Source organism: Pelophylax lessonae (genome assembly GCF_965119305.1).
Source record: "Pelophylax lessonae genome assembly, chromosome: 8".
NCBI lineage: Eukaryota > Metazoa > Chordata > Amphibia > Anura > Ranidae > Pelophylax > Pelophylax lessonae.
The window spans coordinates 206,044,986-206,189,164 of NC_138775.1; the positions used below are offsets into that span (position 1 = coordinate 206,044,986).

Below are 144,179 nucleotides of genomic sequence, written 5' to 3' on the forward strand. Positions count from 1 at the left end.
ATTTTTCAGTAACCTGATCAGGAGATACTACCCACTTTTCTGATTTGTAACAGTAGTGCATATGCATGTATTGTGTTAGGCAACAGCACGTGAGCATTGAAACTGCTTTGCTTTATTGTGTTGGGGTTTTATTTGAAATGAATGGCATTGCAACATGCTATTGCACATTATGTACATTGCAGTAGTCTAAAATGTGTTTCAGCCCTCAAAGTACAGTACAGTATAAGTCTATTTTTTTCCTTACTGCTAATAGTACTTGCTACTGATTGAATATTTTAATTACTGAGAGACAAAGACTTAAGCCCCGTTCACACTAAGGCGACCTGGTCGTCTCACAGGTCGCCGCAGGTTGCCTTCCATAGGGAAGCTGCGGACCCGTTCTAATAGGAGCGACACAAGTCGCTCTGACTTAGAAAAAGGGTCCGGAGCTTCTTTGGGGCGACCAGGAGGCGACCGCCATAGACTTTAATGTTATGAAGTCCGTGGCGGCCGCTCCGAGGTCCCGGCGCGCTGCTCGCACCGCGACCTCGGAGGTCGCCCCTGGAAGTAGCGTCGCCTACATGTGAACGGGGACTTAACTGTAAGGATGCAACTCTAAAGAGAAAGTTTTTTAATGGACTTCATTCCGAGTCTTCATTTTTTTCCTCTAGCTTAGGAAAGGAAATAAATGAAGACTGCATGTGACTGCCTGTGATGGAGAGCAGATAGTTTTTTTTCACTTTGAATAATGTGGCCTAAAGCATTTCCTGTTCATGCATAGAATAAATCAAGTGGTGTAAGATCACCAGGTTCATATTTGTACAATCAGCCCAATTACAGAATTGTTCTCAATTTGTTTCAGATTCTCCTTTCTTGCTGTCTGTTCTTCCTCTTCCTATGACAGCTCACACAACATATGGTTATACTTATAATAATGCAGATGACAATAACTGAAGAACATATTATTATTGTCAGAACTATTACTTCATTCAGGTGACCTGAATTGTCATTTGGAGGAGGTTCAGGTGTTGTAGGAGGTTCAGGTGTTGTAGGAGGTTCAGGTGTTGTAGGTTCGGGTGTTGGAGGAATGAAGAGAGCTGCTTGGGCTGTATTGGACACATCCGATTTCTGACCAACTTTATCAAAAGCAATTATGGCAAAGTAAAGGATAGTGCCATTCTTGATTGCTACATTTTCTGGTACAAATGTGAAGGTTTCTGAGGACCCAGCTGGAAGAGGTGTAACACTAGAGATGTTCACTTGGACTGCGCTGGTAAAATTATCTCTGAGATCCTTGGGGTTAAAACTCATTCTTAAATCATATGAGGTAGCTGAAAAACAAATTATTGGTGTTTACAATACACATAACAAATTTAACTAAATTATCTGATATATCTGTTCTGAAGTACAGTATTAACTTGTATCAGCAGTTATCATGGATAACTAATTAGTCACCAATGAAGACCTAATTATAAACTGTTTCTAACATTTAAAGCCAGAGTTTGCATACATTTACAAAGATCTGAGGTCACAGTGCAATGAAAAGGCAACCCTGCAAAGTGTGGTCCTAACACAAAACGATATGGGTCATGAATAGCAATGAATAAATTGAGAAAAGGCTTACCTTGGAGGTGGCCCGGTCCTGCTCCAAGGCACAACAACACATCAGAAGTGAAGTTATAAATTTATTAGAACAGATGCCATTATTTACTTTTTTTGCACTTGGCACAGACTCCTACTGGGGGATTTTAGCTGTGGAATAAGTCTGAGCATCTAGTATGTTCCTCAAGTTAAACCTGCCCTCAATTTATTAAATGCTATCTATATATCCAAGAGGAACTTTAGATAATTATAAAGTACATCTCCAGAGAGAACAAAAATTCTCCCTTGCAGAGGACCCTGTAGGAGTAAAGGATTGGGTAAGAAAAACTGCCTTTTGCGGTCCCCTAGACCTAGATGAGCATTTAACCCTTGCAGTACAGGGGAAGACCCACTGCAAGGGAATAATTTTGTTTGCCCCGGAGTTCAACTTTAAGGGCCACAGGGGGAGATTTACTAAAACTGGTGCACACAGAATCTGGTGCAGCTGTGCATAGTGACCAATCAGCTTGTTCAAGCTTTGACTTGGAAGCTGATTGGTTACTATGCACAGCTGCACCAGATTCTGTGTGCACCAGTTTTAGTAAATCTTCCCCACATTTTGCAGCAGTGCACTATTTTTTTTTTATCAATGAGGCCTCCAATATATCCACAATTGTTCAGTGGGGAGCTTTTGGTTACTTTTGAATTTTCTCACTACAAACTTTTGGGTTATAATTTGTTGTTGGTCCCCAAACTTTACTTTATAGAAGTAGTTATTTGTATGCACTGCAGTGAAGTTGACCAACAAACCTGAAACAACTGTACTTTGTTTGGAAAGAATGGCCCTAAATTATTAGGCTGTATCTGTGTTTTACACCATGGGTTCTTGATGTACAGTTAGTCATTGTACAGTACATAAAGGAATATTTTGTATGGCTCCATGCACAATCCTGAAATGAAGAGTAAGGCATTGCATTGGAATAAGATATGTTAATACCTTCTGTTATAAAAAAGAGTCTAATGTGCTATGCACTGCTTCAGTGGAGGGTTTTTGATCCCTAAATCCCACCTTACTAAACTTTGTAAATTATACTTTCCCAAAAGTATGCAGCAAAAACTGGTCTGTAAAGTGGAAATGTACTCAAAATGTAAATATTTGCTATGTTTCAAGGAATATCTACAGTAGAAGTGTTAATTGGGCTTAAGAAGAACCCTAAAAACTTAATCTTTTTTCTGGAATTCCTCTTGAATAAAACCAGTGCACTTCCTAGAGTGCCTAGGTACTCCTGTACATACCTTCTTTTAGCTGTATTACTGCTATGCGAATTTAAGGCATTGCTAATCTAATGGGAATTTTGGAGCGAGAATTTGTGATGATGCTACTGTGCTGCCCATTGTTCATTCTTCTTGATGGAGGCTCTGACTTGAAGAAGCAAAGTCATGCCTCTACCAAAATGTCCGCTTCCCAATAGAGACACAGTGCAAAATAAAGCATAGTAAGTAACTAATGGAGAAAAGATTAGCTGAAGGGAAATCACAGGTAAAACTTATGACTAGCCCTTTGGCCCCTGCCTGCATTGTTTGGGGCACAGCTTCCAGTAAAACAGTCCAAACTCCCATTCCAGCAATAAAAGATGGTATCAGACATTCTGTACAACAGCTCACTTCACTTTATATTTCATGATATATCCTTGAGTCAGCAAGGGAATTAAACTTTAGGAGTAAAAAACAATCTCGCAGATCCTCCATTAGATCAGAGGGTGATCCAGCCAATGACATGCAAAGGGGAAAGAGTAGCAGGGTGCAGGGAATAAAAACTTGTAACACTTTATTTCTAAACAATAGTATACCTTACAGGGAAGTAGACTGCGGCAGGTGCACCATCCACTTGACAGAGGGGGCGGAGCCCTCAAAACCTGTTGCCGCCTACCCCCTCTCACACCTCGGGCTGAGTTGTATTGTGTGGATGTGCATAGAGAGGGGCCACAGACACCATCCATATCACCATCCTGTTGCAGGCCTTGTGGTTAGTCCTGGGCATACTGATCACAACGATCCTTTTGTTCCATCTTGACACAATGACACATCTTTTTTATGCATGGTGAACCTACTACAGTCTACCTCCCTGTAATGGCTGGAATACACGATAAGAAAATCATCCAAAAATTTCCGTTCAGCGAGCGATCGGTGGTAAATGTACCTCCTACTTTGAAACACTTAAACTAATAAGATGGTCAAATAAAGCAAGGGTAATACATTCCTTCAGCCAAACAGGGAACACCAGGAAGATGGATAGCCACTAACCTCCTTTCATATAACCTCCATCTAACATGCAGAAAAAAAAAAAAAGGAAGACAGCTAAGCAGCTAAGAATGCATGAACACCCTCCAGTGCCTAATGTCCAGCACTGGATAATATTTGTTTAAACTCATGTGGGGCTTGTGCATCACTTCATAGCCCTGTGCGTGTACCCTCAGCATGTGTGTTGTTGTCACAAGGGTGGAGGTGGAACCCTTTGATGTCAACATCTTATTAATTTAAGTGGTCAAATGTAGGAGCTGAGTTTACCACCAGCCAGATGCTCATGGGAATATAACAGTGGTGTTTGGAGGAGGGAGCTTGGACTGTTTTGCACTTATATTACTGCACTGATCATGTATATTAAGGAATTTTGGACTTAGAGTGATACTAAAGTCTAAGTTTTTTTTTTTTTTTTTAGTTTAAAAAAACAAACATGTTGTACTTACCTGCTCTGTATGTGGTTTTGCACAGAGCAGCCCAGATCCTCCTCTTCTCGGGTCCCTCTTTTTCTCCTCATTGCCTGACTGACTTTGATTGACAGCAGCAGGAGCCAATGGCGCCGCGCTGCTGTCCTAGCCAATGAGGAGGGGAGTCCCAGGCAGCAGATACACTCCTGCAACATCTCTGGATTTAAATGGAGCTCAGGTAAGTATTAGGGGGGCTGAGGGGAGCTACTGCACATAGAAGGCTTTTTATCTTCATGCATACTATGCATGAAGATAAAAAAAAAAAACTTCTGACTTTACAACCACTTTAATGATTATTAGTTTCCACTTTATGAATTATGGACCTTATGGCTATAATTATGCATTTTAGTGATTATTAGCATAATTTGATATAAGATATTCGTTTTCTGTGTACTAGTTTTATTTTTATGGTTGTCCGTTTATTTTTATAATTTCCTATAAATCTACTGAGGGATTAGCACTATGTTTCATATTTTTATAAAATTTGCACACTGATGATACACAGTAGAGGTGTTTTTTTTTTTTTTTTAAGACAGATGGTATCATGTCTCACACTAATGGTTAGTGTTCTGGAATCTATGAAAATCAAGAATTTTCCTGAAGAAGCTGACAACCCATGCTCTGCACTTTACCTTATTAAAGTGGAACTTCAGTCAGAAAATTAGGTCCTGCTAGATCACTTCATGCTGACCCCTTTTGTCATAGGTATTGCTATGTAAAACATTAAAAATAAGAGCCAATACTGTTTAGAATTTAGTAATACACTACTCTGCACATGCTCAGTTGCTCTCTATTTTTTGGCACTGTGCTGAAAATCAGAGGCACTAGAGGCCAATCTGCTGGCAGCCTAAAGATTTACTACTGCTCAGGGGCTCTGGGCTTCTGCAAAATGGCAGCCTCCATCAAGTAGAAGCAGGAGCAATGCTGCAGACATTTTATAGGACACACTAATTTTGGTAGCATAATTATTACTGTGGAATGTATGTTCCTTAATAAAGAACATTCTTTTTTTATCAAGTTGTTATGGGTAAAGTTCTGCTTCAGTACGGAACAGCAGTGGCACTGTACAAAGACTACTTACCATTGCCCTGGTCAAGGTCATCACCCGTTGCTGTCCAGAATAACACAATTGTTTGTTCTTCTATCTTTGCTACTAAGTCAGTTATTTTCTCAGGTTTGTAGATGTCTGATTGGGGACCTGTAGGCACCTTAGATACCACAAACGAACTACCTGATGCAGCTCTAGAGAATAATCCCACACTGAGATCCTCTTCACTCATTTCAGGCCTTGGAGGATTCATAATAACTTGATCTTAAAAAGAAAAAAAAAAGTCTTTGTGCCTTACCAGATAAGGTAAATTTTAGTGTGGCATGATAATGAAATATACACAGATGCATGAACATTTACACAAACACACTCGTTTCAAGGGTTACCTATATGATACAAAAAGTAATTGAAGTGTATGTTACCCTAAAAAAAAAAACAAATGGATCCTGTTTTTTTTAAAGCATGTTATACAGCACAGTGCTCGTGCTGTGTAATTTGGCCCCTTCTATCACCTGAAATACCTGCCTGATCCAGCCTGGTTCTGACCTCCCCCCTGTAAACTGCCCATGGTTTATTATGGCTGCTGAGCCCTTACACAGTGGTCAGTTTAGGTGCATCTGTCATCAGCAGCTCTCCTCTGTCCTCCTCTTCCCCTCCCCTCCCTGCCTGTCAGCTAGTGACAGTACCTGCTCCTCCCCTCCTGCTGCTGAAATTACTTTTAATATTTCATATCATCCTCTGTGGTTAATAATGCTGTGTGCTCAGTGTCTGGGTTTTATAAAAAAAAATGTAATTCTATACCTGATTTCAGATCACCGATCGGTGCTCACGTGACCGGCCGCTTCTCTCCTCCTTCCTCTCTGCCTCCCCACCCAACTAACGTCAGTGGGGGATTCTCATCCCCTCCCACGTAAGATCAGGAGAAGGGAGAGGCAGACGGTCACGTGAGCTCTGAGCGGGGCTCGGAAATCAGGTATAGAAAGCATTTTTTTTATAAAATACAGATACTGGGGCACACAGCATTATTAACCGCAGGGGATTATAGGACGATATAACAGTGACTTAACAACCACTTTAGGTGGACACCAAAGAGAAACAAGAGTAAAGGAAACAGGATCTCTTGGAAATAGCAATTACAGGATAAGTTCACCTTAATTAGGGTGTAATTAGGGTGTAACATGTAATGGGTTACTAATGCAGCAGTCCCGCTCACCCCTGATCCTCCATTGTGACAGCAGGCGGGGCTGTGTGGCTGTGCGGGGCTTCGCTCACACAACCGTGTCATTCAATAACATTCATATATTCTGTAAATATATGAACTACAAGTCCCGTCAGTCACTGCCACAGATGGCTTGTTGCTCTCAATGAACTTTTTGAGCGCTCTCATAGTTCATTGACACATCTTTCACTTTAGTACTGTCTACTCATACGGGAGGTACAGGCAGACAGCTATAATGAGTGTCTGCAAGAGCCTGGCAGGGTGCAATGCCCTATAGGCTCCAAAGAAGCAAAATAAATAAATTCACATTTTTTAGCTGAAAAAATGTTTATTTATTCTTTTTTTTTTTTTTAAGCCATAAGTTTTTAGTGAGTTTCAAGATATAAACAAACAGTAGGATCAAACAATTGAACATTTAACAAACAAAAAGTTCCAATGTCCAGTACAAATAAGCGAGAAAATACAGGATACGAGATGAAGGCTGTAATCGGATATACTACCATAGATGTAGGTAAATAAATTTATGCAAGATATGCAATCGGCAAGTATGAAAATACATTTGGGGGTGTCTTGACGTTCCTCCCAAGCTCCGGTACCTCTTAGCGCAATGACTCCGGATCTCGGGGGGGTGATGCCAGACATCCCATTTCGGTTGAGTATCATTGGGTTAGTGTAGAGGAATTATATCAGGATCATTTATCACGGGGTAGGAGGTATGGCCAAATAGTCCAGGATTTCTGGAAGCTATGATATGTTAACGCATTGATGGCTAGGGAATTTTCTGATTGGTAGTTAACATTGACCATGGCTACTACTTCCGATAAATTAGGAGTGAGTGTTGATTTCCACTTTCTAAGAATGAGAGTTCTGGCTGCTAATAGGATCTGTGTGATTACCTGTCTGTCAGAGGGAGGGTAGTTATCAATGTGTACATTGAAAAGTGCTAGTTCAGCATTTGGGGGAGATAGAATTCCTGTACAGGATGCAATGCATTGAAAAATAGAGTTCCAGAAGCCGGTAAGTGAGGGGCATTCCCATAGGACATGTTGTAGAGTACCCACCTTACCACATTCACGCCAGCATAAAGACAAAATAGAGGGTGTCATTTTAGCCAATCTATAGGGGGTGTAATACCATCTATTGTTGATTTTATGTTGATCGTCATTTCCCAATGGTTGTTACAGTGGGGGGATTTGTATATGGAGCGCATAGCCATCTGCCACTGGTGAATGATTAGTTGGGTGTTCAAAGCCTCTTCCCATTTCAACATATGTGTAGTTTTTTGGGAGGGAGTTCTGAGGTCAGAATATTGTAAAAGAGAGAAATTCCTTTCTTCATGGGGAATTCAAACATGAGGGAGTTCCACCACTGTGTGTTAGTGTGTCGATCAGTAATAGGATGATTGGCCAGGAAAATAAGGTTCTTAGAAACAATAATGGAGGAATCCGGCGTTAAGTTAAATTAATTAAATAGGTCTTCCCTATTCTTAAGCCTACCCCGGTTATAGAATTGAGATAGGTTAGAGAACCTGAGGAAGAAAGATGACTGGTATCTAATTTATGGATTTTAGTTTTGAGGAAAGTTAGTGGAGGTGGGTGGGTTGGAAGTAGGTTAGTTAAAGGTTGTATCTTGGAGATTGTTCTCCAGGCTTGTAGAGAGGATTTAACAGTAGGGGGCAATTTCAGATAGCTCCAGGGGATTCATAGGTCTCTAATTAGCATTAGGTGGAGGTCCTTGGTAGGTACTAATTGTGTTTCTATAGAGGACCAAAGAGGTGAGTCATCATGTGTGAACCAGTGTTTGAGCTGATCCAGGCGAGTAACCCAATAGTAGGCTGAGAGGTCTGGTAGACCTGCATCTCCTAGGTGTTTATGTTTAATGAGGATGTCGTAAGCTATATGGGCTCTTTTACCTAGCCAGAAGAATTTTTTGAGTATACCGGAAAGGGCATTCAATTGTGTTTTGGTAAAGCGAATGGGGAGAGCTCGGAATAGATAGAGGATCTGAGGCAGAATGGTCATTTTGATGGCGGCTATTCTAGCACCCCAAGACAAGTCGAGTTTGGCTATTCGGGTTAGGTCTGTAGTGATCTTTTGTTTTAGAGGGGTGAGATTAGAGGAGAGGAGAGTGGATGTGTGAGAGGTAAGGAAAATGCCTAAGTAAGGAATTTTATCTTTTGTCCATGGGAACGGACATATAGTGTTTAAAAGCTGTATCGTGTCCTCATGTACTCCCAAATCAAGGACTATCGATTTGGAGGCATTGATTTTGTAGTGTGAGATGTCACTAAAGTTTCAAAGGATGTGGTATGCGGCAGGTAAGGAGACACCTGGGTCTGTGCACATTAGGATGATGTCACCCGCGAACAGGTTGATTTTATGTTCTGCATCTCCTAGGGAAAAACATTTAACATCAGATGCTGAGCGAAGTGCTTCAGCTAGGGGTTCAATAGATAGATTGAATATGGTGGGGGAGAGGGGGCACCCTTGGCGTGTGCCATTTGAGATTTTGAAAGTTTTAGAAAGTGCACCTGAAGTGTAAACTCTGGCTGCAGGGTATGAATAAAGAGCTAGAATGGCAGATAGTATATTACCTCTTAGGCCGAATTTAGACAGTGTAGCTGAGATATAGTCCCTGTTCACCCTGTCGAACGCCTTCTCTGCATCCAAGGCAAAGAGCAGAGAAGGTATTCAACATTTTTCAGCTATATGAAGGATGTTCACGAGTCGCCTAGTGGCGTCAGAAGTTTGGCATCCGGGTATGAAGCCCATTTATTCTTTTTGAATTAGGGAAGGCAATACGGATTGAAGACGTCTAGCTAGCAATTTCACATAGATTTTTAGATCTGTTTTCAGGAGCGAAATGGGGCAGTATCTGGGCGGCTGAGAGGAATCTTTCCCTGGTTTGGGGATGGTAACAACATATTCTCCCAGCATCTCTTCTGGAAAAGCCAAAGCTTTGGTTGCTTTAGTGAAGATGGCTGCTAGGTGAGGTATTAAGGTTTGGTGATGCAGTTTGTAATATTCACTAGGGAAGCCATCTGGGCCTCGGGATTTGCCATTTGGGAGTAAGAGAATGTTTTTATTATTTCTTCTAGTGTAATGGGGGCGTTTAACTTGAGGAGTTGGTCTTCTGAGAGTTGTGGTAAATTAAGTTTATCTGGAAACGTGGACATTTCTAAGGCGGATGGTTTGCGTATAGATGGGTCACTAACAAGATTGTAGAGAGAGTGGTAATAGTTAGCAAACTCATCTGCTATCTCTTGGGGGTGGGTTAGTTTATGGGCTGAATGTGGATGGGATAAATGGGACATCCAACGTTTGTCCTGACGGGATTTTATTCTGTTGGCTAGGAATTTACTAGCTTTATTAGCTTGAGCATAGTAGGTTAATTTAAGTTTGCAGAATTGTTTGTCTTGTTCCAATAATAAAGTACGCATTTCCAACCTGAGATTACTGAGGGCATTAGAGGTCAAAGGGTCAGGGAGTTGCTTGTTCTTAGTTTCTAGGTTATGGATTTGGGATAATATTTCTGTGAGTTTAGAGTTATATAGTTTCTTGAGTTTGGAGTTTTGTTGTATGCATATCCCTCTTATGTAAGCCTTGTGGGCTCCCCACAAGATCCAGGGGTCTGAAGCAGAGTGGGAATTTAGCTGGAAAATTTCAGAGATGCCGGGAGATATATTTGCCACTGTCCAAAGATTGCAAGGTCTTAACATTACATTGCCAAATAGGTGTTGTCCCTCAAGGGATCCCCCTCCTCCATGGTCAGCTCAATCACAGCGTGGTCAGACCACGTGATATCCTTGATGACCGTGGAGGAGGTCCTTCCCAAGGGTTGCAAGTCTACAACAAATAAGTCAATTCTAGAATAAGATTGATGTCTGGAGGAGTAGAATGTGTAATTTTTTTCAGATGCATGCTGACATCTCCAGGCATCATAAAGCTGTTTTTTGTGAAATAAGTGTTGCAATGAGACCCTTCGGCCACCAGGTGAGGAGGACGAATCCATCACCGGGTCGACCGTCAGGTTAAAGTTCCCACATAAGATGAGGTTACCATATCTAACTCTGGAAATAATTTTGAACAATCGTCTGAGAAAATGCAGCTGGTGCGTATTGGGTGCATACAGGGATACTAATGTAAGAGGTAAACCGTTAAAGTCTCCTGTTAAGATGATATAGCGCCCCTTCTGGTCAGACACTGTCCTTGATTTGTAGAGTGATAGTATTCTTCACTGCTAGCAAGATACCTTTCTTTTTTTCCGAGGACTTTGCCAGAAAGATGTGTGGAAAGTCCCTGTGGGTACATTTTGCATGATTGGAGGCTTGGAAGTGTGACTCTTGAACTGAGACTATGTCAGCGTGGGAAGTTCTCACTTCCTTCCACAGGGCAAACCGCTTGATCGGGTGGTTCAGTCCATTCGCATTGATAGAAATACATTTAAATGGCATATTGATATATGTAGTATACTGTAGTTTGAATTGTTGTCGTGATTGCAGCATAATAAAAGAATAATAGGTAGTTATATCCTTAGTAAAAGTTGGCTTGAACAAGTGTTGCTTAAGTTCATTGGAAATTGGATGTAAACTAGGGTGGAACAGGGGAGAAAAATGCGGGATGTAAAAAAAGGACCTGTAGTTAGGTCCGCGATTGACTAGAACAGTCAATAGATTGTGGGGATGAAGGGCCATAAGGATGAATTCAATCCTGTGGCCTGGGACCATGTTAATGTGGACATGGAGTAGGGATACCCCCAGTGTGCAATTTTTTCTGCGAGGACCGCTTCCTGGAGACCACTTGCCATTCATTGGAGAGTGGGATGGGGGCTGGGGGCTGGGGCGAGGTGTGGGGATTCTGCAGGGGGGGGAGAATACCCCAACCCTACAACAGATCAAAGCCCTCCTCCAGAGTAGAGATGGTCGTGGTGGATCCATTATGAGTTATGGATAAGGATGCAGGATATTTCCATTTATGGAGGATCCTGTGATTCCTTAACGCTTTAGTTATTGTAGCAAGATTCTTCCTCTTCTGTAAGGTGTGTCTGGAGAGAGATCCGGCAGGATCTGCAGGCCCGAAAATTCAGCTGGGAGCTTATTTGTTTGTCTGAAAGCTGCAATAATTTTTTCCTTAGCTTGGGAGAAGTGGATTCATAGCAGGGCATCCCTGGGAATATCTGCCGCAAGGAAGGCTGGTTTAGGAAGCCTATGAATCCTGTCACTTGAGAGATCAGATTCGGATAGGGAAGGAGCCAGGGTGGAGAATAGCCGGGTTACATATTGAGCTAGCTGGGTCACTTGTACTGTCTCTGGGATCCCCCTTATTTTCAGGTTGTTCCGTCTGGATCTGTCTTCCAAGTCGGCGACTTTGTCTTTCAACCACTGAATATCATCTGTGTTTTTATTATGTGCATCCACCATGGTATTGAAAGATAATGCATAGTTCCCTAGGGAAGATTCTACAGTGTTAATTCTATCTCCCATGGAATGCATTTCATGCTTGAAGAGCTGCATACAGTTCATAATATCTGAAAGTAAGGATGATCTTAGGGAGTGCAGCAGACCTCTAAGTGTGGTATCAGCAGAGATGTATAGTAACTAAGTAGAACTACTTCACTACTGTACTTGAATACCGAAAGGCGGTATCTGTACTTTCCTAGAGTAGAATTTTTTTCTCCTACTACCACTTTTACTTCACTACATTTTTTCGATGATTTCAATACTTCTACTCCGATATTTTTTTTTTGTGCTGCATAGTTACTCGTTACTATTATAAAAATTACCACTGCCAGAACAGTAGATGGCAGGTTTCATGAAGCTCAAAACATGTGTATTAACAGCGCATACGAAAATAAATGCTACTATACGTATAAATAAAAGCTGCATTTGAAATAATAAAAAACAATATGATGTTCAAACTTTTGACTTCTTTCTTTAATAACTGCATAACACAGTACTTGTAATTTTACTTTCAGTACTTGAGTAGCATTTTCTTTTTCTAAACTACTGGTACTTTTACTTTCAGTACTTGAGTAGCAAAATGTTTAAAAAAACTACTTGCAATACTTAAGTACAAAAAATGTTGAATACTTTAGTACTTCTACTCAAGTCACTTTTTGATAGAGCACTTCCACTTCTACTCAAGTCACTTTTTGATCGAGCACTTGTACTTTTACTCAAGTATGGGTTTCGAGTACTTTATACAACTCTGGGTATCAGTGATCAGTTGTCCCCCTGTGGGAAATGCATCAAAGGGGTCATGGATTTGTGGTGCAGGGCTTGGTGGTAATGCAGATAAAGTTCCCATCTCCCTGCCTGTCTCCTGCCACGATTTAAGAGGCGAGGTAGTGCGAAGTTTGGTTTTTGCGGGGCTTCTGGCCGAGGGGGACACTGGGGATGAGGATCCTGAGGAACCCTCGCTGTCAGGGTTGCCTACCTGGTGAGATGGCAGTGGATTGCTCTGGATGTTATTGCCTCATGCTGTATTGATATGTGGACCACTGCCATTTTGGTGTAGTCCAGCTCCAGGAGGCCTGATGAAAATTTCCAGTTTCGCCAGCTGTGAGGAGTCCTTTTTGCGGCGTGTCATGTCGGCTGGCATGAGGGGAGTCAGAGGAGCTCCGATTCGGGTCAGTGGTGCAGCGGAGGTATGAGGGATGAGTCACGGTCCCGGGGCGGCAGAGCGGAGCTAAGAGACTATGCTGCCATCTGTAGCGCCGGTCGCCACGCCCCTATTCATTTATTTTTTAAAGTGAACTTAGCCAATAAAGTGGAACTAAACCCACCAAATCGTTTGCTAAAATAAAGCTCAAGTTATAAATGTTTAAAGAGGCTGTAAACCCACTTTTTTTACATTTACCTATAGGTAAGCCTATATTAAGGCTTACCTATAGGTGCTATAAATATCTCCTAAACTTGCACCGTTTAGGAGATATTTACAGAGCATGCAGCCGATGACATCATCGGCGCATGCGCTCTGAAGGAACGGCCACCCGTGCCATTCCTTTAGAACCCTATGCCGTGAACGGTGGCTCCCGCGCGCATGCGCTGGAGTGATGTAATCGCGCCTCCGGCCTATCTGATAGGCCGGAGGGCGCGAACAAGGAAGCAGGGTGGCCGGACATGTCTGCCGCCCTGTTGCTGAGTGGGCTACACTGCGGGGGCTTCGTTTTTAGGTAAGTATTTTATAATGAGCTAGTATGCGATGCATACTAGCTCATTATGCCTTTGTCTTTATAGGTTTTTTTTTTTCTCTTTTTTTTTATGTGCGTTTACTTCCTCTTTAATAAATGTTATCAAATTTGTAATCTAATACACTGCTGTTTTCTGCAGTGTTATAATTTAAATTCTTCCTGCTAATGCATGTACATTGTATGCTACATTTCAGGCATGCCTTTGGTGATAACTGTCACAGTTGCCAGTGTGCTTATGTCAGCTCTGTCAAGCCCGGTATCATAGTTGGTCACATGTGCAGCTTCATGGCAACTACAGATTTAAAAAGAGGTTTAGATGTCACTGTCCTTAGCAGAAAAGAGGGTTTGGTTTCGCTTTACTAAGTTGTGCAACAGGTGTGTAAATGTCAGCACAGGATTGATTGCTATGGGAACACTTTCATGCTTCAATTAGAGTCAACCTAATATTTGCATACAAATATTCTTACCGTTATCTACGTAGCCAGGGACATACAGAGCACGATTTCGAGGCAGTGCCAATCTGGCTGTACCAGTACCTTCAACACGGACTTTTAAACCATATCTTCCATTAACTGTGAAAGTTGTTAAATATCTGGAGTAGACACCATCATTCTTAACAATGTCAGGACCTGCAATAAATCAGGACACCTTTAGTGCACAAAATCCTAAAACTTACTAAAACCTTTGAAAGAATCTGAAGAAGTTAAACATTTATTTCATAATTAGCCGAACTGCCCTTGGCTTTGTTTGAGCAGGGTTCATCCCTATTCATAAGGATCTTCCTGTGTTTTACCCCTTTAAAGGCACCGCTACTACAAAAAAATGACTAAAATTTTGCAGAAATACACTTACGGTAGCTTCTAATTTCCTGTTGTCAGCTGGCAACACAGTGCCTTTGCTGGACTGAAATCGGGAGGAATGGTGTAAGCCCTGCACAGTTTTCTTGTGCTGAACTACAGAACACTCCCCCTTTCCTCATCTTCACAAAATAGGGGATAGTGTTTTGTACTTCAAGGGAAGAACTGGGAGGAGCAATTATTCTCCTTGAAATAACACAGGTAAAGTGCACAAGACCCAGTACAGCTATGGAATTTTAGCAAAATAAAAAAATAATTTTTCTGCACAACTTTAGATATAGCAAAACACTTCCAATTGAATAGTTAAAGTGGAACTAAACCCATTGATTTAAAATGGAACTATAGGCAAAACTTTTTTATTTTTTTTCATTTTGGATAGAGAAAGGGAGGGTTAAAGCTTGTGTCAGATTTTTTTTTCGCCATCTGTGTCCCATTGCGGGGAATTACTTTCACTTCCTGTCCCATAGTCAAACAGGAAGTGAGAGGAAATCCCTAAATATTTAAGGAATTCCTTGGGAACCCCCAGGTCGCCCCTCTATTACTTTTCTGGGGACAACCCAAAATTTGGGATTTTCTTTTACTTTCACTTTCAGTGATAATGATAAACAGGTCAAATAGAGAGGGTGAATCTCCTGAACAGGGGCAGAGACAGCAATAAAAACTGACAGGGGTTTTAGTCCTTCTCCACCCTATCCAGAACTAAAAAAAAAAAAAGTGTTCCCTTTAGATATACTTTTTCCATTTTAAAAAACAGTTTGTTTAAAACATGCAGGGACTGATAACTGTCACATTTGCTTGTGCTCTTAACCAAATTGTCAAACCGTCAAATGAATGGTGTCAAAACTGATCACATGTGCAGTAACAGGGCAGTTTCAGATCTAACAGAAGTTAAGATGGCAGCTTTCTTGGCTAAAAAAGGATAGGAGGGTTAATTCCTGCTTAGTAGACAAAGAGGGCAAAAAAGAGAAGTTCATTGTTAGGGGTTACATACTGTCTGAATTGGATGTCGAAAGTCGTGTACACACTATACAAAAGTCAAATGATTGCTCCTCATACTTTATTTTTTCCCAGCTTAAGAACATTTTAACTAAGTACAGAAATATCTGTTCATATTGCCAGGAATGCACTGGTAATGTCACTTGTTATCTGTCCAAAAATGTTACTAAACCCAGGACCCTGCATTCACTATATCTGGTCTCCCACAGTACACAGAACATGGAAATGCAATCATTTTAGTAAATATAAACTGCTAAATACCTTTTCTCATCAGCAGTATATAGCAGTCTTGTGACTTCAATCAGTTCCTGGTAAAGCTTGTAGGAGGAGTTGTCATACTGCACTGAGATGTCCTATCAGGATCTAGAACCCCTGACCCTCTGTCTGGACAGTGCTGATTGGCCCTGTGCTGATCACTAGGGATGATCGAACGGTTCGGGTCCACCATCGGTTTGGCCCGAACATTGGGTGTTCGAGGTTTGGCCAAATTTAGAACTTTTTGCCCAAAAAGTTCGGAATTCAGCAACCAGAACCGACCAAAATGCAATGGGACAGGAAATGGGCTTTAAAAGCCCGTGATTGGACCAGAACCATTAGCAAAAGCCAATTGAGGGGGCAGAAGAATTCTAGGAATGTGATTGGAGTGACTAGGGGGTCCCTAGACCAATCATTAGTGAATACGCCCCCCAGTATATAAGATAGCCCCCGCCAAATTCCTAGCATTGTTATACTGGACATGGAAGAGAGTGGAAGCAGTTCTGTTAATTTTACTTTAAAAGTGTCATTTAGCATTTATTAGTGTGAGGAAAGGGATATCTAGTGTAGTTAGAGTGCTCCTTTACACTTAAGTTAGCTTCAAAAATTTAGTTTCTGTAGGGAAAGTATGAAGTGTCAGGGTGACCGTAATGTAGTGTAGGGTTAACTGACTGCTATGGCAGGGTGACCGAACCCTTCCATACCAGGGTGACCGTAATGTAGTGTAGGGTGAACTGACACTGACTGCTATGGCAGGGTGACCGAACCCTTCCATAGCAGGGTGACCGCAATAGAGAAAAGCTAGTTTCTCTGAAGTCAGTTTTGCTGCAGGGATATGGCTTCGCCGCCGCCAGCATTTTTGGCTGCAGGCGTTGCTAGTGCTTTTTTGAGCACATGTTTGGAGTCAGACATGACATCTGAACATGTGTATAGGGGGTATATATACACACCCATGTCTGTATATATACACCTGCACATATATAGGTGTGAAAGGAGCAGAAAAAACTACTTGCGCTAATGAAATAATTAACACCAATATATTTCTGCTCCTATCACACCTATATATGTCTAGGTGTGTATATACATATAAGTATGTGTGTATATACACCAATATACACAAGTTCAGATGTTTTGCCTGCCTCCAAAGAACCCAAAAAAATGCCCAAAAAACGCTAGCGTCAAAAAAAAAAAACGCCCAGGTGTGTTGTTGCAGGCATTTTTTGGGGGTTTTTGGAGGCAGGCAAAACATCTGAACTTGTGTATAGTGTACCAGTGAAGTTTGTAGCATGTCCAGAACTAGAAAAAAAGATAATTTTTCATTAGAGCAGGGAACTTGGGACCCCGATTTTACACTTATATGATTTTTTCTGGGGGTTCTGGACATGCTACAGAGCTGAAACTTCACAGGTACACCTTTTAGACCCCCCCCCCCCCCAGACACTAAATCACACAAAAAAAATCTTAAAAATTGTCATTTTTGATAGATTTTTGATAGAGAGCCAATTATTGAAAAAATAAAAAAAAATAAAAAATAAAAAAAAAATAAAAAACTTTGGATTTAGTATCTGGGGGGTCTAAAAAGTGTACCTGTGAAGTTTCAGCTCTGTAGCTTGTCCAGAACCATAAAAAAAGATTGTTTGTATTAGAACACTTTCAGCACAGGAGGTTGGCTTCTCGCTTTTCACACCTTGCCGGTTTAATAGCAGGCGTTTTTTTTTGGGCATTTTTTTGGGTTCTTTTGAGGCAGGAAAAACATCTGAACTTGTGTATAGTGCTATATATACCACTATACACAAGTTCAGATGTTTTGCCTGCCTCCAAAGAACCCAAAAAACTGCCCAAAAAAAACGCTAGCGCCAAAAAAAAAATGCCCAGGTGTGTTGTTGAAGGTATTTTTTGGGGGTTTTTGGAGGCAGGCAAAACATCTGAACTTGTGTATACAGTACCACTATACACAAGTTCAGATGTTTTTCCTGACTCCAAAGAACCCAAAAAATGCCCAAAAAAAACGCCTGCTATTAAACAGGCAAGGTGTGAAAAGCGAGAAGCCATATTCCAGATCTATAATTGAACAAATACAAACAATCTTCTTTTTTATGGTTCTGGACATGCTACAGAGCTGAAACTTCACAGGTACACTTTTTAGACTCACCAGATACTAAATCCAAAGAAATTTTTCTATTTTTTTTATTTTTTTATTTTTTTTTTATTTTTTCAATAATTGGCTCTCTATCAAAAATCTATCAAAAATTGCAATTTTTACGAACTTTTTTTGTGTGATCTTGTGTCTAGGGGGTCTAAAAGGTGTACCTGGGAAGTTTCAGCTCTGTAGCATGTCCAGAACCCACAAAAAAAATCATATAAATGTAAAAGCGGGGTCCCAAGTTCCCTGCTCTAATGAAAAATTATCTTTTTTTCTGTTTCTGGACATGCTACAGAGCTGAAACTTCACAGGTACACTTTTTAGACCCCCCCCCCCCCCCAGATACTAAATACTAAATCCAAAGAAATTTATTTTTTTAATTTTTTTTTTAAATTTTTTAAATAATTGGCTCTCTATCAAAAATGACAATTTTTAAGAACTTTTTTTGTGTGATTTTGTGTCTGGGGGGTCTAAAATGTGTACCTGTGAAGTTTCAGCTCTGTAGCATGTCCAGAACCCCCAAAAAAAGATCATATAGGTGTAAAAGTGGGGTCCCAAGTTCCCTGCTCTAATGAAAAATTATCTTTTTTTTCTGGTTCTGGACATGCTACAGAGCTGAAACTTTACAGGTGCACTTTTTTAGACCCCCCAGATACTAAATCCAAAGTCAAAATAAAAAAATCTCTCTTTTTTTTTTCTTTTTTTTTTTCTTATCAAAAATGACAATTTTTAAGAACTTTTTTTTGTGTGATTAATAGTCCCTGGGGCATGACCCAGAACCCTAGGCACTGTTTAGGGGCATTTATTGGGTTTTAGGGCTTTAAAATGGTGTTTTTTGATTACCGAAGTTCGGGTCCATTGATTTCAATGGGGTTCTGAAATCCGGGCTGAACTTTCGGGTAGTTCGGATGTTCTGGCCGAACCGAACTTTTCAAAAGTTCGATCATCCCTACTGATCACATGCACCCTCCCAAGAAAAAAATAAATAAAAACTCTCTAGCAATACACACCAAACTGAGCATGTGCAGCCTGACTCCAAAGGCTCTGTACTATCCAGATATGTTCTGGAGTCAGTGGAAGAAGGGGAGGATTAGGTTTGCACCAATACTGTTTTTTTAATCAGCGAGTATGAGTACAGATACTTTTGGTCAAGTACTCACCGATACCGAGCACCGATACATTGCAGTGCAGATCTAGGGGGCAGTTTAGAACTCACAAAATTCAGCAGAGGGAGCGCAGTTCCAGTAAGTAGGTAGAGACAAGTTTAAAACAGCAATCATTTATTGGAAAACTGAACAGACTGATAACATTAGGTAAATAGATCAAAAGCCCATGCAGGGAGATGGTAGTGTGCCAGTGAGGCACTGTGACCGGAAATGACAGCTGCGGTCAGGGCTCGTCACCACCAGGCCGGAGGAAACGCCAGGAGTGGGCGGAAGTTATCCACTATGGAGACGTTACTGTGTGGGCAACCAACGAGGGAGAGGCAAAGTATCGGTTTTGGTATCGGGAGAATCTGGGTAAGTATCGATACTCACTCAAATGCCTGGTAATGGTCACGTGACTCCTGATGATGTCTGACAGCACAGTGCGAGATAAAAGAGCTTAGGAGTCCATTCGGGATCACCGACAAGAGACCTGAGTGCTGATCCACCGTGATACATTGGGGGAGATCCGGAAGGGGGAGATACTGGCTTCTAAACTACAATCATTTGGTAAGAGGCTATTTGGTTTCCTTTCCACCAAGTGTGAAGAGGCGCACTATTCCTCCCATTGTATAGGGAATCATCACTCGGGAGATTGGCTGTGGTTTTTTCTGCCCTTATTAAATATTTGCTGGTAAGAAGCAAGTTGTTAAGGTGGTGGGACTCACGTACACATATCCAACACGTTCGGTTGTGAATATCATCACGAGAGCTCACTTCATCACTTGAAGATCACATCATTATTTTGGTTGCCGAGAACTTTAGAATCTTGGCTACTGTGTTGTGTTATTACAAAACATAACATCTTACACAAGATACGGTTAACAAAATATAGAGTCATTATCTATTTCAACTTTTTCTGAGGTCTGTTTTGATTCTCTCTCAACTCATATACAGTCCTTTAACTGATATTTAACCGGTGCAAGGTATTGTCAAGATAGCAAGTCTCCTTCTCTAATTCTACTCGTACAAACCTTACCTCTTCTTCCTTTCACTGGATTTTAAATCAAAATGACCCTCAGTTATTGGATTTATCTTTATTCCCCCTCATCTTCCTAGTCATATGTTCCCTTCCTTCTCCTCTCTATCTCCTCGACCGTCCCTCTCAACATTCATACCTCCTACTCATTCACTTCCATACACACACCCCCACATCTCACATCTCATAACAACAGACAAAACAGAAAAAAGAAGCAAAAGAAATAATAAAAAAAAAAAAAAAAGGAACCCCAAAGATCCCCCCTCCTCCTCTCCCCCCTCCCCTCCCCTTCCCTCTCCACTCCTCTCAAGCTAATTAGAGATTCAATACTCATAGAACTTCAATAATCTGAGATGATGGACTTAACAGTTGCCTCCCTTCCTCCGAAGCTGCAAATATATTCCAATTTCTCCATATCAATTTATATTGTTCCTGTTTGTGTTGTGAAGAGAGCACTAAATCTTCCATTTTATTAATATGTTCTAGTTTCCTTGCCCAGTCCCGTGCCGAAGGGGCTTGTCTCTTTCTCCAGTATTGGGGTATGCAAGCTCTCGCAGCATTCAACATGTGAGGCAGTACTGATTTTTCATATTTCCTTACTGATAGTTCTGATATCTGTAATAAACAGAAAGCCGCGTCTCCCTCAATTTTATAGTCTGTTACTTTTTTAACTATATTTCCGATCTCTGACCAGTATTTTTTTATTTTTGGGCAGGTCCACAAAATGTGGAATAGTGTGCCTTCTCCTTCTTCGCATCTCCAGCATCTATCTGATTCTTGCGCATACCACCTATGCAGTTTATCTGGTGTATTGTACCACCTAGTTAAGATCTTGTATTTTATTTCTTGAATTTTGGTACATTTTGTTGGTCTAAATATTGCCCTAAATATCCTTTGTTTCTGTATTTCCGTTATGTTTATATTTAGTTCTTGTTTCCATCTTTCCAGCCATTTAAATCTTGGCTGGCTTAATGGTGTGATCAATATTTTGTATAAGCTAGAGAGTGGCCGTTCTACGCCCCCTGTTTTCTCACATAACTTTTCAAAGTGTGTCAGTGGCTTCTTAAATTTTCCAGGATCGGGTAACGACTCCAGAAAATGCCGTAGTTGCAGCGCCTCCCACAGACAAAGACCGTACGGTCCCTCCTCTTCTGTTAACCTAGCGATTGTAGGCCACATCTGTTGATTCACAAAAGATCTAATGCTTTCTTGCCCTGTTTCCCTTAATTTTTTGAAGTGTTGTCTATCTAGGCCAGGTACAAACTCGGGATTCCCTAGGATCGGGTATAACGGAGAATCTGCTGTAGTTAGGTTTTGTCTTAGGGACTGCTGGTAACCTATCCTTAATGTATTTCCCAGTAGAGGGTGCATCTTCAAAGTTTTAGGGAGTGTCCTATAACACCAGATCGCTCTCTTTAATGAAACTGCAGTCTGCGCTTGCTCTATTTGGACCCATCTTTTCACTTCCCCCTGGTGCCACCAATCTAGTATTCGATTCAGGTGGATGGCATGATAATACCTGCGAAGATCAGGTATTGCTAGTCCACCCATGTCTTTCGGTAGAGACAGACTGTTACGAGCTATCCGTGGCTTTTTACCTGCCCATATATATCTACCAAATATTCCGTTTACAATTTTAAAGAAGCTATTCGGTATTTGGATTGGGAGTGCTCTCATTATATATAAATATTTTGGTAAAACATTCATTTTTATTAAATTTCCTCTGCCGAACCATGACTGAAGACCTCCTCTCCATTGTTCCAGTGTTTTCTTTGTCTCTTCAATCAAGGGAATTAAATTTAACTCACATATTTGGGCCAGGTTTGCAGTTATATAAGTCCCTAGATACTTCACGGCTTTCTCTACCCATGCAAATCTGAAATTACTCTTTAGTCTGTCCTTATTTACCTTTGCTACTCCACCTCCCAGTGCTTCAGATTTCCCGTAATTAATTTTAAAATGAGATAATTCTCCATACTGTTTGAATTCCTCCAACAGTACCGGGATCGAGATTTCTGGTTCTGTCAGTGTAAACAATAGATCGTCTGCATACGCTGCGGTTTTGTATTGTTCTTTCCCCACCGTAACGCCTTTTATATCCGGGTTAAGTCGGATTTTGCTCAGAAAGGGTTCTAGTGTAAGTGCAAATAGCAGGGGGGACAATGGGCACCCCTGCCTTGTACCATTTTTTATGTTTAGGGGTTCCGATAGTACCCCATTCACCTTTACCCTTGCTGTTGGATTAGAATATACCCTGGATATTCTTCCCCGCATTATTTCTCCTACTCCTATATACTTGAGCACCGACAGCATAAAGGCCCATTCGACCCTGTCGAAGGCCTTTTCTGCGTCGGTGCTCAGCATGACGCTCGGTGTTTCTGCTTTGGTGACTATATGAATCAAATTTAGAACCCTCGTAGTACTATCTTTGGCTTCCCTCGCCGGCATAAAGCCCACCTGATCAAGATGAATTATTTTTGAGAGTACCATTCTTGCCGCTAAGATTTTTGTATAGATTTTTAAATCTGTATTCAGGAGCGATATGGGCCTATAACTTCCGCAACTCGCTGGGTCTTTACCCTCTTTTAGTATTAATGTTATATAAGCCGTTAGTGTGTCTCTAGGCAGTGTACCTTCTGGTCCCTTTTCGTTAAACAGTTTTTCCATGTATGGTCCCAAAATGGGGGCCAATACATGGAAGTATTGTGGTGTCAATCCGTCTGGGCCTGGTGCCTTACCTTTTTTCATATTTTTTATTGCCTGCTCTATTTCCTCCCGTGAGATATGCCTTTCCAAGTCCTCTCTCTCTTCCTCAGAGAGTTTTGGTATTCTGGATTTAGCTAGATACTCTTCCCTTTCCTTCTGTGATTTTCCTACTTCCGGTAAATTATAAAGCGATGAATAGAAGTTCCTAAACTCTTCTGTTATTTTTTCTGGTATTACTTTCTTTATACCTTCTGGCGATATAATCTGTGGAATATATGATCTTGTTTTTTGGCTCTGGATAGATCTTGCTAGGGTCTTTCCGCATTTATTCCCTGACTCGTAAGTGACTTTTCTTGATATTTGGATGGCAGCTTTAGCTCTATACTGCATTAGATCTACTATCTGCTTTCTTATTATACTCAGTTCTCCTAATGCTGTATTTACCTTTTTCTTTTTATGCTCGGTTTCTAATATTTTCAATTTATCTAATAATGTTAGCAATTGCCTGTTCCTTTCCCTTTTTATCCTTGCGCCATGCTTGATTAATATCCCTCTAATCACTGATTTGTGTGCCTCCCACAGTGTGCCAATGGCACACCCAGGTTGATCATTGCGGTCGAAATACTCCTTAAGTTCCTTCTGTACCTCTATTCTTACTTCCTCTATCTGTAGCAAGCTTTCATTAAGTTTCCAGAATCTTTGTTTCATGGACTCCACTGTGGAAGCTCTGTACTCCATAGAGATCATTGCATGGTCTGACCATGAAATGTTATCTATGCTCGTACTTCTAACCGCCTGAAGATGGGCATGGGGCACCAGGAAGAAATCAATTCTCGAGTAACTCCCATGTGGGTGTGAGTAAAATGAATACTCTTTTTCAGTTGGATGCTGGAGGCGCCACACGTCTATTAGCTGTTCCTTATGCAACGTCTTTATCATCCGTCTTCCTATCACTCCCGAGGACACAGGTTTAGCTCTGGAGGCATCCACCATAGGAGACAGTGGTGTATTAAAATCCCCCCCTAAAATCAATTGTCCCTGAGAAAAATCTCTGAGTGTATTTAGTGTTTTGGCAACAAACCTATCCTGCTGTTTATTAGGGGCATATAAGGTTGCAAATGTCATCCGGGTTTCCCCCATTTTCCCTTTTAAAAAGAGAAATCTGCCGCTGTCGTCCCCTAATTTCTCCTCCAGCTGCCATGGTATTTTACTATCTATTAATATCGACACCCCTCTTGATTTTGACTGTGTATAAGTTGCATGATAGATATATGGAAATGCGTTATTTTTCAAGTATGGTAGTTTATCTGTTTTAAAATGCGTTTCTTGTATAAACGCTATGTTTGCCTTCACACGTTTAAGTTCTGATAATAATATCCGTCTTTTTTCGGGTGTATTTAACCCCTTTACATTAATAGAGACAATCTTTATATTGTCCATTTGGAACTATCAGCTATGGAGAGATCGATAAGTAAAGGAAATTAGAGAGGGAAGTTTACCCACCAAGGGGCAGAGAAGAGAGAGAGAAGAGAGAAGGGAAAAAAAAAAAAAAAGGAACCACACACCCCTCTTCACAACACTTATCACCAATCCACTAGTCACTCACTCAACCGTTAATACCCGCACTCGTCTCTGTCTCTTTCACTCTTTCCCTATCACCTATGGATCCCCCCCCAGGGAGAGTTCTAGGCTCGCCCTGGTCGGGGACCACAGGTCGCATTTTAAATCCTTCCAACACACTGCATTTTACTGCCACCAGTGTGTTCTTAACTTTCTTGGGGGAAAAAACTCTGAGCGGCCCCTCATGTCCTCGCTCCTCCCTCCCTGTTCTATTTATTCCCTTGTATTTCTTTATCTTCAATACACGTCTTCTTTCCTCCTCCCTCTCTCTCCCCTCACTGTCTTACCTCTTCTTGGGCCTTCTCCTTTGCTTTCTTTAGCCCCAATACCTTCTCTATCTTCTTCTCCTATTGAGTTTCTTCCTTCTTCCTCCTCGTATCTTGGAGCCTTAATATCTGACCATACCTTCCCCAAGGGGAAAAAAAAAACAAAAAAAAAAAACAAGGAAAAGCCCCCGAAAAACATCCCCCTTAAATAACACCCAGTGTTTGGATATGTGCCAGCCCTAGTGGGGGTAATAACCCCAATTATATCATGAGAACAGAAACAAAAAAAAAAAATAAATAAATAAATAGGGGAAACCCTTCCCAGTGTTTTAAATGTGTGACATCCCTGATGGGGGTAATAACCCCGATTATATCATGTGAAAAAATTAGGGAAAGAAAAAAAAAAAGGGACCCTCCCAGTGTTTAAATATGTGACAATCCTAATAGGGATAACAACCCTGATTTTTTTCATGTGAGGGAAAAAAAAAAAAAAAATAGGGGAAAAGGGGGGAAATGAAAATCCCCCTGCATTAACATCATTAGCTTAGTTAACATTTATGGTAGGGGAGGCATGTATATCATGAAAAATATGAAATTATAAAGAACAATCTAGTTAGGCTATATTGCCTTCCAGTTGCAATACTATCTAGGCTCCAGATAGCTATTAATAAGGGGGGAAGACTAATATCTTACAAAGACCGGGGTTCTCCCCCAGCCTTATCCCAGCCCCCTGTCTTCAATTCAGCCATCTACACCCTTAACCAAGCAGAACCTATAATAGATCATCGAACATCTCACAATACCTTCAAAGCTTAAATGTCTAAATTTCAACCGGGGGTTCCCCTTGAAATTCTACCGTGTCCATAAAAGGTGTGAGAAAAAAAAAAAAAAAAGAAAAAAAAAAGAGAAGAGAAGAGGGGGGTGAAAAATGTCCCCCTACCAAAATTTGTGTCTTAAACCGAAAAAGAGGGATAACGGACCCCTACATTTTATAGTGATAAAAAGAAAAAAAAAAAGAAAAAAAAAAAAAAAAGAAAAAAACTGAAAAGAGGAAGAGGGGGTGAAAAGACCCCCATCGAACTCAAGTCCTTATCACCATTGTGTCTTGACCCATAACGGGATAATATACCCCTGTACTTCACTGTGCCAAAAAAAAAGGGGGAAAAAACCCCGAAAAAGGGGATTCTTTGCTTTTTATAAATTCCCTATGTGGGTTACTAACCTATTCCCATGATCTACTATCCTAGGCTCTAATCTCTCTCTCCCTTCCTCCCCCCTATCTATCGAGGATATGTGTATTCCCTCGGCCTGTTTCCACCAATCTTTCCCAGCCAGTTTGGAACCTCCACGGGTGGAGTTCCCAGAAAGTCAAATAGGGCCGCTCTATCCTGGAAGCCCCGCAAAGTAAAAAATCGCCCATCATTATTAAATGTTACTGTAAACGGGAGCCCCATCTATAGGAGCATCCTTTTCTTCTGGCTAGTTCCAGGATTGGTTTCAGCATGGCTCTTCTCTGTAAAGTCCCTTTAGAGATATCCGAGAAAACCTGGATAGACATCCCCTCCAATTTCCACTCTCTGCTATCTCGCGCCATTTTCAATATCAGATCCTTTTGAGCATAATAGTGTACTTTGCAGATTACATCCCTTGGTTTTTCCTGATCTTTTTTGATTGGGCCTGGTACTCTGTGTATTCTGTCCAATTCTACTTTGCCCGGGAAACTTGACCCTAGGATATCTTTAAATAGCCTATTAACTGTTCCTTCCAACTCCGTGTTCTTAATTGACTCCGTTAGTCCTCTGATTCTTAAATTGTTGCGACGGCTACGGTTTTCCATATCTTCGATCTGTAACTGTAACTTAGCATCTCTTTCCTCCTGTTGTTCTATCTTTTTCTCCATCAATGTTAGCCATTCCTTTATTGCCACAATCTCTGCGCTCTGCTCCCTTTGTCTGGTGGATAGTGCCTGTATCTCATTTTTAATAAGCTTAATTTCTTTTTTATGGGTCTCTTCTACTCGACCTACTAATTGTTCCATGTCGGTTTTGGTTGGGAGTGAGCTGATCATAGCTCTAAACTCTGCTATTTGCGCTGCCTATTGGGGATTTGGGACGGGTGAACTCTTCTCTGTCTGATTTTTAACATTGGATCCCGAATCCCTATCCCCTATGGGAGAAGTGGCCCCAGAGTCTATGATGTCACTAGAATCCCAGTCTGTTTGTGTGTCTCCCATCTCCGCCATTTTATTTGCTGTTGTAGATCTCTGGCTTGCGCATAAGAACTTTCTTATCTCTCCTTCTGGTTTCCCTGGGTTCTTTACAGTGTTTTTTTTTTAGCTTTCCGTTTTTTTGTGAGGGTCATTTTAGTACTTTACCTTACCGCGTGTAGGCCAGTAATATCTGACCGAGAGGCCCACCGCTCTCTTTCCACTTTCTGTTATAGTGTCTCTGTCTCCTTATGTGCAGGCTTGCCCTATCGGTTCCCTCTCGATCCTTGGGTAGTGACACAGATTAGCTTTTTTATTGCCAGTTTTATCACTCACAGCCTCTTCTTGTGATCATCTGCATATATTGTATCACGGTATTCTCTATCCACTTAATTTAATGGCGTGTGGTAGTTTAAGAAACAACATAGAACACCACTCACAGTTTTGTTGTTTATCTCCTCCTCAAGAGTCTCTCTTCCAGGGATGCATCGTGTTTCAGCTACTTTGCCATAGTCTGAGTATGTAATGAAGTAGGCTGGGTGAAGGTCACAGGGTATCCCAGCAGCTTTGCTCCAGTTCGCTCCACCTGGGTCTTTGCTGGGTGCTCCCTCTGTGCTTACTGCCAGTCTGTAGCGATGGATATCAATCCAGGCTCCGCTCTCGCCCTCCCAGCCAGCCAAGGGCAAAGTCCACAGGGCGAGCGTGATCCCAGCTCCTTCCAAACCCCGGCCGCCTAGACAGCAGGTCGGGGAGGGTGCAATAGAAGCCGCTGTTGTCGCTCTCTCATCCCTCGTTGCCTCGTTCTGTCAGCGAGTGGCGTCCTCCGCTCCCCGCCTCCACAGCGTGCGTCTGACCCGCGGGAGTACTTCCGAGCTACGAGGTATGCCGTGATCTCCGAGTATCGCCGGCCCCCAATGGAGAGAATGGGGAGAAGGTCCGACAGCTCACACCATCTCTATCCCGCCATAATGCGGGCTTTTCGGCTTCCTTCGGGTAAGCTCCTGATCAGGGAGGGAGTCTTCGCACGAGGCTCACGGAGCGCGTCCTCTCATGACCGCTTCCGGGCACGCCCCCAATAACCTGTTGTAAGACACTTTTATGGACTTCACTAGACCCTATGTGAGGGTTTCTATGCACTAATACTTTGGTTTGGGTGTATTATTTTTGTGTTTTGATTATATTGATTAAGAATTCAATACCTATGTTCACTGTTTGCAATTGAAAATCATCACTACACCCCCCCCCCCCCCCGTAGGGGGACTTTCAGATATTATTTGTTCAAGGCCACATCTGCACTCCCCACTTTGATTTGCCACTTTCATTGGTGTTATACCTGTGGTCCACATCACTTCACCAGTGGTAACAATTAAATTTAGCGCACCAAACTATTTATTCTTCATGTTTGTTATGTGTTCCCATTCACACAGCAATATTACCTTTTAGATGTCTCTCAAAAGAAGGTGTCATGGCTGACTGAAAGGTATTTTTTGAAAGATGATAGAATGAGTGTGTCCTAAGTCTGTCCTCCTCAACATGCAGTAACCCCAACATCTACACATTTAACCCTTTGTTAGGACAGACAATGTTCAAACCTAGTTACAATTGATATTGAAGATCTGCCTGCACAGTGCAGACAAGGTTAACTATGGCAAACACGTGCTCTGCCCCCTCACAAACAAAGCAAACTACCTAGAATGTTTCCTTGTTATATGGCTCAGAATAGAGCATCTAAAAAGTGAATAGGTACAGTATCTCACAAAAGTGAGTAGACCCCTAACATTTTTGTAAATATTTTATTATATCTTTTCATGTGAAAACACTGAATAAATTACACTTTGCTAGAATGTAAAGTAGTGAGTGTACAGCTTGTATAACTGTGTAAATTTGCTATCCCCTCAAAATAACTCAACACACAGCCATTAATGTCTAAACTGCTGGCAACAAAAGTGAGTACACCCCAAAGTGACAACGTCCAATATGGTTCCAATTAGCCATTTTCCTTCCCTGGTGTTATGTGACTTGTTAGTGTTACAAGGTCTCAGATGTGAATAGGGAGCAGGTGTGTTAAACTTGGTGTTATCGCTCTCACTCTCTCATACTGGTCACTGAAAGTTCAACATGGCACCTTCTAGCAAAGAACTCTCTGAGGATCTGAAAAAAAGAATTGTTGCTCTACATAAAGATGGCCTAGGCTATAAGAAGATTGACAAGACCCTGAAACTGAGCTGCAGCACAGTGGCCAAGACCACACAGTGGTTTAACAGGACAGGTTCCACTCAGAACAGTCCTCGCCATGGTCGACCAAAGAAGTGCACGTGCTCAGCATCATATCCAGAGATTGTCTTTGGGAAATAGACCTATGAGTGCTGCCAGCATTGCTGCAGGGGTTGAAGGGGTGGTCTGCATGACTGTTGTCCCAGAAGGAAGCCTCTTCTTAAGATGATGCACAAGAAAGCACGCAAACAGTTTGCTGAAGACAAGCAGACTAAGGACATGGATTACTGGAGCCATGTTCTGTGGTCTGATAAGATCAAGAAAACGTATTTGGTTCAGATGGTGTCAAGCGTGTGTTGCAGCAACCAGGTGAGGAGTACAAAGACGAGCGTGTCTTGCCTACCATCAAGCATGGTGGTGGGAGTGTCTGAGTGGGGCTGCATGAGTGCTGCCAGCACTAGGGAGCTGCAGTTCATTGAGGGAACTATGAATGCCAACATGTACTGTGACATACTGAAGCAGAGCATGATACACTTCCTTTGGAGACTGGGCCACATGGCAGTATACCAACATGATAACGACCCCAAACACACCTCCCTCCAAAAGGACCACTGCCTTGCTAAAGAAGCTGAGGGTAAAGGTGATAGACTGGCCAAGCATGTCTCCAGACCTAAACCCTATTGAGCTTCTGTGGGGCATGCTCAAACAGAAAGTGGAGGAGCGCAAGGTCTCTAACATCCACCAGCTCTGTGATGTCTTCATGGAGGAGTGGAAGAGGACTCCAGTGGCAACCTGTGAGCTCCATGCCCAAGAGGGTTAAGGCAGTGCTGCAAAATAATGGTGGCCACACAAAATATTGACACTTTGGGCCCAATTTGGACATTGTTACTTAGGGGTATACTCACTTTTGTTTCCAGCGGTTTAGACATTAATGGCTGTGTGTTGAGTCATTTTGAGGGGACAGCAAATTTACACTGTGCATGTAACAAATATAAAGTAGTTGGTATTCCAGTTTGATTGCAAAAGTCAAAATACTATTTAAACTGTAGAAACAGAAAGGGCTATAGCCCTGGATGCCAGTCTGGAAAGGCCCACCATTGTTAAAAATTCATGGCCACCCAATGTCCACTCTGACACATCCTACATATAAGCCTATTTTTTACACTATTGTGTAGTGACATATGGTAAACATATATACTTTATAACAATAGCTCTAGTCTGATAAAGCGTCCTTATTTCAGGTATAAAAGCTTTCAAACTCACCTGATCCATTATCTAGAAGTTCTAAAGTAAAAGGAGCTCCGGTTGTTGGTTCAATGATTGCTGTGACCTTTGCATTTATTACAGGCACAAACCCTTGATTAACAGAAGCATAGACAACCATTGGTTTGGGGAAGTCATTAGCATCTTTATCCATATGTGCATTTACAGTAACTGGGGGCACATTTTTGTCTACTGCTTTGGAAGTCACAGTGATACCTATAGCTTGAATCGTTGTAAGAGTATTGCAGAGAGTATAGTGCCAGGGTCCTATCTGCAAGTAGAAAAATGGTAATACTTTAACTAGGATGTATAAAGGTAAAGAAACAGCTTTTACTTTTTGCATTATTACTTCTGAGACCACACCAGAAAGCTTCAAACATGCAGATTTGTCTTTGAAATTTTGAAAAGGCTTACTTTTTGTGCTGTTTTTTGTTAAACAGTGTTGAATAAAAAGTCTAAAGATTACAAAGTAGAAGTTAAACCTCTAATTATGTAAAATCTATTATTATTATTATTATTGTGAACAGCAGGGTCATTTGTAAGCTAAGCACCCTCTAAAAGAAAAACATCTCTGCTTACCTTTCCAGTGGTCCATGTCTTCCAAACACTGTTTTCCTTTCACCAACTGATGTAGCACTATATGACTTATGAGGCAGTGGGAGGAACAACAGCATTCGGTGAATATAGCAGGTATTCAACCTACCTGGAAATGTTGATTACCTGCAGTCGCCGAGGACCATTAAAGCACTGGAGCTTTAAGGCTTTTTTCACACGACTGTTCTGATCCATCTGTCTGTTTTTCAGGCGGACCCGATCGGGCCACCCATTGACCTCTATGGGGAGGCGGACACCCACGTGGCATCCGATCTGACAAGCTCAACTGAAAACAGATGTATGGCGATACGTTCTCCATCCATCCAGCCATCTGTCCAGCAGGCTCTCCATTTTCATCCGATCTCCCCATAGAGGAGAGTGGGACTCTAACATGTCTGTCTCTACACAGTGAGTGGAGACAGACCTGTCATCAAAACGGATCCACCCCGTGTGAAAGGGGCCTAAGACTCTGGCTGCAGGAAAGGTAAGTATAAATGCTCTTCTTAACAGGCTTAGTTTATACTTCAAAAGGAATATGCACACTTAAGAGGGAACATACATTGCATTTTTAGTGAGCACATATTTTGAGATATTATTAGCGTAAAGCGGAGCTCCGCCCAAAAGGGGAAGCTCCACTTGCTTGCTTCCTCTCCCCCTCCAATGCCACATTTGGCACCATTTGAGGGGGAGCAGGTACCTGTTTTTGACAGGTACCTGCTCCCACCTTCTGATGACTTCACCACGGTGAGTTCACCCAGAAGTTAGCCCCCCCCCTCCTTCCTCCACCGCCAGGCCATTTACAAAGTGCAACACGCTTCGCACATGCACAGGAGGGAACTGATTGTAAAGCCGCAAGGCTTCACTGCCAGTTTCCATTACAAGAAATGGCGGCAGCGGCACCCAAGAGACGATTGAAAAATTGTATGGGTTGCGGACATCACAAGATCCCTAGACAGGTAAGTGCCCTAATATTAAATGTCAGCAGCTACAGTATTTGTAGCTGCTGACTTTTAATATTTTTGTTGATCACTTTAAGATTGTTATTTTTAACAAACCTAAACAAACAACAAACTCCTATATTATTTTGTTATTGTAGATTAGGCACTAATGGGAGTTCAGTGTGATTTAATGCAATTGTTTTGTGTCTGTCCTACCTTAACAATTGACATAAATATCAGACACATCAGGATTGATTTACTAAAGGCAAATAGGCTGAAAAGGAATTTTCCCTTAGCTTAATGAATAAGGTTAAGCTCTGTTGACTTCTTTCATTCAATCATGTGCAAGAAAAAAAATATATATTTTTTTTATCTTCCTTACACACGATTGGTTATTCTTTGCAACTCTTTGAATTTACACCACATTCACTAAGATGAGTAAAGCCTATTGCCTTTAGTAAATCAACTCCATAGGGAGTCAGCTAGCTTGTAAACTTGAGAAAATATGGCTGGTGGTCACTCCTGGATCGAGCAGTGATTATAGTGGTCATCACTATCTTGCTGTAGTGATATTCATTTTAGGGTCATTTCCTGGCTATAAGAGATAACGTGGTGATCATACTCTTGCTATAGTGCAAGTATTGTATTGGGTATTTTCTGTTTGCAGCAGTGTTAGTGATTGCTCCTTGCCTGTAATAGTTGACATTCCCCAGGTCAAGCTGGTGTTAAACCCTTATTGTTTCAGTGGGTATTCTCTGGGTCTACAGTTTTTCAATCCATAGTAGCAGTGGTCAGTCTCTGTGTCCTATGCTGGTGACTTGTGAGTCTTGGGTTTAACAGTAATACATTCTTGAAACTAGTAGTGATCACACTTGTGTTGAATGGTGGTAAATTCTGCACCGTCCCACAATATTGCTTGAATTGATACAGTGATCTGTCAGGTTTTTTTGTATATTCAATCCCCTGGTTTGTACTCAGCTTTACTTTACTCTACTCTGGGTCCACTGTTGTCCACCAAAAGCTAAGCTCTGTGCAGGATATACAGTATTTCATTTAAACACAGTCCTTAATAGCCAAGGCAGCAAAGACAAAGGATATGAATCCACTTTGTGTGCACCAGATGCCTTTGCAGACTCAGTTTTACCTTGTGAAAACAACACTGGCACCATCCATGGGCTGCATAATAGTCTGTGCAGGGAACAGGGCGGTGGGAGGGCCCAGCAGGCCAACCCACTACCGGGTGAATGTAGGAAACTACAGGAGGGGGCGGGTACAAAACCAGTTACCCTGCATAAGGAGAGAGAAGCAGTGACTGGTCTTTATTACAGGAAGTTCCTGCATAGAAACAATGTTTTAAGCTGAATTTTGGCATAAACTAGGATGAAATACACACAGAACAACAAGATTCAAGTAATAATACACATGCCTCTTATATTTAAATATTTGCTTATACCAGAGTTCATCTTTAATTTTATGACAAAAACAGAATTTCAGGCAAGTAGAAAGTGAAATGACTCCAGCTAATTATAGTAGGTGGGTGATGTGTCATGTGCTGCCATCCCGGAGCACTAGAATTGGACGAGGCATGTGAGATTAGTATGAGTGGACAGAAAGAGGACCAATGCTGCACTGGGGTGAATAGCCAGATAAATAAAATGAGGTTATATTTCTTTGCCCTTGACAACAGTGGCTGCCATGATATAGTTGTAGTTTTAACTTAGGCAAGGTAAAATTTAGCAGTTTTAAGAACTGGGCTATTTTTTAAATGTTTTTCTAAATTATACTGTATATGACCCTATTTTACACTAGCATTTCATTATTTTTTTTTTTTTTTTAGCAATTTCAAAATGAATAAACAGATGATTTACCTCAGCAGATCCTGGAATTTGAAGCCTGGAAGATTTAGTGGTGGCGTCATTTACGAAGTTCGCTCCAGTGTATATTACTCCTATTGGATTCTGCAAGGTAATAGTGGGTACAGCACTCTGCCAAGTTACCAAGAAAAAGGTTTCATTTCCCACTGTTTTATCAATAAAAACAGTGCCCTTTAGACAGTCTGATTGTGGGAGTGATGCCCCAGTGCTCTCCAGCTGTGCAAAAGAGAAAGTTAGAATATATAATTAGTAGCAAATTTTCTAATCCAATTTTTAGATCCTGCCTCCAGCTTATTAAAGCGGGGGTAAACTCTGTTTTTTACCTTGTACCTACTGGTAAGCCCTACCTCTAGGTTCAGTGAATATCTCCTGAACCTGGTAGGATATATTCCAATATGTAGCAGCCAGTGACATCACTGGCACATTCCCACTGGGCTCTCATCGGATGGCATACTCGAGTATGCCATACATTGAGAGTGTTGTGCAGTGATCATGGCTCCTGCGCACATGAATGGGAGTGACATTCAGCCATTCAGAGCTTGCAAACCTGGAAGAAAGACCGGGTGAAGATAGAATCCCTGTCAACGGTGACAGTCTGCCGCTGGAGGGATCCATTTTTTAGGTAAGTCTGATATAATGTGCTAGTATATGGTGCATACTAGCACATTATGGCTTAAACCTACAGGAGGACCAGTTTTTTTTAAGTTTTCTACCGCTTAAAATTGCTTACCTAGATATGTGGCCATTCACAGAATGCCTTGCATATTTCTCTGATTGAACTGGGTAGAGTTTGTGACATCACCGTTCTGCCTCTCCACCTTGTCCAATCAAAGAACATCTTGCATTAATTGAGAAAAATGCAAGGCATTCTGTGAATGGCACTCATGCTGAACAGGCGACCCACTATGGTTATAATGCAGCAAGACAGCTGCTCGGCACGGGACCCAAAAGACAGCAGCGATCACTCGAAAAAAGTCAGGTGTGCTATACTGAAGTTTGATTCAAGGTTGGAGCAGAAAAACACTGTACTAGGAATGTGTGAATCTTTCTGGGTTCGATTTGTGGGCAGTTTCACATATCTCGCTTGAGGTTCAAAGGTTGTGAACTGTGGGGTGGCAAATCTTATTTTTCAATTCTTCTCATTTGTAGGGCTAATAAGTAAATTATTGTCAAACAAAAGACATAGGAAAACTGACACTGTCATGGAGGACATGTAGAAAAATGAAAATAAAGACATAAACAAAATATTAAAGCAGTATTTCTCCCTACACAGAATTGTGATCTCTCCCTAATAATTCCAACACACACTTACAATGTAGGGTTGATTTACTAAAACTGGAGAGTGGACAATTTGGTGCAGCTGTGCATGGTATTCAGTCAGCTTGTTCGGTTAAGCTTTGACAAAAAAAAAAAATGGAAGCTAGAGTTAGAGGTAGGTGGGCCACTGTTCCCCAGCCAGGTTAGAGGCCCTCCACTGTCAGTACTGGCGTGCAGGCAGCCAAGCCAGAGCCAGGTGGCATGCAGCTTCTCTAGAAGATCCAGCTACGGTAAGGAGTCGCTCAGCTATTGCTACCAGAGTGCTCCAGTTCCAATGTGGTGGCCCTTTGTCCTTGGTCTTGGATCCCTCCAACTGTTCACTTGTGTTACAAGAGCTACTTTGGACTTCACTGTGAGGGACGCTGTTTATGAAAATAAGTGAAAGTAGCTGTTATCTGAACTGTTTTACTGGAGCAGCAATTCTGAGGTTGACTCTTTGCTTCATAACGTCATTTAAAGACTAAACTGTGCAGCTACATGTTACCCTGACTGACTACTACAGAGAATGCAGTGAAGAATCCATGTTTGTGCAGCTTTCATAATCAGATTCGGTAGTGTAGGCATTTTTTGCCATCCTGAATTTTGTATTATCGCTTCTAACTTTGCACCTAATTAGTAAACTGCATGTTACAGTTACTCCCTGTCTGATCATTTTGTTGATTACATATTCTGTTACAAATTCATGACTAAAAACAATTTCCATTCATCACTTTTATCTGGTGTTGTATCCTTCAGCACAGCTTCGAGAAAGTATTCATACATTTTCATTCAATAACCTGCCTTATACACAGAGCTTGTCACGTCTGTCCTTTTGACTTTCATAGTGTGACAATGTAGCCAGCATCAGTTGCATGCTGCAATTTTTTTTATTTTCCAGATGCTAAAAAAATGTCATGTGGATTAGAAAGAATTCATCACCTGAATAGTTTGATCAACTTCATATCCACTTCCAGATGTCATGGAACTGAATGCATCAATCAGACTATTAGCATCAACATTATCTGAGGCATAAAAGTTTAATCCACCTAAAAAATGGATACATGAGCACATCAAACCAAAAAACAAACATATTAATCTTAAAACAGCAATAAATAACAGCAATAAAAAAACAGCAATAAATAGCTCTAATAAACCAGGCTGAACAGCCAAAATGTTTTTTTCACTATATTTGTGCAAAAGATTATATAATTTGTCCCAAATTTTGATACTATCATTTTTGCTGGACAGCTTGATCTGCCTGTAAATTTGGAGAATAATATAAAAGAAATCTGTACAGAGAATTTTACTTTTATTAAAGGTCCTGTCTAAGAGTAGAAAAAGCAAGATTTCTGCTATTACCGCTTCTGTGACTTTTTTATTTCGTTTAAAAAACATAGGGGCCTCTCTAAGCAGTCTGTTCAATGTATCTTCAATCAAACAGGTCCCTGTACCATCTATACCTGGCTAACAACTGGCTTCTGTGGAAAGTTCATGCTGGAGAACCAGCATTCATTTAGTCCCTGCATCAGCATCATGTTTATTTTTTCGTTCCATCATCTGGTTGAACAAAAAAACTGTGTGGACCCAGCTTCACTGTATGGAAGCTGCTTTGCTAGAGCTATTGAGGTTGTTTGAAGTTTTCCTTCATCTGACTGGAATTGGAAATCTAAAATCTTTTTTAGAACCTGATTTATAGATTAAATATGCTAAAGATTTAATTACATTAAAGCGTTTGTTACCCCAACATTTCATATTTCTGATATGGGCCTGCCGTACCATGTACTTGTATGAGAAAGTATCCCGCTCTCTTTGTATTGTTTCCTTTGTGTGAATATCCTGGTGACCCTGCCAGTCCCTCTGCTTTCCTATAGGAAAAAAACTGACCACACTAAGCAGGAGAGCACACGTGGTCAGTTCTCTAGCTATGCTGGGAACTCCTCCAATGATCAGACTTGTCCTGACATGCCCCCCCCCCCGCCCCTGCACAGCCATTCACTAGGAAGCTCAGTGTACTGTTATTGGGTATTCCTTTGCTTATGTTAGTGGTTTCCGGTGGCTGGAACGAATGTGGTGAGCGTCCGCTTCCGGGTATCGTCTGACTGATCCACCTCCCTCGGCTATTTATTGGTGTGGTGTCTCCGTCTAGCCACACCCCTGACAACGTCACTGTATGACTAAACGCGTCAGGATTGGCTGACGGCTGACGCATGCGCAGGCGAGGGACGCGGCGGCCATTTTGTTGGTGGGGAAACCAACGATCGCTTGTATCTGATACTACTGAACGCTGACATTTGGACACCAAGATGTAAGCTGCTTTCTTTTTACTATAATAAACTTGTTGAGAATCGCTACACTATGAGGAGCATTCGTGTTTATATTTTTTGAGAGCGGCGAGGTCTTCAAGGTTGATTCCAGACCACAGCATTAGGAAGTTGAGAGAGGAGAGTGGATTTCACCAGCCTTCCATACACTTTTACTTTGGGCGCTGCATGACCCTTGTGGGTCTAATTTCATAATTGAGATTAGCGCGACACCTTTTCACCAGTGTACTGTTGCTTATCCTCCCTCCAGCTTCTATGCAACTGAGAACAGAGGGAATATGATCACTTATAAAAAAAAAAGGGGAAAATAGGTTTTTTTTACTTCTATTTATTTTTTTAAAGTGAATGGCTTGTTTTAAAGGTAATCATTTACAATCACTTTAACGCTCTGTGTGCCCTAATTAGCTAAAAAAAAAAAAGGTTCAGCACTTAGCTCTCCCGAAGATATTAGGCCCATGTCAGGCTACCAATCCTATTGCAGCTGGCAACTCACCAGCAACAGGATAACCAAATAGAACATTCACCGTCTTCTGCAGTGTTGCTTTCTCCGGGGCCTATAATTTTAGGTTGAGGGTGCATTATGAAAGCCTTCATAAATGGAAAGCATATCTTCATAATTGCTCCTTTGTCAGCTATTATTGCGTTATCTATATGCATGTTTTTGTGCTTTGGTTAGCATTGACAGTTACAATACTGTGCAATTAAAATGAATCAATGTATTAATGAAGTAAAGAAGAAAAAAAACTTGCCAGTTTGTTGTGTAATTTGTTCAAGTGCTTTTGCAGCATCTGGTCCAAGAGCTATTACATGTATTATTGCCCCGCTGTTTATTAAGGCAGAATGACAGGCAGTAGGGAAGGTTGAATCTTCTCCATCTGATAGCAAAACAAGTTCTGTACCATAAGAAGACTTATCACTGGTTCCTTTATTTACCTGGAAGGTATAAAAACAAAATATGAGACAAATTCAAAATAACTCAAAATTACAATAAGTGTATTCCTTACAAATATCTAGGCAGGCTTGGGAGCGGTAGCATAGGGGGGTGGAAGGGCATCCTTTGCTCTTTTCATCCCTAAGACTAATACTTAGATCAGAGTAGGCAAGTGACTCTGTTCTCTAACCATACTAGAGGTATAATACTACAAATATAGTTTTAGCAAAGTGATAGTACTTTAAATTGTTATATATTGTTTGGGCAGAGGGACAGGGAACTCTGTAAGTTTATCTATCATGGCAGTGGTGAAAGTGGCCATGCTCTGAAAAAATACAAGTGTCTGTTAAAGGGAATGGGTGATCTCTGTTAGCATGCAGACAACCCTGAACTCACAGTACTGTGCAAACATGTTAAGCCCCGTACACACGTACTGAATGTCAGCCGAACGATCGGCCGTCTTTTGTCCGGTGCTGTCCTGTTGGTTGAAAAGTGCTAAAGACTGCACGCGAATTTTGTCGGCCATCAACAGCCGACTGCAGAAGTGATGCCATGTGATGGTTAACTTTCCGTGTGTTTTTTCTTCTCTGAGCATGCCCAGTCTTGCTCATCTGCTGTTAGTAGGCCGAATTCTGTACTGACTGGCGAACAATCGGCCATTTAGGTGACGGCCAACAAAAATTTTATAGCCTGCACACCCGATTCTGTCCGGCCGAAAAGTCGCAGTCGGTTGTCGGAAGCATCATACTAACAATCCGACAATTGGCCGATCGTTCGGTGGCCGAATATTTACGGCCGACAATCGCTACGTGTGTACGGGCCTTCAGACAGGTGTGAAGAAATGCTATAAAGAATATGCTATAAAAAGAGCAATGATTTTAATGATGCTTATAGTGAAACAATAAAAATGAAAAATTCCTTTAGATATGGTGCCTGGGGGGTCCCCTTAGTCTGCCTGTACAGTTGTGCATCTTTACCATGTATAGAACCTCCTGCAGCAAAACTGACATTTATAAAGAAATAAAAATAACATTTAAATTGATTTTCCCTGAAATCTTACTTTATTTTGCAAACAAAGGCTTGGGACCAATCTGTATGATGAGGCCACAATTTAGTGCACTCAGAGCAAAATTAGAGATTTTTTTAATACATTTTGGTGTCACTTTGGCAGACTTTGGATGGAAATAACAATATTTTGCACCACAGTGAGCAATCCTTATGTGAAGAAGCCAAATTATAGTACACTCAGGCCAAGATTAACAATTTCTTTTTAGCTGAAGTCTGGTGTCTCTTTAATAGACTTTAGATAGAAGTAACAGGTGCAGAACAATTGAGCTTTGGGTGTTAATGGTGCCTTCACCGCGTAACCTTCTAGGGGTACTCTTGATAAAAGCATGATTCGGCCTTGCTCTAAAAAAATAAAATTTGATGCCCTGGTCAAACAGTTGCAGTAATATTGGGCTTTGGGTGTTTATGGTGCCTTCACCCCTAAAACCTTCTAGAGGTACTCTTGATGAAAGCAAGAATTGGCCTTGCTGTAAAAAAAATTTAATTTGATACCCCTGTCAAACAGTTGTGGAAAAATTGAGCTTTGGGTGTTGGTGGTGCCTTCACACCATAACCCTACAGAGTTACTCTTGATGAAAGCCAGAATTATCCTTGCTGTAAAAAATTTAAATTTGATGCGCCTGTCAAACAGGTAGAGAAAAATTGGTCATTGAGTGTTAATTGTATCCATGAAACCTATACTAAAAAAATTACTTCAAGATAAGATCAACCCCCACAAAGCTAGGCAGCCTAGACAGGCCTTAAGAGTTTTGGCATCCCAATAACACTTAATCAGCGAAATTGGCATCAGGGGCTTCATAGCTGCTGCCAATTCAGGACTGATTCATATTGACAAATGTCAGCCAGTCAACGGAGTGTGTGGACAGAAGCACTCTTTTATCAGAAAAGCTCCGGCAGCACTGAATGCTAGTTCAGAAAGCATGCTGGATGCCGGGAAGCCTAGCAGCTCAATTGCATACTGGTCAAGTTTCGGGCAGTGTTCTATTCTCATGGCCCAGAAACCCCAGTGGATCGTATACTGGAAAGCTCTCCATGTCTGTTTTTGCCCCTAGATAATCTGTCTCCATGTGATGCAAATGCTGCCGATGGGATGTTGAAGCTGACAGCCCTGGGTGCTGAGGACTAAAAAAAAAATGCATCACTGTGGTGGCCCCCTTCTTCACTGCTCCTCCTTTGACCAAGAGAAGCCTCAAAACTAGTTTTTCCATGAGACTTTAACCTACCAGAGTCTGGAAAGGTGCTTAATAAACTAAGGTGTCCTCAAAATATTTTATCCTGTGCTCCCTCTGCGAGGGCAGGATGAGTTTCAAGACTTTCCCCTTGTAACGGTGGTCAAGGAGAGTTGCCAACCAATGATCCTTATCCATGATGCTACAAATTCTTGTGCCCTTTCTCAGGCTTTGAAGAATAAGGAAGCTCATGCACCGCAAGTTTGTGGAGGCATGAGAAGCAGGGTCCTCGGGTCACTGAGTCCTACAATATCTGGAACTGCCTCCTCCCAGCCATGTACTATTCCCAAGGTTTCTGGAGACTGAAAACCATTTCTTAAGGTTTGGCGTGTGTCTTCCTCTGCTTCTGTGCCTCCAAAACTGCCAGAATCCTTCTCCTCCCTTTCCTCTTGTGTGTTCGATGACATCGCAAGAATGGTGTCTGCATAAAGCAGGCCTTGAGAGGAAAGGAAGTCCTCCCAACTGCTCTGCCTCAAGTGCCCTGTCCATTATGCCACACAGAGTATGCTCCAGCAGTAACACAAGAGGGATTGTGTCACTGATGCATGCATTGTCATGGCTCACCTTCTTTGTCGCCTCCTCATATGGTAACAGTACAGTGCATGCATCCTTTATCAGCAGGCATTGGCATGGGGGAAAAAACAAAAAACAAAAAAGAAAACACACAGCAACCCCAAAAAAAAGGGGGATACAGTACTGTATACAGCGCGAAATGTTATGTAATGCTGTATTAAACACTGCACTTCACTAACACTATACTAACACACTATACTAACTCTACACTAACACTCTACACTCAGAGTCACAATAGGTGAACACACAAACCCGCTAGTAGCAAACTGAGCCCTGCTCTATCTCCACTCCAACACACTGCAAAAGCTTTCTATGGGAAGGAACCTTTCATAGTGTGGTATGGGACTATGAGCAATGCTGTATTTTGGCCTAGGCCAACAAGGCCCAGGCCTAGGGCGGCACTTTGTGGGGGGGCGGCAAAAAAGCCGCCCCCCGCATGAAAAAAAAAACCCCGATCCGTCCTCTGAGTCTGCTCCCGTGTCTGCCTAATGCCGCCCGCAGCCACCTCCCACACACACAGTCCCGAGCGGCTCATGGCACTTATCGGCATCTTTTCAGCAGCAGTGGACCGGCCATGATAAACAACAATGTGATTCATTGCAGTCGCAGAGTGTGCAGTGGCACCGCCCCGCCTAAGTGCAGCTGTGAGTCCGTGCAGCCAATCATATTATTCATGGAAGGGGGTGGGATCAGGAGATTAATGGCAGGTTATGATCCTTCTCCCCTTCCCTCCTTGCTGCTCGGGGTATTCGCTCCTCCTTAGGGGTTACCCTGGCGCTTCCGCCCCTCCTTCCCTGGCTCCAAGAATGGAGCTCGCTCCCAGGTATTCCTGGCTCCTCCCCTGGCACCTCAGCTCCACCCCTTCCTCACTGGCCCGACTCCCGAGTATGGAACTTACCCTCAGCTAATTCTGGCTCCTCCCCCGGCTCACCATGGCGCCTTGCTCCACCCTTTTCTCCTTGGTGCGGTGCGATATGAAGCTCACCCCCAGGTTTTTGTGGGTCCTCCCCTGGCACCTCGGCTCCGCCCCTCCCTCCTCGACCTGCCTCCCGAGTATGGCACTTGCACCCGGGTACGTCTGGCTCCTCCCCCAGGCTTGCCCTGCCCCTTCTGGCTCCCGAGTATGGTGTTCCTGAGAGCACATCTGACCCTGTATCCCCATCCATCACCTAGCCCTCCTCCTCTCCAGGGAAGGATGCTGGGGATGTGAGGACTGAGGACCAATCAAGTTCTGCTAGGATCTTCCCTTCCTCTCCAGTACCCAGGATCGTACTCCCCTGGGGTGCAGCACTGAGGATGAAGAAGAACCAGGAGCTGCTTCAGGCTGTCAAGGCTGAGGACCTGGGCATCATAGTGGAGAAGCTGCTGCAGTGACCCAAGGCAGGTAAAGCCAGTGAGCAGTGGCGGCCAGTGTGTTGGGGGCACAGGGGTGCCGCCCCCCTATCCATGCGTCCGGCCCCCTAATCTACATGAGGGGCGCCGGACGCATGGAGTTCAATGGGGCTTTTTTTTTTTTTTTTAAATCACCTGATTAGAGCCAGAGGCTCTAATAGGCTTCAGCAAAGGGTGGACCCAAGGTGCAGAGCAGTGCGCCCCGAGCCCACCCATTGTGTGACAATAGAAAATGAAAATTCGCTATTGTCACACGGATCCTCCTCCTGGCCAATCAGGAAGCGGGTCCGAGACCCGCTTCCTGATTGGCCAAAAGGCAAACCCCATGCCATTTGCCGAGGAGAAGGCGGGAGGACTAAGGACTCGAGGAGACTGAATAGAGGCCACTGCTACAGGTAAGTGCACTGGTCTGGGGGGGGGGGGGCTTGGCACGCTGGTCTCTGCATTGAAAGGGGGGTATGCTGGTCTCTGCATTGAAAGGGGGCACAATGATCCCTGCATTGAAGGGGGCACGCAGGTCTCTGCATTGAAAGGGAACACACTGGTCTCTGCATTGAAAGAGGGGCACGCTGGTCTCTGCATTGAAAGGGGGTACGCTGGTCACTGCATTGAAGGGGGCCCGGTGGTCACTGTTTTGAAGGGGGCATGCTGGTCACTGTGCATTGAAAGTGGGCATGCTGGCACACTATACCTTGATTACTGAAGGCCCCTTTCACACTTTTGTGACCTCAAAGTCACGCAATTTTTTACAGCTTTTTTGCCGCAAAGCAATGCCTATTACATTTTTCTGTTTGCGCCCCCCCCCCCAAAAAATTTTGAGCACCAGCCGCCACTGCCAGTGAGCACACCCACCCAACTACATCTCTACCTACAGACATACCTACCTACTCTGATGATGATGATGGTTTTAAATGGGATCAGTCATTAGATCAGATTATACTGGGCAGGGAGGGGGGGTGATCAGGACAGGCTCGGGCAGGGGTGCCCCGGGGTCCCCATTCCCACTGGAGTCCCAGAGCCCAGTTTCTGGCACTTGGCTCCACTAATTCACCTTTCACTGCAGGGGAGAATTTTTATTTTTTTACTAGTAATGGCGACGATCTGCGATTTTTAACGGGACTGCGACATTGCGGCGCACAGATCAAACCCCTAGCTGACATTTTTTACACTTTTGGGGGGACCAGTGACATTACTACAGTAATCAATGCTAATAATATGCTCTGTCACTGTACTAATGACACTGGCAGGGAAGGGGGTTAACATTATGGGTGATCAAAGGGTTACGTGTGAGCCTAGGGGAGTGATTTCTAACTGTATGGGGGAGAGACTTGTGAAATGAACATAGAGACCTGTGATCCTAAATAGGAGTATCACAGGCGCTCTGTGATCATTTCAGAGAGAACAATGGTCAGCAGTGTTTACAACAGCGGACCGTCGCTCTCTCTCACCGGGGAAAGATCGCGGGTGCCCGACGGAAATTACGGTCGCCGGCCCTGTGGATTGGCATCCCCGCTGCCTAATGGGGGGCCCCCAGGAGCACTCTCGCAAACTGATGAACCCATACAAAACAACAAAATATACAAGTAGGTAGGCACTTTGTACCCACTTTTAATGTACAGAGAGGAGGAGGTGGAGGTCTAAGAGGAAAAGGTGGAGCCCAAAGAGGATGGGGTGTGGTTTACAGATGGCAGGGCGGGTTTGAAACAGGAAGGGCTGTGGCCTTGACAGGAAGGGGTGGGCCATAGTTAAATTAGGGGGTGCACGAGTTTAGTCAGGCCTAGGGCAGCACAAAACCTAAATACACCACTGACTATGAGCACTGAGCTGTGATTGGAGAAAGTCATCATCACTTTGTCCAATCAGAGCTCTGACAGTGCTCTGTGCCCTAATTGGCTGCCCCTAATTAGGGCCCTAGAATGCACTGTGAAGCGTGCAGTGCACTGTGGGGCACTTGACAGAATGTTTGCCTGCCAAGCGCCATGCAGACTTGGGTGTTAGCTGAACAGGCGTTGTTTGGGCCAAACTTTTGCTCGGCTCAAACCATTCGCCCAATACTAATCAGAATATGTCCAGCAGTGCCATCAGCACAGAACTGGCAGAAACCAGTGGCACCCAGGTACAACCCCCTACTGTCCGAAGAAGTCTAGCCAGAAGTGGCCGCTGATGAAGAAAATGGACAATGCTGACGGTATTAGTTATAAAAACTTAGTTATAAAAACTCAAGCAAAAACACATTTTTAACAGAAACAAGTATCCCCCAGATCCGCGGGTTACATGCCACAAATAAGTGCCCATGGCGGAAGAAAGGGTAGCTCTTTTGCTGATCTGACCAGCGGCGAGAATACCTGTGCCGCAACCCCTTTATATGTTGAGCCCCACACCTTCTAGAAAGTTCCAGTACACCTGATTGGACACCTTTACCTGTGCAGCAAAGTGTGAGTAAAATCTAAAGTGACAGCGCACCTGAAATTCAGCAACTTGTCACAATAGCTTAAACGTGCACCTACTAATTAGATATGGGGGGGGCAGGCCCATGTTCATGCAAGTGTGCCCGAATAAACAGAGCCCACCTTGAGCATTTTAAATGAGAAATAAACCCCTTTTGTTTGCATTTGTCATATAGTATAAATTATGCCATTTAGCTGCATGATGTGTGCTGGTACTCTGGATTCTCATGATAGCATTTACCACCAAAGACAAACCAAGGCTGGAGCTCAGTCTTATAGCAAAAATTTAGTTAAAAAAACAAACAAAAAAAAAAAACAAAAAAAAAAACTGCGAGAAGGAGGGTTTTTTTTTTAATGCAGAAGAGATATGGTGTGTCTCTTCTGAAAAAAAAAAGGATATGTAACTTCCTCCTCACAAACTTCTTAAACTTTTCCACATCTGCTGGGTGTCAGGATGAATAAACTCCGGTGCGCATGCATGGAAGTTATGTTATTTCACTTAGGCAATTCAAGATGGCCAAAGATCTTTGTAAGATTGCTGGAGGGGAGGTGAGTATAGTTCTGCCCTAATTAACCTCTTGCCGACAGCCGCACGACTATGTACGGCGGCGGTCAGCCCCTCACAGGCAAAGTGACGTATGGTTACGTCACTAGCCTGTGAGCCAATAGGGGGCGAGCTTGCGCCACCGGAGGCGCGCTCCCGCCCCCGCTCGTTCCCTATGAAGTCCACGCGTGTGACCGGCGGACCCGATGTCCGCCGGTCACTCGCTATCATAGGTTACAGCGGGAGAAAGGAAGGCGGCTAACATAAACAAAGCCGCCTGTCATTCTCCCCTGTGTATGCAGGATCGTATTTCTCTGTTGTTACACAAACAGCCACATCCAATCAAAGTTAGAAGCATGCCCCTTGGGACACACTTAATCCCTCCTTCTCCAATAAAGTTAACCCCTTCCCTGCCAGTGTCATTATTACAGTAACAGTGCATATTTTTAGCACCTGGTACTCCCAAAAGTGTGAAAAATATCAGTCAAGGGCCCAATCTGTCCACCGCAATGTCGCAGTCCTGCAAAAAAAAATTAAAATGACAAAAATCTTTCCCTTAGTTAGCAAATGCAATAACTTTTGCGCAAACCAATCAAAATACGCTTATTGCGTTTTTTTTTTTTTTTACCAAACATGTAGCAGAAAACAAATTGGCCTAAAATGTTAAAAAATTTTGATTTTTACATTTTTTTTTTTGGGGGGGGGGGGGGGGGTTTCATATAAAAAAAATGTGAAAAATATTGTTATTTTTGCAAAATTGTCGCTCTTTTTTTGTTTATAGCGCATGATCAAAAAATCGCACAGGTGATCAAATACCACCAAAAGAAAGCCCTGTTTGTGGGAAAAAAAGGACATCAATTTAATTTGGATAAAGCATTGCACGACCGCGTAGTTGTTCGTTAAAGTCACGCAGTGCCGAAACGCAAAATAGGGTCTGGTCAGGAAAGGGGTAAAATCTTCCGGGGCTTAAAGCGGAGTTCCGGGCACAAAATTCAATTTCTAATAATTACTGCATTGTATTCCTTACTCTCCGCTGAGTCAGAATTGGATATTCCCATAGTTTTTTTTTTTTCACTTACCTGTTTACAGAGGTTTGTATACTCACCTTTCAAAGGACTTCCTCCCTCCTGTGCCTCGGCTCTCCTCGTCACTTCCTGCCGCAATGCGTCCTGGGAGCTCTTCCTCTGCCCTCCCATGATGCACTTTGCAGTCACATGGGCGGCCGACCACTGTTCTCATTTCTTGACTCACAGGCCTACGCCCACTGGAATCAGGAAGAAGGGAAGACATTTCCCCACAACGGACTCGGCAATCCACAACAAAGATGGCGCCGCACATCAGAAATTATATAAAGTAAGATTTTATTCTTGCAAACTCATTATTTCACCATTCTAACCAGGATTAGCGGATGTATCGATGTGTAAGGGTGATTGTTAGGGGGAGATTGAAAAAAAAAAACGATTCTGTGCCCGGAACTCCGCTTTAAGTGGCAGATTTGGAATAGCAGGGGGTTGTTAACAGGCAGGCTAAAATTTCTCAAACAACAGCTTATTAATGTGTTGGGATCACACTCATGCTGGTCGCATATAGCTCATGAGTATGTGTGTATGTATTTTACATATAATTTATGGCACCTATATACTGTATATGGCATCAGCATATAACAGAGTGATTTACAGAGTGCATAAAACCATTTACATCAGTACATGCCCCCGAAGGAGCTCACACAGTCTAGTAACCATACTTTGTAGAGTCAGCTTGGTCAAATGTTAACTATCTACAAATGTGTTTTTGGTAGAAAACCAGATTACACAAGTAAAAACACAAAGAGAGATTATGCAAACTCCATGCACCTGGTGACTATGCTGTGGTTTGGGAATGCTATCCCCCCAGCCATCAATAACAGCACTCAGGTCTATAGGACTTTTATTAAGGATTGAATGTTATACTTATGTTCCTAACTCTCGAAACTTTGCTAGAGATCAGCAAATTTTTTAATAATAACTTACCTCAATTCCCCTTGTTAGTCCAGCACAAATATTTGTTCCTCCACCTGCAGTTCTGGGCAGAAGTGCTTTAAGTTGTTGCCGATGCTGATCACTGAAAACTTGAACTAATGAAGAAAGTAGTGTGGCGGAGCTTGAAAATGAAACAATTCCAACATATGATCCTGGTTCCACGATCTGAATGAGAAATACTTCTGCAGCCTGGTACAGCCTCTGAATGCGATTATACTGTAATCGATAAAATAGTGTTAATCCAATATCCATGTTTTTTCCTACCACTGTCATAAAAGCACACATGCATACACTAGGGTCAGTTTGTCACAAGTTAGCTATCTCTCCACCATGTTTTTTATTTATTAGTATGAAACCTGACAACCTGGAGGGATTCCATGCACCCATAAAGAAGACATACAAACCCTGAACAGATTATTTCCTGAGGTAAAACACTCCAGTAATGTAAAGCAGTGTTTCAAACTGATATTAACTTTCTACATTTTACATTGATTTTATGTCAACACTTGTCCAGAATCATACAACACAAATCTGATTGTACATAGATTAGATAATAAAAGCTGCTTACACCGCCCATGCTTCCTGAGACATCAAGTACTAGAGTGACCACTCTGTCTGAAGCCTGCAGCAATGAGAAGGTGGGTTCAGGAACTGGTGCTGTTGTTTGTGTGGTGGAACGTATATCAGTGGAGTCCTTGATAACATCCCATGTACTGCGATAGTTGCACATCCTGTTCTGTAAATTTGGAGCCTCCACATTATGATTTGTAGCATCACAAAATGCAGTTACCTAAAAAAAAATATTGATAATAATGAGGTTATACTGATATTAAAACTGGAACCATATTATAACATTATCATGACTGAAGAAAATATTTGATGTGGTTTTTAACAATAATGAGTCCATCAGCAATCCCGTTTATCATTATGGATGAGCTCCCAGGTCAGTCTGAACCCAATGTTTAGACTGAATTTTGGGAGATTCTGCAAATGGTCACACTAAACTGGGGCCTGGGGATGCCCCAAGACATCATTGACCAAATATGGTCAAGTCCATATTTGGTCAATGACATCACCTGGGAAACACCCCCCACCCCCTCCTTTGTTTACATTCTGCTCCAGAGACCAGGAACTACTGAGTCATGATGGGACATGGTGGTGGGATTATTCTTTCAGCAAGTCAGCTGGCGTTGTTCATCTTCATTGATGAGGATCTGCATCATTGCATGATATAATTGATGATGGATCAATACACATTGAGGGAAATTTTAGTTTTTTGCCTATTTTTTAATAAATTACTTTTTAAAAAGTGTGTCTTTATTTACTAAAATCCATAGAGTTTGGTATAGACCTCACACTATTTTTTTTGTTGTTCTTTGAGTGAACATCTATACCAGACCCTCATTACAGATAAGGCTATGATATGTATAAGGGGGAACTTCACACGTTTTTTTGTGTGGTCCCCCCAATAACATCTATAGCAAAGCCTGAACTAGAATATTTAGTATAGAGGGAAATCCCAAGTCATATGTTTATAAACAGAATAAAGCAGTCAGGTGCTTTTAATTTACCAACAATTTAAACAGTTTTTTGTCAGTGTTGCTGTAGTAGATTGTACACATTGTACAGATGTGCCACTTGACAGGCAAGTTAAGAGCATCCTCCAGGCATGTTATTTAAAGGAATTGTGTATTTTTACATTTTACTTAATGCTTAATTAAAATCACTGCTCCCCACCAAACTTAATTTGAAAAAAATGTTTTTAGTTTGGTTCATGTCACCCAGAGCACTGCCCATTTCCCTTTGCCAGGTGTTTCATTATCCCTTCCCTAATAGAGAAAATAATGTTCATTACTGATTTCTAAGAATTGGCTCCCACTGACTTTAATAGGGTTCAAATTTGGCATCCTAACGTTAGTAAAGTTTGGCATAGCCATCCTGAGCTGAATCCATGTTGGGCACACAACTGTTGTAGTATTATAGCACAATCATGGATCCAAACTCTTCAACCTACAGGAGCAGTCGGGCCATAAGAGGTTTGGCTATGCTTCACCTTTAACATAACAAAACAAAAAGCATACAGAAGAAAGGTTTGAGCTAACTGACAAAAGGGTAGCACCCCCAAAAATGCATTGTCTAGCAACCATTATACACAGGAGGTTGTTGGTCTTCAGTGGCTCTGTTGGTTAGCTCAGTCTTTAGCTAAGCTGCAAAGTACAGTACATGGGACAAGTTCAGTACATGAGACCATATTACCATCCACCTGGGACTGTGACAAAAGGAGTCCAGGATTGTAGCACAGCGCAAAACTATAGGTCATGGTATGGATGGCTCCAATAGACTCACTCTTGGTCAGTCTGTCAACATGTCAGACTTTCTTCCTGCTTGATGTGAGTGCAATATTTGTTCTTTTTAAGTGTTTACAACAATAATTACACTAGCTTGGGGGACCCACTTGTCATCATGCTTTCCATTATATTCCATGGGGGAGACTATAGGCTATATACTCCTGTCTTTCTGACCCTACATACAGTCTAACTGGAAACAATCATCTAATTTCTTTAAATATGTCATCATGTCATCGAATATGACAAATTGCAAGGAATAAATATTATTATACTGCAGGGGTGATTGTAACAATTTTGATATCTTGTCACAACGTACTTACATCATTTATTGCCGGTGAATACATTATAGATTCTTTTGAAGTTTGCTTTAAATCAGGTAGAAACACACAGCTGTCGTCATACAGTCCAGTGTCCATCTGAGGGACACATTTACAGTCCTTATTGGTACATGTATATTGTCTGTAAACACCTTTAAGTTCAGTTGGACACCTGTTAAAGAAATAATCAGATCAAGTATAAGTAAAGAATCGTACCAAGATGGAGCCATTTTTGAGAATAATGGTAGTTTTCTCAACTTGTAAGTAATGTTCAAGAAACAGTGATCACAATTACATGGGAGTATTTTAGGTCAAATTTTGTTTAGTTTTGGATAGAGTGCACTGCTTGTGTCCCGCTGGGGGAGATTCATTCTCTATTTGCTTTGGTGATCACAGTCTCTTGGACAGAAAGTGATGAAAATATTCAAAATGTTACAGTTGTCTCTGCAAGTAGGGATATCATCTCTCTATGGGGAAACCTGTTCAAGTAATAGCTGTCTAAGAGGATTTCTCCTCATTTCCACTCAGAGACAGTAAATTCTGTACAGGGATTTTTCCAACAGCAGATAGAATAAAAAGGGTTTTTGTCCAACCCAAAAAAAAAAAAAAAAAAGGACCCGTTGTTTTTGTGTATATATATATATATATATATATATATATATATATATATATATATATACACACAGTTGTGCTCAAAAGTTTGCATACCCTTGTAGAATTGGTAACATTCAGTATGTACTATTGAGTAAACAGGCAAAACACATTTCTTTCTTATGGGATTCCTTATTGTCAACTGTAGGTGATAACAGAATCGCACAATCATAAAACAAAACATGGCAACAAGTAAACAAATGAAATGACCCCTGTTCAAAAGTTTGCATACCCATTGTTCTTAATTCTGTGCCTCCTAGTCATGCAAAGTCTTTGGTCATCTTGCATTAACCATATTTGAGATCTCCTCAGAGTTGCTCGATGATATTAACCACTTGCCGATCGTATACTGTATATATACGGCGGCAGAGTGGCTCTCCCAGGCAAAACCATGTATCCGTATGTAATTTGCCTGGGAGGAGCTAGGGGGCGAGCTTGGGGGCGAGCGCATCAGCGGGGGGAAGCTGGCGTGTGTGTCAGGCGGCTCCGATTACCACCTGACACCGGCGATCTTTACCCACTGAGAGAATAGGATGGACAGCTGATGTAAACACAGCCGCCCGTCCTTCTGCCTGCAATGATCACAGAGGCTATGTGATCACATGTCTCTGTGATCATTTCAAAAGCCCAACCTCCCCCCCCCCCACAGTTAGAATCACTCCCCTAGGCTTACATTTAACCCCTTGATCACCAACAGTATTAACCCTTTCCCTGCCAGTGTCATTATTACAGTAACAGTGCATATTTTTAGCACTGGTTACTGTAGTAATGTCACTGGTACTCCCAAAATTGTCAAAAATGTCAGTTAGGGGTCCAATCTGTCCGCTGCAATGTTGCAGTCCCGCAAAAAATCACAGATCACTGCCATTATTAGTAAAAAAAAAAAAAACAATAAAAATGACATAAATCTTTCCCGTAGTTAGTGACACAATACATTTTGCGCAAACCAATCAAAATACGCTTATTGCGATTTTTTTTACCAAAAATATGTAACAGAAAACAAATTGGCCTAAAATGTTAAAAAAAATTTAAGATTTAAAAAAAGATTTTTAAATTTTTTTTTTTTTTGGAATGTCATATAGCAGAATGTGAAAAATATTGTTTTTTTTTTTTCAAAATTGTTGCTCTTTTTTTGTTTATAGCGCAAAAAAAAAAAAAAAATTGCACAGGTGATCAAATATCACCAAAACACAGCTCTATTTGTGAGAAAAAAAGGACGTAAATTTTATTTGGGTACAGCGTTGCACGACTGCGCAATTGTCCGTTAAAGTCACGCAGTGCCGAATCGCAGAATAGGACCTGGTCAATATACAGGAAAATCTTCCGGTGCAGAAGTGGTTAAGGTCAGGAGTCTGTGATGGCCACTCCAGAACCTTCACCTTTACCTGCTGTAACCACTGGAGGGTCATCTTGACCTTGTGCTTTAAGTGGAGCTCCACCCAAAAGGGTAAGTTCCGCTTTAAAGTGATTGTAAAGTCTCGTTTTTTTTTTTGTTTTTTTTTAAATAACAAACGTTATATTTGCCTCCTTTGTGCAGCTGGTTTTGCACAGAGCAGCCTGGATCCTTCGCTTCTCGGGTCCCTCATTGCTGCTCCTGGCTCCTCCCTTCTACTGAGTGCCCCCACAGCAAGCAGCTTGCTAGGGGGGCACCCGAGCTGAGCTGCCATTCAGACACGAAGCTACCATTCTCTCTCCTAAATGGCTAACTAACTTTGATTGACAGCCATGGGAGCCAATGGGGCAGCAGCTGTGTCTCAGCCAATCAGGAGGGAGAGTCCCGGATGGCCGAGGGACTCGTGGACATTGCTGGAGAGAGAGGGGGCACAGGTAAGTATTAGGGGGTGCTTGGGGGGCTGCTACACACAGACGATTTTTTATTTTTATTTTTTATTTTATTGCATAGAATGAATGCAGATAAAAAAAACCTTCTGGCTTTACAACTCCTTTAAGTACTCCTCCCCCCCAAATATTCCATATTTGGCAAGTCTTTTTTTTTTAGGGGGGCAAGTACCTAGTTTTGACAGGTACCGGCTCCCACTTCCGCTCCTCCTCCCTCCTTACAATCTTCTGAAACATATCAAAGGTCCCAGAAGATTGCCCGGCTCGTGCATGTGCAGTGCACACCCTGCTGTGAAGCCGCAAACTATCACAGCCGGGTGCCCACACTTGCAATGCCGATGCCGCAAGGAGGAGAGAGAGAGAGAAGCGAGGCTGCAGGTGGCTGCATCGCTGGACCATGGGACAGATGAGTGTGTGTTTATTAAAAGTCAGCAGCTACACTTTTCTCATCACTTCCTGGTATGGCTATGGGACAGGAATTGAAGCAAAATCTCGCCAATGGCAAAAAATAAACTATCAGGGGTTATAACCATCCCCTTCTCTATCCAAAATGAAAAAAAAAGTTTTGCTTATAGTTCTACTTTAAAAAGAGCCAATCAACTATGTAATAGTAAATGGCTTCATATAATCACTATCCTTAAATAAAGTTTTTTTTTTTTTTTTTTTTAATCAGTCATATTTACAATATCAATGCCAAAATTTCACGATTTCTGCCAGAGTATGCAAACTTTTGAACACAACTGTATATATACAATATACAAACCCAATTCCAAAAAAGTTGGGACACTGTACAAATTGTGAGTAAAACAAGAATGGACTAATTTACAAATCTCAAACTTATATTTTATTCACAATATAATATAGATAACATATCAAATGTTGAAAGTGAGACATTTTGAAATGTCATGCCAAGTATTGGCTCATTTTGGATTTAATGAGAGCTACACATTCCAAAAAAGTTGGGACAGGTAGCAATAAGAGGCCGGAAAAGTTAATTGTACATATAAGGAACAGCTGGAGGACTAATTTGCAACTTATTAGGTCAATTGGCAACATGATTGGGTTTAAAAAGAGCCACTCAGAGTGGCAGTGTCTCTCAGTAGTCAAGATGGGCAGAGGATCACCAATTCCCCCAATGCTGCTGCGAAAAATAGTGAAGTAATATCAGAAAGGAGTTTCTCAGAGAAAAATTGCAAAGAGTTTGAAGTTATCATAATCTTCAGTGCATAAAATCATCCAAAGGTTCAGAGAATCTGGAACAATCTCTGTGTGAAAGGGTCAAGGCAAGAAAACCATATTGGATGCCGTGATCTTCGGGCCCTTAGACGGCACTGCATCACATATAGGAATGCTACTGTAATGGAAATCTCAACATGGGTTCAGGAATACTTCCAGAAAACATTTTCGGTGAACACAATCCACCGTGCCATTCACTGTTGCTGACCAAAACTCTATAGGCCAAAAAAGAAGCCATATCTAAATATGATATAGAAGCGCAGGCGTTTTCTCTGGGCCAAGGCTCATTTAAAATGGACTGTGACAAAGTGGAAAACTGTTCTGTGGTCAGACGATTTAAAATTTGAAGTTCTTTTTGGAAAACTGGGATGCCATGTCATCCGGACTAAAGAGGACAAGGACAACGCAAGTTGTTATCAGCACTCAGTTCAGAAGTCTGCATCTCTGATGGTATGGGGTTGCATGAGTGCGTGTGGCATGGGCAGCTTACACATCTGGAAAGGCACCATCAATGCTGAAAGGTATATCTAAGTTCTAGAACATCATATGCTCCCATCCAAAAGTTGTCTCTTTCAGGGAAGACCTTGCATTTCCAACATGACAATGGCAGATCACATACTGCATCAATTACAACATCATGGATGCATAGAAGAAAGATCCGGGTACTGAAATGGCCAGCCTGCAGTCCAGACCTTTCACCCATAGAAAACATTTGGCGCATCATAAAGAGGAAGATGCGACAAAGAAGACCTAAGACAGTTGATCAACTAGAAGCCTGTATTGGACAATAATGGGACAACATTTCTATTCCTAAACTTAAGCAACTTGTCTCCTCAGTCCCCAGACATTTGTAGACTGTTATAAAAAGAAGAGGGGATGCCACACATTGGTAAACATGGCCTTGTCCCAACTTTTTTGAGATGTGTTGATGCCATGATATTTAAAATCAACTTATTTTTCCCTTAAAATTATACATTTTCTCAGTTTAAACATTTGATATGTCATCTATGTTGTATTCTGAATAAAATATTGAAATTTGAAACTTCCACATCATTGCATTCTGTTTTTATTCACAATTTGTACAGTGTCCCAACTTTTCTGGAATCGGGTTTGTATATATAATACAGTAAACCTTGGATTGCAAGCAAAATTTGTTCCAGAAACGTGCTTATAATGCAAAGCACTCATATATCTAAGTGAATACCCCCTAAGAAATAATGGAAACTTAAATGATTTGTTCCACAACCATTTATTCACAAGTCTTTGAGTCTATAGTCCATATAAAAGATTATAGCCACACATTTAAACAGCATCATACCACAGATACCTACATACCCAACTTTGTTCCCTGACCTTAGGTCTTATGATTGATCGCTTAGACGTAGTATACATGCATCTATGTATGCACATTATCCTTGCTCTATTGTGCTAATCCACTCACCTGCCTCCAGGACATGAGTTTGCTTCACCATTCTAAGACTCTAAAGCCTAGTACACACGCAACGATTATCGGCCGACCGATCGTCCGTCTTTTGTCCAGAGTGGTGTTTTGTTGGTTGGAATGTGCCTAGACTGCACACAAATTTTCCCGCACGACAAAATTCTACTTCAGAAGTGATGTCATGTGTTGGTTTGCTTTCTTTGTGTTCTTTCTTCTCTGAGCATGCCCAGTCTTGCTCATTAGATTTTTCCTTGTCGAAATCTGTACTGACTGCACGAAAATCGGCCGTGTTTTGACGGCGGACAAAAATTTTATAGCCTGCACACCAGATTTTTTTCGGCCGAAAAGTCGGAGTCGTTTGTCGGAAGCATCATACTAACAAGCCGAAAGTCAGCAGATCGCTCGTCGGATGAAAATTCCCTGCCGATTTTCGACGCGTGTGTATGAGGCTTTAGACTCTTCGCTTCACTGTGTCCATGAGGCAGATGATGGGAAATTGCCAAACTTTTTACGGTTACACAGTTGTGCCTTGTTCTTTTTCACTTTAAGCTACTTGCTTCTGCTCCCATTGATTTGATGGGAAAGATCCCTTACCTGTCTCTCTGTCAGTTTACAATTTACATAATGATTGTGATATTGTTTTGTTATTCTATGAAACCCATGTAGCAATGTCCCCGCAGGGGCTGCTGAATATAGACTTGACAGGCTCCCCTGATTAGCAGCACACGGTTATCTTGAGATATAGTTTGTAGATCCCTTCCTTGCTCCTGATGGCTCGTCACACAAGTAAACAGTCTAGGGGTGTTGGGTTTTTTTTGTGTTTATTTGGAACTGGGAATAATGGGATATTCCAGTTGAACTATTCTCATTAGTTGGGGACTTCTATCTTCAGACCTTCTAGGTTGATTGGAAACAGCTAGGCTGCTTAATCCACACTTCCACAAGTGTAGAAAGGGTTAAGTCTCTTGCTCTTCACTTCCTAACAAGATGACTTAGTGGATGATAACTTATCTTCAGGACACTTTCACTAGCATCCCCTTTCAACCGAAACCCGTCCACTGACTATCCTAAGAGCAGTGGTGCCCCCACCCCCCCCCAGGTCAGGCCCCTTGACACAAGATTCTGTACTCACTGTACTGCAGAGACAGATCCTCCGGCGTCTCCCCTCTCAGTCAGCTCCTCTGGACCTCCGGGATAAGTTCCTCACTGCTACTCTCCAGGCCCTCAGGACGACCTCCAGTGGCCACATGGCACCTCTACAGAGGAGGAGGCAGCTGTCCCCCTCCCTCCGGGACTCCGCTATCCAGATGAAAGACCTTGAGCACATGTGCTCCTGGTTTTTATACAGTATCCCAGCATGCACAGAGGCACTTTTCCTCTGCCAAATCACCAGCGCTGTATCAAAAGTCTGTGCACCCATTTGTCAGGTATCTACCCACTGTCCAATATGCTTCCCTATTGGACCAGTGTGAAACACTCTCCAGACAGAACGAGTTGCATCCTGAGCACAATGAGCAGACCTCACTAACAGATCCTGCTCTCTGGTAGGCAGAGAACAATATAGATTTACCTGCAGCCCTTCTGGTAAGCAGACAGAGCTCAAAACTATACTTTCTCACTAGCACCTACCTAGGAGGGTGCTACACTGTATATGTTTATACTGTATATGTATGTGTGTATATATATATATATATATATATATATATATATATATATATATAAAAATACACACTTTGTGGGAGTGCATTGTAGCAGAGGACTAGAGTTCTGCTTTAAAGCCCAACTCCAGGTATGTTTAAAATGATCCCTTGCAGTGGAGCTATGCCTGCACTGCAAGGTTTACCTGCTTGTTTTGACAAGGGGAGAGGAAAAGCATTTTAACTTACCCGATCATGTTCTGCCCAGCAGATGGCTCCCCCCATGCTTCAGCAGTGGATTGTCCCTCGGCATCATTACATCCAATACAGGCCAATGGACCCTGCATTGGTGTTGATGAACTTTAGACAGCTGGAGTGTGGGGGAGAAGACACCACAGGGACCAGTGTGAAAGAGCAAAAAAAAAAAAAATGGGAAAGTAAATCTTCTTTTCTGTGTTCCCTAGTAGTGATGTCGCGAACCTAAAATTTGCCGTTCGCGAATGGCGAACGCGAACATCGGCAAATGTTCGCGGAGCGGGCGAACCGCCATAGAGTTCAATAGGCAGGCGAATTTTAAAACCCACAGGCACTCTTTCTGGCCACAATAGTGATGGAAAAGTTGTTTCAAGGGGACTAACACCTGGACTGTGGCATGCCGGAGGGGGATCCATGGCAAAACTCCCATGGAAAATTACGTAGTTGACGCAGAGTCGGGTTTTATTCCATAAAGGGCATAAAACACCTAACATTCCTAAATTGTTTGGAATAACATGCTTTAAAACATCCAGTGTGTGTATACGATCAGGTATGATGTTGTATCGATCAGGTAGTGTAAGGGTTACGCCCGCTTTACAGAGACAGACCAAACTCCCCGTTTAACGCACCGCAAACAACCGCAAACAGACCAGAACCGACCAAATTGGGACAGGAACTGGGCTTTAAGGGTTAGGGTTAGGTTTAGTGTTAGGGGCTAGGGTTAGGGTTACGGTGAGATACTTAGGGTTAGAGTTAGTAACCCTACCCCTACGCCTCTAACCCTAACCATCTAACCCTAAGCACTAAAAATAACCCTAACCCTAACCCTAATTCTAATTTTTTTTCTGGTTCTGGACATGCTACAGAGCTGAAACTTCACGGGTACACTTTTTAGACCCCCCAGACACTGAATCACACAAAAAAAAGTTCTTAAAAATTGTCATTTTTTGATAGAGAGCTAATTATTGGAAAAAAAAAAATAAAAATAAAAATAAAAAAAAATAAAAAATTTCTTTGGATTTAGCGTCTGGGGGGTCTAAAAAGTGTACCTGTGAAGTTTCAGCTCTGTAGCATGTCCAGAACCAGAAGAAAATTACCAATTTAGGGCTAGGGCTAGGGTTAGGGTTATTTTTATGGCTAGGCTTAGAGGGTTAGGGTTAAGGTTAGAGGGTTAGGGTTATGGTTAGAGGGTAAGGGTTAGGTTTAGTGTTAGGGGCTAGGGTTACGGTGAGATACTTAGGGTTAGAGTTAGTAGCCCTACCCCTACCCCTCTAACCCTAACCCTCTAACCCTAAGCACTAAAAATAACCCTAACCTTAGCCCTGACCCTAACCCTGGCCCTAACCCTAACCCTAATTCTAATTTTTTTTTTTCTGGTTCTGGACATGCTACAGAGCTGAAACTTCACAGGTACACTTTTTAGACCCCCAGACAATAAATCACACAAAAAAAAGTTCTTAAAAATTGTCCTTTTTGATAGAGAGCCAATTATTGGAAAAATTAAAAAAAAATAAAAATAAAAAATTTCTTTGGATTTAGTGTCTGGGGGGTCTAAAAAGTGTACCTGTGAAGTTTCAGCTCTGTAGCATGTCCGGAACCAGAAAAAAATTACCAATTAGGGTTAGGGCTAGGGTTAGGGTTAGGGCTAGGGTTAGGGCTAGGGTTAGTTTTTGGGTTAGGGTTATTTTTATGGCTAGGCTTAGAGGGTTAGGGTTAAGGTTAGAGGGTTAGGGTTATGGTTAGAGGCAGGGGCGGACTGACCATTCGGGGGTTAGGGCACTGCCCGAGGGCCCAGGGTCAGTAGGGGGCCCCATGAGAGGCTACACACTACAGAAAGAAGCCAGGAACTTCCATGCAGGCTATGCTGTGGTAGATATTAAAATGCCCACTCTATGTAGCTGAGCTGCAATTTGTAGTTGGGGCTTTGTGTGGCTTGAGTGTGGCCACAGGGGGCCCCATGATCTCTGATTGCCCGGGGGCCCCATGAGTTGTCAGTCCACCCTTGGTTAGAGGGTTAGGGTTAGGTTTAGTGTTAGGTCGATAGGGTTACGGTGAGATACTTAGGGTTAGAGTTAGTAACCCTACCCCTCTAACCCTAACCCTAGCCCTAACCCTAAGCACTAAAAATTACCCTAACCTTAGCCCTGACCCTAACCCTAGCCCTAACCCTAACCCTAGCCCTAACCCTAATTCTAATTTTTTTTTTCTGGTTCTGGACATGCTACAGAGCTGAAACTTCACAGGTACACTTTTTAGACCCCCCCCCCCCCCCCAGACAATAAATCCAAAGAAATTTTTTTTTTTTTTTAAGTTCTTTTTTTTTTTTTTTCAATAATTGGCTCTCTATCAAAAATGAAAATTTTTAAGAACTTTTTTTTTGTGTGTGATTTAGTGTCTGGGGGGTCTAAAAAGTGTACATGTGAAGTTTCAGCTCTGTAGCATGTCCAGAACCAGAAAAAAGATCATTTTTCAGTAGAGCAGGGATGGTGGGAACCCTACTTTCCTGGCAGTCTCCATGGCAGCCTACGTGTGGGTTAACCCCGCCTCCTCTCCAATGGTATAGGACCCCCCTCTATAAATTTCAGCTTGCAGGCACAGCCAGTGTTCCTTTTTTGTCCTCCTCCAAGGATCAACTATTTGGATTATTTCCTGTTGGAATTTGGTCGGCTTACCTCAGAATGAAAAGTCGGTGTCTATGTCCAGGGCCCAGCCACGGGCGGGTGAGTGACATTTCAAAATCCCCTTTGGCTGATAACTGTGCGGTGCTTCGGATGGCCGACGGATATCCTGACAGGGTCTGAAGATTTGTCTCCTCCATGGCAGTGTTTTTGTTATGTTTGTTTGTCTCCAAACTATCTTTCTTTGCTATCCCTGGTGGCCCAATGGCGGCTGGAACGCTCCGTGCGTTCCAGCCATCTCCTTCCTGCTTCCCCTCCGCTCAGTCCGGCGGACGCATGCGCTGTATGGTAATGGAGCTCCGCTCGCTGCCTGCGCATGCGCACTTCGCCGCGTTCGGAAGCGAGGCCTGGTCCGCGCATGCGCACTTGCGATCACGGCCGGCCATCGCTGACGTCATCCTGGCGCGAAAATTTAAACGCCTGTCAGCTCCAGAGCATTTGGGAATGCACTGTGGGCATAGCGACGTCTTCCCGGTACCTTGTCCGTTTGTTTACCAGGTATGTGGGGACCGGATGCTGCATACCTTTTTGTGGTATGCAGGGGGGGGGGAGAGCGGTTGGATGCATATTAGGACAACACCTGAATGTTCCTTATTGCTTTGTAGTGATCCCTGTATGCTCTACTTCCTAGTGAGTTTGTGGTTTTGCCTGAAACATGGATCCTGCTTCACCGCCCTCTTGTGGCCAGCCCTCTCACAACAGGTGAGTGCTGGTACATTTAGAGGGATATGAAGGGAGGGATGCTGGCTCATGATTCATGGCTAAATCCTGTGTCTCCCTGGATTTCTCTTTCTCCCAGCTCCTCCAGGTCTGGTCAAGAAAGAGACCCTGTCAGGCCACGAAGAGAATCATCTTCAAGGTCAAGACGCCGTGAGTCTCCATCAGGGAGCAGACATGAGAGGAGACGCTCACATTCCTCCTCCAGACACCGCACACACCGCCACAGTAGCCATACGGCCCAGAGAGCCTGTTGGGGTTGTGGGGCGCATGTCCCAGAGGACAAGTCCCTTTGCGAGCCCTGTTTCGCTCGTGCAGCTGGTGAAAGAGAGTCTGAAGATCAGAGATTGGAATCCCTGGTGAAACGGATTGTCCAACAATCCATGAAAGAGTGGAATGCTAGTCCCACACCTGGATCTGCTACTCCCAGCTCTCCTGCTGATGCTCCTGAAGAGCAAGGTCCCTCTCAGCCAAGCTTCACTTCCGGGAAATCCTCAGAGAGCGATTCGGAAGAAGAGGAAGGTGCAGTTGGGGGTTTTGATTTTGCCCTTGTTGCACCTCTCATAAGAGCAGTCAAAGAGGCTCTGAAATGGGAAGATCCCAGTACCCCACAAGTAAAACAGAGAAGGTTTTTCAAACATTTGGGGAAAGAGCGGCTAAACTTTCCGCTCCTGTCAGAATTGAAGGATGTCATCCTAGAAGAGTGGAGTAAAGGGGACAGCAAGACCTCCTTATCCTCCAAACTGTCCAAGTTGTATCCTTTTAAATCGGAAGAAGTCAGTCACCTGGAATCAGCTCCTCTGGTTGATGCTGCAGTTTCCAGACTGGCTAAACACGTTACACTCCCGCTGGATAATGCGGTGTCCTTTAAAGACCCTCTGGATAGGAAGATGGACTTGGATTTAAAAAGAATTTATGTCACAGCCGGTGCGGCTTGTAAACCTGTGCTAGCACTAGCAGCCATGTCTAAGGCCATGGAAACCTGGGTTTCTGATGTTGAACTAAAATTAAGAAGTGTGTCTGAAGATGCAGTAGAGAACTCTCCTGTTCAGGAACTGAAGTTAGCTTCTGTGTTTCTTGGAGAAGCATCCATTGATGTGTTAAGTCTCTTATCCAGATCCATGTTGGCTTCTGTCACAGCCAAACGGGCCCTGTGGTTGCGTCCCTGGCTGGCAGACCCAGCCTCTAAACAGGCTTGGTGCAAAATCCCTTTTGAAGGTTCCTCTTTATTTGGAAACAAATTGGATAATGCAATTACTAAAGTGACGGGTGGAAAGTCAGGTCTCCTTCCCCAAGATAGGCGCCACTTTGGCCCTAAGAAGCAGCAACCAAGAAAGCAGTTTGCAGAGCGATCAAAGGATGCCCGCTCATATAGGCCTGGGCGAGATTACAGGAGAAATTGGAAGAGCAGCCAAGCATCCTCTCGTAAGCCGGTCAGAGGCTCAGCACCTTCCGGTCAAGAAACCTCAAAGTCCTTTTGAGATTGGGCCCGTTCAGACATGCCAGGTGGGGGCACGCCTGCTCCACTTTCAGCGTGTCTGGGCGGCCTCAATCTCAGACTTCTGGACCATCAGGACAGTGTCCACAGGACATACATGGACTTTCTCAACAGATCCCGTGTCCAGATTTATTCCCACTCGCTTGCCTTCTCAGGACGAGAAAAGAAACGTTTTGCTCGACTATGTAAGCACTTTGGTAGCTCAGGGCGCAATAATTCCGGTGCCCGTGCAGGAAAGATTCCAAGGCGTGTACTCGCCCCTCTTTCTAGTACAGAAGAAGAATGGATCCTGGCGCCCTGTGATAGATCTCACCTATCTCAACAGGTTCATCAAGAACGAAAAGTTCAAAATGGAAACCTTATCTACTATCCAGAAAGCAGTACTTCCAGGAGACTGGCTAGTGTCAATAGATCTCAAAGACGCGTATTTCCATGTGCCTATAGCAGTAAACTTCCACAAGTACCTTCGTTTCGCGGTAGAACATCAACACTTCCAGTTCATCTGCCTTCCTTTTGGCCTGTCCACATCCCCAAGGGTGTTTTCCAAGGTCCTTCTAGCTGTGGTGGCTCTAATCAGAACAAAGGGTGTACGTCTACATCACTACTTGGACGATCTTCTACTGTTGTCACAAGACCGGGATCAACTTTTGTTCCACAGGGACCTGGTCACTACAACTCTCATGGAGTTCGGGTGGTTGTTGAATCTTCAAAAAAGTCATCTGGAGCCCTCTCAACATCTGGTCTATCTAGGGGCTCAATTCAACACCGTTCAGAATACACTTTCTCTGCCTCTAGAGAAAATCCCGGTGGTTCGGGAGAGGATCCTTCCAGCCCTCTCATCCTCTTTTCTGACGGCATCCCAGTGTCTCAAGATCATCGGCACAATGGTTTCGACGGCCCCTATGGTCAAGTGGGCACTGTGGCGAATGCGGCCCTTTCAGAGGGGCTTCCTTCGGCAGTGGAATCCGGAAGATCACGATCAGCATATCTTTATTTCCCACAGCATGAGGAGCAGCTTATTTTGGTGGCTCCAACGCAAGAACCTGCTCAATTGCCATTCTCTAGTCCCCATCACATGGGTCATCATTACAACCGACGCCAGCAACTCTGGCTGGGGAGCCCATTGCATGACAGAGGTGGCTCAAGGGAAATGGCCCCCGCAAGCCCACTCCCCGGTTTCCAACGTCCTGGAGCTTCGTGCGGCTTTTCTAGCTCTTCAAGCTTTCCATCATCTAATAGAAGGCAAATCCGTACTTCTTCGAATGGACAACACCACGGCAGTGGCTTATGTGAAAAGACAGGGCGGTACCAGGAGTCTCTCCCTTCTTCAAGAAGTAGACCCAATCATGACATGGGCCCAAGCCCATCTGTCCAACATCTCGGCGGCCTACATTCCGGGGCCACAGAATGTTCAGGCAGATTTCCTTTCCAGAGTTCAGTTGAATCACAACGAGTGGTCTCTCCACATAGACTCATTCAAGTGGATTCTGTCCCTAGGGGTCTCACCAGAAGTAGACCTGTTTGCATCTCCATGCAACCACAAGCTAGTCCGGTACTTCACACGCAGCAAGTGTCACCAAGCATGCGGAACGGATGCTCTGACCGACAGATGGGAATTCAGCAGGGCATATGCTTTTCCCCCATTTCCCATCATCCTCAGATTTCTTCAGAGACTCCAAGCGGAAGATGTGGAGATCGTCATGGTAGCCCCTCACTGGCCGAACAGGCCCTGGTTCCCACTTCTCCTGCAACTCAGCTATCGGAGCCCGATTCCCCTGCCCATCAAACCAGACCTTCTCTCGCAGGGAACAACATTACACCCCTGCCCCGCCTTGCTCAGGTTAACGGTCTGGTTCTTGAGAGGGAGAGGTTGGAGTCACTCGGATGCCCTCCTGGGGCAATCCCTACTTTAATGAACTCTAGGAGACCTAGCACGAACAGAGTTTACTGTAGAGTCTGGTCTAGATTCTTGGAATTCACGTACCCGGAGGGAAATCATTCCCTGAATTTCGGAGTTCAAGAAGTCCTGAAGTTCCTTCAAGCAGGTCTGGATAAGTCCCTATCAGTTGGGACTCTCAGGGTGCAAATATCAGCCTTATCGGTGTTCTCAGGGTTCTCCTGGGCCAAGCATATACTCATACAACAATTCTTCAAAGGTGCGGTCAGACTCAGACCTCAGAGGAAGCCAAGGTCCTTTCAAGATCTAGTTTGTCGGACTCCATTAAAGATCTTACCATTAAAACAGCCTTTTTAGTAGCAATCACTTCAGCTAAAAGAGTTTCTGAGATTAGTTCTCTTGGTTATAAAGAACCTTTTCTCACGTTTTTCCCGGACCGAGTAGTCCTAATTCCGATGCTCAATTCCAATCCGAAGGTATCATCGGTTTTTCATGAGAACCAGGAGATTGTACTTCCTACCTTTCGTTCTTCAGAGGATAATGAACCTCATCCCTTGGATGTAGGGAAAACTCTTATGGAATATCTCCAGTCAACGTCTTCTTTCAGACAATCGGATAATCTCTTCGTCCTTTTCTCAGGCAAGAATAGAGGGAAACGGGCCTCGTCAAGGTCCATTGCGGCCTGGATTGTGTCTGCCATTCAGCGAGCTTACTGTGTAGAGGGTTTGGCTCCTCCGGAGGCGGTGACAGCCCACTCGACGAGAAGCATCTCAACGTCCTGGGCGGCTTCACATCATGTTGCACCAGAAGTAGTCTGCAGAGCAGCTTCATGGTCTTCTGTAAATACGTTCATGACACATTATTGTGTGGAGCCAGCCTCCTTATCTTCAGTTAATTTTGGCTTGACTGTTTTGTCTGCTAATAATTTGAAGTAAAATTTGATTTGAAACATTCCCACCCGTGTGGTTTGGGCTAGTTATTTCCCACACGTAGGCTGCCATGGAGACTGCCAGGAAAACGGAAAATTCCTATCATACTTACCGTAATTTTCCTTTCCTGGTGGTCTCCATGGCAGCCGGAGTTCCCACCCTCTGGTCTTGGATTCGGCTAAGATATGGAACACTGGCTGTGCCTGCAAGCTGAAATTTATAGAGGGGGGTCCTATACCATTGGAGAGGAGGCGGGGTTAACCCACACGTAGGCTGCCATGGAGACCACCAGGAAAGGAAAATTACGGTAAGTATGATAGGAATTTTCCGTTTTTTATAATGATCTTTTTTTTCTGGTTCTGGGCATGCTACAGAGCTGAAACTTCACAGGCACACCTTTTAGACCCACCAGACACTAAATTCAAAGGAATTTTTTTTTAAGTTTTTTTTTTTTCAATAATTGGCTCTCTATCAGTAGAGCAGGGATGGTGGGAACCCCTTTTACACCTATATGATCTTTTTTTTCTGGTTCTGGACATGCTACAGAGCTGAAACTTCACAGGTACGCTTTTTAGACCCCCCCAGACACTAATCCAAAAAAAGTCATGCCTGCCACCGTATATATTAGTGGTGGGTGGGCAGTGGCACTGCAGTGGGCACAGTACACTCTGTGGACCTGACAGTCACTGGCACCCAGGCAACTGCAATTATAAAAAATATATATATATTTTTAATTTGCAAGCTGCTGTGCCACCGTATATATATCAGTGGTGGGTGGGCACGCAGTGGCACTGCAGTGGGCACAATACACTCTGTGGACCTGACAGTCACTGGCAGCCCAGGCAACTGCAATAATAAAAAATATATATTTTTTTTCAATTTGCAACAAGATGCTGTGCCACCGTATATATAAAAGTGGTGGGCAGTGCACTGCAGTGGGTACAGTACACTCTGTGGACCTGACACAGCACTCACTGCAATTATGACAGAGGAAAAAAAATATTTTTTAAAATGCAAGGTACTGTGCCTGTGCCACCCGAAATGAGTGTGGTGTGCACACAGTACAGTCTGTGGTGGGTCTGTGGCCTCTCACACACAGCGGGCAGGTAACTGCAGTGCACAATAGATATATATATATATATATATATATATATATATAAAATACTCAAATACCAGCCCTCAAAAGGGCTTTTGGGGACAATAGATATATATATCACAGAACAAAAAAAAAATTACACAAATACCAGCCCTCAAAAGGGCTTTTGGGGACAATATATATATATATATATATATATATATATATATATATCACAGAACAAAAAAAATTACACAAATACCAGCCCTAAACAGGGCTTTTTGGGGACAATAGATATATATATATATATATATATATATATATATATATATATATTAGGGATGCACCGAAATTAAATTCTTGGCCGAAGCCGAATAATAATGAAATGTTTGGCCGAAGGCCGAATACCGAACGCGGTGTTTCACATTTTTTCCATTTATTTTGCCAATTTTTTGTCCTCTCTCTTGTCCTCTCATGTCTCTCTCTCTCTTGTCCTCTCATGTCTCTCTCTCTCTCTCTCTTGTCCTCTCATGTCTCTCTCTCTAAATGTTACTGTAGGGAATGGGATTCAGTGCACACTGCAGCCTTGTACCATAGGGTTAATGTTAGTGACACTGTAGGGATTGGGAAGGATGCTGGGAATGGAAATCAGGAAGCATGCAGGCAGCCTTGTAAATTTTAATTGCAGATACAGGGCACTGGGCAGGTCAGGGTTAATGTGGTAACATCAATTACTCAGTGACAGTCAGTCAGTGTCAGTGTGGACTCGATCAGATTATACAGTGACAGACAGTCCTCATAGTGGTGGTAGTAGGAGGCTGGAGGTGGACTAGTAGGAGCCTGGAAAGGAGCACAGCCGCATACATACATTACTCACTCGTGCACTGCAGCCCGCCCCACACATTCAGTGAGTCTTACTCTCCTCCCTAGTTTTTTCAATGGCACATTCAGGAAGCCAATCACGCCGTGAGTAGCGGCACAGCGGAACCAATCAGGTGTGCAGGCACGCGTGATTGGTTCGCTGTGCAGCTAATCACGGCGTGATTGGCTTCCTGAATGTGCCATTGAAAAAACTAGGGAGGAGAGTAAGACTCACTGAATGTGTGGGGCAGGCTGCAGTGCACGAGTGAGTAATGTATGTATGCTCACCGCTGAAGTGTCCCGGCTTCCCCTGCCTAACACGGAAGTCTGTGAGTCCTCCTCTGAGTCCCTTCCCCCTGTAAATATCGTGACCTCGGCGATATGAATATCGCCTACGGCCACAGAACGATATCGTTCAGCCCTATTGTTCGGCACAAAATTATTCGGCCTTTTGACTTATTCGGCCGAACACCGAAAGTGCTATTTTTTCTATTTTCGGCCGAATAATGTTCGGCCGCCGAATATTCGGTGCATCCCTAATATATATATATATATATATATATATATCCAAAAAAAAAAACCTCAAATACCAGCCCTAGGAAGGGCTTTTTGGGGTGCTGTCCTTACAGCAGGAGTGTACCAAGAACACTGGCTAACAACAAGACCGGGAACACTGACTAACTGTCCCTAGCTATAACAGCAGCAGCAGCACTTTCCCTGCTCTCAGTAACACACTGCTTCAGAAACGATCTAAGATGGATGCTGCCCTTGCTTATTTATAGGAGGTGGGAGGGTGTGGGAGGGAGGTATGCTGATTGGCCTGGAATGTGTCTGCTGACTGTGAGGTTCAGGGTCAAAGTTTGCCTCAATGATGATATATAGGAGGCGGACCGAACATCGCATATGTTCGCCCGCAGCGGCGAACGCGAACATGCTAAGTTCGCCAGGAACTGTCCGCCGGCGAACAGTTCGGTACATCACTATTCCCTAGATCTAAACAAAGAATTACCCTTGCAGTGCAGGTGTGGTCCCACTGGAAGGGAAAATATTAAAGTGGTATTAACCCAAAACCAAAAATGTAATATATTGCAGCCTACCAATCAAATGTGGTGGCTGCCTTGTTTTTTTTTTTTTGTTTTTTTTTAGGCTTTTTTTCCCTCTGTCTTCACCTGGTAATTTGTCCATTTAAAGGAGCAACAGAGACACCTTTGGAAAGCAGCATTGTCAGTCTGTGAGTAAGGGAGTGTTAGATGCATTAGCAGATTTGGATATACTAACACACTAAAACCAAACTCCAGTTCACACTTTAAAAGCAGTTCTTTTGGGGGTAAAGGTTTTACATAAATAAATTGAATACATTAAAAATAAAATAAAAGCTGATTATTTTAAGCACCCCCTGTTAGTGGTAAATGGTTTGTCTCAATCCTCTAACTTCTACACCTACAGGACAGTTTGTTCTGTTGAAAAACAACAGAATTATTGGCTAGATCACTGGGTAAAAGAAAGAAAGCCCAAAAAAGAAAATTTGCAAAAAAAAATGAAGCCATTACATCTAAGAACTGGAAAGCTGAAATATAATATATGTTTGCTTTTTGGTTTAATACCAATTTAAAATTTCCCAGAGTTGAGCTTTAAGTTAAACTAAATAGTGGTTTTAAAAGCAGTTATAAATGATAAATGGTTCACAAAATCCTCAAAAATAGAAAACTTGTTAAGGATATCAAACCCCTGGGTTTATCCTAAAAATATACACAGTGGGAGTATACAGAGAAATATATGGTGATGATATACAGTTTAATAAGGAATAAATGTTGGATATCTTATATTTACCTTGTAGATTCTATTGTAAGACCACTTGAAATGTAAAATGGAACGCCATCATTATATTCATCAAAGACACCCCATCTTAAATGAGCCCATTCATGGACAAACACTCTTCCTGCAGACACAAGAGAATAGTGTTAGGGTAACTTTATTATTTAAAATTTACAGAAAAACATAAAAAAAACACTATTTCAATTTGCACATGACCATATTTATCTTTTTGTATCAGATTGTAAACCCTCACATATACCCAATGAAGAAATTGGCCTCAGGTGATGCACAGAGACAAAACTAATCCTCCTACATACTATACGTTGTACCTGTTTATCTATAGCAATTTTTTCTACAGCCATGTAAAGTGAGGAATTTATACAGCTTGTGTGAGCTTTTGGAAAGCAGGGGGATGGGGAGTTGAAGTTACACTCTGCACAGTAAGAGCTGACTGGAGGAAAGGGACACACCCCCCTGCACACAGGAACGGAGTTGAAGCTGTCAATCACAGGCTGTGTGCTGTAGTGCTCCCCACCTTTTTGCACATGGCATCGGGCAAACTTCTCAGAAGTGACTCATGTAGATAGAAGAGAAACGAGGCAGCAGAGAGAAATGACACTTACTGCTCTGGATTGAGCCAAGCACACACTATAGTGGGATGGGTTTTCTTCATGATTCACATGTTTCATGTCAGAGATCTACAACCACTTTTATGTTCACAGTGTCCCTGCATGTATTAGGAATTTAAATAAAAATAAAATAGTTGCAAAGATACTGCATTCATTCTTTAAGATTAAAGGAAACCTTTAGTAAAGATATATTGGTTTACCTTTACTGACCTTTCATGGCCATCATACTAATAGTGTGAATTCAAGTTGCTGACCTGGAAAAAAAAATTAACTTATGACCTCACTGGCTGGCTGCATGCTTGTTCCAGGTCAGTCACTCTAATTGTACTGAAGCCACAGATAGCCAGAAAACTACTGATTTCACAAGGAGGGGAGCAATTATAACTTTTATATTTTTCTAAGTACTGGATTCCCTAAAAAAGTGTAACAATAGGCAAAATAAAAAATATACATGTAGCGCACCCACTGAGGAGCCGCAGTTTAACCGGGATCCCCACCCTGCACAGCCAGGCACACAAAATCTTCACAAGCACTCCAGAGACAGAGAACAGTCTATTACGTTGTTTTTGTGGTTTATTAAGAGTTAATAACTTGGATGGGGATGGGAAATTATGGGATGCCCACTTGACTTCAGCAACAAAACTTTGGCAACACTTCAGGTACATCTTCCTATACACAGTCTATATACAGTCTATATATAGTCTCCCTAACAAGCCTCCTGCACTTTACTTATTTGCAGACTCCAGCTGAATCACTGTAATGATCTGACAGGCACAGTCAGATTTAGCAAGGGCCCTTTGCAGGCAGGAATTGAAGCCCCTTGTGTAGCAGAACACAGTGATCAGCTTGCACTTTCCCTCCTGTGGTTACTGGTCCCAGCATCACCCCTTTAGGCACTGCCAACCGACCTGGCTGCAGCTGCTCCTTTCACTGGCCCCCAAGGCTAAGTTTCCTCCACAGTCCTCAAGACTGAAACTCACAGCCCACCTGGCTGACTCTGCAGGAGATTTCCCAGGAAAGGAATGAAGACTTGGCACACCACTGTCTTCAGGGAGAACTGACTACATGTGGCAGTCTTCCCCCTTGTAAGTCCCGAGTAGTGCTGCTCTTACATATGCTGTCCTCTCTCTTAATTCTGTGCCTCCAGGAAGGGATTCCTCCGTATGTTGTGGCTGGATCCTTCTACCAACCGGCCCAAGGTCACCCCCCCCCCCCCAGACCAGGGGACACCCCAGAGGGCCACCGACAACCTCTACAGCAGTATATCTCCATCTTCCACCAGACTGCCCTGCTAGCATGGCTCATGCCTATTTAAGAGGTAAGCCTTGCCCCTTGCCAGCCCTTTACTGGGGATTGGCTGAGGCCCTCGTAAATATTCCAGGGAGTTCCTCCTAATTTCCAGTTTCTACAACTGTCTAGACCAGGGGGATGCACCAGAGGGGCTGTCAGGATGAATCATCCAGCCCCTGACTCACTGAATCCTGACCCAGATTCACATGCTCAGGCTTAGCCCTGAGCTAAATGAAATTTTTCTACACTAACAAATCTACACTACAAAACCTGTTCTACATCTAGCACACACTAGAGGGTGCTACATACATATAATCAAGTATGAAAAAGCAACACCAAAGCCCCCCTACCCCCTTCCATGTAACAGGTAATAACATTGTTGTACTGGGGGACTCAGAAAATAACAACTGCTGCTGTGGTAGTGCTAGTGACAGACTGCGACATATATGCCATATTTATTTTTTTGCTCATAGTTCCACTTTAAGGAATCTATTTATAAAGAATTTTGCAGTTAGTTTAGTATTTATCCAAAGTCACAAATAATCCCTGTAATGTTTGTAATATGTGTGAATTCTCAGTTTCTATTTGTTGTCTTTAGCGGAACCTTAGCACAACAAGCCTATCAAGATCCTCTTGAAGCTTGTAAGCTCCTCTTAGAAGAACTAGGATGAAAACTCAGAAAGAACTATACTCTTTCTCAAAAGATCTTTTATGAGCATGGTAACAAATGTGGGCACTTACTAGCTCAAGCTTAACGCTCCAAAAGAGCCAAAGCTAGTCCATCAACTAAAAACTGCAACTGGTTCCACCCTAAAAAGCAACCCAGCTATAGCGCAAGAATTCGAATGCTTTTACTCTGCTCTATATAACCTTTCAGCAACAGAAAGATAGACACCTGATACGAACAACGAGACAGTTCTCCTACAACAATTCTTAGAAAAACACTATTCCAAATCCATCTCCGACGATTCAGCCACTAAACTAGATCTTCCACTTTCATTGCAAGAATGGGACTTCACAATAAAACAATTGAAACCGGGTAAAAGTCCTGATCCTGATGACCAATCGGCGGTATACTACTAGACCTTCTCAGGGTCTTTAGCTTCCACAATTCTTAAAGCCTTCAACTCTTTATCCACCTCTTTTACCCTTTCCCCGTGATTGTTAGAAGCACACATCTCTGTTCTACCCAAAGAAGGGAAGGATCCAACCCAGAAAGCTGATTATAGGCCAATTTCTCTATTAAATGTTGATATCAAGATTTTGGCGAAAATCATAGCCAATCAACTCCCCCTACTTCCATCTCTTTTTGCTCAAAATCAGGTGGGATTTGTCCCTGGCAGAGAAGCTAGGGATAATACCATAAAAGCCATCAATTTGCACCACCTATTGACTTCCTCAAGCCAAAAGGGATTTTTCTTGCCTCTAGTTGCGGAGAAGGCGTATGACAGGGTTTCCTGGAACTACATATAAGCAGTGTTGAGGACTATGGGACTGACCATTTGCCTACTTAACCTTATTATGTCTCACTATGCTTGCCCCATGGCAAAGGTCTGCGTAAACGGATTCCTGTCAGATGCCTTCCCCATCTATAATGGTACAAGACAGGGCTGCCCTCTACTTCCCGTCCTTTTTGTTCTAATCCTAGAACCCTTCCTTCATAGCATTAGAACTAAGCTGGATATTCGAGGAGTGCGCACCTCTATCAAGGAATACAAGCTGTGAGGAAAGGGGAGGTAATATGGCGCTGTCAGGCTAATAAATAGGAAAAAATAAATAAATATGTCTTAAAGTGCACTGGTGATAGGTGAATAAAAATCAAAATATATAAAACTTCATATGGTGAATCCTTAAAAAGTGTAAATAAGTTTGAAGAATTTAGTAAAAAAATGTGTATCTATATAATGATAAATAGATAGGAAAATTAAGATATAAGTGATAAATTATTAAAAATCAATGTGTAATCTTAAAAATATATGTATGACTATATAAAAGAATTATAAAGTGGTGTTATAAATATCCTCCATATATACTTAAAGTGCTAATTAATCAGATATATATTGTGCTAGTGGGCCAAACAATAAATAACTTTGTATAAATCTGTGCACATACAAATCATAAATAGTGTCCCAACAGTTTAAATAGCATAAATAAATAAATAAATATAAAGCGAATATATAGGAAAATTGTCCATATAAATAGCCAAATATTAAATGGTGCTACAAATATAATTGAGTCCCAAGAAGGGTGATGGAGCAGGGATTTGACAGGATAAAATGGATTACAGGACTTCCAGACTGATGGGGGTGCTCAATACAGGAATCAGTGCTCCCCTCCTATTATTCCCGCACTCACCAGATGGTGGTACCCCCACAGGGGTAATCAGCGTTTGGGGTGACTCTCAGAGGTCCCTCCGAAGGTTGGCTAGTAATCCACTTAATCCCGACTTCGTATCTTACTCCAGGGGAAATTGGAGCTGCTCTCTTTCCCCTGGTTACTGGATTAAACAGAAGCACACCTAGAATGGCTACAGTTGGGTCTGATGGCTTCTGATCTCTCAAACATTTTTGGAGTACTCTAAGAGGAGGGATTTTTCATCAATTTCCCCTGGAGTAAGATACGAAGTCGGGATTAAGTGGATTACTAGCCAACCTTCGGAGGGACCTCTGAGAGTCACCCCAAACGCTGATTACCCCTGTGGGGGTACCACCATCTGGTGAGTGCGGGAATAATAGGAGGGGAGCACTGATTCCTGTATTGAGCACCCCCATCAGTCTGGAAGTCCTGTAATCCATTTTATCCTGTCAAATCCCTGCTCCATCACCCTTCTTGGGACTCAATTATATTTGTAGCACCATTTAATATTTGGCTATTTATATGGACAATTTTCCTATATATTCGCTTTATATTTATTTATTTATTTATGCTATTTAAACTGTTGGGACACTATTTATGATTTGTATGTGCACAGATTTATACAAAGTTATTTATTGTTTGGCCCACTAGCACAATATATATCTGATTAATTAGCACTTTAAGTATATATGGAGGATATTTATAACACCACTTTATAATTCTTTTATATAGTCATACATATATTTTTAAGATTACACATTGATTTTTAATAATTTATCACTTATATCTTAATTTTCCTATCTATTTATCATTATATAGATACACATTTTTTTACTAAATTCTTCAAACTTATTTACACTTTTTAAGGATTCACCATATGAAGTTTTATATATTTTGATTTTTATTCACCTATCACCAGTGCACTTTAAGACATATTTATTTATTTTTTCCTATTTATTAGCCTGACAGCGCCATATTACCTCCCCTTTCCTCACATTTACCAAATATAGTTATCTATATTTTTGAGGTAGGCTGCAGTCATTTATTTACTTAATTTCCTCCAATAGCGCGGAAACTTTCCCCCTATAAGGAATACAAGCTGGCCGCCTTTGTGGCTGATAACCCCATGTATCACTCCCTGTCTTATTAGCTGAATTCTGCCAATTTGAGACTATCTCCAACCTTAAGATCAATTTCACCAAATCCTATGCTCTCAATATTTCTCTACCGCCACAAACAGTGACTCAATGCCAGGAAAACTTTCCCTTCAAATGGAAAGAGGATGCTATAACTTATTTAGGCATCCAACTCTCCCACTGACTAAAAGATCTCTACTCTAATTCAGATACCCTGAGCCCTCTTCTGCACTGATAAAAGCTTATGCACTACATTTTTGTGGGAAAACGGAAGATCCAGAATATGCTATAACCAACTATCCCTTCCCAAACACAAAGGAGGAATTGGCCTACCAGATTTAAAAAATGATTATTGAGCCTGTCATCTTTCCAGTATCCTGGACTGGAACGTACAAAATAAACTTAAAGAATTGGTGACACTTGAGGCTTCTTTTTCCTCACTCTCTCTAAAATCCCTGCCTTTCATACCTCCAAACCAAATTCCTACTGACATTCGCCTTCATCCATTGATTGGCCCAACTATCCGTTGCTTACAAGATCAATGCAAATCCACTTCTATATCATCTATCCCTGGCCCACTGTCCCCTATTCACCTCAATCCGGATTTTCCTCCCAGCGCACATAGTCAATTTTTAGCCGAAAGCTGCCCATACGAAAATGTATTTGTACACCACTTTTTCGCACAAGGCAAATTTCTATCACGTGAAAACCTTCCCTCTAGCCTGGAGGAGCTTTCCATTCCCCCCTGTACCTATATTTTGCTTTCACACTACATACGCTCCCTAGATAGAAAATTCTCAGTTTCCAGACCACTGACGCCCTTGAAAACCCTATGCTCCAGGAACAGCCCCCCAACGCCACCTCATATCAACCATGCATTCTCTCCTATTTGACGACACACCTTCCAACTCAGGTTTAGCCTGTGCAGCATGGGAAAAGGATCTCTCTATTTCCCTTTCCACAAAGAACTCAGAACAAATACACTGAAGCATACATAAAGGGGTACATGCATACATAAAAAACAGGTATACATTTCAGGCTCGATGGTACTGAACTCCTATCCTACTACACAAACTTTTCCCACATTTACCAGAAATGTACTGGAGATGTCAAACCAATTGTGGGACTTTACTGCATATCTGGTGGTCGTGTCCAGGCATCCAAACCTTCTGGACCGAAGTTAACTGCATCATTGCCCAGATCCCCACAAATAACTTTAAGTTTATCTATCCCTGCACAATTTCTTCTACACCACTCCAATTTACCTCAGAACGTCTACTTCAAATCACTAGCCATGCACATGGTCAATGCTGCCAAGCAATGTATTCCGCCTCACTGGGGCACCTCGCACATTCCTTCTATTAAGGATTGGTTAATGAGGATCAGTAAAATTGCAGAAATGGAGCGCTTGATCAGTTTAGCTTGTGGCACCCCTAAAAATTTTTCAACCAAATGGGCCTGTTCGAATCACTTTCAAACAACTGTGCTGAATATCAAAACCCGATTACTTCTCTCTTCCAGCGTACAAATAGCCCCCAACATTAATAGACTTTAAGTGGCGGTTCACATTTCTGCGATGCGGGAACGCTGCGAATATACAGCGTGTTCCCGCATCGCATCTGCACCCCTGGCAGTTCACACTGCCATATGTGATACGCTGGGGGTGTCAATTAAAATTTAACGACACCCCCAGAACAGATCGCATATCGCAGTGCGATCTGTAAGTTCGCACAGAATCAGATCGCACTAGTGTGAACCACCATGCAATCCGATTCTGCTGCGGACCGAAAAATGGTCCTGTGCGTGTTGGGTGCAATTGCGGTACAAATTCAGCCATACAAACTGTATGGCTGAATTTGCACCGCACAGAGATCGCATGTAATTTTAGGAGCAGTGCGCTCCGAATTACATGCGATCTCTGTGATTGCAGAAATGTGAACCGGCCCTTATTCCTAAATTAATGACGAATATATTCTTTCACCTACTTCCCTACCGGATATCTTCTACTCCACATTCCAAAGATGGATCCCCCCCCCCCCCCAGCTTTTTTTTTTTCTTCCTTCCTCCCCCCTCCCTTTTTTATTCTCTCTTAAATCCCCCTTCATGCCTCCAATTTATCCCCCCCCCCCTTATCCACATTTATAAGATACAGAGACCTTCTTACACAATACACCCTAACCCACTGACAAACACAACCTCAGCGCACCATTTCCCTTAGATCCTTTTCATGACACTCTCTCCCTTAGACAAGTTTGCCATACCTTTCCATCATATTAAATACTTTTTAACCCACCGATCATAATATCTACTTATAAGTAAAAATATTTGGCCTTTGGATGGAAATGGTTCTCTTTTCTCATTACAAGGTTTTCTCCGTAATAATCCTTATCTCGTGGGATTTGATTTTTTTCTAGATCTCACGAGATATGCAGATTCTTTAAAGTTCTTCTCTCCTCCTAGAGATAAGTTAAAAGAACATGCGTCTGTTGTACCTGTTTATATGTTCAGTTTTTTCTCTTTTCCTTTTATAACATAACTCATACGGATGCATGCCTATAGTAATGTCACTTACAACTAGTACAACCTTGTTGCGCCTACTGGTTATTTAAATCTACACAGCTCTTCTCTGGAATCCTTCATGGAACTCAATATGATGTGTATGTCATTTCTTATATATTGTTTCTGTATTGCCACATATTTGCTCAATTTTGTTTACTTTCAAAAAAATCTTTATGGAAAAAAAAAGACACCCACAATCAACAATATATAAAAAGAAAATAATCAGCGCAAACCAAACAATAAATGAATATGCAATAAAGTGTACCAGGCAGCAAGCAATCAGTGCCAAACACAAAACACCTCTGATGTAATTGGCCAATTACATCAGCCACGATATAAGGGATAAAAAAGAGGAGATCTGGTGCTCTCTGCTTGAAAAGGGTTTATTTACGTAATAATAGGAGGTGCACTTACATTTCTTGGCACTCTTAGCAGTGCGGACTAACAGTACATCAAACAGCGGTCTTTGCCAGTGTTCTTCCGGGTTCCAGCGTGATGACGCATGACGCATAGGCTCCTCCCCCTATTATTACGTAAATAAACCCTTTTCAAGCAGAGAGCACTAGATCTCCTCTTTTTTATCCCTTATATCGTGGCTGATGTAATTGGAGAGATGAATAGGAGATCGCTGTAAGAGGACCAGGCTACTGAATTATATCACTCATATGCGTGTTTTGGCTCTGCAAAGAGCCTAGCCTTGAGGTGAGCTGCTAGTGTGTCACCAGTCACAGGGAGCACTTTTTGAGTGGAGCATGCAAGCACCCTTAATCACTTGTATTTCTGGATGAAGAGATTTATCACGGTTGAGCACTGTATGATTTTGGGACTATATTGATATAATACCTGATTTGGACTTTATACACTGAACCTCTTTTTTTGCACTGGATTTATATACGTTCATCTATATGTATACAATCACTGATTGATTTGGTCATATCCTCACTTTTATGCTTACTTGGCGCAGCAATATTTTATATATATTTATATTCACAATCAACAATAGACCTACCCAGCAACAACAGACCCCCACATAAAAATAGATCCTCACCAGTACCCCTTGCCATAAAATAAATTCAGTGCTGGAGGTGCCGGAATTGCGTTCCCCCGTGTTCCCGCTGAAAAAAAGCTCTGCTATAGAGGGATATGCTTTGTTCATATATTATGTTTACACCCACTTTAAATCAATAACATTTCTCAGCGTGCAGCAAGTACATGTGATAGACAAATGAGTATTGGATTGTTACCTCGTGGTCCATAAAAATGTATCGCTTTGTCATCTACTAAGAAATCAGGGGTGAAATGAATGTATCTCCCTTTTTCACCACATTGTCCATACTGTAATGTATATGGGTCATTTCCATACTTCACATGTGATGATGCGATGATAATATCTGCCTAATGATAACAAGACAATGGTAATATAAAAAAAATTACATTATGCATAACAATGAAATGTAAAGAAACTCTGCTCTATTTAAAACTTACCCATGACCCATTTATACCTATTCTCACTACACTTCCCTGCCACTTGGTTGCTCCAGCAGGGCAACTACAAAATACCGTACCTGATGCTTCCAGGTAAGGGAGTGCATGTGACCTCCCCATATAATGCTTTGCTGGGGCCTGAGTGGCCAATAGTCAGGCCTGAACACTGTCACATAAGGAAGGTGATGACATCATAAACAAGGTGAATCATCCAAGGTCGGAGGAGCAGCAGTGAAGCATGGGTACAGTAAATAGAAGTGGATTGGATTGACAGAGTTTTTCAAAGGAAGAAGCTCTGTCGAAGCACAGTGAGATGCTCAAGCAGAGCTGTTATAGCGATGAAATGGGAGAGCTATGCATTTACTGTATGAAGCACATTCTATTCTCCTTCAATGCATTGTCATTAAGCAGAACTGTTATTTAAAAAGCTTTTCTATAAAGTAGCAAAATGAGTGATTTACAACAGAATGTATGATTTTGCAGTCTAAAGGTGTTCAAGTCAGCATTAGAAAAATTTGCTGTGTTGGTGATTCTCTGAAGCTGAGCCAATTACTTGCTCCAGCAGACACATTTTCTACTCAATGGCATATAAGTACTTTTTAATAATAGCCCACAGGGCTATTTATCAGTTTACAAAGAGCAGTTTGCCAAGAACCCACACTTCTCATGCACAAAAAGAACAGGGTCTCCTTCTCACCCCCTGTGAAAATACTTACCCAGTAAGGAAGTAATATTTTTAGTTTTTGTCTTAACAAAGAAGCAAAGTACTTCCCGGGAATGAAAAAATATATCTGGTCTCCCACAGTATACAGAATATGGAAATGCAATTGTTTTAGTAAATATAAACTGCTGAATATCTTTTCTCATCAGCAGTATATAGCAGTCTTGTGACTTCTATCAGTGTCCAGCCGAGCATTAGTTAAAGCTTGTAGGAGGAGTTTTCATGCTGCACTGAGCTGTCCTATCAGGATGCAGGACCCTGGACCCTCTGTCTGGACAGTGCTGATTGGCCATGTGCTGATCACATGCAAAGAAAAAAAAACTCTCTAGCAATACACACCAAACTGAGAATGTGCAACCTGACTCCAAAGGCTCTGTCTTATCTGGACATGTTGTGGAGTCAGTGGAGGGAGAGGAGGATCTGTGCATACAGGATCAAACAGCCTTTTTACACAATGCAGAGGATTAACCCCTTAGGTTCCACATTGAATATAACAAGCATGCTTTCCTGCATATACAGACGGATTTTACTGTTGTGGGTTTAGTAACACTTTAAATCAGCTTTCACATTTTATTATCCCAGGACTAGATCACTGAAGAGTCTTCTCTGGCCAAACCCCACTGATAAATTTCACCCTAAAGAGCCTTATCATAGAGATCTTTAGACCTATCCTTGATTAAGCCCCTTTTTGGGTCAAATGTGTCAACGAGGGGTTTGGTCTTTGTGGAGTCTTCTGTGATCTAGTCCTGGAATAATCTTTATATGTGAAGGTGATGTCATCGGAGTGTGGCCAACTTGTTTGTTCATTTCATGTGAGGAGCATTGATGAGCTCCTTCGGTCAACACCTGAAACCGCAGAGATGGGGGGATTAATGCCTTTAAGTAGCAGTTTTCTTTGGTAATTGAAATAATCTCTTGTTTGGGAAATGATAGGAGGACGTTTCATGTTTTGGAGCCCTTCTTATAAAGCAGTAAGAAATGCCAATGAGTACAGTCAACAAAAAATACAGTAAATGAAGCACTCTCTTATCATCTGTATTAAAACCGAAAAATGTATAATTTCTTACCTTATCATATGTTTCTGTTCTTACTTTTTCATAACCTTTCTTTGGCCATGTAAATGGTATTAGAATTTTTACACTCCGTATAAACAGCCTGTTTTGTGTTGCTGTGAATAAATAATCTGATGCTTCTTTAACCATGCTCTTGAAAAAAAACAAAGAAGTAAACATATATTATTGTCAATGTAAATAAATTCACATTGTGCAAACTAGTAATTGAATATTATTTATAGCCAATGCATATCTGAGTGAGGAATTGTTTGCTAGATATTTTAAAATGCCTCTTGTGCTGATTGCTTGCTGTAGTTCTCCTAATACATTTTATCAATACACTAGATCAGTCATGACACTCTCAATTAGAACTGGACCACGGACTGGTGTCTTATTTATTTATTTAACCACTTGCCAACCATGCCAATTCTGACACTTTCTCATATATGTATAAATCAGTGTATTTTTGCTAGAAAATTTACTTAGAACCCCCAGACAATATATACTTTTTTAGCAGAGAATTTAGAGAATAAAATGGTGATCCTTACAAGTTTTTCTGTTACACAATATTTGTGCAGCGGTTTTTCAAACGCAATTTTTTGGGAAAGAATACACTTTAATTAATTTAAAAAACTAAAACACAATATATAACCCTATTTTTTAAAATATGGAGGATGGTGTTATGCTGAGTAAATAGATAACCAACGTGTCATGCTTTAAAATTGCAGACGCACGTGGAATGGCAGCAAACTATGATACTTAAAAATCTCCATAGACACTTTAAAAATGTCTACAGGTTACCAGTTTGGAGTTACTTTTTTTATTTTTACACTTTCCTTTTAAATTAATGTTTTTGATCACTTGTATTCCTATCACAAGGAATATAAACATCCCTTGTGATAGAAATAAGCAGTGACAGGTCCTCTTACAAAAGATGTGGGGTCAATAAGACCCCACATCTCTCCTCTACAATGTACAGCATTAGATAAAAAAAAAAAACATGACCTTGTTTTCATTGGTCCTCCTAGACCAGGGGTCCCCAAACTATGACCCTCCAGTTGTTCAGGAATTACAATTCCCATTATGCCTAGTCATGTCTGTGAATGTCAGAGTTTTACAATGCCTCGTGAGACATGTAGTTCCACAACAGCTGAAGGGCTGTAGTCTGAAGATCCCTGTCTTTGACCATAAAAATGAGTGAAGGCCATCTTTCTTAAGCTCATCTGTGTTACCAGCTGTCACAACTGCCGGATGGGTTCCCGGAGCTACTGAGTGCCCAGGTAAGCCCGGAAACCACATTCTAAAAGTAATCTAGTGGTAAATCAACTGCTCGGACCACTTTTATTGGTTAGAGAATTGCCGGTTTAAAAAAACAATACTGGGGTATTGCGGCAGCCATAACACTGGTATTCCAATTCTGACCAAGGACGTCTTTTGTCTATGGCCCAGTCGGCAAGTGGTTAAAGTCTATCCAAATAAAACAGAGGATATGATCCACATTTTCACCAATAAAACAAAGCATTGCCCAATGTTAAGCTCAGTTATTCATGGTTGTTTAAAAGAAATAATGAGGATCATGTTTATTACAAGAATATTTTCTCCTAACACTTTAAGCCAGAGAACACAGGTACATATGAATCTGGACTGAGTATCTATTTATTTAGCTATAAAATTTGATAACATTGAAGTTCTAGATAAAGAGTCTACCTGTGATGCCAAGGCTGATCCGCTTAGATACGAAGGACCATAAAGAGGCAGTTTGACTGGGTGATGCCAAATATTTAGGCTACTCAACAATCCTGTGTTCTCCTGACAAATGTATATACTTTTATAAACTGAAAACTATTGGATTATGTCAGTATCAAAAGCCCTTGGGTGGTCTTCTGTAATGCAACAGTATTCACCACAGATCAAAAAGTAATTGATAGAAAGATTCAAACCTGGTTGAATGACCCAAGATTCAGAGATCAACAACAGTCCAGTCAATTGAGAAATATGGTTTCCACCTTATAAACACATCATTCCCCCTTGGCAGTGATTCTTGGCACCAGTTACAATAATTCTCCAATCTGACACATTTCAGAGCAGTGGCAGAACTACCAGGGTCGCAAAGGTCCTTCTTGCAACTGGGCCCTGGCGTTCCACCACCGCGGGTGGGAAGTGGGGCCAAGACGGCAGGAAGGGTGCCTGCTGCAGAACGTGTGAAAGGGTCCTTCTGTGGGACTGTTATAAAGGGCCCCAAAATGGGAGTACAGGGCCTTGGGATCAGTGAAAAAGGCCCTGGGCTTAAAGGGAAGGGCCACGGGGGTGATGGAAAGGGCCTTATGACTGATGGAAAGGGCCCTGTTACAGAGGCTGTATTTTGCAACTTATTTTTACCAAATTTATGGCGAGATTGTAACAAACACTACATTTTCCATTACATGGGGCAACCTTTAGATTTCCAGCACCAAGTCTGTGTGTTGAAAATGTGAGTTGTGTTTTGTAGCAATTTGTAGAAGCTTTAAATTCTTTTAAATGCATAAAACATTTCTGTTAGAAATTTGAATTAGAATCAACATTTCTTTCTACAGAAAGCCTAATTTAGAAGTAACGGTTGATCTGTGTGTATGTGCACTGTGATGAAATACTAAAATGTGAAAATAAGGCTCCGATCCCAAAGAGTAGAATATCTAACTCTCAAATCTAAAATGGAAAATAGTGCAGCGCCAATAAAAAATATACAAATAAAAGTTTAGTCATATGAAACCATACAACTAAATGAACATACAAAGTGCAAAGTCCATATATGTTAAGAAAAATTCCATAATGTATTCAGTTATAATAAAAGTAAATAGTATTTTCTTTTATCACCATTGAATATATTACAGACTTTTTCTTCACATATATGGACTTTGCACTTCTTAGGTTCATTTAGTTGTATGGTTTCATATGACTGAACCTTTATATGTATAATAATTTAGAAGTAAGACAGCTGTATTTAGATTTCAACCCTTTATTGTCTATATGTCCACAAAAATACTAAGTGAGTCTTTGTTTGTTGTATTACCTGATCCTGAATGTAATAAAAAAAAAATCCTAATTAAAGTCACTTCTCAAAACCTCTTCATTGATGGAAAAAATAGTCACATAGAAAAAAAATAGTTAGATGTAGATAAAGGAGGATGGCCCCCTCATAAGCGCTATGCCTTTGCTGTGTACACCTTACTTTGCTCATTAAATAATGGAATCTTCAGTCTTCTTTATAAGCAAGTAAGTCTCAATATTTATTTTTTTTGTTAAATAGCTCTGAACCTGTTACATAATACAGTCTTCTCTCAAAGCCCACTTATACGTGAATAAAAAAAATCATAAAGCTTAGTAATCAATTTTCATGGTGTGAACAGACTATAACTAAAACTATTTGCCCACCCTACTCTACAGGTTGGTACTTTAAAAAAATGATATTTTTTCATAATCTATGATTTAGTTGGGCATCAATTTTAATTGTGCTCCATATGTGATTCCATTATCAAATTTAAGTAATGATGTGGAAGGAAAGAAATAACGAAAAAAAATGTAATACTAATACTTAATATACGCTTATAACCAATAAAAAAATAATAATAATTATATATGATGCATTGAGAGATAGATAGATAGACAGATAGATGCTAATACTACAAAGCCACTTTATTCAGAAATGATTACCTTTATATTGTCAATCATTTTTGCATCTTCACGGATTCCAGGATTAATTGCGAAGACTATATCTTCATATCCTCCATTAGTAAGTTTTACTATGGATCCACTTCCAAAGGAAAGTGTCTGAGATAGTAAAAGCAAAAATAAAATTCTGCAGAGTGTCATCTTAACCAGCTACTCACAGCTTCTGCTCAAGTAAGTATTTTTATAGCCTATATATACCGTAATTTATGCTATTAAGCAACCTTTAAGGACTTTAACACCGGATTCTGACTTTTTCTTGCTTGTCTTATCTTTTTTTTCTTTGCAGTGCAGAAAATTATACATTTACTACCTATATCTAGACATAGACAAGTGCTGTAATAAGGAAATAACAAAGGTAATACAAGAAACGATTACGGTTTCAATAATTGTTAAAAAGTAAAGATTTATCTGTTTTTGATAAATCCGATAGAATGGACCCTAACCACTTTTTTTCAGTAAGAATAGGGAAGGGCTATGAACACTGTCTGGTTGTTTCTTTGATGTCTATATCCTTGTTTGGGAGATTCACCCTCTATACTGGACCTGGTGATCATTGTCTCCAGTGCTGAAATTAAAGTACAACTAAAGACAAAAAGTTATATTTCGTTTTGAAAAGAGTGGAGATGGATTAGAACACCGTTCAGTTTTTATTGCTATCTGTGCCCCCGTTAGGGAGATTTACCATTATCATTGAAAGTGAAAGTAAAAGAAAATCCCAAATTCTGGGTTGTCCCCAGAAAAGTAATAGAGGGGAAATCTTCCAAATGGGACACTAGTTCTGGTAATCTGGAGGGCCCCCAGGGATTCCCCTAACTTGCAGGGATTTCCTCTTACTTCCTGTTTTGACTATGGGACAGGAAGTGAAGGAAAATGTCCTCGATGGGACACAAATGGCAAAAAATAAACTGGCTGGGGTTATGACCCTCCCTTACTCCATCCAAAATGAAAAAAAAATTTGCCTATAGTTCTACTTTAAATGTAATTTTAAAACTTTGAGGTGTCACTGGAGCAGGACACCTAAAGTTCTACCTAAAGTAGAACTATATGAAAAAAGTTGTGCCTACAGTTCTACTTTAAGGGTAAATCTGAAATTTTGAGGTGTCACTGGAACAGGAAATGAGGGTGAGTTTTTCCAATAATGTCTCTTGTTCTTGTGACAACTGTATATTTGCTAATTTTCCTCACTTTAGGGAGGTTTCCTCTCACTTCCTAATGTATCTAGAGGACAGGAAGTAAAGGTAAAAAAAAGTTTTAGCCATTTACTACTCTATCCAAAATTTAGAAAAATAAAAATAAAAAAGAAGACTTTAGATAGTATTGAATGTAATGCTGTATACTAATTGCTAAAACTGTCCGTTTACATATAAAGAACACACAAAAAGGAAATTGCCGACACTCCAATCAGCCATTGTCTGAGAGCGCTGATCAGGAGCCAGTCAGCTTTCAGGCCAGTTGGTAGGTATACACATGGGCCGAATGTCACCTTGCATTCGGCCCGTGTGGGCTTAAATCTTTAAACCACTTGTCAACTGACATACATTAAAACACCCTGGCAGCAATTGGTTATACCAGGAACACAGCTCCTTCTGATTGATCCTGGTGTCCTTTTTTTTAGCAGGTGATCTGCTTTCTTGTAGAAGTGACCTGGAAGGCTGTAAAGCTTTTACAGTGCCTGAAGGTCCCCCCTCCCACCGGGGACTCTGGGACCACAGTAAGCACTCAGGATGGCTGCCCATGTAGGAGATGGAGGAATATCTTTTCCCCATTCTCCTCTGTGATGAATAATCCTAGGAAAAGACAAGGATTTTGTCATCTCCAGTTTCAGAGCCATAATTTCCTAGCTGTTGCCGCCAGGGAAGCATCTAACCAAGCTTGATCTGTGCTTGATTAGTTGCTTTTGAAAGCAGGGGAGACATTAGGGATCTAATAACCCCCTGATGTCTCTATAAAGAGTATCTGTCACCTACCCAAAGCTGACACAAGTGGGCTTGTTCACCCCCTTGTGATAGCAAGAAAGTTCAATAAAAACAAGCTATGAGGAAGGCGTAAAGCCGAAACGCGTCAGTATTTGTCATGTTGTCACCGCTATCCATGTTGGAATAAAGTATTTTACTTGGAAGAAGACTTTTCGTGTGCCGGCTTTATTCACATAACATTTGGTTTGGACGTTCAGCCTGAGCACCGTAACTTAGCTCTTTATCTTCCCACAGTGCAGTGGAGCTAGGGTGAGTTACTGTTTAAATAAAAACAAGTTTTAAAATTTCTTTAAAAATGTAAATAAAAGAAATAAAAATACTGAAAAAATAAATAAATAAAGCACCCCCATCCTCCCATGCATACACACAAATGAAAACTCACATGTAGGTCTGATACACATATTTAAATGGTGATTGCACCACAAATGTGAGGTATCACCATGAACATATTAGTAAGAGCAATAAATCCACGGCCATAATTGATTATTAACTCAAAAACTGATAACCTGTAAAGGCTTTTAAATCATCACCTATGGACAACTTTAGGTGCTGTAGTTTGTTGGGATTTCACAATTGTGCACAATTTAAATCTTTCTTGACATGTTGACATGTCAAAAATGGTGTCATATCTATTTACTTGATTAAACATTGTCTTTTATATTTTACCAATAAATAAGTTTACGTTTTAGTAATAAATAAAATTGCATTTGAGAAACAGCTACACCAATATCGAGTAACAAAAAAATTGCAACAGCCACCATTTTTTTTCTCCAGAGCCTCTCCTTTCAGAAGATATATAATGTTTGGTGGTTCTATATAATTTTCTATCCAAAAAATGCTGATTTATACATATGTGCAAACATTTTGAAAAAAAATAGGGATAAAGGGTAGATGGGTGTCCCTGGAACCTTGAGGCTCCATGTACACGGGACGCTGGAAATGGCCGTTTAGGAGCAGTTGGGCGTTTTTTTCAGAAGCCCCTGAACCCATCTACATTTTATCTTATCTGTCCATGTACACCAGGTCGTTTACAGTCATTTGCAGGCAGTTGCGTTCAGGGACTGTTTTTAGAACGCAATTATTTGCGTTCGAACGTGTGTTTCCCAGCGTTTCAAACGCACAAACACGTCCGAACGCGTCCGAACGCGTCTGAACGCGTCCGAACGCGATGACCCGCGTTTAGCGTTCGCGTTTTTCCATTTTAAAGGGGAATCATTTTTTTTGACCTCTAGGAACGCTTCTAAACGCAAACGCCCGCTAAATGCGGGTACAAACGCGACCGAACGGACGTTTCAAACGTCCTAAAAATTACAGCATTCAAAGGGACTTTTAACAACGTCCCGTGTACATGGAGCCTCAACACTGAGTGCTTATTTTATATTTATTTATATTGTTGTCATGTAGTATACTGCTAGCCTCACTGTGGCAGACTTGTATAAAGTACTCGAAATTTCTACTTGAGTAAAAGTACAAGTGCTCGATCAAAAAATTACTTGAGTAGAAGTGGAAGTGCTCGCAGAAAAAGTTACTTAAGTAGAAGTACTGAAGTATTCAACATTTTTTTTACTTAAGTATTGCAAGTAGTTTTTTCAAAAAATTTGCTACTTAAGTACTAAAAGTAAAAAGTACCAGTAGTTTTGAAAAAAAATTTCTACTCAAGTACTGAAAGTAGAAGTACAAGTACTGTGTTATGTAGTTATTAAAGAAATAAGTCAAAAGTTTGAACATCATATTGTTTTTATTATTTCAAATGATTTATTCAAATGATTAACCTGTGTTTGTTAGTAGTTTCTTGATGCACTTTAAGCGCTGTAGCATCATTTATTTGTTTGTTTCATATTTTCTTTTTATTGGAAAGATTTGGTATAGCAGCTTTTATTATACACAGCCTTTATTTTTGTATGCGCTGATTTACAAATGACATTATACACATTTTTTTGAGCTTTATGCAACCTGCCATCTACTGTTCTGGCAGTGGTAATTTTTTTAAAAGTAACGAGTAACTATGCAGCACAAAAAAAAAATACTTGAGTAGAAGTATCGAAATCATCGAAAAAATGTAGTGAAGTAAAAGTAGAAGTAGGAGAAAAAAATTCTACTCTAGGAAAGTACAGATACCGCATTTCGGTACTTAAGTACAGTACTTAAGTAGTTCTACTTCGTTACTATACATCTCTGCACTGTGGGGCATCCAAATACTAGGTAGGCTGCTTCTGCAAACCAAAGGGTTACCACAGTCACCTTGGGTTGTAAAGGAGATATTTAGAACTGGAATCGAAGTTCCACACCAAATGATCAATCCACAACAGAGTTTATTCCATACGTAAAATGAATACAAGAGATATCACATTTTGGGGGCCAGGATAGATAAAGGATATGATGAGTTATTTGGAATAGTGGGATAGCACAGCAGCTCAGCAAGGTTTTACAGCTGACATGAACCTTTGCACAGCAAAAAGTATCAACCCCCCCCCCCCCCCCCCCCCGAAAATACAGCTGGAGCTCTGATCAGCAATTTGGCTTTCTGCTGATTTCCCCAATATTTCAGAGAAAATCGAAAGATTTCAACGAATATTTGACACTTTATTGAAATACATTGAAGTCAGCAGAAAGGTGAAAAATTGGTCATTTTAAAGTGTTACTAAACCCAGGAGCCTGCATTTACTATATCTGGTCTCCCACAGCACACAGAACATGGAAATGCTATTATTTTAGAAAAAATAAAGTGCTAAATACCTTTTCTCATCAGCAGTATATAGCTTGTGACTTCTACCAGTGTATGGTAAAGCTTGTAGGAGGAGTTTTCTTTCTCCTCTGACTGTCCTATGAGGCTGCAGGACCCCTGACCCCCTGTTTGGCCCTGGGGTGATCACATGCACCCTCCCAAGAAAAGAAAAACTCCTTAGCAATACACACCAAACTGAGCATGTGCAGAGTCACTCCAAAGGCTCCATCTTATCAGGAGATGAAATAGGGGACAGATAAATAAGAGGAGGATCAGAGAAGACAGGATCAAACCGCCTTTTTACACAATACACAGGAGTAACCCCTTAGGTTCCACAGTGAGTATAACAAGCATGCTTTACCTCATATACAGACTGATTTTACTGTTGTGGGTTTAGTAACACTTTAAAGGTTCAAGTACTTAATTGGCTCTTTCATCAGCGGCTGCTGAAAAAATAGATACAGGATATGATGAGTTATTGGGAATAGTGGGGTAGCACAGCAGCTCAGCAAGGTTCTACAGCTGATTTGAACAGCCTAAGCCCTGTGTGGACAGAAAGTTAAAGCTTTGCACAGCAAAAAGTATTCCCCACCCCTTGCTCTGTAAAAAATAGCTGGAGCTTGGATCAGTAAGTCGACATTTTTCGACTTTCTGCTGATTTCCCCAATATTTCAAAGAAAATCGAAAGATTTCAACAAATATTTGACATTTCAATTGTAGCCAAGTGAAGAAATCGCTTCCAGCATAGTTACAGCTGACATATTGTTCTTTTAAATTGGTTGCTTATTGTGGGTTTCTCCTGAAAGAGTGGTGTGGTGGATTGTGGGAGATATAGTCAAAAGGAGGACAAAGACTGGGGAAAGTAGGCTGGATTGAACTATACTCCCAGGCAGCTGCAGGTTTCGCGGAGGATTATGGGAGAGCATATAAATAGGGCGGGGCGAGTTGCTCGCTCTCTTGCCTCGGGGACCGCGTGTGGAGTGGATGAGCTGAAGACCCGCTGCGGGGAGCAGAGCGAGGAGAGGCCGTGGACTAGCGAGGATACACCTGGGAGAGGTGGCGGATACCACAGAGGAGTGACAGGCCTGGTGTGTAGGACTGCTGGACAGAAGTGTCGGAGGACTGGGTGAGAGAAATCCTATTGTGGTGAACACAATAGCTCATGGACAGAGAGAAAGGGCCTGTGACGCAGCACAGAGATAGGGAAGTCTTTGATATAATGGAGAGGTTGCCATAGGACACTCCTGAGCTTGGATAGTGCATGGCAATACGGAAGGCCACCTCTTTACACATATAGCGATCTATACTGATTTTATCTGAGGCAGAACCTGGATTACAAATACCCCCTTTTTCCCTTTGGATTACAAATATCATTCATGGAATGATTAGAGCTCCTACTGCGGGAGAAGATTAAGAAGGCCTTGTCAGGAAGAGACTCATTCAATTCATAGATAAGGGGGCCTCCTATAGGTGATAGAGTGCACTCTTTCAGGTTAAGATTGAAATGTATTCTATTGAGATATATATATGCAACTGAGTTAGTTAGACCTAACCGTATTATCTATAGTTTAGAGTCAAACGTCTGATTGTCACTCTCACACCTTTATAGGAGAAATTGCATTACTACTGCATACATATTCAAATATTTCTTCAGTTAGATATTGTTATATCTATTCATAGTTTGTACTATCATTACATGGGATTCTGAGTCTTGGGCTTCACAGTGATTCTGGGACTTGAAGATTCAGGATCCCACTGTTGCTCTTGTTGCTTATATTTCCTGTTGTGTTGAAACTATATCTGTTCATTTCCTTCTCAAATCAGTAAACTGATACATTGATATTTAAGGGTCATTGTTGTTTCTCTGAGCTACCATGTCACAACCAATAGTGTCTAGCGGGTTGGAGGTGCCTCAGGGTCAAGGGAGTGTGGAGGAAACGAACATACTCAGCAGCCCCTGTGGGGGTCGTGCTACCAAATGAAATACAATAAAGTCAATAGGAAAGGTTAAATATAAGTATTTTTATGGTTCAATGCACTCTAAAAGGCTCCTAGGGCAATGGAAACTCTATCTAACTTTACAGGACCTAGAGTATTCTTGTGTAAAAAACAGCCCATCATTAGCCTCATTATTTTACGGTACTGTATACACATTTAACAGTATTTAAATCACAATCAAATATGCAAAACGAAAACAATACAAAACCAGAACACTGAACACTAAACTAAATAGACTAAACTACACTGCATACAACTCCCACAAAGCACCTCAAAGAGCAAAGAATTCCTGCTTTGGTAACATTTTACAGTTGTCTAAATCTTTGGATTAGCAGCACAGTGAGTTTCTTGGACAGAATCAGAGAATCTGTAGAGAATCAAGCCGCAACATTTTCTTTTTAAACGGTTTTATTGAAGGCAAAAGAAACATGGTACAGCAAGATGCATTGAACCCCCACACAGAAGGGGTCTCAACCAAAACCAAGGTATAGCTCTCAAGTGGGTACGCCAGGGGCCGAGTGGGGGGGGGGCTGGGTTGACAGGCAAGGAAAAAAGTAGGGTAAGGAGGGGAGGGTTGTGGGGGGGAGGTAGCAGCAGGTGTCCGGAGGGAGCCTCGAACCCTACTAGGGGCCCAGGAGGGAGAAGTGAGCCGGAAGTGAGGAAACCCAATCAGGTGAGTACAAGGCTATCGTCAAGGCCAGGAGGTAGGCAATGGTCAATCCAGGGTCGCCATAGCCGCTCATAGGGGGTCAGTTTGTCTAACAAAATTGCTTCCGTTTTAGCATGGAGCATGGCTTGGGTAACCCTGTGTAGCATAGCCAGATGGCAGAGTGTGGGGGTTTTCCATGCTTTCGCGATGGTTTGCTTTGCAGCCGTCGTGACATATAGGTAAAGTTTGAATTAACGGTGTGTAAGGTTAGGTGGCTTGCGATTCAGGAGAGCAGATGTCGGGTCAGGGACAAGAGGGACGCCAAACATGGTAGACAGAGTTTCGTGCACTTTGGACCAGAAGGCTTGAACCACAGGGCACTCCCACCAGATATGAGCGTGAGTACCCGGGGATTCGCACCCCCGGAAGCAACGTGGGGAATACTGAGGCACATATTTAGAGATCCTAGCGGGAACCAAATACCATCTGGTGAGGACCTTGTAATTCGTTTCGAGTGCAACAATATTTGGGGATGCCGATTTGGTAGCCTGCCGGATATGTATCCAGTCCTCGTGATCAAGTGTGATGTGCAGGTCACGTTCCCACTTGGCTATGTATGTAGGCGGTGTGGTCTCCTGAGCCGACAGGAGGTGGGCATAGAGGTCAGAGAGGAGTCCACGTCTGTGAGGGTCAGTTTTGCATGCGCGTTCAAAGGTCGAGAAGGTGGCGGAGTTCTCCCTAATCGGAGTAGCTTGTGTAAAGAAATGCTTGAGTTGTAGGTAGCGGAATATTTCCCCAGAGGGGAGATTATAAGTTTCCCGCAGGGTAGGGAATGGGCAGAAGGTGCACGAGGTAAAGAATTGATGGGCCTGTATCAGGCCAGCACTAGTCCAGGCGGAGAAGGAAGTCCGCGAGGACCAGGCCGGGTAGAAGGACGGATTGCGGAGAAAAGAGAGTAGGGGGTTATGAGGAGATTGCAGGTGGAAGCGTCGACCAAGTCTATCCCAGATGGTCAAGCTATGTTTCGTGATTGGGTTGGTAACGCTCCGCCGTTGTGCGGGTGGTAGCCAGAGCAGATTGGCCACAGATAATGGATCACATTCCACTGCTTCTAGGGAAACCCACAGTGGAATTTCCTTCGTGGCGTGGTATTTTGGGAGCTAGTTGTGCTGCGTAATAATATTTGGCAAAATGCGGTACGCTCAGCCCGCCGCGAATTCGTGGGCGGTATAGCGTCGGTCTCGGTAAGCGAGGTTTAGATTTGCTCCAAATAAAGTCCAAAGCTCGTTTTTGTAAGATGCGTAAGAAGTAGGCCGGCACCTGAATAGGGAGAACTCGAAAGAGGTACAGGATTTTGGGTAAAATGGACATCTTGATCACTGTGATTTTCCCCATCCAAGATAGGGGCAGGGAGGACCATTTAGACATGAGGTTCGTAAGTGTAGACAGCATGTGGGGGTAATTAGCGGAGTAGAGCCCAGCAGGGTCAGCCGTGAGGTTCACCCCCAGATAGGGGATATACAAGGTTGCCCAAGGGAACGGGAGTGAGGACCTAAGGTGGGAATGGACATCAGTCGGGAGAGATACATTTAGAGCTAGCGATTTTCGAGGATTAACCACGAGGCCCGAGACGGAGCCAAAGATTGCTAGGGTACGTAAGAGGCTAGGAACCGACACCAGGGGGGCAGTAAGAAAAACGAGGACGTCGTCAGCAAAGAGGCAGAGTTTATGGTGATGTCCCCCTAGCTCAATTCCCTTAATGTTAGGATCAGCACGTACAAGGATAGCGAGGGGTTCAATAGATAGGGCAAATAGGAGGGGGGAGAGGGGGCAGCCTTGTCGTGTGCCTCTTTCAATGGGGAAGGAGTCAGACCGGAAGCCGGAGTAGTGTACATATGCTCTTGGGTTCCGATAAAGGGCTTTTACCCACTGCATAAAATGTGAGACGAATCCCCAACGACCGAGGACCGAGGTAAGGTAAGGCCAGGATAAGGAGTCAAAGGCTTTGCAGATGTCAAGGGAGAGGAAGCAGGAGGGAATGCGGCGTTGTCTAGCGATGTGGGCTAGGAGAGAAGCCCGTTTGGTCTGCGTGAACTAATGACCCAATGACGGTATTGAGACGGGTGGAGAGGACTTTGGCTAGTAGTTTAATGTCTATATTCAGTATGGAGATGGGTCTAAAGTTAGACCAAGAAGTGTGGTCGGAGTTGGGTTTAGGAATCATAGAAATAGCAGCCGTTAGTGACTCCTCCCGGAAGAGGTGCCCATCTAGCAGGGAGTTGAGCGCCCCTACCAGAGGGGGGATCAGAATGGGAGCGAAGCGTTTATAATAAGTAGCGGAGAAGCCGTCTGGGCCTGGGCGCTTACGTGGTTTCAAAGACTTTATGGCTTGCTGCAGTTCCTCAGCTGTGAGGTGCTGTTCCAGCATTTCCCTATGGGAGGATGATAGGGAAGGTAGTTGAACGGAAGATAGTAGGGAGTCTAGCTGTGTTTGATCGAATCCAGAGGGGTCCTTATAGAGTGCAGAGAGTTTGTCACGAAATTTGCGGAGGATTTTAAGGGGGTTGCTGGAGTAGGTGTCCTTGGATAGTTTAAGGCGTATAGGTTTCGGAGTGTAGTCGGCTTTACGCAGTGTCAGAGCTAGGAATGTATCAGGTTTATTCGCTTTCATATAGAGAGTTTAGATTTTCGGAGCGTTTGTTCCGCCGATTCCGACAGGAGGAGGTCTAATTCCAGACGTGCTTTGTCAAGAGCCTGTTTCGTGGTAGGCATGGGGGTCGCCTGAAAGTCTGCTTCTAGCTTGTGGAGCAGGAGACGCTTTTCTTTGCGTATGTACGAGGCTCTGCTAATGCAGACCCCTCTAATAACGGGTTTGTGGGCTTCCCACAAAGTCAAGGGGGACGTGTCTGGATGAGAGTTTGTAGTCAGGTAGTCAGTAATGGCTCGTTCTAGTTCAAGTTGGTGAGTAGGGTTAGCCAACATGCTGTCATTGATTTGCCAAGAGCGAAGGTTAGGTTTAGGCACCATGGAGGAGAAGGAGGTGATCACTGCATCGTGGTCAGACCAAGAGCACGGTACAATGGTGGAAGTGGAGATAAGTGGGGACGTGCCCACATGGGTAAGTATGTGGTCAATCCGGGAAAATACTTTATGTGGATGAGAGTAGTGGGTGTATTGCCGCCGCATGGGGTTGTGCTCACGCCACGTGTCCAAGAGAGAATGTTGGTTAAGGAGCTGTTGAAAAGAGAGTCGTTGCGGAGTCGTAGGGGCAGGGGATTTGTCTAGCAGGGGGTAGAGCATTTGGTTTGAGTCGCCGCAGAGCAGGAGCGTGCCGCTCTTGTGCGTGTTAGAGACAGACAGGAGGTGGGAAAGGAAGGCCTGGGGATGTTTGTTAGGGGCATAGTAGGACACGATTGTGACCTCAGAGTCAAGAAGTCGACCAATCAGGAGGAGGTACCGACCTTCAGGGTCTTTGATCTCTTTCTGAAGCGTAAATGGAGTAGTTCTATGAAACGCAATCAGCACCCCGCGTTGCTTCGTGGGGGCAGAGGCCGTATAGACCTGTGGATACTGGTGGCCAAAGTGTTTGGGCGTCGATTGCGATGAAAAGTGCGTCTCCTGGAGGCAAGCCACGTGAATGGATAGAGAAGAAAACGACCGGAAAGCTTTCACTCTTTTAGAAGGAGAGTTGAAGCCTTGTACATTTAAGGTAAGCACATTCAAGGTGGACATGGTGAAGATTGGAAGTCGGGAGAGGGAGGTAGGAGTCGGGCACTAGGGGCTGGAGACTCTCCCCGGGAGGGGGGGGAGGGATGGGAAGGAAGGCCGGAGGGAGAGAGGGGATAGGGAAGCTGGGGAAGGGAAGCTTAGGGAATGTCTTGAAAGGTTAATAAAACCTAAAGGTGTCCTCCGGAAGGAACTGTGGAACCCGCCGGGAGGAATCAAAGGGTCCAATAGATGCCAATCCAGTCAGGGCTGGCTCTAGTGGACAAAAAATGGGGTGCAGTGAGCAGTCCCCGGGTCTAGGACAGCCTAAAAAAGTATAATGTAATAAAGTAAGCAATTCGAGTCAATCATACAGTAAACTCTGAACAATAAAACTTATTAGGGTGGACAGTCATACCCAACTATATAAACAGAAGTAGACAATCAGGGTATTAAGCCCCGAGTGTCTACTGCATATCAATGCACTCAGAACAGGCAGCGATGGTGTTGGGGGAAGATAAAGCGGCAAGGCTAACAATTAGTAAGCTGGCTCAAAAGGTGCAGTGAGGACTATTACTACCCATCCGTGGGTAGTTTGTTATTAACTTGGGGGGTCAATATGGAGACTAATAAACAACCACAAGTGCCTGGTAAGAGTGCATTGAGCAGCAAAAAAGGCTGCTGGCAAAAAAAAAAAAAAAAAAGGAAAAAGAAGGGTTCATAGTTACTGTATCAAGGAGGCACCAGTACCGTGGTACCCAAAGGGGTCGGCAGAGCAACAAGGCGCTCGCCGAGGTATTGGAAAGCTAGTGTACGGCGTGGTGTCCCATCAGTCCATGGAATCTTCAGGAGCGTGGACAGGACGTGGAGTCGGTGAAGAGTAGCGGCCTCTCTTGTGGATTCCTGGCTGGACTTCTTGGCCAGCGTGGGCTTGTTCTTTCTGTGGTGAGGAGGATGCAGCTCGACGTTTAGAGCCTTCAGATGGTTGTTCTGGGGGTGTCAAGTGAAGTTCCCGGAGAGCATGTTGCAAGTCTTCGGAAGACTTACATTGGTAGGAGGTACCTTTGTAGGAGAAACGAACCGCGAAGGGAAAGATCCAACGGTAGATGATCTTATGGTGTTGCAGGGTGAGTAAGTGAGGTTTCATAGCTTTGCGCTTAGTAAGGGTGGCTTGTGATAGGTCTTGAAAGAATTGATAGAGATGACCCTGAAAGTGTAAAGCCTCCCGGTTGCGGGCAGCTGCCATGAGTTGCTCTTTGGAGCGGAAATAATGAAGTTTCACTATGATATCCCTTGGCGGTCCATCATCAGAGCGAGGGGCTAGGGATCTATGAATCCTGTCCATTTCCAGTCGCTCAATTGGTATAGAACGGGCTAACTCTTGAAAAAGTGCTGTTATGGTGGATTGAAGGTCCTCTACCGATTCTGGGATACCCCTGATCCGGATATTTGATCTCCTGGCTCTGTTCTCGAAGTCCTCCAAACGGGATTGCAGGGTCAGGTTCTCCTCTCTGAGGGTCTCGAGTTCCTCAGCATGGTTACCTGTCGTTACCTCTAGTTCTTCAGTACGCTGCTCCAGTACTGTAGTGCGGAGGCCCACTTCCCTGATTTCATGCGTGAGCCTGTCCGTTATAGCATCTGAGGTCGTTTTCAGGGCCCGAGTGAGCATCCGCTCAAATTGCTGGATGAGGTCAGTTTGTGAGGTGTCGCCCCGGAGCATAAGTGGGGTCTGTCCAAAGTCAGGGTCAAATTCCCCCTCCTGTGGATGGGCCGAGGAATGTACACGAGAGGGAGTGTGGGGTGATCTGGAAGATGGCGGGCCCGCCATTTTGGAAGATGACTTGATTAGCATGTCCCCGATGGATTTAGTTTTGATTTTTGATTTGGTGCCCCCGTATACCATCTCTGGTCGGACGGGTAGTTGGGTCTATCAGATGCAAAGCAGGTGATGGTGACTCGATGCGGCAAGGCTGTCCTATCCCCAGAGATGCGGAGCTCTAGGCTGTCATGTCTTGCCTAGAAGACACCGCATTCGCCGCCAAAGGAAAGATTGAGCTGGTAGCTGAGGAGGATATGGGTCTCTGAGTGTGGAAGCAGCCGTGTAGAGATCAGATATTTAATGTGGGAATGAAGGGCTGTGGTAATAACTCCATATGCAGCAGGAGGGAGTTATAAGTCCTTGTGTGGGGTGTGTAGCAGGGTGTTATGGTCAAGGAGCAAAGGATGGGAGCATAAAGTTCCTGAAGGGGGGGTCACAGTCACTTTACCGGGAATCCGGCTGCCTGGTATCCCTGTTGAGAGAAGAGGCCGTGGCTGAGGCTGCTGGGTGGGCCCCGAATCCAATACTGGGGCACCCAGGCGTCTGCTGCTGCCAGGTGGATATGTATCCAATGGAGGTGGTCCCGGTGGGCCTCAGAGGGAAAGTCAATGATTATGGGGGGCTGGAAGTTCAGTGTGGGCGCTCCGGGCCCCCCCCCCCCCCGCCGCGATCGCGGCGATTACAGGCAAGGCCGCGGCTTCAGATAGTGTATAGGCCCAAGGGACGTTTCAGGGAGAAATCTCCCAGTGTGTGCTTCGGAGGATGGCTAGCAGGTTGGGCCAGCTGATCCCCGCTCCTGTGGGTGTCCGTCACGAACCGGATGGCTGGTCGCGGCCGCGGGCTGCGCAGGCGAGGCCGAAGCCGCAACATTTTAAAGGAACATCTACATGGGCTGGCTAATAAGTGTTGTATTATAAATTAAAGTGTTACTAAACCCAGGAACCTGCATTCATTATATCTGGTCTCCCACAGTACACAGAACATGTAAATGCAATTATTTTAGTAAATATAAACTGCTAAATACTTTTCTCATCAGCAGTTAGAGCAGTCTAGTGACTACTATCAGTGTCCAGCGGGGCACTGGTTAAAGCTTGTAGGAGAAGTTTTCATTATTCCCTGATTGGCCTATGAAGCCGCAGGACCCTTGACCCTCTGCCTGGACAGTGCTAATTGGCCCTGTGCTGCTGATGACACGCTGCCCTATGTTCTAATGTGCAATATATACATGTGTAAAATCCTGTGCACTGTCCCTTTAAATACTATATATTAATGTGGACATGCAGGTAAACCCAAAAATATTGAATAAAAAAAATATATTAAACAACATTGATAATAGGAATGAGTGTGCTATCTCTGTAAATACACAGACAAATAATAGTGTCCCTATAAACAATGTCTATCATTAAAATCTACACCTTTATATGAACAATCAGTGCAAATTAGTGCATAAAAAAGTGCTAAATAAATTATAATGAATTATAGTCTATGGCAATCCTTTAAAAATAATATATATAGTCCACAATCCAAATAAATTATAAGTGCTTAAAAGTGCTTGATGTGCAACAAACTCCAAAGAGCCAAAACTCTAGCAATATATCAGAAAAAAGTTAATGAATGCACACATGTATCTTTACTCCAAAGTTCCTGTGAAAAAGTGACTGGTGCTTTGATAATCATAAAGGGAAGGGTAAGTGAAGTCTACTGATGCTCCACCCTCAGATCCACACTCCCTGCAAAGCTTCACCCCTGCAGGGGTAAGGAGCCTTAAGTGTAAACTGCTCCGGATCCTCTATATCCTCCTCCTACTTGTTGGTTCTGATCTGGATCACTGGGTGTACTCACATATGGGTGGGGGGATAAAGAAAGCATCCCATAGTGTAAGTCTGTAAAAACTTAGTTTTTTGTGCTAAAGAAGCTAAAAGTGCACTTACAATTGGGCTTTGGAGTCAGACGTAAAACGATAGTATCTCCTGAATGCAATACATTCCACAGACCGGGCTTTTCAAAACCGGAGGTGACGTAATGGCGCTAGAAGTTCTGCGGACTATCATTTTATGCTCTGACTCCAAAGCACAACTGTAAGTGCGCTTTTAGCTTCTTTAGCACAATAAACAACGTTTTACAGACTTTCACTATGGGATATTTACTTTATCCACCCACGCCTATGTGAGTACACCCAGTGATCCAGTAATCAGAATGGATGAGGAGGAGGAGGATATAAAAGATCCGGAGCAGTTTACACTTAAGGCTCCTTACCCCTGCAGGGTTGCAACAGCCAGGCCATGGCCCACTGCTAGGCCCCGGTGTCCATCCTAGTGGGCTGTGAATTAATAGCTATCATACCTGTGTGCAGCACTTCCTTAGCTGACTTGCAGTTCCTGCAGAGGTTTGTAGATGTCTTTGTGACTGGAGCATGTGTGTGCAGTGTGCTCTCCCGGCATTACCCGGGCTGGCCAGTGTGTGCCACATACAGAGCTTCAGAGTGCTGTGTCACTGGGTCAGGTAGTGTCCAGCCAAAGTGTCACTGCCTAATGTGGGGGCACAACACCATGGGGGTTTACAGAGTGTAGATCCTTAAAGGGGCACAGAGGGGATCCCATGTCAATCAGGTAGGTAGTGCGATGCAAAGGCTGAGAAGTAGCAGTGTAGGGAGATCTATGTATACCCTGACTGTCCTGCTGTGTGGGGGGCCTTTTGTCCCTATATGCATTAACCCGCGTGTTTGCTTTCCCCCATTTTGTTTGTGTGAGATGACTCCCCCTTGTGTGGCTGTCCACTCTGTATGTATATATGTCATCTCAGTCCCCTCCGTGTATATAGGTGTGTCATCACTGTCCGCTCTGTGTATAAAAGTGTTACAGTATGTCTGTCCCATTAGTGTGTAAGTGTGTCTTCTCTGCTTACACTGTGTGTAAATGTGTGTTATCTCTGTTCCCTCTGTGTGTATGTGTGTTCTCTCTACCCCATTTGTGTATATTTGGATCATGTCTGCCCCCTCTGTGCGTATAAATGTGTCTTCTGAGATCATGAAGGGGCAGCCATGCTCCACTTTAATTTATACTGTATCGCAGCTCAATCATCTCATCTAATTCATATAGACAAAATGGATAGCTACAGGTTCTTTGCTTTAATTTGTCCCCCTTGGGTGCACATGACCTCTGACCTTTTTAGTATCATTCTTTGTGGTCTCTATAGCCCAACAGTTATAGAGAACTGTGCCTCTCTCCTTTATCATTATAAACAGATTTTGGAACTTGCCTCCACTAAACTTAATACCCCACTCGATCATGACCATAAGTGTGTCTCCTGTCCCCTCTGTGTTTAGATTTGTGTTATTTTTGTTCCCCCTATGTGTATAAATTAGTAATTTCTGTCCTTTCTGTGTGTATATGTATATCAACCCTGTCCCCTCTGTGTGTATGTGTATGTCAACGCTGGCCTATCTGTGTGCATATTTGTGGCATCAATTTCCCCAATGTTGGCAGGTGTTAGTGCCCTTTAATTATTGCCCCTCCTGTAGTGATGCAGTGGGTGGAAATAGTGCCCCTTTACATGCCAACTTTGGGTTGGGCCCATTGCACTTGGGTATGGGAGCAGGACACCCCTGATCTGCAGAGTGTCAGGAACCATGAATCAGACTGAGACAGAAAATGCAGTAACATCACACAATGTGGAGAGTTGACTTTGCTTGTTCTTCCAGACCTCATAGGAGGGACGGACATCAGGACTGGTGAAAGTGCACCTGCTCAAAGTCGAGTTATCAATTGCTGCAGCTTCGCTTGAACACCGTACAAAGGCACTCTACACTTGGATCAGTTAGTGGATCATCATTAATCAGAACCAGCTATCTTGCATTGCTTTTCTCACGCTTTGCTATACTTGGGAATCATTTGTGCTTTGAGCTCCAACTGCCGGTGAAGATAATAGCAAGGCCTTGCATTCTAAACATTGCTAGCTTATTGCTTTTAAAGGGATACACTAATGGTATCCAGATTACCTCATCTCTCATTAGGATACATGTACTATAGACTGGCCTGGGGTTCCCCTTTAGCAGGAGTATTTCATATAGCAAGTTTTAGCTTCCTGGGAGATTCATTTACTTTCTGTAAGAGACTGGGTATATTGGTGTATTTACTTGTTACTATAGCTTGTTATTTAACTGTTCTTTAGTGTTATTTCAACCGAGCCTTGGCTGCTTACCCAGGGCCTAGTTAATACTTCCTTTAAGCCTTCTTTTTGAGTAAAGCAAATCTAAAGAGTTAAAACTGATCTGCATTGTGTCAGTGTGGTATTTAAAGGTATACACAACATGTCTGAACCTAGAGCGTCAGGAGGGCTGGACGGTTCACAGGGTCAAAAAGGCACAGAAGAACATACAACTACAAGCAACCCCCAAGGGGGCAGTGTTACAATAGATATAAGTAGGCATATAGTAATCCATCTCCGGTGAGGAGTCACTGTCAGTTCTACTGGTACGCTGCTGTTGCCCATCTAGGCTCTCAGGAGCTGGCTGGGAGAGGCAGAAGACCGAGACAAGAATGCTCATGGACGTAATGTTGTCATGCAACGCATTCCGAACACGTGCAGCTGATGAAAAACTGATGTAAACTTCATCCATTTTTTTCTTTGAAAAAATGTGACTGAACTGATCAATCTGTGTGTGTGCGTGTATGTCGGTCATCTCTGTCCTCTTTGTGTGCATGGGTATGATTTTGGGCCAATGGTAAACTTGCAATCCTGCCTCTGGCTGCAACTGATCAGTGGCAGGGGGTTTAATCCTTTTTTCTCTTGAGGCATGGAAGCTTTTTGAAATAATTTATGATAATAATCTTTATAATTAAGCCCTGATCTCACAAAGGTTGAGAGAACTACTGGCCTAATTTAACATACACCCCTCTTTGGTAACCCAACTGAGTATGTAACCTACCAACATGTAGTAAATATTATTAATAAGAAATAATAAAAAATATACATTAAAAAGTAGCATGTAACAAAGCCCCCTTCTACATATCATAAATATCTTGCACAAAGTCAGTTGTTAATTCATTATATTATGTGGTTGTGGGGAATACCTACCCAAACAATACTGCATTCTTTTTGTAAAGCATGTAACGCAATCTGTTATTCACTTATTCCTGGGGTACATGGCCCTTCTTGACAACACATTCAAGGGCATCTGTTGGTTACAGGGACATATCATTCCTATAACCCACTCAATGTTAACACATGTGGCTTCTGATTGACCATATTACATATCCAATCAGATGGTGCAGGTCAGCTCAGAGTATACTTTGATGCATACAGGATTTCTGTGCATGGGTGGGATTCCCATTAATTTGCAAGGATATTGTAAGCCAGGGGTGTCCAACCTGGGGCCATCAGGCTGCATGCGGCAAAGGATTCTGTTTGTCTATTTTCAGAATACTATTAGAGACGTTTATCAAGCAAAAAAGCAGCACAATTAATTGCAAATCAGGCTGCCTCTCAATCAGCTAGGTCTATTGTACAATTCTACTGTGTATAACCTTTATTACAGTGTATTATCTGTGTTTGTGGATTCCTGGGCAGCAAACTGAGATATTTTGTAAAGTTCTAAGACTGATTTATCACTAAAGATAACAGACTTTCATTCCAAACAGTCAGATGATTAGCATGTGGTCAGGGTCAGGTTTCATTCAGTTTCAGTGCTACTTCAGAATAGATGAGGGAGGAAATTATCAATCAAACTGTAACCTTGTAGTCAATGTTTTACAGAATCCGGCTCACTGTTCTTGATTAGCATTCCCTTGCTGTGTGACAGAACTGATAAATGCCCCTGGAACCCCTCAACTTGAAACCTCAACACTTACATTGGCATACCTCCCAACTTTTTGAGATGGGACACCTATAGGTATGTAGGCATAGGACACAACCCCTGCCACTCCGTCTTAAAAAAGAATTAAACAAAAAAAAAAAGGATTAGTTAAACCCACAAGTGCTCTTTTTTTTACCTCTACTATTCCTTTATACTGGCTTTTAAAAGTTAAAAATCTAGCCATTTAAAAATGGATGAAAGTTTAGCGCTGGGAAAGACTTTTTTGAAAGTTAAATAGTGCTTCTTTTGTACAATTACACAGATTAGACCAAAATGAGGGACAAATGAGGAGTAAAGAGAGACAGAGGGACTTTATTTCAAATAAGGGACAGTTTGAAGATATGCATTGGGGTTTTCTCCTAGAGGAAATAAACTCAAACTCATAATTTGTACCTATAGGTAAGCCTATATTAAGGCTTACCTATAGGTACTGTAAATATCCCCTAAACCTGTACTGTTTAGGAGATAATAACATTACATGCAGCCAATAACGTCATTGGCACATGCGCTCTGAAGGAATGGCCACCCGTGCAGTTCCTTGAGATATCTGTGCCATAAATGACGGCTCCACTGCACATGCACTGGAGTGACATCATCACAGCTCTGGCCTGTCACACAGCCGAAGACTGCAGACCTGGAAGAAAGACCGGGTGAAGATGGACACTGCCTCCAGCGATTACATTGCATCGCTGGAGAGCTTCATTTTCAGGTAAGTTTCACATAATGTGCTAGTATGCCATGCATACTAGCACATTATGCCTTTACCTTGCAGGTCCGGAAAAAAAAAAAAAGCGGTTTACAACCGCTTTAAGTCCCTTCCACCACCACCCACAGCCCCTTTAGGAGGATCTAAATGCTGGGAGGCAGAGGTGGGCTTTCTGATCATGTGACTTTTGGGATTGGCTGTCACAGTGATGCTCTTCATAATTGGAAGCTTGTGGTAGTAAACAATGGTGTGAAGCTGTTTATGACAGCTTAGTCACTGTGCTGGGAGTGTGTGGTAAGTGCACACTCAGCACACAAATTTTTGATGCATATGTGCGATTGCTCAGAGTTGAAGCTCAGCCACTGCATATATGCGTATGGCTGATGGGAACAGGTTAAAGTCCACCTGAGTTTAAAAATTCTGCACTCAAGTGGTGTGTGATGAGGGAAACATTAGTATTCAATGGTCTTTGTTGGCATCACTTATGGTCTTGCCGCCCCCTCAGGACCAAGGGTATCCAAAACACACTTAAAAACAACAACAAGCGAGGGGCGCACCGACCTAGTGCATTACCACTGAAAAAGGTTTATTAAAATTTAAAATAATATACATTATACTCACAAAACAATTGTAGATAGCACATATGTAAACACGATCAAACAAAGGATCTCCAAGGTAGCCAAGGCACTGCACAGTGCTGGATAGCATGCTGATGTCCGCACGAATCTGCTAAGGCTGACGCGTTTCGGGGGCGAAAAAAAAATATATCACATCACAAACAGAAGTGCAATGTTTTGAAGCCATGCAGGATCCCTTCGTCAGGCATTTGATAAATGCATACAATTGTGAAAAGATATTTAGATAAACATCCATCAATCAGGATAAATAAAGAAAGAGTTACCGCCCACCCCCTAACCTGGTATGACATCATAGGTCCCGCCAAAATAGGTAAATAAACATAAACAAATGTCACAAAGCATATACAGTATATCACCATATCAAAAAAGGTTGCTAGTAAAATATTCATATACAGTAGGTGTGTCTGTCATGGCACTACTGGGGTACCTTGGCCAAACAGCCACCAAAGATCTACCATAGTTAAATTGAAAGATCAAAGTAATGCAGCAGCCGGGAACAAATGTCATCAGTCACCTGGAAACCATTCCAGTCAGCCTATCACAAGCAATGCCGACCACGCATGCATGTTGTGTCCAGCTGTTTCTTAGTAACAGAGGATGCTAGCCAAAGTGGACCACCAAAGCCATGGCAACTCATGACGCCAGACCACTCCCCAGTGGGAAACTATATGCATCTGCTGCTATGGGAAGAGAGGGCTAAACTTAAAAACCTAAAAATGCATTGTGTGAAGAGAAGTGAACAAACAGCAGGGAGTAAAAGTAAGGGGAGTATAAGCAAAAAGAAAGGGGAAATATCAGGACCAAAAAGAAGGGGAAAAATCCATGAGCAAAAAGAAAAAAAGAGAATCATGAAGCAAGGAGGAACGAGGAAAAACAAGAGTGGGCATACACTTAAGCAGGAAATGTAAAGAACCAGAATAAAAAAAAAGAAGTAAAAAAAATGTAAAAAATTAAAAGAAAAAAAATAATAAAGTAAATCAAAATAGAGAAAGTAGAACAATAATAAAAGAAAAGACAAAAAACAGAAATAAACAAAAATAAAAGTTAAAAAAGTAATGATGGGCTAGGGACTACTACAACCCCCCCCTCCCTCTTTCTTTGCCATATGTTTTTGGGGAGTATCAATTTAATCCCTAGGACCCTCAGTTTTGTGCCACCTTGAGTGTCTTGGACACTCGCATTTCTCGTTCCTATCTACTTTAATTATTTTACATTCTTTCTCTCCCCCCCCCCCCCCCTGCTCCAATTTTTTATTTAAAATTTTTCCTTTTTTACATATATGTTTATTTTTTACTTTTTTTTTTCCACGTTTGTTTTACCACATGTTTCCTTTCCTTTCCTACCTTTCTCGTTTTTCAATTGTACACCTTTATTATTCATCATCTATTTATTCATTCATTATTTATTTTTCTTATAGTTTTACTTTTACTTTTTCTATTTTTATTTTTTTTATTTCTGTTTTTTTTTATTTATTTCATTATTTTTCTATTTTCTCTATTTTAATTTATTGTTTTATTATATTTTTCTCCTTTTTTTTTACTTTTTATTAAAATGTTTAAATTCTGGTTCTGCACATTTCCTGCTTAAGCGTATGCCCACTCTGGTTTGTCCACTCCTCCTCTCTCCCCTCTTTGCTTCATGATTCCCTTTTTTCTTTATATTTGTGGATTTCTCCTCTTCTTTTTTTGGTCCTGATATTTCCCCCTTTTTTTTTTTTTTTTGTTTCTACCCCTCTTACTTTTACTGTCTGCTCTGTTTCTTCATTTCTCTCTGCTCAATGCACATTTTTAGGTTTAGCCCACTCTTCTCACAGAAGCAGATGCACACTGTATATTTCCCTACTGGCAGCGGTGGAGCGGTCTAATGTCATGGGTTGCCACATGTTAGTGGCCTCCACCAGCGTCCTCTGTTTCTAAGAAACAGCTCGCCGCAACACGCATGCGCAGCCAGAGTCTCTTGTTATGATAGGCTGACAACTGCCGACGCTTGTTCCTGCCTGCTGCATTTCTTTGATCAGGCGCATCTGGCATCTTGTTCCTGATTGGCGGACGCTTGCACTTGCACAATTGTATGGACTTATCACATGCTTGTGTAGCGGGGTCTTCCATTATACAAGTTGTAAAAGACTGCTGCTTGACATTTGGAAGGAACTCGGCTCCATCTAGTGGCCAAAATGACACATTGCAGCTGTTCTGTGATTTTCTGTGTTTTCATACATCATCCATAACTATCTTGGAGTACCAGGGTGCACTGCTTCACCGCACAGCCTTCTGGGGGAAGCTTTATAAAGGAAGGGAGGAGCCAGGCTCACTCTCTTGGGAAAGACACAGTGAGACAAGCAGGAAGCCAGCGCTGTGGGCTGATGCTGCATGCTAGGCCGAAACTCCTGGGCCTTAAGTGACTAAGTTGCAGTGTTTCATCTCCAGTAGAGGATTCCACCTGGAGGTCCCATCGATGTTCTACAGAGACCAGACTCATCCACCCCAAATACCTAGCGCGGCTGGTAACAGAGGCCGGAGACTGAGACAGCAGCGGAGGCTTCCTGGGAGACAGTCCTGTTGGTGAGAGGGCACCTGCCCAAAAACTAACTCTATCTATCAAAGAAGTAACTTTAGTCAGGATTAGCCTTAGAGTAGTAGAAGGCAATATACCAGGTGGCCCAGTACATCTCTCACAGAAGTTTTACCGCCAATCCTGCACAGACACCCCGCAGTGATTACTAACTGTTTGCTGCCATTCTCTCTATTGATCACCCATCCTCAATGTGGATTACAAATCGCGAGTGCACCAACGTTGCTAGCGAAGATATAGAGAAGAAACAGCGGACTCAGATAGGTCTGACTGTCTGGTACTGTGTCTAACTGAATGCTGAGCCTTATTTCCAAAAGTATAATAGTGATTAAGATGGTGGTCCTATAGGCTCTGAGACATTTCCTGAAACAATTAATGTGCCCTTGAGGAGTGATATCACAGTATTTATCTTATCTTTGATTAATTAATCAGTATATCCTTTTACAAAGTCATATTTTACTGTATCGAAACTGTTTATTTGATTTACAGTAAATAATTTTCCTGTTTAAGAGCAAGCTTGTGTGTGGTCACCTTGTATTACCCAGAAGGACTGCAGCTGGAGAGAGGTAACAGGTCATTATTATTTATTGAAGTGTTATATTCCAATCTGTGTAGCCATTTGGTATTCCATTCCTATTCTGGGTCAGTTGTGCCTAGGGAGGGTTCGAGCCAATTCTGTGGGTTGTTAGGCAGGACGTAGACCCAATAATCTAATCAGCAGCTCCTGCGGGGGTGGTGCTACACGTGGGGGCTCGTCCGGGATATCTACAGTCCTGCAACACAACCCTCTCAGCCACAGAATCCCCCTCAACGCAGAAATGGATCCTACCGCTGCAGCCGAGTGGTGCAGGGAAGAGAATGTCGTAGTGGAAAATGGCCTGGTGGTTGAAATCAAGGGAGAGGTCTGGACTGAGGAAAAACTCCTCCCAGTTTTAAGGGCACTGTCCACAGACAGGAAATTCTGGGTGACTGACATAAAGACAGACACCACCGTTCCACACACGTATGCATTGTGTGAGTGGAGGAAGGGGGTCCCTGATTACTTTAAGGGAACCAGTGTAAAGACTACTGACCAAACAGAACTTTTCTTAATACATCCAGAAGTCCTTACTGAAGGTCCCTCATCCACCACTCCTGGGGGATCCAGCAAAGAAAAAGGTGTCCAAGAAGGGAGTCCAGAGTCACCACCTTTGTCTACCTTTAGTTTAGAACTGCGTGCTGTTCTCGGGGAAATCGTAGCAAAATGTAGTAAGGACTTCCCAAACTATCTGATGACTGGATATAGGAAGCTCAGGACATTCTCTGGGAAACAGCCTGTGCCTTCAACAGAAGATGGGTTTGAAGAGTGGTTAGATACCGCCACTCAGGCTTTGGAAGAGTGGGAGGTACCAGAACAGCACAAGAAACAGAGAATCACAGAAAGTTTAAGGGGACCTGCACTAGAGGCCGTACGTAATCTCAAGCTAAGCAAAAAGAACTGTACTGCACAGGATTATCTAGACATTCTACAAGATGTATTTGGTCGGACGGAGAACGTGGCTGAACTTCTTTACCAGTTAGACCACTGTTACCAAGAAGAGGAAGAGAAGTTGTCCGAATTTATTAGACGCCTGGATAAGATCATCCACCAGATAAAGAAATGGATAGACCCCCGGAAGGTAGATGAGACTCGTGCACAGCAGGTGCTGAGAGGGGCTCAACCTTTAGATCCCATTGCCATACTGTTGCGAACTCGTCAAGATGGTGGCATTCTAGAATACCCTGACCTGATTTGAATGGTCAGAGAGGAAGAGGTCATGTTGGACAACAAAAAGAAGAGTCGGCAGTTTGACTCAACTGCTCGAGTCAGAGTGATAAGTGTAGAAGAAGGTGACTCGCAAGTTGAACTCCTAAAGACCCAGGTGTCCCAGATGATAGAAATGGTGTTTATCCTGACTAGTCAGGCATCCACTCTACCTAATGGGAACATATCGGAGAAGCCAGATGAACCTGCTAACCTTAGAGCAGATCCGGAACCGAGACCTACAAGACCTACAAGATTGTTAACTTGTTTCAACTGTGGGGGAGTAGGACATGTTAGAGGAGTATGTCCCAGCCCAGGAAAGGTTGTCTCAAAACCTCGCAAGCCAGCGGGAAACTTCAGAGGGCCCCGGTGAAGGAGTCAACCGGGTGTCCGCCAGTTTCAGGGGACTCCAGGAGGCTCACTGGTTCAGGGAAACTGAGTCAGGGGGTCAGATCTAGGTACAACGCCCCTAGTTCTATACTCCAGGCTACTGAGGGAAGGAAAATCAATGCACACCGGGCCCAGCGGGGGCCGAATCCAAGAAAAAAAGGAAAGAAGAAAAGAGCCTGGGTGCAGAGAACTGAATCAGACAACAAGGCCACTTCAAGAGAATTCCCAACTAACTTGGTCGGGCCTTCCCCTGTAGTCTCTGTCCAGGTAGAAGGAATTTACAAAAGAGCCCTCCTTGACACTGGGGCCCAAGTGACTCTTCTGTATAGAGACTTCTATGATAAACACCTTACCCATCTACCTCTGCAGAAGTTGGAAGATCTGGAGATATGGGGTATCGGGACTCAAAGTTTTCCCTATGACGGGTATCTGCCAATCAAGTTGACCTTTGACCCATCAGTGGCTGGTGAAGCTGAAACCTTCGACACCCTAGCGGTGGTCTGTCCTCGTCCGCCAGGGGCCAACAAAAGCTCTCTCATCGTAGGGACCAACACTGACCTGGTAAGGCGCCTCCTGACACAACTGGTCCAGGGACAGGATGCTCCAGCGCCAAGGATTCACCCCATGCTACGGCAGGCCTATCAACGATTAGTATTGGAGCAAGAGACTCCTGCAGAAGGAGTTGGAAGACTCTGGAAGTTGGACAGAACGGAAAAGGTCTTGCAGCCAGGAGAGGTGGCTTGTCTGAAAGCTTCCGTTAAACTCACATGGAAACAGCCGGGCCCTTTTATCATCTTTGAATCAGGTCCACAGGAAGAGGAGAGAGGGATAGAAGTAATCCCTGAAGTGATCCCTTTGAAGGTGTTACAGAAAAACCATGGTAGGGTTTTAGTGAGTGTCAGTAACACCTCTACTACACCGGTGAAGGTACCGGCCAGAGTGCTGTTGGGCCAAGTTATCCCGGCTACCCCAGTTGTCCCATCTGATCTTAAAGAGGAGGAAAGGGGTGAAGTTGTCATAGAAGAGCTCTGCTCTGGAAACGCTGCCCTCCCACCGGAATGGGTGAAGAGGGCCAAGGCACAACTTGCTCGATGGCGAGGAATATTTTCTAGGGATGAGTTTGACGTGGGATGCGCCAGGAGTGCCACTCATAAGATCCGCCTGAGTGAGGACAAACCTTTCCAAGAAAGAGTCCGGCGAGTTCCCTTAGGTGACTTAGAAGATCTACGTCAGCAGCTGGCGGAACTCAAGAAGACTGGGGTTATTCAAGAATCCAGGAGCCCATATGCTTCTCCGATAGTGGTAGTCCGGAAGAAAAACGGATCTTTGAGGCTTTGTATCGACTACCGAACACTGAACAGAAGGACCATCCCAGACCAGTATACCACTCCTCGAATTGAAGACGCCCTACAGAGCCTGTCAGGGGCGAAGTGGTTCAGTGTGATGGACTTAAAGAGTGGGTACTATCAGATCCCCATGCACCCTGAAGACCGGGAGAAGACAGCCTTCATAACCCCCGTGGGGTTCTTTGAGTTCAATCACATGCCTCAGGGGTTGTCAGGAGCCCCTGCTACTTTCCAGAGGCTGATGGAAAGGACCGTTGGGGATATGAATTTGATAGAGGTACTGGTATACTTGGATGATGTTATCGTGTTTGGCAGGACTTTGGAAGAACACGAGGAGAGGTTGGAAAAGGTCCTGAAGAGACTACATGAAGAAGGCCTGAAGCTTTCTCCTGAAAAGTGTCAGTTCTATCAATCCTCGGTCCATTACCTGGGCCACATCGTGTCTGCAGAAGGGGTAGCCACCGACCCGGACAAGCTGGATGCTGTCGCCTCCTGGCCGAGACCTACAAATGTGACCGAACTTCGGTCGTTCCTGGGCTTTTGCTCCTATTACAGGAGGTTTGTGGAGGGGTTCGCCAAGATTGCCCGACCCCTCAATGAGCTACTAAAGAATGAGGTAGATGACGTTCCTGAACTGGTCAAGCCGGCGAAGTCCACCATGGGACCCCGGAAGGCTAAGGAATCCATCCAGGATCAGTGGACCCCAGAATGTGAAGGGGCTTTCATTCAGCTGAAAAAAAATCTAACCACTGCCCCTGTGTTGGCCTATGCAGACCCCATGAAACCATATGAACTGCATGTCGATGCCAGCCGAGATGGGCTGGGTGGGGTACTCTACCAGGAACATGAGGGTCACTTGCGACCTGTCGCCTACGTGAGCAGGAGTCTACTACCTGCTGAAAGGAATTATCCTACCCACAAACTTGAATTCTTGGCCTTAAAGTGGGCAGTGGTTGACAAACTGAAAGATTACCTGTACGGAGCTGAATTCATTGTCAAGACGGATAATAATCCCCTTACCTATCTGTTGACTACAGCCAAGCTGGATGCCACAGGACACAGATGGTTGGCTGCCCTCTCTAGCTTCAACTTCAGCCTGAAGTATCGGCCAGGAATCAGGAACAGGGATGCAGATGCCCTATCCAGAAGGTTGCATGCACCACACGAACCTGATGAAGAATGGACCCATTTGGCTCCAGAAGGGGTGCGTGCCCTATATCAGGGAACTGAACTTCAATCCAGAGGAGGATCAAGAGCCGAAGAGATTGGGGTTTCGGCTGTCGGAGTACCCAAATACTATTGCAGGGTGACCCAGGTTGAAGGGGAAGATTTACCCCGGCTGTCCAAAAGGGACTTGAGGAAGGAGCAGCTGGAAGACCCTCTGGGAAAACTTCTTTTGGAAGCCTTGGAGATCCAGCGTCCTGAGTTGCTTTTAACCAACTCTCCTCAGGGGGCCCGTCTGTTGCATAGAGAGTGGACCCGGTTACAGATCCGAGAAGGGGTGGCCTACCGAAGAGGCCCATCTGAAGATCTGGAGGAGAAGTGGCAACTGTTCTTACCAGCTAAATACAGGGAGAGAGTTCTGGCTGCTCTTCATGATAATCATGGCCATCTGGGACCTGAAAGAACTTTTCAGCTTGTCAGAGACAGGTTCTACTGGCCCTGTATGAGGGCCGAAGTTAAAGGATACTGTCATTCTTGTGTTCGATGTATATAAAGGAAGACTCTGCCACGTCAAGCAGCCCCAATGGGCCATCTGCAAAGCCAGGGACCCATGGAACTGGTGTGCATTGATTTCCTTTGCCTAGAGCCTGATCTGAGTGGCCAAGGGAATGTCCTTGTGGTAACAGACCATTTTACCAGATACACCCAAGCATTCCCAACAAGGGATCAGAAGGCCTCTACAGTAGCCAAAGTTCTTGTAGAAAAGTTCTTTGTACACTATGGGTTACCACAACGCCTCCATTCAGATCAGGGAAGAGACTTTGAAAGCAGACTGATCAAGAGACTGTTAGATCTGTTAGGCATCCAAAAGACTAGAACTACTCCCTACCATCCACAAGGGGATGCCCAGCCGGAACGATTTAACAGGACTCTTTTGGACATGTTGGGGACTTTGAGCTCAGAGAAGAAACAGCATTGGGGCAAACATGTAGCTGCCATTGTGCATGCCTACAACAGTACTGTCAGTGATGCTACTGGATATTCCCCTTATCGTCTAATGTTTGGACGAGAGGCTCGTTTGCCAGTGGATTTGGCCTTTGCCATCTCGCCCGATCACACCTCTTCAGCATCGCACAAGGGATATGTGGACCGACTGCGGAAGAGTCTGAAATCGGCCTATGATAAAGCTCAGGCCACATCTGATCAACGTGGACTGAGGAATAAAAGGAATTTCGACTTAAAAGTTCGGATCCAAGACTTGCAACCAGGGGACAGGGTATTGTTGAGGAACTTGGGTGTCCTGGGAAAACACAAGTTGGCAGACCGCTGGAAGTCCCAACCTTATGTTATCTGCAAGCAACTAGCAAACCTCCCTGTGTATCAAATTCGGCCTGAAGGAAGTGTGGGTCCATTGAAGACTTGGCATAGGAACCATCTACTGCCTCTCTCTGAAGCAGTTCGCATGCCTCCTGTCGTACATTCGCCAGAGACCCCTTCGACCTCTCGCCTGTCCAGACCAGTCATCAGATCTCAGTCGACACTCCCAGATGTGAGGGAGGGAAATTCTCCATCTGAAGATCTGGAAGATGAAGAGGAGGTACCTGACTGGATGTGGTCATCTCAGTTACCAGAACCCACACCTGCCTCCCTGTCTTCATCCGAATTGGCTGAAAGAGGAACCCTTCGGGCAGAAGCCCCCGAATTCATACCTTTTCACATGCTTCCAGAAGAAGTAGTTGATGATGAAGATCCTGAGGAGGAGGTTGCACCTTTCTCTGAAGAAGAACTGACTGCTCTTGAAACATCAGATTCCTGTGTGTTGGAACATGAGGAGGAGGACATTGAAGAATCCCCAGAAGTGGCTGGTCCTAGTACCTCTGAGATCGTGCCTCCCAAAGAACAGAGGGAAAGGAGAGTCATTCACCCACCCAAGAGACTGACCTATGACCAATTGGGTGAATGCTCGGAAGAAGCTATCTTTACTTCCAAATGATCTCTTGATCAGCCTAGTTCTTCCACCGCAGATTTGGTGGAGGACAACCCTAGCTCACCCCCAGGCACATCTGTACAAGCCACCCAAGTGTCGGGGGCCTGTGAACAGAATTACCTTCCCTCCCCCGACAATTGGTGGGAGGTTCCTATGTCGAACCTGTGTTGTAATATGCAGTTGTTAAGTTTGAACTCTGCTTATGAAAAGGAAGATGATTCCCTGTTATGCATATGTTAATGTTTTTTTTTTTGTGTACTGCCAACATATGCACTGGAGTACATGCTGTTGTCCTCTTTGGGGACCAAAGTTTCTCAAGTGGGGGGAGTGTGTAGCGGGGTTTCCATTATACAAGTTGTAAAAGACTGCTGCTTGACATTTGGAAGGAACTCGGCTCCATCTAGTGGCCAAAATGACACATTGCAGCTGTTCTGTGATTTTCTGTGATTTCATACATCATCCATAACTATCTTGGAGTACCAGGGTGCACTGCTTCACCGCACAGCCTTCTGGGGGAAGCTTTATAAAGGAAGGGAGGAGCCAGGCTCACTCTCTTGGGAAAGACACAGTGAGACAAGTAGGAAGCCAGCGCTGTGGGCTGATGCTGCATGCTAGGCCGAAACTCCTGGGCCTTAAGTGACTAAGTTGCAGTGTTTCATCTCCAGTAGAGGATCCCTCCTGGAGATCCCATCGATGTTCTACAGAGACCAGACTCATCCACCCCAAATACCTAGCGCGGCTGGTGACAGAGGCCGGAGACTGAGACAGCAGCGGAGGCTTCCTGGGAGACAGTCCTGTTGGTGAGAGGGCACCTGCCCAAAAACTGACTCTATCTATCAAAGAAGTAACTTTAGTCAGGATTAGCCTTAGAGTAGTAGAAGGCAATATACCAGGTGGCCCAGTACATCTCTCACAGAAGTTTTACCGCCAATCCTGCACAGACACCCCGCAGTGATTACTAACTGTTTGCTGCCATTCTCTCTATTGATCACCCATCCTCAATGTGGATTACAAATCGCGAGTGCACCAACGTTGCTAGCGAAGATATAGAGAAGAAACAGCGGACTCAGATAGGTCTGACTGTCTGGTACTGTGTCTAACTGAATGCTGAGCCTTATTTCCAAAAGTATAATAGTGATTAAGATGGTGGTCCTATAGGCTCTGAGACATTTCCTGAAACAATTAATGTGCCCTTGAGGAGTGATATCACAGTATTTATCTTATCTTTGATTAATTAATCAGTATATCCTTTTACAAAGTCATATTTTACTGTATCAAAACTTTTTATTTGATTTACAGTAAATAACTTTTCTGTTTAAAAGCAAGCTTGTGTGTGGTCACCTTGTATTACCCAGAAGGACTGCAGCTGGAGAGAGGTAACAGGTCATTATTATTTATTGAAGTGTTATATTCCAATCTGTGTAGCCATTTGGTATTCCAGTCCTATTCTGGGTCAGTTGTGCCTAGGGAGGGTTCGAGCCAATTCTGTGGGTTGTTAGGCAGGACGTAGACCCAATAATCTAATCAGCAGCTCCTGCGGGGGTGGTGCTACACTTGCTTAAGGGGTCCTGCATGGCTCTGTTTGTGATGTGATCTGTCTTCAATAAGAAAAAACATTTTGACTAAAGCCCCGTACACACGTGCAGATTATCTGAAGACTTTTGTCTGCAGACTTACCAAAACCATATAATATGAGGTCAAACCTAAACACTTTCAATTTGTATGCAATCCGGCAGGCCCTTGCACTACATAGAAAAGGTAAATCTGCTGACAAAAGTCTTCAGATAATCTGCACGTGTGTACGGGGCATTAGTCTGAAGATCCGTGGTGTGCTGGCAAATATTTACACTGTATTGCATGTGATATGAACTCCTTAATAGAAAAGTTTGTCCCCTGCTAGCATGCTGTAGAGAAGTAATATCCTCTTTGTGGAAGCAGTGGTCTACCTGCAGAGGTCTGACATGTTCCTGCTGAGTTAGGCCAATTGCTCTGCAATCAACAAAGTTCCCTGCTGATTGGAGAACTCTAGTTCTGAATCAGTAGTGGATGTGTCGGACCTTCCACAAACAAAGCAAGGAGTCTATTCAGCACTGCATGCTGGCAGGGGACAGGAATTTTTAGCAGAGTTGTATAAAGTACTCGAAACCCATACTTGAGTAAAAGTACAAGTGCTCGATCAAAAAGTGACTTGAGTAGAAGTGGAAGTGCTTGATCAAAAAGTGACTTAAGTAGAAGTAAACAGGCAAAAAATTTTTGGGGGAGCATACCCATGTATTTCCAAAGCTGCTGCAGCTATGAACCAAAAGACATGTATATTAAAAAAGAATAGCGCGCAAATGCAAAGAAATTACTACCAAATCTGAAGAGAGTCCATAAATAAAAATGGGGGTTTGGTCCCACCATATGGCCATATCGTGCTCAAGCCCACTACTGCGTCAAAGTACCCCATTATCAGTGGGTCCTACACTATCCATGAAAAAGAGATGAATCCAGCCCTTCTAACCCTTGGAGATAACACTCCTTGCTGGGGAAGATGTGCAAATGCACTACAGGGGACTCCTCCCATATCCACTTGATGGTGGACACTGATTGAGTACAGGTGTGTGTGGGGGGTGGGGAGGGCTGCTCAACCTCGATAGTCTGGTCAGACCGAATACATAATAAACAGGCAAAAAATTTTTGGGGGAGCATACCCATGTATTTCCAAAGCTGCTGCAGCTATGAACCAAAAGACATGTATATTAAAAAAGAATAGCGCGCAAATGCAAAGAAATTACTACCAAATCTGAAGAGAGTCCATAAATAAAAATGGGGGTTTGGTCCCACCATATGGCCATATCGTGCTCAAGCCCACTACTGCGTCAAAGTACCCCATTATCAGTGGGTCCTACACTATCCATGAAAAAGAGATGAATCCAGCCCTTCTAACCCTTGGAGATAACACTCCTTGCTGGGGAAGATGTGCAAATGCACTACAGGGGACTCCTCCCATATCCACTTGATGGTGGACACTGATTGAGTACAGGTGTGTGTGGGGGGTGGGGAGGGCTGCTCAACCTCGATAGTCTGGTCAGACCGAATACATAATAAACAGGCAAAAAAATTTTGGGGGAGCATACCCATGTATTTCCAAAGCTGCTGCAGCTATGAACCAAAAGACATGTATATTAAAAAAGAATAGCGCGCAAATGCAAAGAAATTACTACCAAATCTGAAGAGAGTCCATAAATAAAAATGGGGGTTTGGTCCCACCATATGGCCATATCGTGCTCAAGCCCACTACTGCGTCAAAGTACCCCATTATCAGTGGGTCCTACACTATCCATGAAAAAGAGATGAATCCAGCCCTTCTAACCCTTGGAGATAACACTCCTTGCTGGGGAAGATGTGCAAATGCACTACAGGGGACTCCTCCCATATCCACTTGATGGTGGACACTGATTGAGTACAGGTGTGTGTGGGGGGTGGGGAGGGCTGCTCAACCTCGATAGTCTGGTCAGACCGAATACATAATAAACAGGCAAAAAATTTTTGGGGGAGCATACCCATGTATTTCCAAAGCTGCTGCAGCTATGAACCAAAAGACATGTATATTAAAAAAGAATAGCGCGCAAATGCAAAGAAATTACTACCAAATCTGAAGAGAGTCCATAAATAAAAATGGGGGTTTGGTCCCACCATATGGCCATATCGTGCTCAAGCCCACTACTGCGTCAAAGTACCCCATTATCAGTGGGTCCTACACTATCCATGAAAAAGAGATGAATCCAGCCCTTCTAACCCTTGGAGATAACACTCCTTGCTGGGGAAGATGTGCAAATGCACTACAGGGGACTCCTCCCATATCCACTTGATGGTGGACACTGATTGAGTACAGGTGTGTGTGGGGGGTGGGGAGGGCTGCTCAACCTCGATAGTCTGGTCAGACCGAATACATAATAAACAGGCAAAAAATTTTTGGGGGAGCATACCCATGTATTTCCAAAGCTGCTGCAGCTATGAACCAAAAGACATGTATATTAAAAAAGAATAGCGCGCAAATGCAAAGAAATTACTACCAAATCTGAAGAGAGTCCATAAATAAAAATGGGGGTTTGGTCCCACCATATGGCCATATCGTGCTCAAGCCCACTACTGCGTCAAAGTACCCCATTATCAGTGGGTCCTACACTATCCATGAAAAAGAGATGAATCCAGCCCTTCTAACCCTTGGAGATAACACTCCTTGCTGGGGAAGATGTGCAAATGCACTACAGGGGACTCCTCCCATATCCACTTGATGGTGGACACTGATTGAGTACAGGTGTGTGTGGGGGGTGGGGAGGGCTGCTCAACCTCGATAGTCTGGTCAGACCGAATACATAATAAACAGGCAAAAAATTTTTTGGGGGAGCATACCCATGTATTTCCAAAGCTGCTGCAGCTATGAACCAAAAGACATGTATATTAAAAAAGAATAGCGCGCAAATGCAAAGAAATTACTACCAAATCTGAAGAGAGTCCATAAATAAAAATGGGGGTTTGGTCCCACCATATGGCCATATCGTGCTCAAGCCCACTACTGCGTCAAAGTACCCCATTATCAGTGGGTCCTACACTATCCATGAAAAAGAGATGAATCCAGCCCTTCTAACCCTTGGTATGCTCCCCCAAATTTTTTGCCTGTTTATTATGTATTCGGTCTGACCAGACTATCGAGGTTGAGCAGCCCTCCCCACCCCCCACATACACCTGTACTCAATCAGTGTCCACCATCAAATGGATATAGGAGGAGTCCCCTGTAGTGCATTTGCACATTTTTCCCAGCAAGGAGTGTTGTCTCCAAGGGTTAGAAGGGCTGGATTCATCTCTTTTTCATGGATAGTGTAGGACCCACTGATAATGGGGTACTTTGACGCAGTAGTGGGCTTGAGCACGATATGGCCATATGGTGGGACCAAACCCCCATTTTTATTTATGGACTCTCTTCAGATTTGGTAGTAATTTCTTTTGCATTTGCGCGCTATTCTTTTTTAATATACTTAAGTAGAAGTACTAAAGTATTCAACATTTTTTGTACTTAAGTATTGCAAGTAGTTTTTTAAAAAATATTGCTACTCAAGTACTGAAAGTAAAAGTACCAGTAGTTTTGAAAAAAAAATTGCTACTCAAGTACTGAAAGTAAAAGTACAAATACTGTGTTATGTAGTTATTAAAGAAAGAAGTCAAAAGTTTGAACATCATATTGTCTTTTATTATTTCAAATGCAGCTTTTATTTATGCATACAGTAGCATTTATTTTTGTATGCGCTGATAATACACATGTTTTGAGCTTCATGAAACCTGCCATATACTGTTCTGGCAGTGGTAATTTTTATAATAGTAACGAGTAACTATGCAGCACAAAAAATAAATATCGGAGTAGAAGTATTTAAACCATCAAAAAAATGTAGTGAAGTAAAAGTGGAAGTAGGAGAAAAAATTCTACTCCAGGAAAGTACAGATACCGCCTTTCGGTACTTAAAGCGGAGTTCCACCCTGGATTTTTTTTTTTTTTTAATACCCCCGGGACAGTCAGGGCTAGTGCATTCCACAATGGCTAGCCTCTGATCTGTCCCGGGTTGCACTTACCTGCAAGACAAAATACTTACCTTGCGGGGGGCGGAGCCGGCAGCCGGAGCGGATGGACGCCTGATCACGCCGCTCTGCTACAACGGGACTGATTAAGCCTTCCTAAGCGATCACTCAGCTTTTTCATCCGGTCGGTTATCTCGTTAAAGGTGCCTGGAATCGGTATGGCCTCCACCGGGAAGCGCAAACAGCGTGACAAGCCCAAGAAACTGACTGAATTCTTCAGCCCTGCATCGGGCCGCCTCAACCAAAATGGCGCCGGCGCGAGGTCCGGCACTCCCGCCGCGAGCAGGGGAGGATCAAGCCACTCCACTACGGCAACCCTGGACACTGGTGAGTCCTCAACAGACCCTACTACACAGCCTTTCTCTCCCTTTACAAGCCCTCTCAAGCAGCGGAGACGGCTGACGGGAGATAGTGTGGACAGGGAGCAGGATGGCCCTGATATGGAGGAGGGGGAGGATATGGAACAGACCGTTTCATATGGCCAGCAACTTGATGCTTATCCCACCACTGGACAGGCTATTACAGATACGGCAATGAAGGACATGATGAGGACACTGAGGGGGGCTCTACAGCAGGACATGGCAGCTTTCATGAGGGCTACTAAGAGGGAAATAGCTTCTTTGGGAGACAGGGTGAACTATACAGAGAATAAGCTGTGTGAATTCACTGGAGCACATAATGACTTAGTGGATGCCCACTTTGAACTGGAAGACGAGCTCAAAAATCTTAAACTGAAGGTAGCTGATCTGGAGGATAGAGCACGCAGAAATAACATTAAATTCCGGGGGATCCCAGAATCAGTGAAGCCAGCGGAGCTCACCCCCTTCCTGCAACAACTTATGCAAGCTGCTCTACCCACGCTTAGCCCTGCGGACCTTCTCATTGATAGGGCCCACAGATTACCGAAGCCGTCTCACATCCCTGATGCGGTCCCTAGGGATGTGATTGCCCGCATCCATTTTTTTCATGTAAAGGACCAATTAATGCGCTTCTCCAGGCAACATCCTGCTCTCCCAGACCCGTACGCAGGTATCTCTCTGTTCACTGACCTATCTCAGGCTACCCTCTCAGCCAGACACAATTTGGTTCCTATAACCAAGATACTTAGGAATCACAAAATCCTGTACAAGTGGGGTTTTCCTGCTAAAATCACAGTTACAGTTAACAACATGTCCCACACTATCTCATCACTACCCAAGGGTCTGGAACTTCTCCGGAAGTGGGGATATCTTCCTCAGGATGAAGACAGGAATGCAGTCCCACCCCAGGGACACCCACGTCACGCATCCACCTCCCAGACAGCAACTACTTGAACCTACTACATGCCATCCAGGCATCATCAACCTTTTCAAATCCACCAGCCGATCGGATAACAGCGCACCCGTTGTGCGGTTCATATGACTTGGTTTCCCCCTATGTCTGTGTGCGGGATTGCCCGCACCCTTGTTGGAACTCTTTTGTTTTGCCTAACTACTTCTTTCTTTTTTTTTGATTATTTTGTACTACTCCAGGTTCTGTGTTTCCCGTGTGAATTCCTGACACTCTCCATGTCTACCTGGCCTTGGATGGGCTGCATTGGCGCCCAATGTTCCTTTTTCTTCCCTACCCTTCTTTTCCCTTCTGCCACCAGGAGCTATACTCGCTTTGTCTGTCGCAGCAATGGTCGTTAGAGTGATGTCCCTCAATGTCAGGGGTCTCAACAGCCCTTACAAGAGAAGAAGCCTCTGGAAAACGGCATTACAGCAACACTGTGACGTTCTCTGCGTACAGGAAACGCATTTTGCAGGTACTAAAGCCCCTTTATGCTCTCACCCTAAATTCCCTCACGTCTTCACGGCTAATGACTCTGGCAAGAAGAATGGAGTCCTTGTGGCTTTTAAGGACACATTGTCATTTAAATTGTTACATAGAGCGGAAGCTCCCCACGGCAGGGCTCTCCTGCTGATGGTTGAACTTAACGACACGTTGTACACTATTGTGAACATTTATGCACCCAATCGGCATCCACTGAAATTCCTACGTAAAACTTTCTTGTGGGCAAAAAAACAAGCTAAAGGGCGTCTGTTGTTTTGCGGGGATTTTAATGTTATTATGAATGCAGATTTGGATTGCTCCTCAGTGGGGCGTAGACGCAGACCAATGTTAGGCCCTCTTTGTGTAGAGGAGGAATTGTACGATCCATGGAGGTGTCTGCGAACCACTGAGAGAGACTACTCATTTTTCTCAGCTGTTCATGGTAGCTATTCTAGAATAGATCTATTTTTGACGGACAAGTACCTTTTACAGCAGGTTGTCAGAGCAGACATCCATTCTATCACATGGTCGGACCATGCCCCTATCACTATGGATATAATGGATGGTTCTAACAGACGCCATGCTCCCATTTGGCGCAATGATACCTTTGTGCTAGCTCACCCGGAGTACAGTGCAGAAGTTAAGACTAAGATTGATGAATACTTTATGATTAACGCTAACGGTACAACAGCCCCTGAGGTGGTCTGGTGTGCCCACAAGGCGGTGGCTAGGGGTCTCTTAATTCAGCAGACGGCTAGAGATAGGAAGAAAAGAACAGCACATATTACAGATTTGCAATCTAAAATTGCAGAATTGGAGAGAATTCACAAGGCTGGGGGAGCTACTTCCCCCGACATTGTGACCGACCTCACAAACTTAAGGAACGACCTGCGGACTACCCTGTTACGTGATCATGACATTTTCTTTAAGAGGTTGAAATTGACTTGGTACTCCCAAAGCAACAGAGCAAGTAAACTTCTGGCATCTCAGCTCAGGAAGAAGCGCCTTAAATCTAATATCCCCCTGATAAAACATCATAATACGGGCAAAGTGTTCAAAAACCCTAAGGATGTAGCCAACGTATTTAGAGATTATTATAGTTCCTTGTATAACCTTAAGGACGACCCAGACACGTACGCTCCTTCTGTCCAAGACATTGACAAATTTCTGTCCTCACTCTCTCTGCCCTCAATAGATGACGCCTCACTGGAAATCTTGAATAGACCCATCACCGAGGACGAAATTCATAAAGTAATTAACTCCCTTCCACTACACAAATCTCCAGGCCCGGATGGATTTTCAGCAGAATATTACAAATTAATGGCCCCAGTAATTGTTCCCCATCTAGTCCCCCTTTTCAATTCGGCCCCGGTGACTGGCAATTTCCCGAATGAAATGCTCCAGGCTACAATTGTGACTATACCTAAACCAGGAAAAACGACGGATACCCCCCTTAACTTTAGGCCCATATCACTTTTGAATGTAGACCTGAAAATTTATGCAAAAGTAATAGCTAATAGACTCCTTTTATGCACACCCTATCTGCTGGGATTAGACCAAGTGGGATTCGTGAAGGGCAGGCAGGCGACAGACGGCACCCGTCGAATGATCGACCTTTTATCGTATACTGGGGAACGTTCCACTCCAACGGTCTTTTTGGCATTAGATGCAGAAAAGGCCTTTGATAGGGTCCATTGGGGCTACTTGTCCAGGACTCTCACTAAGTTTGGGCTTCATGGATTTATACACTCAGCTGTTATGGCCCTCTACACTAAGCCCTCGGCGAGAGTACTCACAGATGGCATCCTATCAGATACCTTCGACCTGACCAATGGCACGCGTCAGGGGTGTCCCCTCTCCCCAATCATCTTTTCCTTGGCAATAGAACCTCTTGCAGAGGCTATTAGATCCGATGTTTGTATTAAAGGTATAACGATTGGCCAGACTGAACACAAATTGGGACTCTTTGCAGACGATATAATTCTGACCCTGACTGAGCCGACTGAGTCGTTGCGTAAACTTCAATCTATTATCCAATTGTTCGGTCAAATATCGTATTATAAGGTTAACACTGCTAAATGCTGCGCCCTTCCTATCTCTATCCCGTCTGCTGACCTCTCCACCCTTGCCAGGTTGTTTCCATGTAACTGGGAGGCACCCTCGATAACTTACCTGGGCATCCAACTTACCTCACCGGTTGCGAAGCTATATGAATGTAATATGTTGCCGCTATTGGATCGTGTTGAAGAGGAATTCTCCCAGATCAGGAAGGTCCACCTTTCCTGGCTAGGCAGAATTGCAGCGTATAAAATGCAAGTACTTCCGAAGATACTGTACTTTTTTAGGACGCTCCCCATCCCTATCCCCCAATTGTTCTTCAACAAACTGGCTTCTCAATTGAGAAAATTTATCTGGGATGGGAGACCGCCTAGAATAGCACTATCCACTCTATATAAACCCCATCATTTGGGGGGAGTAGGTCTTCCTGATGCGCAGGCTTACTACCGTGCTGCAGTCCTGACACAGGCCCGCTATTGGTTTGTGCACCAGGAAGACAATCTGTGGAATCAGATAGAGAGACGAATTTCTCCGGGTCAAAATCTACATGCCTTAATATTTGCAGCCACCTTACTTCATAAACTAAAAATTCCTCCTTACCCCACCATTCAAGCTACCCTACAAACGTGGTCTCATCTCCTTGCGCAGGACTTTAGAGATGAGGAATGCGTAACCCTTGATTCTCCACTAGCAATGTATGATTTACTACTACCGGAGGTATCGACCTTGCACTGGAGAAATCGAGGCTTCCATTTCTCCGCTCACTCGCCCCAAATCTGCTCCTCCATGGACGCGCTGACTAAACTCCAAATTAAGGCTTACAATAAAGTTCACAAATCGAAGATTCCCCCAATACCGGTGAAGCTTTGGGAATTTATGCTCGCAAAGTCTCCCTCTAATATTAAAGGTATCTCCTTGTGTTATAAGTTTTGCAAATATCACCCTCCACTTCGCAAGTCCCCCACTATCCTCAAGTGGGAGGATGAGCTAGGCCAGTCCTTCTCTGAGGTTCAGTGGTTGAAAGCATTACAGATCAGTCGCTCCTCTTCGGCGTGTGTGGACCACTGGGATAACTCCCTGAAACTCTTACACAGATATTATATGACACCTGCCAGGCTTCACGCTATGGACAAGAAATGTTCTCCCCTTTGTTGGAGAGAATGCCAACACCCAGGAAACATCTTGCATGTTTTCTGGGGCTGCCCGGTGGTCCAACCACTCTGGATGGAAGTTTTTGATTGGGCTTCTCACCTGCTAGGACTGCCCTGTGCAATGTCCCCGGCCTTAGCGTTGCTGGGAATAGGTCTGGACTCCTTTCTCCCTGGTCCTCGGAGGGTGATGGCTCATATTATGTTTGCCACGAGAATCGCGATAGCAGCCAAGTGGAGGACTAAGGACCCCCCGCTCCTGTCAGCTATCAAACACAGAGTTGCCATTCAGTTTGAAATGGAAAGAATGCTCGCTTTCAAAAATAGGAGAGTGGCCACATTCCAAAAACAGTGGCAATCATGGATTGCTCATTCCCCTGACATGATGTAAACAATAAAATTATTTTTGTTTCTTGATGTTCATGCAATGTCTCTTTTTGCATGGTGTAGTGCTCTGGTGGCAGCCCCCCCCCTTCTTTCCCTTCCTCCCTCCCATTATTATTCTCCACTGTTCCCACAACCCACATTTGTTTCTTTGATTGGTTACTCCATCATTAAGGATGCTCATAATTTACATCCTATGGGACTCAGAGGAGGGAGTCATACATGGGTGGTGGCGACACCTATGTTAGGAGGTTTTTGTCAGATGGGAGCGGCACCGTCACAGTTTGTGCCCAATCGGGGTGATGGTCCGTCTACCATATAATGTATTCCTATCCCTTCTATGACCCAAATCTTAGAAGAAATCACTTTATATGTTTCCAGTTTATACTTTTATAATGGTTTGTGCATGTCTATATTATTGAGTCATCCATATGATCCTTTTCTCTTTTGACTTATACTATGTTGGCCATACATGTGCACAGTTTAATATCCTCTGCATTTTGTTATTATTCATGTATACTGTTTCCTCAATAAAAATTTATTTTCAAAAAAAAAAAATACTTACCTTGCAAACGTCTTGTCCAGCGCTGCCATCTCAGATGTGGGCAGCTTGAAGCCAGCGCGTCCTCTTCGGCGTCTTCTTCCGCCTTCTGTGGTCCCACGATGCTCTGCGCCGGCCCCGACGTCACTTCCGGGTCGCGCGCGTCACCCCTCCACAGCTTCTGGGCATGCCCAGAAGCTGTTTAGAAGGGGATGACGCGCGCGACCCGGAACTGACGTCGGGGCCGGTGCAGGCGCAATGATTCCTGGGAGCTATGACGTCCAGCTCCCAGGAATCATTGCAGAGCCAGGAAGTGACGACGGGCCGCGGCCGAGGAAGGAGGAAGAAGGAAGTAAGGTAAGTATATTTTCTTCGCTACGAGGTAAGTAAAAAAAAAAAAAATATGCGATTATCCATTTCTTTTTCAGGTGACCCGGAGCGAGAAGATGGAGGTAAGTATAAAAATAGGGTGGAACTCCACTTTAAGTACAGTAGTGAAGTAGTTCTATACATCTCTGCTTTTTAGTAGGCCCGTGAATATTAAAATATTAAAAACTTGCATTATTTAACAACCAAAAGGGTTATACTACACTAATTATTTTATCAGACCGATGCATTTTTGCATTTGTTATTGAAAAGTTTATTTAACCACTTCCCGATCGCCCACCGTAATGTCTTTGTCCCGCTAAAAATCGCTGATTGCCGCCATTACTAGTAAAAACAATACAAAAATAAAAATGCCATAAATCTATCCCATAGTTTGTAGACGCTATAACTTTTACGCAAACCAATTTAAAATACACTTTTTAGCATTTTTTTTTCCAAAAATATGTAGCAGAATACATATTGGCCTAAATTGATGAAAAAAAGTAGATTTTTCACATTTTTTTATTGGGAATGTTTTATAGCAGAATGTAAAAAATATTGTTGTTTTTTTTTTTTTTTTTCAAAGTTGTCGATCTTTTTTTCATAGCGCAAAAAATAAACCACTAAAAGAAAGCTCTATTTGTGAGGAAAAAACACATAATTTTTATTTGGGTACAGCCTCGCATGACAGCAGAATTGTCAGTTAAAGCAATGCAGTGCCATATCGCGCTTTCTTTTGGTGGTATTTGATCACCTGTGCGATTTTTACTTTTTGCGCTATAAACAAAAAAAGAGCGTAAATTTTGAAAAAATAACAATATTTTTCACGTTTTTTTATATGAAATTCCCCCCCAAAAAAATGTAAAAATCTAAATTTTTTTTAAATTTTTGGCCAATTTGTTTTCTGCTACATATTTTTGGTAAAAAAAATCGCAATAAGTGTATTTTGATTGGTTTGCGCAAAAGTTATTGCGTTTACTAACTAAGGAAAAGATTTCTGTCATTTTTGGTGTTTTTTCTTTTAACGAGTAATGGCGGCGAACTGCGATTTTTTTTTGCGGGACTGCGACATTGCGGCAGACAGATTGGTCCCTTGACTGACATTTTTGACACTTTTGGGGGTACCAGTGACATTACTACAGTAATCAGTGCTATAAATATGCACTGTTACTGTAAAAATGACACTGGCAGGGAAGGGGTTAATTTTATTGGAGAGGGAGGGGTTAATGTATGCCTGGCGCTTACTGACATGTGTGGGGGGAGGTGGCTGAGTGACACATTGACAGATCGCAGGTTCAGCTATGCTGAACCCTGCAATCTGACCCTGCCTGTCACTTAGGAGATCCGCCCGCTTTGTTTACACAAGCGGGCGGATCTCTACACTCGATTCCCCGACGATCGGGGAAGAGCAGCGGCGATCGCCGCTGCTCCTCCCCTGGCCCGACCCCCGCTGTGACTGAACACAGCAGGAGCGAGCCTCCGGCGGCGCGCGCGTGCCACCCACAAGGGGAGGAGTCCAGCGACATAGTACTACGTCGCTGGACGATAACGAGCCACATTGCTGCAGTAGCAGCAATGTGAGCAGACCTAAAGTGGTTAAAAGTGGTTAAAGTGGCAAAAACTTCTGGTCCAGAAGTGGTTAATTGATAAAGGGAAAAAAACTTGAGTTTAACCAGACATATTTTTGTGTAGTAACTCTGTTAGAAAGTTGCTTCAGATATGCCTCTAAAGCCCCGTACACACGATCAGATTATCGAAAGATCTGTCGTCCGTTTTTTGTGGCATGCTAGTCTGATGTGGAAAGTGAAGAGGTTATTTTCATACGAATTTTCCCGTACGACAGAATTCTACTTCAGAAGTGATGTCATGTATTGGATTGCTTTGAATGTGTTCTTTCGTCTCTGAGCATGCCTAGTCTTGCTCTTAAGATTTTTTTCCGTCGAAATCTGTACTAATGAGACGAAAATCGGATGTTGTATTACGGACAACAAAAATTTTATAGCCTGCACATTAGGATTTTGTAAGATTTTGTAAGCCGAAAAGTCAGGGTCGGCTGTCGAAAAGAACCATAGTAACAATCCGAAAATCGGCAGATCGGCCGTCGGACGAAATTTCCCTTCAGATTTTCTTATTGTGTGTACAGGCTATAGGGATTTTCCTCAGGAAGAAAATTACATTATGCAAGCATTAAACACTACCACCTAGTGGCAGAAATATAAATCAACTGTATAATATATGTACAAGAATGTTTTTCACACCTACTGTATATCCATGGCTCCCAACTGTCCCTGATATTGAGGGACAGTCCCTGATTTGGAACAAAGTCCCTATGTCCCTCTTTCCTCCTCATTTGTCCCTCATTTTGGTCTGATCTATATAGTTGTATATAAAATGCACTTTTTATCTGTCAAAAAGTGTTTCCCAGTGCTAAATCTTTCATTCAATTTCTAAATTGCTGCATTTGTAACTTTCAAAATCCAATATAAAGGAATAGTAGTGGTAAAAAAGCACTTGTTGGTTTAACTAATCTTTTTTTTTTGTTGTATAATTCTCCTTTAAGGGGGCATGGCAGGGGGTGGGTCCTATGCCTTTTTGCGAAAAGGTGTCCCTCATTCCCATCTCAAAAAGTTGGGAGGTATGTATATCTGTTAAAAAAAAAAGCATGATAATACCCCACTCAACATTTACTTCTCATATAAGTCCTCTCTTTGGAGTTCTTTGATAGTGGTTGCAATATAAAGTTGGCTTTGATAGTGGTCACGTTTTATAAAAGCATTGGATCTTGCAGACTTTCTGACGGTGGTTGTAGACATACCTCCCAACTGTCCCTGATTTCCAGAGACTCTCCCTGATTTGGAGCAAAGTCCCTCTGTCCCTCTTTCCTCGTCATTTGTCCTCTTTTTTGGTCTGATCTATATACTTGTATATAAAATGCACTACTTATCTATCAAAAAGTGGTTTCGAGTGCTATCTGATTTCTAAACGGCTGCATTTGTAAGTACCATAAGCTAATTTAATGCAAATGTAGTGGACTTGTGGATTTACCTAACCTTTTTTGCACAATTCTCCTTTAAGGGGGGTGTGACGGGGGCATATTCTATGCCTACATACTGTACTTTTGCGAATAGGTGTCCCTCATTCCCATTTCAGAAAGTTGGGATGTATGGTTGTAGATGGTGTAGCTTCTATTCTTTCTTTTCAGAGAATGACTCATAGATGGGCTCAGCCTCAGGTTGTTGTTCAGATGGCGCCGGCTGTGTCCTTTCATGAGGCTTTTGACACATAGTGTCCCGAAGGAGCTGCTGAAACATATTGTGTCCCTTCTACCCTGTACCTGTGATGACCCACCTTTTCATGGACCTTAGAATACTGACACACCATGATGGTTTAAATGGGCTTTATTTAAAGGCAAAGGCTTAGAAATGAACGGGTTAATAAAAAGCAGTTTACTATATAGCAATTTAGCAAAGCAAATCACAGGGTGTCATTGTTCGTTTACCACCTCTGCTTAGGAAGCAACTAGCACAAAAACATGCACTAGGTGGGCGCTAGTGAGCAATACAGACTTGTAATGCAAAGCAATGACAATCTAACACGTTACAGTTATACAAATGGCATTTGCAATGGCAATACAGCCTACCTACTACCTAGTTCAGAGATGCCCTGCCTAACCACTTGACAGTGGGACTACCTAGAAAGTTTGATGGGGTGATGTTGCCCTTGCATTGGAGCACTCAGTTAAATAAACAAGATGGTGGCTGGAGGTCTCTCGTTACTGACTCTGATGATAATGATTCTGATGCTGAGTGGTCGTCCTTCTTAAGCCAGCTCTTTTTATTCTTTATAAATGCCAGTATTGCTGCAGCAGGTTCTATACACGGTACAGATGTGCCACTTTACAGGCAGACTAGAGGGACCCCCCAGGCACTATATTTAAAGGAATTTTTAATTTTTATGGTTTTACTTTAAACATCATTAAGCAATCACTGCTCCTAAAAAAAACAATTTATTTTCTTTTTTTTTATTTGCATTGATACAAAGGGCAGTACCTGGACCCCCATACCCTAATTATGGCAAATAACTTGAATATACGTAAGCCTTTAAAATGAGGACTTTTATTTTCCAGGTCCTATGGACTTTAATAGGGTTCACTATTCAGGTCAGAACTTTTTCTCTGTTCGGGAGTTCTGGTGTGAACTGAACAGGGGAGTGATCGGCCCATCTCTACACTCACTAGCACACAGCCCAGTCTCATAAGCACAAAGGAAACTGGGATCTGAGTAGCAGCCGCATGTGGGCCCGGAGTCCTGTTCTCTACTTGCAACACACTCCAGGCCACCATGTGCCCCCCCCTCCTGGGTCCCAAAGCACTGTAAAGGATCCCAGAGCTCTCATATCAGATTCACAGTGGATCTCCTGCTTCTCCATGTGGTGGGAGGGACTAAAAACAGCCAACAGTCAATCAGAAGTCCTCCTACCCAAGGTAGCTAGGGGCAAATCCTTTTCAGTTGTAGCAACAACCAATCAGGGCACAGTCCAGCCTCCTCTCTCCCCGCAGCTGTCCATCAAAGGAGAGAAGGGAAAAAAGGTTCTTTCTGCTGTTTATTTTGTCGGCAATGCTAGACAGAATTTAAAGTGCTCAGCCCAGAGCTACAGGTGTCTCATGAATAATTACATTTCTGCTGAGTGCTACTGTATTGCTGTCTAGATGCAAGATTTTTAGTAATTGTTTTTTCAACCCACTGTAGCCAACAAATGTACCTTTCTTAGCACAAGTTGTATGCTTTTCCTCAGGAACATCTACATACCTGTATACTGTGCCTCCAAAGATTTTAATGTGTTTAAGGGCATGCTTTTTTTTCTATCTGTATCGCATATGGAGTTTTTTTTTCAGCTTAGCAGTTTTGGAGATAGCAGGCTGTCATAATTGCCTCTCTTAAACATGTTGTTGGTATATACACATAAAAAAGCATGCTTCTGCCACTTTCACAAAAAGTGTGGTTCATTCACCATTTTGTTCTGAATTTTGAGGTCCATTTCCCAGTCTCAAATGTGAGACATCAGGTGTCTGTTTACACCCCTGATATTTCACCTAAGGCCCCCCAACAGGAAAGTTAAATAAAAAAAAATTAAAAAAAAATTACAATTCTAAAAAAATAAATAAATAAATAAATAAAAACAAATAAAGTTCTAATAAATCATTTTCAAAAAATGAAGGACGCATTCACATGTGCTTTGCTTTCTGAAGATCCCTCCTCAGAGAGCATTTAACAGGCGGGAAGGAGGCATGTTAGTTTAATCGCGCACAAGTGTGCCTCAACAGCATAAATGGGCCTTTTTCGACAGGGATATCATTTCTGCCATTTGTGCGGGGAAAAAAAGTGTGCCGTCTCTTTAAATTGCATACAATTCCTTAATAATCAAACATAATCAACCTGATAAATGATAATGTGATACATATAACATACTAAAAATAAGAATACAAGACTGTCAGGGATCTTGTTCGCAGATGCTCATTGCCATTCAGCAAATGCTAATTCTAATGCGCATATGCAGAGTAACCAGCATAGACCAAGACAAGCAACAACTGGAATGTGAATGCGCATTTGGCACATGAGCGTATATGTAGGCCTGCCCACGCATCCACAGATTCTGGCACCCAGGAGCCTATTTAACCACTTCTGGACCGGAAGGATTTGCACCCCCTTAATGACCAAGCCATTTTTTGCGATTCGGCACTGCGTTAATTTAATGGACAATTGCGTGGTGGTGCGATGCTGTAACTAAATAAAATTGATATCCTTTCTTCCCACAAATAGAGCTTTCTTTTGGTGGTATTTGATCACCTCTGCGATTTTTATTTTTTGCGCTATTAACAAAAATAGAGCGACAATTCTGAAAAAAAAAAATATATATATTTTTCATATTCTGCTATATAACATTCAAAAAAAAATTAAAAATCAAAATTTGTTTACCATTTTGGGCCAATTTGTTGTCTGATACATATTTTTAGTAAAAAAAATTGCAGTAAGCGTATTTTGGTTGGTTTGTGAAAAAGGTATCACTTCTACTAACTACGGGAAAGATTTATGTCATTTTTATTGCTTTTTTGTTTTTTTTTACTAATAATGGCGGCGATTTGCGATTTTTAGTGGGACTGCGACAATGCAGCGGACAGATCGGACCCCAAACTGACATTTTACATGCAGTACTCATACATACATACTCATGTATGTACAACATACAGCAATCAGTGCTAACAATATGCACTGTCACTGTAATAATGACACTGTGGGTGATCAAGGGGTTAAAGGTAAGCCTAGGGGAGTGATTCTAACTGTGGGGGGATTGGCTTTTGAAATGATTATAGAGACATGTGATCCTACATAGAAGGATCACAGGAGCTCTGTGATGATTCCAGAAAGAAGAACGGTCAGCTGTGTTTACAATAGCTGACCGTCCTCTCTCAGCGGGGAGCGATCGCGGGTGGCAAGCAACAATCGGAGCTGCCTGCCCCGTGCATCAGAGTCCCCGCTGCCGAGTGGGGGCAGGAGTGCACCGGCGGCGGCACACGCTCGCCCCCTAGCTGCGGGTGCGTGACCAACGTACAGCTACGTCGGTTTACTGCCTTCCGCAGTAAAACTGCGGCGGGCGGTCCGGAAGTAGTAAAACTGAGACTCTGCCTGACTTAAGTGCTGGATTGTCTTTAGCTCTGGTTCCTGTGTTGCTGATTCCAATCCATGTCTGTTAACCTTGTTCCTGACCCGGCTACATCTGAATCTCCTCTTTGATCACCCTTGCCTGCTATATCTGCTTCCGCTTATGCTACCGACCCTGCTTGGATTTATGACTACGTCTCCGCTTCCTAAATTTGGTACTCAACCGCCAGCACGTTACTGCCCCTAGCAGTGGAAGGGCACTGGTGCCTGGAAGCTGTATGAGTGACTTGTAGCTTAGAGTCACAGGAGTCTTTCCAGTGGTGTTGTGGAGTCCCATTACAAGCCTTTTTTAGCGGGAGCCAGGCAGACAGGTGCAGAATCAGGTTCAGGTTCAAAGTTGGTAATGTGCTGGCAGTACCAAATCAGGAAGCAGAGACGTAGTCATAAATCCAAGCTGGATCTGTAGCATAAGCGAGAAGCAGATATAGCAGGCAGGAGTGATCCAAGAGAAGTGTCAGACTCAGCTGGGTCAGGAACAAGGTTAGCAGACATGGATTTGAATTAGGAACACAGGAACCAGAGCTAAAAACAATCCAGAACTTAAGCCAGGCAGACTCTTAAATAGGCTGCTGAGTCCCAGAATCTGCGGATGTGTGCGCGTACACGCATATGCAGTTCTTGCTTGTCTTGGTCTATGCTGGTGACTCTACACATGCGCATTAGACTTAGCATTTGCTTAACAGGAATGAGCATCTACTGAACGAGAATGACCACCTGCTGCACAAGATCCCTGTCAGTGACCATAATATTCACCATACATTATATTGAAACTCATATAAACGAATAGTCTATAGTATTTCATAAATGAATAAAGTGCTCTGTGCTTGTAAACAACTCTAGAAAAAGGTTCTCCAGTGTTGAAAAGTGCTCCACTAGAAAAAAGGGCCTCTTACCGGATCATAATGATCTTGAGTTACAGAGATCAAATGCGCTTGTGCTTTCTCAAAGATAAGACTAACATTCTCACTATCAAAAAGCCTTGGGATGATTGGGATGGAACCTGTCACATCCTCTGCTCCAACTCCCGATGACCAACATTCAAATATAAATGGAATAAGTGCCATAAGGGAAAGACATCATAGCGCAGTATGTTTCAACAGACTTTTATTAAAAAAGGATTGCACTTACATTCATGTAGAATAAAAGCATGTAATTGGAACAATTCAAAGTGGCCACGGGAACCAGCTGACGAGTCACTCCGTAATGACATCACACTCTAACTCCGCCTGACGGGTTTCCCCACAACTGGCATCTTCTGGGATTGGATATTAGCGTGAGACATCACAGATACTCCTTTTAAAGCAGAAGAGACCCTGGAAGGACAAATTCATACATGGGAACCCAGGGGAAAAACTGACAATAGCCTCAAAGCATTATGTCTGACAACCAGTTCCCCTAGTATTCATTTAAAACTTTTTTATAGAAAAGCAAGTACCAATATGAAAAATATTATTACCATTAAAAATATTATTTAACCAAATTGAAAGCAAAAGATGTAGGTCTTTTGATATCTAAATGTGTTGCTAGAAAAAGAGCACCATCTACTGGTTCCATGTATGAACTGCTCACAAGTCATATTCATTACATTCAAGAACCACCCATATATTGATTCAAAATACAAATTAAAAATATAAAAATGGCAAGTGATTAAAAAAATAAAAATATCGGGGGGCGTGGCCGCAGCGAGACTGCATGGACGTCTGAGTGTGTAGCTCCGCCGGACCAGGGAGAATATCGGCATCCATCGGCGCCCTAAGGCTTCGTTTCTTAGCCAGACAGTCTCCGATCGACCGCTACACACCCCAGCCTTCCTGCCTGATGGCCAGAAAGAAGAAGGAGACTGGCCACCCGAGGCAGCTCCAGCAATTTTTCATGCCCCAGGACAGGCCACGCGGCCAAGATGGCGGCGGTGGCGTTTCTCCGGCCTCGACTAGCGGGACGTCCCATTCCTCGCTCAGTCCTCCGCAGATCTCAGCACTGAAAGTGGACCAACCTCGATCACCGGCAGCATCAACCCTGATGTCCAGGAGCCCGGTCAAGAGCAAGCCCAGACTGTCGGAGGGGGCGCCGGCGGAGGTAAGCCAGGGGGATCTGTCCTCCATGGACTCCACCAGGGAGCTTCCCCCTAACTTCGACTCCTTTCCTGCTAGTGACAGACCGGTTTCTGAGACTAAGCTTAAGGACATGATGGCATCCCTGCGGGCATCTATGCACGCAGACGTCATGGAATGTGTCAGCGCATTCAAAGTGGAGGCCAGAGCCCTAGGGGGTCGCATGGACAGAGTTGAAGCTAAGATGGGGGAATTTGCAGCATCCCACAACGAGCTCATAGATGCCCATTACTCACATGAGGATGAGATCGAAAAGCTCCAGGCTAAAATAGCGGATATGGAGGACCGCTCCAGGCGGAACAATGTTAAAATCAGGGGGGTCCCGGAGTCTGTGCTCCCCGGTGACCTGGATAGTTACGCACGTGCCTTTATCCTGGCGGTCCTCCCGCACACTCCTATATCTGAGTTGGTTATTGATAGGATCCACCGCCTGCCTAAGCCATCCTTTCTCCCTGCTGAGATTCCCCGGGATGTCATTATGAGGGTGCATTTCTACCATGTGAAAGACAATCTTATGTCAGTGTTTTCCGGAGGAAGACCCCCATCCCGGAGACATACTCCAGGATCCAATTGTTTGCGGACCTATCGCAATATACATTGCAAAAGAGGAGAGCCCTGCACCCGCTGACAAAAATCCTCAGAAATCATTCTAAAGGTCTACAGGTGGGGGTTCCCTGTTAAACTTACGGTAACCTACAACAACAAAACCCACTATGTCTCCTCCATGCAGGAGGGCCTGGATTTGCTCCGGACATGGGGTATCCTCCCTGATCAGGACCCTGCCCCGCAGGAACCCTCTGATCGCATATCTCCGCTGTCTGAGGAATGGCACACGGTCACACAAGGCAAAAAAGGGAAGAAAAAAGCCAAGGGACAGCCCACCCAGGCTGCTTCACATAATTCCTCTCCCTGAGTCTGGCCACGGAGCTCGCATACTTTTCTCCCCCCATGATTTTGTGCAGTATACCTGCTCACGAGACTTGTTCCAGTTTCTCACCCGTTAATAGAGCTACTCCAATGAGCTCTTTCGTTTTACTATTCTTTGTTTTCACCTTGTTATTTTGTTTTTCTGGTCAGCTGAATTATGCCTGGTTCTGCATACATCAACATGCCCTACCTGCAGCCGGAGCCCGCAACCTTGAATGGGAGTCCCTGTCACCGCTCTTTGGATGTAGTGACCCAGGTAACATTCTCTATTCTCCTACTTTCCCACCATGACTGTAATTGTTACATCCCTGAACGTACATGGCCTGAATCACCCCGCCAAGCGGGCGTCAATGTGGCGTGAGGCCTTAACCCTCAAAAGTGATGTCCTCTGTATACAGGAAACCCACTTTCATCGTTCCGCAACCCCTGCACTGTCTCATAAGAGTTTCCCGCACATATTCAAGGCCTCAGCTGATTGCAAACGCAAAGGAGTCCTCATAGCCGTCAGAGACACAGTGGCCTTTTCACTGCGTACAGAAGTTCTTGACCCCAACGGTCGCTACCTTTTGCTGCAATGTGATATCAATAATGCCCCCTTTACAATTTTGTCAGCCTATGCCCCCAACTCACACCAGCCGCGGTTCTGGAGGAAAATGTTCCGCTTGCTGGACAAACATAGATATGGATCCGCGGTTGTGTGTGGGGACTTCAATATGACAGCTGACCCGTCCTTGGACATCTCCTCCTCGCCTAAACGTCGCCCTCCTGCCCTTCAATCCATGTTGCACGAGGTAGAGATGTTTGATGTCTGGAGATGTCATCACCCGGGGGAACGTGACTACTCTTTCCATTCTTCAAGATACAATATGTACTCCCGTATTGACATGATCCTGGTTGACAAACATTTGCTACAAATGACTGGGAAGTCTTCCATCCATGACATTGCCTGGTCGGACCATGCCCCTGTGTCCATAACGATACAGGAGGCTCGTTCTCCGGGTATGGCCTACATTTGGAGAGCAAACACTCAGGTCCTGGACACTCCTCAATATGCCTCCCACCTGGAGAGGCACCTTGTGGAATATTTCTCACATAATGCGGGTTCAGTTTCGGACCCAACGGTAGTGTGGTGTGCCCATAAGGCCTTTATCCGTGGAATTTTTATTAAATTGTGTGCACGGCTTAAGAGGCAGAGGACGCGGCAGCTGGACCATATCTTGGCTGAGATTCGCAGATTGGAACCTATAAACAAGACCACCCCAAACCCTACTTTGTCCCTTCAATTGACCAAACTCCGATCTGACCTGCGCAGTATGTTGATAGCGCAACAGGACAAATATTTTAGGGCCCTCAAACTCTCCCACTATTCAGCGGGTAATAAGGCCGGGAAGCTACTGGCCTCTAGGCTTAAGGCTAGGCGGGTCAAGGATAGGATAGCCTATCTACTAGATCCTGAGACCAAGGCTAAAATTCTAAACCCTCAAGATATAGCAAACACGTTTGCTAGCTATTACGAATCCTTGTACAATTTGAAAGATGACGCGTCCACCCCCCAACCGACGGAACAGCTTATCTCCGACTTCTTAGCCTCTATTGACCTGCCTGCGCTTTCCCTTTCCCAACTGCAAGCTTTGAACGCCCCGATAACACAGGCTGAAGTAGAACGAGCTATACAAACACTCCCTTCTGGTAAGTCCCCTGGACCAGATGGTCTACCAAATCTGTACTATAAGAGATTCGCACAAATACTCAGCCCCCATTTAGCCTCGATGTATGCGGCTGCGGTGTCCTCTGCCTCTCTACCTAGGGAAATTCTTCAAGCACATGTAGTAACGCTACCCAAACCAGGGAAAGAGCCGGTATCCCCTCCCAACTTTAGACCGATATCCTTGTTAAATACTGATGCAAAGTTGTATGCCAAGGTCTTGGCTCTCAGACTTCATCCCATATTGCCTGATCTTATTGCTCCGGACCAATCCGGCTTTGTACGTGGTCGCCAGACTTCTGACGCGACTAGAAGGGTTATAGGGCTTATAGACAGGGCGGGATCTGGTCGGGTGCCTTCTCTGCTGCTCTCGTTGGATGCGGAGAGGGCATTCGACCGGGTTCACTGGACCTACATGACGGCAGTGCTACAGCGGTTTGGCTTTCATGGTCCCATTTTGAACGCAATTCTAGCGTTGTACTCTAACCCATCAGCGAAGGTTTACACCTCTAACATGTTATCGACAGCATTTGACATAACTAACGGAACGAGGCAGGGCTGTCCACTGTCCCCATCTATCTTTAATTTGCTTATTGAGCCACTGGCAGCGGCAGTTAGATCTTCCCCCCACATAAAAGGCCTTGTGACCGCCTCGGGCTCCCATGTAATTAATCTTTTTGCAGATAACTTAATCATCTTCATGACGGACCCAGAGAAGTCACTGGCCGCCACACACTCACTACTGCAGAGATTCAGTCTGATTTCTTATTACAAGGTGAACTTTACGAAGTCCCTGATCCTGCCTTTGGGCCTTCCCCAGCCGCTTTGTCGCAAATTGCAACAGAAATACCCCTACACCTGGAAAAGGGACTATATACCCTATCTGGGTATCCTATTGACCCCTAAAGTGGATCAGTTGGCTGTAACTAATTACCCCCCTTTGATTACCAAGATCTCGCAGGAATGCCAACGGATAGCAAAAACCGAGCTCACATGGTCTGGACGCCTTGCCTCGTTCAAAATGGTTCTCCTGCCCCAAATTCTCTACATCTTTTGGTCCTTGGTAGTCCCAGTTTCTCGTGGTATTCTAGACTCCTTGCAAAGGGCACTAAGGGGGTTGGTTTGGAAGGGGAAGAGACCTAGGAGCGCACACTCGTTCCTTATCAAGCACTGGTCCGCGGGGGGGATGGGTATGACCGACATCAGGGATTATCTCCTTGCCTCTCATATGACCCAAATGCGCCATTGGGTGGATCCCGGATCCCATACAATTTGGAGCGCCATGGAGGCGGATGTCTGTCCTTCCCATCCTCTGCGGACGATGCTCCTGGCAGATGTATGGAACCCCATGCCACTGGAGAGACTGCCTATTTCCGTCAGGGCCTCGTTGTTGGCATGGAGAGCGTTCGTAAAGCAGGACATTCCGGCCCCCCTGAAGGCGCGGGTTCCCGTGCCGCTGGGGGTACTGGAAATGGCCATACCCCACTCGTCCTTTGGGGTATGGAGAAACAAGGGTATTAACAATGTTGACCATATCCTGTTAGGCGACAATCTCAAATCCTTTGAGGATCTGCAGAGGGAGTTTACACTCCCGGCCTCTGAACACTATAGACACATACAAGTGGCACATCTTTTCCGATCATTAACGTCCCCGCATATCCACTTGCCTTCGAGAGGTTGGTTGTTCATGTTGGGCAATCTACGCTCGGTCAAGGGCACATCCCTATTCTACAACCTGTTTCAAGCCAAAATGGATTTTAGCGCATCCGCTCCTTTCACGAAATGGGAAGCGGATCTAGGGGAATTGTTTACAACCGCCCAGTGGAAAATAGCCTTCCGCTCCATCAAACAGTCCTCCTCCTGCACCAACCACTGGGAATTGTCCCAGAAGATCAATTTGCGTTGGTACCTTACTCCCTATAGACTGTCTAAATTTATTCCCGATCATTCACCATTATGCTGGAGGGGATGTGGCGAGGTGGCCCACCTCCTACACGTCTTCTGGTCTTGCCGACACCTTACTAATATATGGAATGCACTCTTCACTATGATATCGGATATCTCTGGGCTCCCTACCCCGCCCTCTCCAGCATTGGCGATCTTGAATGTGGGGGTCGAGAGGTTCCCCTCCAATAGCAGCACCATAGTTACCCACATTCTATTGGCTGCTCGGAGCCTGGTGGCTCAGAAGTGGAAATCTAATATTGTGCCCCAAGTCTCAGACGTTATCGCTAGAGTCAAAACTACCTGTGAATATGAACGCCTAATTGCCCATAAGGCCGGTCGTGGTGCCAGATTCGATAAGGAGTGGTCTAAATGGTCCTCCTGGCTCAAGGGTAAAATCTAACAATGAGTAACCCCAATATTGAATACTTTGAAATTGATGTGTTGATAATTCGGCTGACCAGCTGTTGTTATGTTGTTAGTTGTTATACCTTCTATTCCAATTTCCATTACTTCCTCATTTTGGCAATACTGGAGATGGCTATTGACATGATTCCCGCCCCCTCCTACATGTACACTATGCCCTATCTCCCCCCCCTTCATACTACCCCAACTCAGGGATTCCTTCCTTCCCCTCTTCCCTCCCCCTAACTCCCCCTCTTGTCTTCCCTCCCCCCTCCCTCCCCCCTCCTCTCCTCCTTCTCATCTTCTTCCTCCCTGCTCCTCCCCCCCCCCCCCACCCGTCCCCTGGTCTCGTCCCTCTCCTCTGGCCCCCCCCCTTTTCCCACTTCTACCTCCCCTATCTACTTCCTCCTTCCTTCCCCCCCTTCCCTCCCTCCTCCACTCCTCCTCCCTTCTTCCCCCCCTCTCCTGCCTCCCCCCCCACCCCCTCTTTCCTCCTCCTCTGCCCACCTCCCCTGTCCCCCCCCCTTCTTCCCCCCCCCCCTTCCTTGAAAACTATGATTGTGTCAATTGGCTCATCTCCTGCTTGCAGCGTATCAGGTCGTGAATGTACATCTGTGTATAATGATGCAATTATTGTCCGTGCTACGCTACTCTGAATTCTTTGTATTTCCCTTTTAAATGCTGGATGCTATTATGCTTGTATTGCCTCAATATTTAAAATTTAATAAAAATCTTTAATGGAAAAAAAAAAAAAAAAAATATCTACAAAAAAAAAATACTTAACAGCTGCTGTCCAAAATCCATATGTGTATGGCCTAATTATTATAATGCACAAACAGATCCTAAATGTTCAGAAAAGTGTATAAAAAATCCATCTTTTGGTTAAATCTAACTGTTCCCCAATCTCATTAACTATCGTTGATGAATAACAATCAGATATCTGTCGCGCTTGGTACGGTAAGTGAAATCAAGTAATATCTCTAGCTGCTAACACAATATTGCAAAATAAACAATATAACAAACATAAAAGGATAAAGGTGTAGCGCTAAATCATGAATGACATAAATCAAATAAAAGTCCACATCCAATATAATAGTTCCAGAGGGTTTCACACAACAGAGTATAGCTTGAAATGATAGGAAGAGGCCACCACTGACACCCAACACCACAGCCTCTTACCATCCAACAGGGACCCTCATTACAAAGGTCTGAACTAGCAGTGTATGAATCCCCAAAGGGCCCTTGAATTGCCAGTGATCTCTCTCCTCCTTTGTCCTGCGATCCTCCCAAGGACTAATAGATCTCCCCGAAAAAGCAAACAAAATGCTCCTCATAGTATATATATATCTTCCAGTGTCAAAAACAGCATGTTTTAAACACATTTTAACAGCGTTTCAAACCAGCAAGATGGCCGCCACGTCCCAGCATACTGTACATCAGCATCGTAGCAACATCCGAAAATCCTCCCTACGCATTTTGTCATCAAATTAAGTCATCAGGGGATGTGGCCTCACAGGCGCTATGACCCTATATATATGCTGGATGGCGAGATGGGGCGGGAACTAACCAATTTAATTTCAAACTATCGAAATAAACAAACACTCTAATAGTGAAGCTTCTACATGTGGAAATAAAATTATATTCCTGAAGCATCCATATTAAACACATGTATGTTCCGCCTAACCAAAGGTCAGAAACAATATAGACATAGCAAATATATTTATTGGCTAAAATTGGAATGTATCTAAGTCCCATATACTCGATATACATGGAAAAATGCTGAAACATATGGCCATCTTGCTGCCTCAAAATGAATTGCACCAATTACATATAACTACAACTCCTCCAAATAAATAGTTGTAAAGGGCATTTATACACCGCTAGTTCAGTTGTAATGAGGGTCCCGTTGGATCGTAGGAGGCTGTGGTGTTGGGTCTCGGTGGTGGCCTCTACCTATCATTTCAAGCTATACTTTGTCGCGTGAAACCCTCTGGAACTATTATATTGGATGTGGACTTTTAATTGATTTATGTCATTCATGGTTTAGCGCTACACCTTTATCCTCTTATGTCTGTTTTATTGTTTATTTTGTAATATTGTGTTAGCAGCTAGAGATATTACTTGATTTCACTTGTACCAAGCGCGGAAAATATATGATTGTTTTTTATTGTTACTGCGATTGTTGGGTGCTGCAGCCGGTACATCCAATATGCATATTTTTAATTATAGAGCTATGCTCTATTAATTTGGAGGGCATATTTAATCAGAACATAGAACCTCAGGATATGATTGGAGGTATGTTTTTGAGGCTCAAAAATCTTGCTACTACTGAATTACACACTACACTAACTGGGACATTGCCGTCTTTGAAAGTTATATTTCGGAGGGTATGGTCCCTAGGAGCCAGAGGTGGGAGGTAGCCCCTCACAGTGACATTTTGGACATGTCAGATTGGTCTCAATATTTCAACAAAGCAGGAATTGTTTTGTTAAACTATACACTCACTAAAAAGAAACAAAGACTAATTAAATTGGATGAGAAAATTTGCACCCTGAAATAATGAGGAATATGGCAAAAAATCAGAAGCTTTAAAGAAGCATTTGGAAAAAGAGGAGATGAAGCAGAAAAATAAAAAGAAATATCTTAGAGATCTTAACAATTATAAAATAATCTAGTTTTCAAATGGCAGAATAAGGGAGGATCTATAGGGGTGTCTGCATCTGAACCAGGAGAAGGTATAGTGGGGTTAGATAATAGAGGCATTGTGCATCCCCCATTGACCCCTCGTCCTGTTCAACCCAACAGGAAATTGAATGTATTCCACTCACTGTACCCCTGAGGTAGGGGATACCATCAGGGATGAGGGAGAGGTAGGGGAAGGGGAGGGTGTCCCCCTCCCCCTTTCCCTAAAGATAATGGGGTTGCCTTATTTAACAGGTTTGGCCCCTTGAGAGGAGAGGCTAATGGTGGGGCAGATCGACATATCAACACTCATTCCCTCTAATTGGGAGAGGCAACAGAGTAGGGGTTATGATTCAGGTATGCCCCCTGCTGATAGTTATTGGCAAGAGCAGGATTATTCCACTGGGGTAATGCTCCTTCCAATCATTATAATAATCATTATAACAATAACGGAAAAAAAAAAAAATTCCCAAGAAATTTCCCAACACAAAAAGACTTAGAGATCAAAATTTGCTGTTTATCTTATATGTTGTCCTTGTGGCGTTGAATAAATAGGTCACACCATACAAATGATCCATGTTAGGTTGAAGGAACATGTAGCCAATATTTTAAAGGGGTTCCCCAAACATAGCCCATCCAGGCCTTAGGATATTCATCATGCTAGGAATCCTGAAGGAACTGTGTTTTTGGGGATTGACAAACTTAATAGCAGCTGGAGAGGGAGCAATGCAATTAGGGGAGTCTCTTGGCTTGATACTAGATGGATATGTATGGTTAACACATACACCCCGTTCAGTATAAATATCGAATGGGATGTGAACGCCTTTATAAATAATGCCTGAATGATAAAAAAAAAATGGTTGGGTTATCATTGTTTTGATATTTTTTTTTGTTCCTTTATAGATTTTTTTTTATATAGTAATATTTTTTTATTAGGATATATGATTGTAATTTTACAACTAGTTATTTGGAGGAGTTGTAGTTATATGTATTGGTGCAATTAGTTTTGAGGCAGCAAGATGGCGCTAAGTTTCAGCATGAATGTACATTTTTTTTCCATGTATTTCGAGTATATGGGATTTAGATACATTCCAATTTTAGCCAATAAATATATTTGTTATGTCTATATTGTTTCTGGCCTTTGGTTAGGCGGAACGTATATGTGTTTAGTATGAATGCTTTAGTAATATAATGTTATTTACATGTGTAGAAGCTTCACTGTTAGAGGGTCGCGTTTGTTTATTTCCTGCGTTTTGAAACGCAAGTGGTTAATTCTCGCCCGATACGGCCGTCCAGCATATATGTAGGGTCATAGTTTCTGTGAGGCCATGCCCCTGACAATGTCATTTGATGATGAAACGTGTAGGGAGGAGCTTGGGACATACGACGCTGATGTATGCTGGGACGTGGAGGCCATCTTGCTGGTTTGAAACGCTGTTCAAACGTGTGTAAGGACATGCTGGTTTTCATTATTAAAATGTGAGTGAGTTTTTAAATGCTTTTTTAACCACTTCCATACCGGGCCATTTCCGGCACTCCGCTCCTACATGTAAAAAATCATAATTTTTTTGCTAGAAAATTACTCAGAACCCCCAAACATTATATATTTTTTTAGCAGAGACCCTAGGGAATAAAATGAAGGTCATTGCAACTTTTTATGTCACATGGTATTTGCGCAGAAATTTTTCAAACGCTTTTTTGGGGGGAAAAAAACGTTTTAAGAATCAAAAAAAAAAAAAAAAAACACACTAAAGCAAGCCAATTTTTTTGTATAATGTGAAAGACGATGTTACGCCGCTTAAATAGATACCTAACATGTCACACTTTAAAATTTAAGTATGTACTGAGATCCAACACGTAATAGCCACACTACCTCTGGATAAGTCCCCAGCCCCCGACGGTTTAACGAATGAATATTATAAAACCTTCCAATCAATTTTAACTCCTCACCTACAATTATTATTTATACACGCAGCAGCAGCTGGAGAATTCCCTTTGGAAATGCTCACTGCACACATCGTGACCCTGCCCAAACCAGGAAAACCACCTAACACACCAGTCACTACCCAATTTCCGCCCCATATCCCTCTTAAATTTGGACGCCAAAATTTATGCCAAACTCCTGGCCAAACGCCTGTATGATGTAATACCCAGTCTGGTCAAGCGGGGCTTCACTAAGGGCAGACAAGCACCTGACGCCACCCGACGTATACTCAACGTCATCCACCAAGTCAAAACCCGAAAATGCGTTCGATAGAATCCATTGGGGCTACATGCAGGCCACACTCAAAAAATTTGGATTCAAAGGTCCCATACTGTCTGTCATACTAGCGTTATATTCGTGGCCTTCCGCAAGAGTTTACACATCCGGATTCTTATCAAAATTGTTCCTTATACACAATGGTACATGGCAGGGTTGCCCCCTGTCCCCTGCCATATTCAACCTGATGATGGAACCTCTCGCTGAATCAATCCGATCCCACCCCCACATTACCGGCCTGTCTGCTAACTGCACTCCCCACGTCATCGATCTTTTTGCTGACAATGTCATTTTAATAATCAACAACCCTCTAGTTTCTCTGTCGTTTATCCATGACACCCTTACCCGCTTTAGTGCC

At 43.1% G+C, this 144,179-nt stretch overlaps 1 protein-coding gene across 1 annotated transcript; it reads right to left on the reverse strand.

Annotated features, from left to right (window-relative positions):
* Positions 1 to 837: 837 nt before the first annotated feature.
* LOC309561730 (calcium-activated chloride channel regulator 1-like) lies at positions 838 to 83,865 on the reverse strand (the record flags this gene model as incomplete). Its single annotated transcript, XM_082265723.1, has 14 exons — positions 83,833 to 83,865; positions 80,158 to 80,295; positions 78,129 to 78,279; positions 68,931 to 69,039; positions 50,390 to 50,558; positions 48,290 to 48,511; positions 47,713 to 47,937; positions 38,269 to 38,452; positions 36,138 to 36,244; positions 33,897 to 34,118; positions 30,497 to 30,767; positions 14,254 to 14,415; positions 5,410 to 5,640; positions 838 to 1,310 (listed from the first exon to the last, which is right to left on the reverse strand). The coding sequence occupies exons 1-14, from the start codon at positions 83,848 to 83,850 to the stop codon at positions 838 to 840; spliced, it is 2,682 nt and encodes an 893-aa protein (XP_082121849.1). The 5' UTR covers positions 83,851 to 83,865.
* Between the last annotated feature and the right edge of the window lie 60,314 nt (positions 83,866 to 144,179).